This window comes from Vigna unguiculata, chromosome 3 (assembly GCF_004118075.2).
Source record: "Vigna unguiculata cultivar IT97K-499-35 chromosome 3, ASM411807v1, whole genome shotgun sequence".
Taxonomy (NCBI): domain Eukaryota; kingdom Viridiplantae; phylum Streptophyta; class Magnoliopsida; order Fabales; family Fabaceae; genus Vigna; species Vigna unguiculata.
Genome location: NC_040281.1, coordinates 36,337,643 through 36,481,821, shown reverse-complemented (window position 1 = coordinate 36,481,821; position 144,179 = coordinate 36,337,643). Strand labels below are relative to the sequence as shown.

At 32.6% G+C, this 144,179-nt stretch overlaps 8 protein-coding genes and 1 pseudogene across 14 annotated transcripts; 5 read left to right on the top strand and 4 right to left on the bottom strand.

The window, feature by feature from the left end:
• The first annotated feature begins 18,548 nt into the window (after positions 1-18,548).
• LOC114176887 (cadmium-induced protein AS8) lies at positions 18,549-22,306 on the top strand. Of its 3 annotated transcripts, XM_028062074.1 has the most exons (5): positions 18,643-18,780; positions 18,899-18,965; positions 19,742-19,988; positions 20,225-20,425; positions 22,128-22,306. In XM_028062074.1, the coding sequence occupies exons 1-5, from the start codon at positions 18,758-18,760 to the stop codon at positions 22,139-22,141; spliced, it is 552 nt and encodes a 183-aa protein (XP_027917875.1). In that variant the 5' UTR covers positions 18,643-18,757; the 3' UTR covers positions 22,142-22,306. The 3 variants fall into 3 exon arrangements, with proteins under 3 accessions (XP_027917877.1, XP_027917876.1, XP_027917875.1); XM_028062076.1 differs by lacking the exons at positions 18,643-18,780; positions 18,899-18,965 and adding an exon at positions 18,549-18,629 and having other exon boundaries at positions 22,128-22,304; XM_028062075.1 differs by lacking the exon at positions 18,899-18,965 and having other exon boundaries at positions 18,624-18,780; positions 22,128-22,302.
• A 16,045-nt stretch (positions 22,307-38,351) lies between these two features.
• LOC114179007 (subtilisin-like protease SBT3.5) lies at positions 38,352-43,368 on the top strand. The gene is made up of 11 exons (XM_028065188.1): positions 38,352-38,751; positions 38,853-38,947; positions 39,088-39,185; positions 39,315-39,473; positions 39,905-40,016; positions 40,093-40,621; positions 41,087-41,181; positions 41,277-41,519; positions 41,622-41,736; positions 41,852-42,035; positions 42,599-43,368. The coding sequence occupies exons 1-11, from the start codon at positions 38,659-38,661 to the stop codon at positions 43,147-43,149; spliced, it is 2,274 nt and encodes a 757-aa protein (XP_027920989.1). The 5' UTR covers positions 38,352-38,658; the 3' UTR covers positions 43,150-43,368.
• A 6,647-nt stretch (positions 43,369-50,015) lies between these two features.
• LOC114178330 (kinesin-like protein KIN-14E) lies at positions 50,016-59,932 on the bottom strand. 2 transcript variants are annotated; one of them, XM_028064170.1, is made up of 24 exons: positions 59,783-59,932; positions 58,971-59,191; positions 58,360-58,432; positions 58,051-58,182; positions 57,734-57,972; positions 57,286-57,613; positions 55,401-55,500; positions 55,132-55,313; positions 54,901-55,016; positions 54,692-54,794; positions 54,355-54,507; positions 54,094-54,240; positions 53,804-54,010; positions 53,359-53,523; positions 53,181-53,291; positions 52,920-53,060; positions 52,651-52,845; positions 52,402-52,528; positions 52,117-52,319; positions 51,848-52,030; positions 51,511-51,606; positions 51,050-51,247; positions 50,506-50,777; positions 50,016-50,412 (listed from the first exon to the last, which is right to left on the bottom strand). In XM_028064170.1, exons 2-24 carry the CDS (start codon positions 59,126-59,128, stop codon positions 50,226-50,228), a joined length of 3,816 nt encoding a protein of 1,271 aa, XP_027919971.1. In that variant the 5' UTR covers positions 59,129-59,191; positions 59,783-59,932; the 3' UTR covers positions 50,016-50,225. The 2 variants fall into 2 exon arrangements, with proteins under 2 accessions (XP_027919971.1, XP_027919972.1); XM_028064171.1 differs by lacking the exon at positions 59,783-59,932 and having other exon boundaries at positions 53,181-53,288; positions 58,971-59,128.
• A 17,622-nt stretch (positions 59,933-77,554) lies between these two features.
• On the top strand, positions 77,555-78,356 carry LOC114175891 (protein PXR1). The gene has a single exon (XM_028060736.1). It carries the CDS (start codon positions 77,613-77,615, stop codon positions 78,189-78,191), a length of 579 nt encoding a protein of 192 aa, XP_027916537.1. The 5' UTR covers positions 77,555-77,612; the 3' UTR covers positions 78,192-78,356.
• Positions 78,357-78,447: 91 nt separating this feature from the next.
• LOC114175397 lies at positions 78,448-88,958 on the top strand (annotated as a pseudogene).
• Positions 88,959-89,680: 722 nt separating this feature from the next.
• Positions 89,681-95,564, bottom strand: LOC114179955 (N-acylphosphatidylethanolamine synthase). Its single transcript, XM_028066474.1, has 5 exons — positions 95,156-95,564; positions 94,943-95,070; positions 94,262-94,347; positions 92,468-92,605; positions 89,681-90,310 (listed from the first exon to the last, which is right to left on the bottom strand). Exons 1-5 carry the CDS (start codon positions 95,362-95,364, stop codon positions 90,029-90,031), a joined length of 843 nt encoding a protein of 280 aa, XP_027922275.1. The 5' UTR covers positions 95,365-95,564; the 3' UTR covers positions 89,681-90,028.
• A 2,857-nt stretch (positions 95,565-98,421) lies between these two features.
• LOC114178762 (putative pentatricopeptide repeat-containing protein At2g01510) lies at positions 98,422-106,465 on the top strand. Of its 2 annotated transcripts, none has more exons than XM_028064840.1 (4): positions 98,422-98,677; positions 99,319-99,409; positions 102,536-102,792; positions 103,602-106,465. In XM_028064840.1, exons 3-4 carry the CDS (start codon positions 102,757-102,759, stop codon positions 105,963-105,965), a joined length of 2,400 nt encoding a protein of 799 aa, XP_027920641.1. In that variant the 5' UTR covers positions 98,422-98,677; positions 99,319-99,409; positions 102,536-102,756; the 3' UTR covers positions 105,966-106,465. The 2 variants fall into 2 exon arrangements, with proteins under 2 accessions (XP_027920641.1, XP_027920640.1); XM_028064839.1 differs by having other exon boundaries at positions 103,492-106,465.
• Positions 106,466-107,034: 569 nt separating this feature from the next.
• Positions 107,035-114,104, bottom strand: LOC114178763 (probable apyrase 7). 2 transcript variants are annotated; one of them, XM_028064843.1, is made up of 3 exons: positions 112,059-114,104; positions 107,819-108,149; positions 107,035-107,508 (listed from the first exon to the last, which is right to left on the bottom strand). In XM_028064843.1, the coding sequence occupies exons 1-2, from the start codon at positions 113,878-113,880 to the stop codon at positions 107,842-107,844; spliced, it is 2,130 nt and encodes a 709-aa protein (XP_027920644.1). In that variant the 5' UTR covers positions 113,881-114,104; the 3' UTR covers positions 107,035-107,508; positions 107,819-107,841. The 2 variants fall into 2 exon arrangements, with proteins under 2 accessions (XP_027920644.1, XP_027920643.1); XM_028064842.1 differs by having other exon boundaries at positions 107,035-107,516; positions 112,059-114,103.
• Positions 114,105-124,224: 10,120 nt separating this feature from the next.
• LOC114176073 (WAT1-related protein At4g19185-like) lies at positions 124,225-134,803 on the bottom strand. 2 transcript variants are annotated; one of them, XM_028060983.1, is made up of 7 exons: positions 134,594-134,803; positions 128,095-128,157; positions 127,877-127,993; positions 127,444-127,729; positions 124,890-125,045; positions 124,626-124,777; positions 124,225-124,497 (listed from the first exon to the last, which is right to left on the bottom strand). In XM_028060983.1, the coding sequence occupies exons 1-7, from the start codon at positions 134,782-134,784 to the stop codon at positions 124,335-124,337; spliced, it is 1,128 nt and encodes a 375-aa protein (XP_027916784.1). In that variant the 5' UTR covers positions 134,785-134,803; the 3' UTR covers positions 124,225-124,334. The 2 variants fall into 2 exon arrangements, with proteins under 2 accessions (XP_027916784.1, XP_027916783.1); XM_028060982.1 differs by lacking the exon at positions 134,594-134,803 and adding an exon at positions 128,927-129,327.
• Positions 134,804-144,179: the final 9,376 nt, after the last annotated feature.

Genomic DNA, 144,179 nt, shown 5'->3' with positions numbered 1-144,179 from the left:
TAGTACATGAAAAGTGTATTATTGTTCCAAAATTCATTTTCTTGCATATAAACACTATGATGGCTTTCAAGAACCAATTTGATAATTCTCTCATTTCTAAAAAAAATCTCAATTGCATTAAATCTGAAACTATTTTCATTTCAAAATTTTCTATGGCAATATAGATTTATTAATGTTTTTAATATAAATAGAATATTTTATTTATCATTAAATATAAAATTTTCTGCCAAACAAAACTAATAACATTGATGAGAAGAAAAAACAATTATCTTTTATATTTCTACACTAATTTACAATTTATTTTTATTTTACTTAATTTTTTATTTTAAATTTCTTTCTTGAGACGTACGTCATCATCAATCTTTAATTTTTAAGTTTAAATTTTGTATGTAAAGGTTATACTTTTTATTTCTAATGATCTTTTTATCAATGTTTATTTTTTCATTTTAAAATTTCTTTATTGAATGTACGTCATCCTCAATATTTAATTTTTAAGTTTAAATTTTGTATGTAAAGGTTATACTTTTTATTTCCTGTGATCTTTTTATAATATTTTGTATTGATCCTTGAAGTTTTTATTATATTTATAGTTTCTATATTCTTTTAAGTATTGAGAGATTTGTTTTTTAATCTTAATATAGAGCTTAAAAAAGAGTAACAGATATCGTAATATTCAAATGGTTAAATGGTTGGAGTTTATTAAGTTTTTTATAATTAATAATAATAATTACTTTAAAAGTCATTGATGTTCAAAAAAGTAAAAATCATAAAAAATATTATTTTAAGTATAATCTTATGCTTGTTATGAATTAATGGTCGTCCATTGATTTATACAATTACTCATATGATTGATAATCATATTATTCATTACTCTTTATGATGTAATATTTTGTATTTACTATTTGATTTTATATCCTTTCTGGGTTACCATATTGTACCTATAAATAGGACTCGTCCTATCAGTAATGAGACACACATAAAAACAGAAGTTGCTCCCTACTCTCTCATTCTCTATTCTTCCTCTCCTTTGTCTCTCTTATTACCTTTATTTTATAACACGTTATCAGCACGAGGGTTATCCAACTGAGCGTGAAGGCATATTTTTTTTTTTTCTCCCTAAGAACAACGCTCTATATTCCTTAACCGAGGTTCTTTCTAATCTTTTTCTCATTCACAAACTTTATCTCATTTTCTTTTTTTGTGTAATGATAATTGTTTGATTTATTTTTCTCTGTCATATTATTATTATTATTATTATTTGATTTTAATAATTTCATACATGAAATTTGATTATATTAATATTTTATGTGCTAGTTTTAAACACGCGAAACGTTGCAAAATTCTCTGTCATAATATTTTTATTATGACGATGATTATTATTAATATTATTATTTTGATGATGATGATTATTATTAATATTATTATTTTATGTGTTAGTTTTAAACACGCGAAACGTTGCAAAATTTGGATTTGTGACCCTTGATATTGTAAGGAAGAATTCCTTATATTGGATTTTAAATGTTGAAATATATTTAGATGCAATGGATATTGGGATACCATTAAATAAAGAAATAAAGCAACTAATTTGCTCATAACAAAAATATTGTGAAAAGAGACTTCACAAATATTGTGAATTTATTTCATGCCTATGCATGGCTGGCTGGACAAAGCAATAAAGCTTTTGATGAAAAATCATGAGATCCGCCTAATCTGCTCCATTCCCAGAAGTGAATGGAGCAATCAATATTATGAATTGATTTCATGCCTTCTTGTGGCTGAACAAAATAATGAGCTCTTGATGAAAAATCATGAGGCCCGACCAACTGGTTCTGCTCCATTCCCAGAAGTGAATGCAGCAACATCTGATCCATATAATCATGGACGAGGTCAAGACCATAATAATAATCGTGGTCGTAATTTTGGCCGTGGTCGTAGCCATGGTCGTGGTCGTGGTCGTGCTATTAATCATGGTCGTGGACATGGTTATAAAGGAAATTTTCAAAGAGAAACTTCATCAACAGAAGTGGAACAAGAATGCGAAAAAGGAAAAAGAAAGGGGTGAAAATAATGGCAAAAAGGCTGAAAATATATGTTACCGTTGTGGTAGTAAAGGTCATTGGACCTGTGCCTGTTATACACCAAAGCATCTTGTTGAACTCTACCAAGAATCACTTAAAAAGAAGAATGTAGAAACACACTTTGCTTATGAAGATGGTGATTCTGATTATGGTCATATGGATACTACTCATCTTGATATTGGTGATTTCTTTTCTAAACCCGATGGAAGCATTGATCACCTTATTGGTGATGGGAGTGTTAGAAAATAGTTTTATTTTATGATTAATTTTTAAGACAATGTTTTATATTTAATTCATGTTGCTTTTATATGTACAAGTTTTTATGTTTTTATGAATAAAATCCTCTATTTTATTTTTTTTTTTCTTTCTCTCCTCTTACAAAGTAATCTCTAATATTGATATTTATGTTTATATGAAGAATGAATATTGGCATTAACACCAATGATGAGGATCTGTGCCTTGCTGATAGTGCAACAACTCATACAATTCTCAAGAGTAATAAATTTTTCTCTACTTTGGTAATGCGAGAAGTCAATGTTAGTACTATTTCTGGTACTACAAATATAATTGAAGGCTCTGGAAGAGCTACAGTACTTCTGCCAAGAGGTACAAGATTGCATATTAAAAATGCATTTTATTCTCCTAAGTCCAATAGAAACTTATTAAGTTTCAAGGATATTCGTCTAAATGGATATCATATTGAGACAAATAATGAAGGAGATGTTGAATATCTTTATATCACTCAAATTGAGTCAAATAAAAAATGTGTATTGGAGAAATTATCAGCCTTCTCTTATGGCTTGTACTACACATATATTAATGCGATTGAGACGCATGTTATTGTAAGCCAGAAGCTTACAAATAAGAATGAATTTCTTGTTTGGCATGATCGGTTGGGTCATCCTGGATATATCATGATGCGAAAAATAGCTGAAAACTCATGTGGACATCCACTTAAAAGTCAAAAGCTTCTTCAGTCCAATGATTTCTCATGTACTGCATGTTCGCAGGGAAAATTGATAATAAGACCATCACCAGAAAAAATTAGAAATGAGTCAATCTCATTTTTAGAACGAATACAAGGTGATATTTGTGGTCCAATACACCCACCATGTGGATCATTTAGATATTTCATGGTATTAATTGATGCGTCCACTAGATGGTCACATATTTGTTTACTATCAACTCGAAATCAAGCATTTGCTAAGTTATTAGCACAATTGATCAAGTTAAGAGCCCACTTCCCAGATTATCCAATTAAGAAAATTCGTCTTGATAATGCTGGTGAATTTACATCTCATGCTTTTAATGAGTATTGTATGTCAATTGGAATTGAAGTTGAACATCCAGTAGCACATGTTCATACTCAAAATGGACTTGCAGAATCATTGATAAAACGTCTAAAATTGATTGCACGACCTTTACTTATGAAAGCTAATCTTCCAATGACTACTTGGGGATATGCAATTCTGCATGCTGCAGTATTGATTCGCATCAGACCAACAAGTTATCACAAATACTCTCCTTTACAGTTGGTTTTTGGTCAACAACCAAATATTTCTCATTTAAGAATTTTTGGGTGTGCTGTATATGTCCCAATTTCCCCACCAAAAAGGACTATGATGGGTCCTCAAAGACGTTTGGGAATATATGTTGGATATGATTCTCCATCGATAATAAAATATCTTGAACCATCAACAGGTGACTTATTTACAGCTCGATTTGCTGATAGTCATTTTGATGAATCAATTTTTCCAACGTTAGGGGGAGAAAGAAAGAAACTGGAAAAAGATATTGGTTGGAATGAATTATCATTATCTCATCTTGATCCTCGTACAAAAGAGTGTGAACTAGAAGTTCAACGGATAATTCATTTACAAAAATTGGCCAACCAATTACCAGATGCTTTTACTGACACAAAAAGGGTAACTAAGTTGCATATACCCGCTGCTAATACTCCAATCAGAATTGATATTCCTGTTGGACAATCTAATATAGCAAATGAATCTCAAACACGCCTAAAGCGTGGTAGGCCTTTGGGTTCCAAAGATAAAAATCCTCGTGTGAGAAAAAGGGAAAAAAGGCAAGATGGCCTAATCGAGGGGGTAAAAGTCCCAAAAGATTCTTTTGACATAATCAATGATTCGGTTCCAGAAGAACCTCAGGTACCTGAAATTGTTGAAAATGATGAGATCTCAATAAATTATGTCATGAATCATAAAATATGGAATCGAAATAAAGTCAATATTGACGAGGTTTTTGCATATAATGTAGCAAAGGATGTCATAAGTGACAATGATGATCAAGAACCAATGACAATTGAAGATTGTCGGCAAAGAAATGATTGGCCAAAATGGAAAGATGCAATCCAAGCAGAATTAGATTCGCTTGCTAAACGAAAGGTTTTTGGACCTGTAGTTCGCACACCTGAGGGTGTAAAACCTATTGGGTACAGATGGGTTTTTGTACAAAAACGAAATGAGAATGGTGAAATTGTTAGATACAAAGCACGGTTAGTTGCTCAAGGTTTTTCACAAAGACCTGGTATTGATTTTGAGGAGACATATTCTCCAGTATTGGATGCAACAACATTTAGATATTTAATTAGCCTTGTTGCACAAGAAGGTTTGAATTTGCACCTCATGGATGTTGTTACAGCCTATTTGTATGGCTCTTTGGAAAATGATATTTATATGAAACTCCCTGAAGGATTTAATGTGCCCAACAAAGCAAATTCTAAAAAGGATTATTCAATAAAATTGAATAAGTCCCTTTATGGATTGAAACAATCAGGACGTATGTGGTATAACCGTCTAAGTGAGTACTTATTAAAGGAAGGGTATAAAAATGACCCTATTTGTCCTTGTATTTATATGAAAAGATCCGAGAATGAATTTGCCATAATTGCTGTTTATGTAGATGACATAAACATAGTTGGAACTCCTAATGAGCTCACAAAGGCAATTGATTGTTTAAAGAAAGAATTTGAGATGAAGGATCTTGGAAGGACAAAGTTTTGTTTGGGATTACAAATTGAGTATTTAAACAAAGGTGTTCTTGTACATCAAGAAGCTTATATAACGAAAGTGCTTAAAAAATTCTATATGGACAAATCACATTCACTATGCACTCCAATGGTGGTGAGGTCATTAGATGTTGATAAAGACCCTTTTAGACCTCAAGAAAAAGATGAAGAACTACTTGGTCCTGAAGTACCATATCTTAGTGCTATAGGAGCACTAATGTATCTTGCTAATTATACTCGACCCGATATAGCATTTGCTGTAAATTTGTTAGCAAGATATAGTTCTTCACCTACAAGAAGACATTGGAATGGAGTAAAACAAATACTCCGTTACCTTAAAGGCACTATGAATATGGGCTTGTTTTACCCAAATGATTCAAAATTAGATCTAATGGGTTATGCAGATGCAGGTTATTTATCAGATCCTCATAATGGTCGATCACAAACAGGATATTTGTTCACATGTGGTGGCACAGCGATTTCATGGCGATCTGTGAAACAAACAATAACAGCAACATCGTCAAATCATGCAGAAATTTTAGCATTACATGAGGCAAGTCGTGAATGTGTTTGGTTAAGGTCTATAATTCAACATGTGCGACAAACTTGTGGTTTATCCTTGGGAAAAATGAAACCAACAACGATATATGAAGACAATAGTGCATGCATTGCTCAATTGAAAGAAGGATATATTAAAGGAGACAGAACAAAACATATTCTTCCAAAATTCTTTTTCACTCATGATCTTCAAAGAAATGGTGATGTAGAGATCCAAAAGATTCGCTCATGTGAAAATCTAGCAGATTTATTTACAAAGTCTTTGCCAAGGAGAACTTTTGAGCAATTGGTTCATAGGATTGGACTCCGCCATCTTAATGATGTAAGTTTACATGAGGGGGAGAAATTAGAAGATGCAAAGAACAATATTATATAGAATGATGTACTCTTTTTCCTTCACTAGGTTTTTATCCCAAAGGGTTTTTCCTAGTAAGGTTTTAACGAGGCACATTCTTTTATCAATGGACACCCAAGGGGGAGTGTTATGAATTAATGGTCGTCCATTGATTTATACAATTACTCATATGATTGATAATCATATTATTCATTACTCTTTATGATGTAATATTTTGTATTTACTATTTGATTTTATATCCTTTCTGGGTTACCATATTGTACCTATAAATAGGACTCGTCCTATCAGTAATGAGACACACATAAAAACAGAAGTTGCTCCCTACTCTCTCATTCTCTATTCTTCCTCTCCTTTGTCTCTCTTATTACCTTTATTTTATAACAATGCTATGTTATTTTATTTTTAATTTAAAATAATGCAACTTTTGTAATTTACTTTAAAGGAAAATATTATGAAGATATAACATTAATAAACAATAAATGTGTTACTAATACATGAAACTATAATATCTTCTGAGATCTAAAACTTTAAGGAATCCCATGATACTGGTAAAGAGGAAATAAATGAATATTGATAGACTCGTTATTCTTTTCATAGAGTAATTTTTTCAAAGTGCAATCATGTTCGGATTGGATGAAGATTCAAATACGACAAGTATTTGCACACAATTCCTCAAGTTATACAATATTATCCTTATCATTAGATTTGGGTTATTAAAGTTCATAACGTGTAAGCAATTATTTCTATTAGAATTTGATATGTCATCAGTGACACTTCTATAAACATTAAAAATAGAATTTTAGGTTGTAATGAAAAAGAGATTGATATAAACCACGCCATTATACATTCAAAGAATTCAGATTTATGCCAAAAGAATATACCAAAAGAAGATTGATACGTTAATTCACACTTTAAATATCGTAATCAAAGTTTGTAAAAAATATATAAATAAGATAAAATAGTTTAAAGAAAATGATAATGAAGTATTATATAAAAATAACAAAAAATCATAAATAAATAATTTAAAATTAAAAACCATTGAATCTTTAACTAAATTACAAATTAATAATAAATAATAATAAAATATCATATTATAAGTATTAAGTTTTTGTAAAATATTTGAAAAGTAAATAGGGGTTGACTTTAGCTTATAGAAAATTCGTAAAACTCTTTGTTAAACTTAGTGTTTTAAGAAATAGAGGAAAGAAAAAAGTGTTACAATGTAACATATTTATTCTGTTATTATTCTCAAATATGATGTATAAATGATTGTATTTTAAAGCAATATTTAAAATATATATTTCAATGTTAGTTAAAAGAGATATTAAATTAATCAAATGAGACGTGAGACAATAAATACAAATGAAAAAGTTTTATATTAATTTATATTTAGTTAAAGTTATGTTTAATTAGTTCTTTATAACTAGAGTAAAGTTTTACTTAAAATACAATTATTTGTAATGGTCAATCATTATATACACACACAATTATTAATAGGTTTAATTAGTCGGATGATATCACTTTACTGCTCACTTTTAAAAATGTATCAATCTAGTTCTAACTTTTAAAAAATGTCTATGTCTCAATTAGGTCCTTTTCAGATCAAAATTATTTAAATCGTTAACTTTATTCATGAATTTTACCACTAAATTTTAAGATAAATATCATACTTAATTTTGTAAGTCATTTTAAATATCAATACCGTTAACAAAAAATGACCTAATTGAAGCATTTTTTTCAAAAGTTGAGACTCAATTGATACTTTGTTAAAAGCGAATATCAAACTGACATATCCGAATAAAAGAAAGTGGTACTATTCGACTAATTAAACCTTATTAATATAAATATTTAAAGAGATATGTTATTAGAAAGTTACGAGAAAGATATGTCATCATTTAACCTTGTTTATGGAGTTTTATTTTGAATTACAACACTGTTACTTGTCTTTTTCTTTTTTTCTTTTCTTTTTTAATGTTAAGTGATAATTTGTTTAAATTATTATATTTGATTAATCTTGTTTATAAATGATTTTAAGGATGTAAATACAAATTGACCTAACATGAAGATTTGTATCTTATGTCCTATATTTTAAAGACTACATGTGATGAAGTGTGTCTATGTATGTTTTGTGTTCGTGTTCGTGTCTGTGTTCGTGTCTGTATCTATGCTACATAGTAGATGAATAATGTATATAGAGAGAAGGTGCAATTGGGAGAAAGGTTGGTTGAAGATGGGAAAAGGGTTTGATGGAGTATGGCGTGGAGAGGCAGGGTGCAGAGTGAAGGAGGTGCAGTGAGTTATGGTATGTACGAAAGGGAAACATGGTGGGTTCAAGATGATAGGTTTGTTGTGGAACAGAGAGATGATTAGGTTGGGTTATGGTGGAACTTGCATGCATGGGTGTGCCATAGTTCTGCTTCTGTCTCACTCACTCTCACTCACCCTTCCACAATTAGCAACATAGTGCGTTCAATAAGGGGCTTTAGGCTAACCCATTAATGCATCTTTGTGCCCAATAGTACACCAAATGGTGGGTCAACCAGAATAATGCAAGTTTCGCAACACATCATTTTCCAATGCGCATTTTCGTTTTTATCTTAACACTGTTAAGATTAAATTCTCATTAACGCTCTTTTATGTCTTAATTCACACATTAAATTGTCATTCATAAAATACATTTGATCTGATAGACAATGTACGTTGTTTTATGTCTTAACTGATTTTCATCCAAGACTTCTGTTTAACGTTGTATCAGAGTGTGATTGGTGATGTGAAGATGTGTATCCTCAACACATGCATATGATGTACTCTTTTGATGTACCTTTGTTCATAATTCAATCTCTTTCTATTTTATTTTTCTTACTTTACACAAATCCTCTTTTTATCTATAAATAGCAAGTTCAAATATTGCTGGTAGAAAATGAAAACCTTATCGGGCTACACTAGATAACATTGCATACTTCAAGCATCATTACTTTCCATTGCACTTAAATTTAATAGGATATGCATTTATGAGAATGATTATATCTTCCATTATTTTAAATGAACAAATATGGTAATGGTGGTTAATAGATCAATTTTCTTAAAAATGTTGATTATAATTTGATTCATAATATATATATATATATATATATATATATATATATATATATATATTTTACACGTTGAGAGAAATCCATCTCTTAAATGATATATGATTAAAAGATATATTGCTTAATTACATTAAAATTTTAAATATATAATATATTTTAAAATTTAAACTTTTAATTTTCTTTTCAATCATTTCCTTCTTCCATTAGTATTTACCATATCTTAATTTGATCATGTTTAATTCTTACCTAATCAAATAATCCTTGAAGAAATAATTTTTAAGAGAATTGATTGATAAAAAATTAAATATTTTTAAAGAATAAGTAAAGAGAAAATTTGCCCTAATATAGAAAAAAACTTGACATCAGTTAATGAGAGCGTGCTTCAAACAATGGAATATACAATGAGCAAGAACAATGGAAGGAGAAGATGAGAGTAATGAACCAAGGTACAAATAATTAATGGAGCAAGTCACGACCTTGATGAACCTGTGACAAAGACCAAAACGAGTCATTATGTATGTCTTCATTGCGAACAAACATTAAACAGACCAAAATAAATGCAAGAAAAAGGAAAATAAACCTCTAAGTAAGAAGAGATGGTTCATGGTGACCAAGAATTAAAATTTGACATCAGTTAAAATTATTTAAATGCAGAAAAGGGAATGTGCTTTAAACAATGGAATATACAATGAGCAATGTCTGAACAATGGAAGGAGAAGGTGAGAGTAATGCACCAAGGCATTAACAATTAATGGAGCAAGTCACGACCTTGATAAACCTGTGACAAATACCAAAACGAGTTATATGTATGTCCTCATTGCGAACAAACATTAAACAGACCAAAACAAATGCGAGAAAAAGGAAAATAAACCTCCAAGTAAGAAGAGATGGTTCATGGTGACCAAGAATTAAAATGGAGAAGAGACGAGAACTAGAACAAAATCCCCTTATATGTTTTGGTTCTAGTGGAAACGAAGCATATAAGGACATAGTGACAATTTTTCAATTTTAGTGAATGCTTCAGTTCCTCAATTAACCGAAGCATAAGGACCTCTCTGCTTCGGCTCCTAACGAACTAAAGCACAATCACCAGTGCAGGAAAAGGTTTTGGTTGCGGTAATTTTTGTCATTCTGTTGTTGTTCAAGAACCGAGACATATTCAGGCAAAGCAAAAAAGTGTCAATTTTTGGCTTCGGTTCCCAATCGAAGCAATAAACTGCACATTCTACTTCGGTTCAACTAACAATCGAAGCCATACAACCTCTTCTTCCCCTCTAACCCTAGGCAAGTTTATCCACCGTGATGTTGTCACACCTTGACGCATAACAACCTAAGCAACGTTCAACCTTAACACTTCGTCTGCGTCCACCAATAACCAAAAGTCACACCCGAATCACATCACCAACATGAAGACAGAGCACCAGCTACATTACCTACAACAAAAAGCGTTAACCCATCACTGCAGTATTGGACAAAACTTTGCAGCAACGCCATTGTTAACCATGCCAAAATGCACCTACATCACAATAAAAAAATGTAAAACGCGAAAAAAATAGAGGAGGAATTAACCCCACACGAAGCAGAAGTGGCCAGAATAGTGGCAAGTGACGCGCCGGAACAGGAGCAACACAGTGGTTCTGTAGCGATTTTGGAGAAGAACGAACGAGGAAGAAAAAGAACAGTGGCGTTCACGATTTTTGAAACCTAAATTAAACTTATGACCTTGGTTCAATTTTTAACCGAAGTAAAACCCTTTTTTTTGGCACTGACTCCCCTCTTAATCGAGGCCAAGTATAATTCTGCCAGTGGAAAATTTGAAATAGTTAACAAGTTTTCGGCTTCAATTTAAAATAAACGAAGCATATAAGGACATTTGGCCCTAGTTATTTGTGAACCAAGACAAAAAAGTTGGTGAACTTTTCAAAAGTGCCACCACCTCGTTATATGCTTCAGTTCCACAAAAACTGAAACATATAATGCGAAGTAGAATCTCGAACCTGCTCTAGTGAATAGCTCTCAATTTTTTACAAATTTCCTCTATTTTCATTTTTTTAACCTGAGCACAAACGTTTAGGTCTTGATTTCTAAGAAACCAAAGCACAAAATGTTTTATGCTTCGGTTATATAAGAACTAAGGCCTATAAGTTCATTAAATTTACAAAACTCCTACTTATTTATTAATAATGTTATATGTTAAATGGCCTCAGTTCCCACAAGATTGAGGCATAATGACTTTACCAAAGCATAAGGACCTTCCTACTTGGGCTCCTAACAAACTCAAGCCTACTAGCTCTCAATTTTTTAGAAATTTCCTCTATTTGCAATTTTTTTTTAACTTGAGCGCAAACATTTAGGTCTCAGTTTCTAAGAAACCAAACCATAAAATGTTTTATGCCTCAGTTATATAAGAACTAGGGCCTATAAGTTTGTTAAATTTACAAAACTGCTACTTATTTATTAATTATTTTATATGCTAAATGGTCTCGGTTCCCACAAAATTGTGACATAATGACTCTATATCCTTTGGTTTGCATATAACTAAGGCCTAAAAGTTGGTTAAATTTTCAAAATTTTCATCGAGAGAAGCTTTTAGGCTTCAATTATTTGATAAACTGTTACCGAAAGCCTTGTATCCTTTGGTTTTCCTAATAACCAAAACACAATGCCTAGGTTAATTTTTCGTGAAAGTTTGAAAGGTGTGTCGTTATTCATTTATGCATTTTCTTAGTTTCTCCGTCATTCTCCACTGCAAACCACCACTGAACCACTGTCATGACCTTCGTTCACCATTGAACCATCATCGTTCTCCTTCGTTCCTTCACGAAACCCACTTCGCGAACCCCATAGCCTCCATGAGTCTATAATTATTTTGTTTTATTTGAGATTGTTATTGCATGGAGTTAGCCTTAGTTTCCCGTTTGAGATTAAATGCAAAAATTAGTTATTGTCTCTAAGTTTTTTTTAAGAAATTGTATTTTCTAAAAAATAAATTTAAAAGACATAATATTAATAATTTAAATGTATTCTATCTTGAATTGTTCGTTTGGACAATTTAAGAAGATTAATCACTTTTTAATAGTTTATTAATGGACATATGTTTTAATATACTTACCTTAAAATTCATGAATATTTGTCAAGCGTGTTTTGTATTAATCTTCATATGCATATTTGATTGTAGTTGATAATTGCATTAAATCAAATACTTATATGCAACATTGTCTTTTTATATACTAATTAAAGTTATTGTCTTTTGTGCATAAATTTAAGACTTCTGCACCAATTAGCTTGTGCAAAATATATTATACAAATGTATAATAATATTTAGTATATTTATTTGTTTAAAGATAACATGTTGTAATGATAATCCATTAAGTATTCTAGCTTATTTTGGTTTGATAAGTATAATGTTTTGTTTCTAGGATGATTTTCTAGTATTTTGTGCAGGTTAATATGTAGGAAGAAGCAAAAGCAAGTAATTTTCTTAAAAAGAAACACATATTTTATGTCTCGATTAAGACCAAAACCGATATATAAAGGAGAACATTTGGTCTCGGTTTTAGTAATAACTGAAGCCTAATGCCTTTAAAAATACCATGAAATTTTAAATCAGAAAGGGTATTTGGCTTTGGTTATTACCAAAATTGAGGCCAAATAATCTTTTTGATTTAAAATAAAACTTAATTTTTAAGGGTATTCAGCCTCAGTTCTGATTTAAAATTTTATTCAATTTTTAAAGGTATTTGGCTTCAGTTATTAGGGGAACTAAAGCATAATGTGAAATTTTATTCGGTTCATAACCGATGCCAAAGGACTAGTTTTTTTTACCTCGCCTGTATATGCCTCGATTCAGCAATCTAATCTCAATGTCAAAAATAATTGCAGCCAAAATATTTTCCTACACTAGTGAAGATACTTTGTAGCGAACAACAATAGCAATGGAGAAAGATTATGCATGGAGAGAAGACCAACAATTTCAGTTACAATGGAGAAGGTTCGACAACGGTGCAGTGTTGTGACAAGGAAGTAACTTTTCTAAACATTTAACCCTTCATAGAAGAATAGGTTTCGATTATTTATAGAATCCAAACTTATAGTTATACAAATAATTTTAAAAATGTCACCACATTTTGAATCGATTTTTTTTAATACTTTCTCCACTGGTGTTAACAAAACATAATAGCTATTTTTGACACAAACTAAGAACCAAAAATCAATCCAACACGGTGTTCTCTTAGATTTTCAATGTTCTCTTTTTAATCTAAAAAAAATCAAATAAAAAACAACCAGTTGTAAACTTTTAATTGTAAAATTATTAATCAAAATTTTGTAATTCAACATTTTTAAAACTTCTAGTATATAAAATATTAAATTCATTTAATATATTATTGAAATAAACATTATGTAAAATTTGAATAAATTTTAATTTTTTAAACCGTATAAACAGGTATAGTATTAATATTACTTTCAAACAGTGCCTATTTTTGAAACAGAATAAAAAATGCCTTTTTTTTATATTAGTGAATATTTATAGTAGGGTTAGAAGTCCCTTTTTACACATTTCCAGTAATATCTTCATTGACAAAAATGAAGATCAATATAACATGTTTTTAGTTCCTTGTCATGTTCTTAACTTTATAATAGAATTCAAACGAAAACGATTTCATATCTTAGATCAATAATTGAAGCTTGTTTTTTTCACTTAGATAGATGTGAATTCACTGATAAAATCCAAACTTCACACACAATGAAGATGAAATGAATGAATGAATTAGCCATAAAAGAAAGCATCTTAATTAGGAGTGGCAAAAGTGGCTGCACTGTTTGGAAATAGTCTGCAGAAAATAAGACATTTCATTAAAGACATGCTGGTTTCCTGAACTACAATTCCACCAAACTCTGCTGTCTTTGCTCAGTCACTTGTTTCTACGTACCTATCCGTTTCTAAAACAATGGAAAACCCAACAAAAGTAACAACCCCACAAGGTTACCTTACCTTACTCAAACGTATGTACATATACGTATGTATATATATATATATATATATATATATATATATCTATATGGTCCAAAGAAGTTGCACGAGTGAAATATATAGTTACAACACGACTGAAAAAAATGCAAGTTCTAAAAACCAAGTAAAAGTTTTGGTGACCAATAAGTAAAATGTTTAAATGGGAAAAGAAGAAACGTGGAGCATAACTAGAAAAAGTTTTGTCAAAGAAGTAAAAGTGGTTTGGTCTTTGGTAAGTGTAGGTTTTTTTGTGGTAGAGTTTTTGTTACTGTGTTTTCATTGTTTTATCTGACTGAAGGAGTAAAAGTGATTGAGAGAGAGAGAGAGAGTGTAACCCAGATGCAGTGTTCAAATTGTACTGTGAGCAGTGTGAAGAGCAGAGGAAAAGTTTTGAAGAGAGTGTGTGACTGGCTATGGTCGGTGTCAGAATTTTGTGCCTTGGCATTGTGAAGAAACAAAACAAGTGATGATGTGCTTTAACTTTAACCCATTCTACTGTTTTTGGTTCTTGGCTTTATTCCCTGGACTAAACTCTCTTTAAGCAAAGAATGCTTGGAATGGAGGGACAACAAAACCACACTACAAAAATTATAACACAATCCCTCTTTCTCTCTCACACTGCCACCACTGCAAAACTCTCTCTCTCTCTCTCTCTCTCTTTTTACCTATCTGAAAATGGAAACTCCACGTGTCACAATCTGGGGCCATGCTTTACCTAAAGATATGTTCTCACTAGATCTTGTTAAGTAAGAAAAGCATAGTCAAGGTCCAAAGCCATTCCTTCTCAACTGGGGTTTTTCGTTTTCAAGAGAATTCAAAAAATATCCGACACTTTAATCACATCTTTGTTATTTTTTTTTTCACTCCTCTTTATCTTCAATCTATGTATAAAAGAGAAAACACAACAAATGTTACACAACAAAAGCCTATACTCAGTCCAAGCGAACACAGTTGTTAATTATTTGGTAAAAGGGTCAATATAAATTTCTTTTTATCAAGTCCCTTCAATGTTTTCCCATACCAGTTTTGTTTTCTTATGCTTCTAATGTCTCTGTTACCAATTCCATTTGACACATGCCTTTCCAAAAATTTCACCTGATATATTTTTTTAAGCACAAGTCTTTTAGCTTTGAAAGCCTTATTCGTTCAGGCTGAGCTCATGAAATTCAAAAATCTGCAGAAAAGGTAAAATCAAAAGACATGAAAGCATGGCGTAGTTTAGACCACTTTTAACGTTAGGAATGTTCTGTTTTCTTTTTTCTGAAGTGAATAAGTGAGCACAAGGCCATTATCATATCTATATATATATATTATATGTGGTTTGAAAAGTGATCATAAAGCTCCCCATTCAGCAGTCCTCTCCCAAGGTAGATCTCCATAATCTCAATCCCCAAGTGTTTCTTTCCCTGTTTCCAATGTTTGGTGTTTGATTACTTTGGTTATTAGGTTGTTCTCTTTTGATTTCTTGCTCCAGAATAAATAAAACTATTATTTACCCATGTTAAAAGAAGAGACACAAGTGGGCTATCTTGTGCAAATACTGTTTATCATAAAATCAGTTCATTTCTCTCTCATTTTGGTGCATGATGGGAATTTAAACCTAGAATCTCACCTTGGTTAATTCTTACCCTTGAAAAGTAACGTTACCAAAGCAAGTAAAGTGCTGTGGGGGGTTTGCTTGTGCTCAAGGGAACACTCTACTAATTAACGGCTAAACACTTGAATTAGAAACATGAGATTGGAATCTGATTTGGGGCAAAATGAGAATAAGGTTGAAAAGGGAAGATGAATATGATTAAGGTTATGATGGGTTTGAGCAAAAAATAAAAAAGAAAAGGTTTAGTTAGATGGGGTGGATCCAGCTTTCAGAAAAACTGTTTCTTGATTTATGTCACATGTGGGGAAGGGAAGTGAATGAAATCGAAATAAGGGTAAAGTGAATATTCAGCTTCATTTGATTTAGTGATGATGATGATGATGATGATGGGAATGTGAGGAAAGGGTGAAAATGATGAAAAGAAAGAAAGAAAGAAAAAAAAAATGTGTGCTTGAATTGTTCTTTGAACAAAGAGGAAAACATTAGATAAGCCACTTTATTTTGTTTGTTCCATTGGTTGTCTTTGGAGGAACAAGATTTGAATTGTTCATGTACCAATCTGTTTAAAGAGAAGAAACGGAATTGCTGCAAAGGCTATGTTCAAATGCCGAATATTTTGTTCATGTACTTGTAATTTCCTTTTTTTATTGGGTACCCTACTCTATGAAACTTAAAGACATTAGCCATTTAATATAGCCATAAATTTGCACGTGTTAACCTCTTCAATGTTTACTCATTGGCTACCAATCCCTTCATAAATTCTACTTCTTACACAAAAAGCTAACTTTTGGTGCAATGTGATTAAGATCATAAGTTTCTTTCATTGGGCCACATCCAAGATTAAGTTTTGCACCCCCTTTATATTGGAGGAAGAAGATACGGTCTAAAATTTGCAGAATCTTATTCGTGTATTAGGACTTTTACATGGATAAGGGCTTTCTGAGAAATTCATCAACATATTTGTAATGTATGGCCTAGCGTCAGCAATCGGACGGCCCAAGTACAATCGGTCGCAGGCCGCCCGCTACAGGTAGACTTTTTCTTGAGTTGTTGATGTGACAATCTCTCCGAAGTACTTTAAGGGAGTTCGCGACCGCACGGCCTCCGCATTCATTCCAGTTGAACTTTGTCTCTACATCCATGAAGACAACCGCCAGGACGCACAGTTCTCCGGTTGGTGGACACACCAAAACTAAATTAGTAAGTCAAAAGTAAATTAAAGTAATACAAATCAGTAATCAAGTTTAAAAAATAATTGGGTCATGCCATGATTAAGAAAACCCTAATTAGAGGCTCATACCAAAAACTATAAATAGGAGTCCTAGGTAAGTTGGTGAGGACTTTTACTCACATTTATTACAACATTAATCCCGATCGAACTTAAACTGACTTAAACATCAAAGCCTTTTAGACAGGTACTCCGATTGTTCAACCAACCGAGTGGAAAGGAAAAAATCGAACACGAGAAAGGACGAAACAACAAAGGAGAACATCAGATAAAAGAACTTAAAAGTGATTTAAGTGTTGGAAATAGGTGTTTGGTCCTGTACCCGAAACAATATTCATGGTTCATTTGAGTGAATCTATTTTTTCATGGATGAATAAAAGGAAGCTAAAGCCGAAGACTGAGGTTTTATTTTTGATGATTTGTAGCAATATTTTTTTTTTCTGCAATGAAGTTTAGATGAATGAACTTTTGGTCTTTGATTATCCATAACTGTGAATTCTTGGTATAAAAAAATAACGGTGTTTTCTCCCTGCACCCCCATGAATACTACCTGCACCACAAGTAAACAACACAAAGAGAGAGACAGAGAGCAAAATGGAAATTATATAGCAAAACGTAGCTTCTTTATTTTCCCTATCGGATTGATTAATCTGGAAAAGTTCTAAATTGCTCAATCCATAGTGTTTTTGGATTGTCCAATCTAAAAAGAGAAGATGAATGTTTATGTAGGATTCTAGAAAGTTTGTTCTATAAAATATCTCATATTTTAGAAAGTTTGTTTTTTAAAACTGTCCAAAAAAACTTGTTTTGGAGGATTTTTTGAAAAGGTAGTCCAAAATTCATAAAATTTTATAGATACAGTTAGTAATTATGGTGGTGCAGAAAGTAAAATCTGAAATGAAGGATGATATAGATCTCATAGCGTGGCCCAAAATCACATGGAAGCTTTCAAGCCAATTATAGGGTCTAGAACTACAAAACTAAGGGAGAGTTAGTGGTCTATTTTTGGAAAAAATAAATAAACATAGACAAAATGTAACAAAATAAAGGAAAAAAAAATATAAGTTGATTTTTTATTTTGTAATTTTTGTTTATGGATGGAGTCAACTATGAATTCTTCTGAATCCACACTGACCCAAACTGATTGTGACAAAATAAGACCAATAATATAACGATTTAGTTCAATTATTTTAAACTTTTTATACAAATCAATTTAATTTAATTCAAATATTTTTAAATAAACCAATAATTAACAAGATGTAGAGAATAATAAGATTAATATGAGAAAAATTTTCTAGATATTAAACATTATTTTGTTTTTAAATGACTTTTTCAGCATGCATATTCTCTCTCACTAGCAAAGAATGAAGTTCATGCTCAAACTTCTTTCTCAAACTGAACTGTAATTACCTTTGTTGAAATTTTTCTTATCCTGTTTCCAGTTCTACACAATCTGTTTTTATGAAAAAACTTTCGAGGAAACATTTTTAAATTATTATATTTATTAAACATAAACTACATATATATATATATATATATATATATATATATATATATATATATTTTACTTATTTATTTGGGCAAACAGTATTTATATTTATATCTTATAAGTTTGTTCCAATAAGATAAGAAAACACCATAACTGTGTTATTGTCTTCACTTCACTGATTCAAACCAGAATTTAGGTAATGTAATGTAGTGTAATCACTAAGTGCTTTTTGCTACTTTCTTATCCTGTTAGTGCTTGTTCTCTTTGTTTCTTTCTCTTCGCCAACTGTCAAATTTGGATTCGCCCTATTATCCAGAATCTTCTATGGTTCTTCTCCCAACTTTCAGGTTCCGTTCCCCTCTTCCTTTGGTTTCGCCGTTAAACACTTGGAAAATCGTGTTCGGCGCATTCTCGTAGTTTGTGAATCACACTGTTTGCTTACTCTTTACCCTGCTGAGCGTTCAGCAATCTGTTTCGATTCTTTGCTTTTATAGGAATGGTGGCTGAATGGAAGAATACCAAATCTCATATTGTAGGCTTCACTGATTTTTTTTTTTTGTTTAATTTTTGAGATTTCTTTATACGTATTTATGTATGTATGAGCAACCATGAAACCTGTCATCTCTTGTTAGTTTTGGTTATGGTAATGAGGGTGGGATAGTAGATATACACGGATAGATATCCAAGAAAGATGAAGTTTGGCTTATTGGATGTGATGAGGGTGTTTATACTTGGCATTGAGATTGGAAACCACTGTGGATTACCATCCAAGAATTAATTATGAATTATGAGTTTATGATCCTTCTTTAAATATGTAGAAGAATTATGATGCTTCTAGCGTCCATTGCAAACTTCGAGGTGGCCTTGTAAAGCTCTTTTCTATAATTGCCGTTATCCACTGTACTGTCTTATACATTCCCTAATTACTGGTTCTCTCTTACTATTTGTCAACCTAATCAATATGTGTTCTATACTAAGAATTTTGGTGGTGGCACAAAATGGTTTTAAGAGGCTGTTGTTACTGCACAACAGATATATGTTTCAGGCTCTTAAGTCGAAAAGGCAAGTTCTAGTCTGTTGGGTAGTTTAGAAACACACTGCTGATGATTGTAATACAGTTTAATGACATTTTGTTAGGTCACTATAGATAACTGGCTGTGTCAAATATCTAATGATTCTTTCCTCCATCCATTTATGCTGACTCATGTCATGATACATTTTCATTATGATTTGCGAGATGAATGCAGGTTTAGCGCTTCAACAAACTTTTTGTTTTCTGAGATATTTCTTATTTATCAATGTTCTCAGGTCCTAATGATTATAAAAGGATTGTTTAGAAGGTACGAAAGATGGAACCCTGTTCATCCAACTCATGGAGCGTTTTGGGGAATGGGTGTGGGCGTTGGTTGTGGTGTTGGATGGGGTCCTGGGTTTGGCCCTGAAGTGATAGGCTATGTTGGAGCTGGCTGTGGCATTGGATTCAATGTAGGCATCACTTTTGCTGGTGTTGGAGTTGGCCTCCCTGCTCACTTTGTCTGTGTAGCTCCTTATAATGGTAAATCTCTGTCACTAAGTGAAGCCATTGATTGCTATCTTAAAGTGTCACTTATACAAGTTAGGTCAGTTTTTGTATGCATTTTGGGGTCATCAGGAACTGTCTTTCTCAAACAGTGGATACAAAGTTCATGTGCTGTGAGAATTTTGGACTTCCAAGCCTTCATTCTTAAACACATGCAGAGTCTTCATTCTTAAACTCATGCAGATTAGATACAACTTATTTTAATATTGCAGGGGTTAGCTGGATGAGAAATTTACCTTGTATCTCTGACTTGCAAAGAGAAGCCAGTGGAAAATTGTTTGAATTTAGGAAAAGGCATTTATCAATCAAGGGAATTGACTTCTTTGACTCGAAAAAGAACTTGTCTTTGATTACTTCTTCAGCTTGTAGAAGTATGCAAGCATTCCATAACCAGTTGTTCCGCTCTCATAAAGGTATTGTTTTGTTTTGGAAAGTAAACATAATCTCTCCACTTTTACCTAATATTTCTCTTGTATGAATTGTTTTCTCTCATTTTTCACCTTCATATCTAATCAAGTTTGTTGCATTTATTTATTTATTTTTGTTATGCTTATCTTCATTTCATAGTAAAATTTCTTCCTCGTGTTTTCATAGGATTTTGTGCATTCCTCCACCTTTTGCTAGCTAGATTGAGTTGCTGATTTCAATTTCATAAACGAATTTGTGGTTTGACTCTGAATGCTCAAATTCCTGGGCTATCCCTCCAAACATGACATGGTTAACGCATTATTTGGTTTAGGAATATCAGAAATTCCTTTGAATTCTAACTTAGTGTCTTCAAGCAATTAAGCCCATCCTGTAAAATATGAATTCTTTGTGTGTTAGAAAGGAGGTCTTTGACCTTGAATGAAGGAGATAGCAGCCAAAAGGTACAGGCAAAGCTTCCTGGCTGTGATTCAATTCTAGGTTGAAGATGCCCCAAAAGAACATTAGCTTAGCTACCTCCCCCAAAAAAATTTCAAACATGTCAGTGGATGGGACAAATTTTAAGTAATTGGTCAATCAAAACACAGGCAGTTTGCCGGTAATGAGAATCTAACAAAACTGGTGAACGGCTCTTAAATTCACGTTGTGTGATTTTATATGGCAATGTTAGGAAACTTTTGTCATCAAAATTGCCTTAAGGATTAGTGTTAGAGGTGATGCCAATCCCCTTATGTATGGGTTGGACTCATATTTCATTGGTGCTGACTCTTTCCAGTGATCTTTACTTGAAAGACCCATCAATGATATCAAATCCAAAGATTCGTGTGGTGATGTATGGGTTGGACTCATATCTCATTGGTGCTGACTCTTCCTAGTAATCTTTACTTGAAAGACCCATCAATGATATCAAATCCAAAGATTCGTGTGGTGACCGACCATCAGCTTAGACGAGTCTGAAAGTCGTCCTGTTGATGGGTCTCTTGAGGGAGGATTACTGGAAAAATCTTCACCAGCGAGACATGAGTCAAACCTACACATAAGGGATTGACATCACCTCTAATAAAAAACCTTAAGACAATAGATATATGGGTCTTCATCCTTATATAGTACTTAACTTTTTTATTTTTATTCAATATGGGACTTAGATTCATACTTGGATTCCCAACCGAGAGAAGGTCGAAACCATAATCATGAGAAGTGCCTCTACTTTGTTTTCTCATGATGTGCGAAGTGTGAAATATAGATTACCAACTTATAGACAGCGAGTAGAGGTTTCCCATCTATGAACTCATGCCTTATGTAAAACTAATTATTATCAACTGTCCTAAACTGATCGCACATCTGGTTCCAATTTTTATTTTTCCTTCTTGGCCAATTCTGATATCATCCCAAAGATTTTTATTCCTCTGGACATGTGAGCTAAGGCTGTGAGAATGACATCTGAAAGTTTGGTTTCTTTAAGATGAATTCATCGTGCTGAAACAGTTTAAGATGGAGAATGAGAAGTGCTTGACGTAGCAGATGATGTCCTCTTAAAGCAATTAGTTTGAGACAAAGTAGTTAATTATGTGCATAAGGCTAGAGTTCTGAACTTGTCATCGGAAGATACTTGCACTACTCTCATTCAATGCGTGATTTCATTACTTGCTGAAGGAAGTGAACATGATGTTTGCAACTCTTATTTTGCAGGAAAAAATTCTTGACTTCTGTGCTTCTCATTTGCATTTTGTTGGCTCGGAACCGAAGATCATGTTTTCACTGTAAATATATGAGATATAACATTTTGTTCTACTCTGTGTCTCGTTCCAAATTCAACTGTATTTTATATTCTTTTAAAATGTCTTCTTCTTCTTTTTTTCACAAAATTGCACCTAACAAAAACATTTTAAGATCTGCTCATGTCACCCAACAAAGAGAAACAAAAACATACAATTTTCTTGTATGTAACACTAGTATTATACCCAGGTGTGACGGGGATTTTTTTTGTTTTTAAAATATAGAAAAAATTATCGTGACATAATTAAAATAAAATTTTAAATTAAAATATTTAAATAGCAGTATAATTATACATGATAAAGTAAAAACTTATACAACATAATTATCTCACCTTCAATTTTAGATAATAAATTATGCACGAGTATAATGACAAACCTAATATAAGAATTCTCTAAAGAAACCTTTCAATATTATCAAAATGAGAATTTAAGTTCCCCATATACAGAGAGTGTGGTGGGAAAGGATTAGACAACAATTTCTGTTCCCTAACCTTATATTCAAATAAAGCATATAATAGATTAACAAGCATATTCTTCTATCCAAACAACTTGGGTTAAGCTAAAACAAAATAATACATTTTTAATCACTTTTTAGGATCACATCATCACATGTTTAACTGTAGATTCTCCTAATTGTTTAGAAATTTTAGTAAATTTGGGGTTTTACAACCTTTCAGTAACTTAGTTCCTAGAATAAAGTCAAGGAAACAAGATATGATGAAATATTGATTGAAATGACCTAACTACACTCTATGTTAATTCAAAACCTTCTTGACAACACAATTTATGTCAAACTTTAATAAGTTATTACTATTTCTTTGGAAATATTATTTTTCTCATTTATTTTGTATTATTCCTCTATAGACATCTTATCCTCTTTAAAATAAATAATAATTGTAATTCCTATTTTTTTTCCCATTGATATTATTTTTCACATGAGAATCCAAATTTGTATTTTCATCTTCGAGAAATTGTCAAAACATTCTCAATTTGAATAATTTGACATTGAGAGTAGTCTAAAACTATTACTGATAGTTTGAACTAAAGGGTTTAAAATTATGATAATTTATTGTTTTGATTCCTTTGATTTGAATCCTTACTTCTAATAATTAACCGAATATGTTTAATCTTAGTTGTCGTAATTGAATCTATATTGGTTAATACATGACTTACTCCTAAAGATTGACCTTGGTATTGGTATTAGTAGCAATTCACATTTCTTATGCACTAATCACATTATTATTATTTTGCTCAATATTATTTTGAACATGAAGTCATGTTTGGAATTATTCTACCACTACACAATCTTTTTCAAAAACAATACCATATATGTAATATTAATCAAATATGTGCTTAAAATAAATAATACAATCCCACCAGAAATATCAATTGTTTTGAGCTTGTCAATTTATTTTCAATATTTTAACCAAAAACGAATGACTGTAATTTTCGTTTTTAGATAATACTAATAATATTGTGTAACCTTTAACTTCTATAATAGTCTTTCTATGAGATTTGATAAATTGATTTAATAAAATAGAATCAACCCCACTGCTTAATTCATTATTATAAGGTTAAAGCTTATATTCATTACTATCATAATTTCAAATTTGACCATTTTCTGTTCATTTTTTTATTATGATAATAAAAACTTTAGAAATTAGAGAAAATAAGTTTTAATAGAAAAACCATAGTAATTATACAAAATGATAACGATTAATTGGAATAAAATAATAATAATAATAATAATAATAATAATAATATCAATAATAAATCATGTATGTAAATTTAAGTAAATGTAAGTACCGAATGGAAATGAAATGTACGAAAATAACTTGAAGAATTGTAAATGGTGTAAAAGTAGATGATTAAATTAGATAAAATGATTCCAAAGAAGTAAATAAACACAAATAAAATTTAGATCTAAATATCATAAAATAAAAGTATTAGAATTAAAAGATTTTAAAGGTCATGCTTATGTAAAACAATGAAAGATAAACAATATAATTCAAAGAACGAGTAAAGAATTAAAATAATTAACATGATAACATACGTATTAAGTAATTTTTCATTCGTCATGATGATACACAGTACAAAAATATACACTACATCAAAATCAACTGGAGACTAAAATAATTAGTTATCATATTATCTACGTTAGATATAAATCCCTTTTATTTCCTTTTCTCTTCAGTCCACTGACTACACACAGAAGCTATGCTCTCCTAAATGCTCACTCTCTGCATCTACCTTCAGAATTTTCCAACCCTCTCCAACCAATTTACTGTAAATTCTCATTCTGATCCACCCTCTCTTCTTGTTGCAGCCAGCAACACTGAATCTGGAACTGAATTTCTCACTCAAGTTGTTCTCCCCTTCCATTCTTGTAAGTTCACTTCAAGTCTTTCTCTTTTCTCCGCAAATTCGAACGATGGATCATCTCCTTCTTTAAAGTCCTAAATGAAGTCCTATTCTCACTCTAAATTTATACTTTCCAGCTTCCTAGGTTGTGTGATTGAGGGATTCCTTGGTTGAAAACGCTTTGCTTCTTGGGGATTTCATAAGGTAAGGGAAGCTAGCCAATTTTCTCAAATTTTTGCATAGAAGACTTTATAATGGTTTGAAAGTTCATGATTTAGGGCTGAATGAATGTTTGATCGGTATGATTGAATGTATGAGTGATTTGTGCAAGAATTTGGTGCTGCTGCATGTTGAAACAGATTGGGACCCTGGTATTTTCGCCTAGGCGAGTAGCTCTCGCCTGAGTGAAAACGTTAGGAATTTACCCCCTAGAACTACGCGAGGTCTCGTCTGAGCGAGAGAGACGCTCTCGTCTAGGCGAAACAGTCTAGCCTGAGCGAGAACTCGCCCAGTTTTAGAGTTGCCCATTGTTTGAGTCTCGTTCAGGCGAGAGTGACCCGCCTAAGCGAGGATGACCCTCCCGCCCAAGCGAAATCCTCTAGCTTGAGAGCGAGTCCTTCTGCAAAATTTTGGTTTTTCCTCTGTTTTAGATTATTGAAAGTTACCATGAATAAAATATTGTGATGTCTGATGTACTATGCTTGAATTCCTGTGATTAGTAGAATCTATAGTAGAATTGAATGAAAACAAATTTTCGGAAGGTGTGGTAGCACTAGAATTCAAGGGAAATTCTAGAGGGTAAGTTATTGTATGTAAGAACATGAGGACTCCTAAATTGGTTGGTATCCTGAAACTCCAATAATCATTCACGCTCAGATAGAGCATAATGGATTATGTCGTGAGGAGTAGCAGGAGGTCCTAGTCTCTAGACTTGATCAAGTCTTAGACGCAAAGGGGACTTACCCTGTGAGCGGTCGGGTGATAACCCCATGTGTCCATACTCTGCAAAGTTTGGGAACCGTTACAGGTGCAAGCCACCAAGAGCTCCAATGTCCCTTACATCATCCGGATATTGAGTCTAGAGTTGTGGGTATTATACTGTATCATGAGAGCCTAATTAGTTATGATGGATGTGATGAGTTCTGATTTATGCTTATTATCAAAATGCATGATTTCTCTCAATTAAGTTAGCTTACCCTTTCTTGCATATGTTTGTTTCCTCTGTATTTTTCCTTTTCTTTTGCTATGATCGCCTTTTGGTGTGAGCAGACACCAGTGCAGGCGAAGATACTCCTCTCCGTGATAGGAGTTGATCTGTGGTTGCAGTCATATAGTAGTAGTTGCTACCTTTTGTTCTGTTGAATTTTGGCGTTTTGTAAAACCCTTTTTACTAGTATTAGTTGTAATATAACTAGTTAGGTATAGTTAAATTCCTTTGGATGACTGTATTGGTATTATACTCATAGTTAAACCTCCTCTCTTACTATCTGCTTTGGGTTATGATGATATGATATTTTTTTTAGTAGTAAAAGGCTATTAAATGGGATGTTACATTTTGGTATTAGAGTCAAGTTCCTTTAGAATCTGTGGGTGTGAGCCTGCTTAGTTTCTGTTGCGTGTTCTCCATAATGCCCTTAGTATGGTTGTAATATCTGCTAGTCAGACTGAGGATTCTCTCTTTATGTGGTCAGAGCCATGGCACCTAGACCCCCTCCTCCTCCTGTTCCAAACCCAGATAATCCTCATCTGGTGGGAGCAATCGAAGCGATGATTGTAGCCATGCAGCAACAGAGTGCTACCATGGTGAATCAACACAACCTAGCCTTGCAACAGATGGAGTCTACTAGGCTAGCAGTAGAGACAACTCAACAGAGGCATTTAGAAGCCTTACGCCAGATAGGAGAAAATCGTTCAGTAGCCGGTTCTTCCCAAGCTCCACCACCCCGAGTGCAAGAGTGGAGTTTGGAAGATTTTCTACAGCATCACCCATCCCGTTTTGATGGCAAGACTAGCCCGGATGGAGCAGATCAGTGGATGCGGGATATGGAACGGATCTATGATGCGAAGAGATGCCCTGCGGAGAACAGACTGGCCTACACAGAGTATCTTCTTGCTGGGGAGGTCGTGCACTAGTGGTCCAGCATGAAGATGATGTTGGAAGACAGCAGGGAAACGGTTACTTGGGATCTATTCAAGAAGAAGTTTTATGCTGAATATTTCCCCGATAGTGTGAGATATGCAAAAGAGGTTGAGTTCTTGTAGCTGATGCAAGGAAGCATGTCGGTCTCGGAATATGCGGAGAAGTTCACACACTTAGGAAGATTTCATACCCTGAGGGGCGATCTTAAACTTATGGTGGCCCCACTTTCTATCACGGAGTTCCCTGCTTTGGTAGAGAAAGCCAGAGTCATGGAGAAGTTAAAGGCTGAAGTTGAGGCTCAGCAGCGGCCTCAACAGAAGGTGGGAGGACCATTTGGGTCCACGAGCAGACAAAATGATAGGAGGAAACCATACTCTAGACCTCAGCCTCAGGGGTCCAGGAGATTCTCACCCCAGTCTCATCAGCATCAGTCTCACAGGCCATAGTGTCATCATTGTGGAGGGCCCCACATGAGGAGTTCTTGCCCTCAGCTTGGGGGCAGATAGACATGTCACAAGTGCGGCCAGGAGGGCCACTTCTTCAAAGACTGCCCCAATGGTAGGGGTGTAGCGCTGAGGCCTCCGACATAGTCTCAGCCACAACAAACCAAGGGAAGTGCAAGACCTCAGGCAGTTGGTAGAGTGTACGCTATGACGGGTGCAGAAGCGACTGGAGTAGGTAACCTCATCATCGGGTCTTGTGTGATTGCTAGTAGGAATTTGCATGTCGTATATGATTCTGGAGCGACACACTCCTTTGTGTCAGAATCGGTAGTGGTAGAGTTGAGTCTTATGGTGAGGGAACTACAGTATGATCTGGTGGTGTCCATGCCTGCTTCTGGGATGATCAGAACCTCGATAGTGTGTGCTAGGTGTTTGATCGAGGTGGAAGGATGCAAGTACAGGGTAAACCTTATCTGTTTACCCCTGGAAGGGTTGGATGTAATCTTGGGAATGGATTGGCTATCTGCCAATCGTATTCTCATTGATTGTAATGAGAAAGTGGTGTCATTCCCTAGCTTGGGAGATGAGGATCAGTTGGTGTCCTCACAGCAGGTGGATAAGGCGATCAAGGAAGGGTCTCATTGTTTCTTGATTCTGACTCATCTGTCTATTGAGAAGGGAGACGAAACTTTTGAGATACCTGTAGTAAAAGACTTCTCTAATGTGTTTCCAGAGGATGTGTCTGGATTACCCCCTTCTAGGGAGATAGAGTTCTCCATTGATATGGTTCCGGGAGCAGGACCAGTATCAATAGCACCTTACAGAATGGCTCCTGCTGAATTGGTGGAATTGAAGAAACAGATCGAAGAACTTCTAGAGAAACAATTCATCAGACCAAGTGTGTCACCTTGGGGAGCGCTAGTGTTGTTGGTCAAGAAGAAAGACGGTAGTTCCAGACTCTCCATAGACTACAGGCAACTAAACAAGTTAACCATTAAGAACAAATATCCATTGCCAAGGATAGACGACTTAATGGATTAGTTGCACAGAACTGTGGTGTTTTCTAAGATAGATATGAGATCAGGATACCATCAGATTCGAGTCAAGTCTGATGATGTGCAAAAGACCGCTTTCAGGTCCAGATATGGGCATTACGAGTATCTAGTGATGCCTTTTGGTGTGACTAACGCCCCTGCCTCATTCATGGACTATATGAACAGAATCTTCAGACCGTTTCTAGACAAATTTGTTGTGGTTTTCATCGATGGCATCTTAATCTACTCCCGCACTCATGAAGAGCACACAGAGCACCTAAGGACAGTTTTGAGCATCCTGCGAGAAAAGCAACTGTATGCGAAACTATTGAAGTGCGAGTTTTGGATGACCACAGTCCAATTCTTAGGACACATGATTTCAGCTCAGGGCATATCTGTGGATCCATCCAAAGTGGAAGCTGTGTTGAAATGGGAGCGACCTAAGTCAGCAACTGAGATTCAGAGCTTTGTGGGGTTGGCAGGCTACTACAGGAGATTTATTGAGGGGTTCTCCAAGATTGTAGCACCCTTGACTCAATTGACTCGCAAGGATCAGCCTTTTGCTTGGACCGACTGTTATGAAGAGAGCTTTCAAGAGCTAAAGCAGAAGCTGACTAGTGCCCTCGTGCTAGTAATCCCTGATACCGACAAACCCTTTGAGGTTTATTATGATGCCTCCCACCAGGGTTTGGTATGTGTCCTGATGCAAGATAGGAGAGTGGTTGCATATGCTTCGAGGCAGTTGAAGAATCATGAGAGGAACTATCCCACGCACGACTTGGAGCTTGCAGCAGTAGTGTTTGCTCTAAAAATCTGAAGGCATTATTTATATGGTGCACAGTTCCAGGTTTTTAGTGACCATAAAAGCTTGAAATACTTGTTTGATCAGAAAGAATTAAATATGAGGCAGAGGCGGTGGATGGAGTTCTTAAAAGACTTTGATTTCGAGTTATTGTACCATCCAGGGAAGGCAAATGTTGTAGCAGACGCCTTGAGCAGGAAAACAGTTCATGCATCTTACATGATGGTCAAGGAGTTAGACTTGGTGGAACAGTTCAGGGATTTGCGGTTACAGGTGGTGTTGGGAGAGGGTGTCATTAGATGTAGCCACCTAGTGGTGTCTAATGATTTCCTTGGTTTGATAAAGGAAAGACAATTGTCGGATCCCAAGTTGCAGAAAACGGTGGAATTGCTTGGCACCGAGAAAGCCAAGGATTTCGTAATAAGTGGTGATGGAGTATTGAGATTCAGGGGCAGAGTTTGCATACCTGAAGACACAGAAGTGAAAAGTATGATTCTCGAAGAAGGGCACAAAAGTCGTTTTAGCATGCATCCTGACATGACTAAAATGTATCAGGATCTGAGGGAATCTTTCTGGTGGTCGAGCATGAAACAAGACGTTGCGCGATTTGTATCATCATGCTTGACCTGTCAAAAGGCCAAAGCAGAGCATCAAAGAGCTGGTGGGATGTTGCAACAATTGGAGATACCAGAATGGAAGTGGGATAGCATTGCTATGGATCTTGTTACCCACTTGCCACGGACTGTGAGAAACCATGATGCTATCTGGGTTATAGTGGATCGCTTAACCAAGAGCGCCCACTTCCTAGTAGTAAATTTGAGGATGTCCATGTTAAAGCTAGCTCAGTTGTATATCAGTGAGATCGTGAGGTTGCATGGAATGTCGTCGAGTATAGTCTCAGATAGGGACCCACGATTCACATCTCGTTTCTGGCAGACTTTGCAGAGCGCCTTAGGCAGCAAGTTGGCTATGAGCTCAGCTTATCACCCCCAGACAGATGGGCAATCCAAGAGGACAATCCTGTCTCTAGAAGATCTCCTGCAGACGTGCATACTTGATCATTTGGGTGCTTGGGATGAGATCCTGCCTCTGGTAGAGTTTACCTACAATAACAGTTTCCATGCAAGTATTGGCATGGCACCGTACGAAGCTCTCTATGGCAGAAGGTGCAAGACTCCTTTGTGCTGGTACCAAGATGGAGAGTCAGTGGTAGTGGGACCCGAGTTGCTGAGGCAGACCACTGAAAAGGTCAAGCTAATACAGGAAAGGATGAAGGTGTAACATCCCGTCAAGATATTACGGATTTATAAATAATTAAATGGAATAAATAAAACAGCGCGATTAATACTACTTCATTTTCCCAAAACGCAGGAAAATTTAAAACTTTATTAAATGAGCAGATAAATTTTAGAACGTCCATTACATAATTAAAACCACAATGTTATTAAGTCACCCATCCGGGTTTACAAATGTTTCCAAAACAAAGTAATACAAGTAAAAGTTCCCCAAGTCAATCCCCTCTCCGCGACTAGGCTGCACCAGAGCCACCTGCATCACCAACATCTGCTCCCGTGTACCGCGTACACGATCATCGCCACGCACACGCAGATAGGGTGAGCTTAGCAGAAAAATCACATATATATACAAAGCTATGAACATATATATATATATATATATATATATATATATATATATATATATATATATATATATATATATAAATCAGTATACATACACATAACAGCACTTAACTTAACTTTCCATATTGCCCTATATTTTTATTTCCATAATCCGATTCCCAATACGTTTATTCGTGTTCTACCTCGTCTGATGATTTCTTCAAGGTGACTTGCTGCCATACCTATCGGCCACAACCGATAGTGCACGTGCGGGAAAACATGCTACGGATCATACACCGCAACGCCAGGTAGAGTTCCCATATACGAACAAAGCCCGTATCGTCCCAAGACTACCAAACTCGTCAGCCAACAACTAAGGAGGGCAATCTATCTGGACCCATCCGTACTGGCCACAACCAGCACACTCATACCGGCAACACTCGCCAACCCGAGCCACAACTCAAGGGTTTCTCGTGTTCATCCGCCATCCCGAGCCACAACTCAAGAGATGCTATTCCGAGCCACAACTCAAGGAATACCACGTGCTTAACCCCTATCCCGAGCCACAACTCAAGAGATACGTTCCGAGCCACAACTCAAGGAACTCCAACAATCTCACCTTTAAAGCACCACCAGAAGTCTTGTAGAACACCCTACAAAGTCCAACAACTAGGACTTACAGCAACTAAATCGCCTAGCGGGGGACACGTACCGCTAGGCGCCACAGCTTCCAGACCGCCTGGCGGGGGACACGTACCGCCAGGCGCCAAACGCCTCAAAACCCTCAAACCCAGCAGTCACCGCCCGGCGGGGCAGTCCCCACCGCCAGGCGGACGTGCTCCAGTGGTTCACTGTTTTCGCCGCTACCGCCTGGCGGGACCTTTCCTTCCGCCAGGCGCCACCTGCGCTAGAACCCCATTGCCCCCTTGCTATCGCCTGGCGGGTGCTGCTACGTCGCCAAGCGCTGCATCAGAGACCTAAATGGTACTATTATACAGTCCACCCGACCAGATCACGCTATGAGTTAATTATCGTACCTCCCTACAAAATTTTCTCTTAATTCTATTACCTTCACCCTTTATTGGTTAACTTATTACTCATAGTTTGAACTTCCATTTAGATTCAACTATATAAGTTCTTCAAAATTTGTTTGCTTAAGTAACCCCATTCGTTGATGCATAATACCAAAGTGCTCCCAGTGCCTATTTCTTAATGTCACCATTGCCTCAACAACAGAGTCACACTCGTGATTATCCCAAATCCAGATTCGTATTACACCATACTTTAGCCTGTCAAAGTGTGGAATTCCCAATATCAAAACAATATACATAGCAATCATTCCCAATCTATTTTAAATGCCATCTTTATCCCCTGAACTGATTTTCCACCTGGTCATACTCTTTCTTGATCCAATCGTCAATTTCTGATATATCATTACTAAGCCTCAATAAAAATTACATTAAATGTACTCACCTGAACGCACCTCCCAATCCATCCCTCCTTCTCTGACTATCCACTACCAATCCCAATTATGTTTTCCACAATACATTGCCCATCAAAACCTCCACAACAGAATTACCCCCCCTGCAACCAGGTATAAACGCCAACACTACGCTGGCGCCTGGCGGCAAGCCCCGTGCCGCCAGGCGGTGCATCAGCCTTCTGGTAAATTACCAGAATCTCCACACCTGCGCAGCCACAACTTTTCCCTGTTTCTCATTCCAGATTAATCTCCATCCCTACTCGCGCAATCTCTCCTATATATTATATTCCTCGCAGTCCACACACACATTCCTTAGGAACTTTCCCAAGCATTTCAATCATCAGCACACTCACGACATCAAAACCCCAATTGTTCAACCCTAAACACTTGATCACTATTCCATTGAAATTCACCTATCACTTGTACTGGTTTTCAATCGATTATGACTCTATTTCATCTCTAAATCACTAACCCTTGATTTCCATCCAATCAAAATCACTCCAGATCACACTAAACCTCAAAATCGAGCCAATTCTACCCGCGTCGCCTAGCGGGTGTGCATGACCGCCAGGCAGTGTATCTTAGAACCCAGAAACTGGGTTACAGGTTTGTAGCACCTGGCGGTATAGGGATTCACCGCCAGGCAGTTCCTCACGGAACCCAGAAAATGTAGTAAAATGACATGTGCCGCCTGGCGGCTATGAGCAGCTCGACAGGCGGTTTCTGGAAATTTTCTAGAAACGTGAAAACTCATTAAATTTACCAAAATACACATCCAATGTTTCATACTTGCATACAGAATAAATTATAACATGCAAAGAAGCAGGTTCAGCTCCCCTAACCTGGTTCTCCTCTTAGGCTTTAACCCTTGAAACTTGAATAGTTCTCCTTTGCCCACTAGCCCTCCTTGGTTCCTCTCTTTTCAGCCTCTCAATCTCTCCCAAACCTCACAAGCTTCCAGAATTTCCGTGCTCTCTATGTAAGTCAGATTTTCAGATTGCAAAACCCTTCTTTCTACCTCTCTAGAACCTTTTAAAGGTGCCCTAAAACTATGCTAATACTTTAAAAACGAAATTTACTTATTGAATGGAGTTTATTATCATTTACCACACCATTATGGCTCCTTTCCAGCCACCTCTCGGCTGCCTTACCACTAGGGCTTCTTCCCAACCCTTTCATATTCAAATCAGACCCAAAAATGCCCAAAAATATAAAAATTAATGTGAGCTCTCCAAACCTTGAACCCATAACCATGCAATTGCCAAATCAATATCAAACCATCATGCCAATTCCTATTTCATGCTAGAAATCACAATTTAATTATCATAATATAGAAGAACATGTTTTCATAAATTTAAATAACAAAACCATAACATCAAAAGTTAGCATACATAGGACTTGAACCCAAGTCCTTTCGCACAATCAAAGTGCTCTCAACCACATGAACTAGCACTTTTCCACGTCATACCAACCATAATTTAATGTCATAATTATTACCCCTCCCGTATTTATTAATTAATTATTTATTTAATTAATTAAATGCCACGGGTCTTACAGAAGGCATCTCAGAGTAGACAAAAATTCTATGCTGATCGGAGGAGAAGACCTTAGGAGTTTGAACCTGGAGACCATGTTTTCTTGAGGATTACCCCAACTACTGGTGTAGGAAGGGCTATTCGTTCAAGAAAGTTATCTCCTAAGTTTATTGGTCCATATCAGATTTTGAAGAGAATTGGAGTAGTGGCTTATGAGAATGAGATCACCCTGCCTCCTCCGTTGGCCAACCTCCACTCTGTGTTTCATGTTTCACAACTACGGAAGTATGTGGCGGACCCCTCTGATGTGCTTGAGGTGGAAGACTTGCAAATTAGAGAAGATCTCATGGTGGAGGTTCAACCTGTTGGTATTAGTAGTACCCAGACAAGACAACTCAGAGGGAAGTCCATCAGTCTAGTCCAAGTCTTCTAGAACAAGAGAATGGGTGATTCTACTTGGGAATTAGAAGAAGACGCAAGAAAGTCATATCCACACCTATTCTCAAGTAAGTCTCAATTTTCGGGTCTAAAATTTTTGTTGTTGGGGAGAATGTAAAACCCTTTTTATTTCCTTTTCTCTTCTCTCCACTGACTACACACAGAAGCTATGCTCTCCTAAATGCTCACTCTCTGCATCCACCTTCAAAATTTTCCAATCCTCTCTAACCAATTTATTGCAAATTCTCATTCTAATCCACCCTCTCTTCTTGTTGTAGCCAGCAACACTGGATCTGGAACTGAATTTCTCACTCAAGTTGTTCTCCCCTCCCATTCTTGTAAGTTCACTTCAAGTCTTTCTCTTTTCTCCGCAAATTCGAACAATGGATCATCTCCTTCTTTAAAGTCCAAAATGAAGTCCTATTCTCACTCTAAATTTATACTTTCCAGCTTCCTAGGTTGTGTGATTGAGGGATTCCTTGGTTGAAAACGCTTTGCTTCTTGGGGATTTCATAAGGTAAGGGAACTAGCCAATTTTCTCAAATTTTTGCATAGAAGACTTTATAATGGTTTGAAAGTTCATGATTTAGGGCTGAATGAATGTTTGATCGATATGATTGAATGTATGAGTGATTTGTGCAAGAATCTGGTGCTGCTGCATGTTGAAACAGATTGGGACCCTGGTATTTTTGCCTAGGCGAGTAGCTCTCGCCTGAGCGAAAACGCCAGGAATTTACCCCCTGGAACTACGCAAGGTCTCGCCTGAGCGAGAGAGACACTCTCGTCTAGGCGAAATAGTCTAGCCTGAGCGAGAACTCGCCCAGTTTTAGAGTTGCCCATTGTTTGAGTCTCGCTCAGGCGAGAGTGACCCGCCTAAGCAAGGATGACCTTCCCTCCCAGGCGAAATCCTCTAGCTTGAGCGAGTCCTTCTGCAGAATTTTGGTTTTTCCTCTGTTTTAGATTATTGAAAGTTACCATGAATAAAATATTGTGATGTCTGATGTACTATGCTTGAATTCCTGTGATTAGTAGAATCTATAGTAGAATTGAATGAAAACAGATTTTCGGAAGGTGTGGTAGCACTAGAATTCAAGGGAAATTCTAGAGGGTAAGTTATTGTATGTAAGAACATGAGGACTCCTAAATTGGTTGGTATCCTGAAACTCCAATAATCATTCACGCTCAGATAGAGCATAATGGATTATGTCGTGAGGAGTAGCAGGAGGTCCTAGTCTCTAGACTTGATCAAGTCTTAGACGCGAAGGGAACTTACCCTGTGAGCGGTCGGGTGATAGCCCCATGTGTCCATACTCTGAAAAGTTTGGGAACCGTTACAAGTGTAAGCCACTGAGAGCTCCAATGTCCCTTACATCATCCGGATATTGAGTCTAGAGTTGTAGGTATTATACTATATCATGAGAGCCTAATTAGTTATGATGGATGTGATGAGTTCTGATTTATGCTTATTATCAAAATGCATGATTTCTCTCAATTAAGTTAGCTTACCCTTTCTTGCATATGTTTGTTTCCTCTGTATTTTTCCTTTTCTTTTGCTATGATCGCCTTTTGGTGTGAGCAGACACCAGTGCAGGCGAAGATACTCCTCTCCGTGATAGGAGTTGATCTGTGGTCGCAGTCATATATTAGTAGTTGCTACCTTTTGTTCTGTTGAATTTTGGCGTTTTGTAAAACCCTTTTTACTAGTATTAGTTGTAATATAACTAGTTGGGTATAGTTAAATTTCTTTGGATGACTGTATTGGTATTATACTCATAGTTAAACCTCCTCTCTTACTATCTGCTTTGGGTTATCATGATATGATATTTTGTTTAGTAGTAAAAGGCTATTAAATGGGATGTTACATTAGATATTACATTATAACTAAAGTTTACTAATATTGAAATATTATGAATAAAAAGTTAATTAGAGTTTAAATTAATCTTTATCATTAATTAAATTTTTAATTATTTACTATCATTTTAAATCAGTCTCTATTTATACATTAATTAACTAAGTTTTTAGTTACTTTCCACTATTTAAAATTATACTCTAATTCACAGTATAATTTTTTATGTATAACAAAATACCAATAACTTTTAATCTATATTTTTTTATGTACAAGATTCTGTACTCTGATGCATTTATCTGACCAAGTTATTATATTATTGAGTCACTTTATCATGATAAGATGTAGATCTATGTTATCATACAAATGATCCTTCTCCTTTTCTCATCATATACATCCAACTCTAAGACCTCACTACCTTTTATGCTTTCTCTTTAAGCTGTGCCTTCATCATGTGCTAAAGAAAAATCATACTAAACCAAAAAGTTATGCATATGATTAATGGGATGCAAGAAACAAAGCAGGAAAAAGAAAAGTAGAAAAAGAAAAACACAAAATAGAATCAATTAATAATGTAGCAAATGTAAGGATAGGGTTTCGGTGCAATTTCCATAATGGTCAACACTTTCTATCATGGTGTAAGATTTCATTTGCCAGAAGAAAAACAAATACATAAAACAAAAGTTAATGAATAGATAGATCTTGTTTACACGTGATGTCCATTAATATTTGATCATCACACATATGAGTGACATAATTAAATCTCTTTTTTTTTTTAGTTTTACATTAGTCATGAATTATATATAATTTAGAATTACAAGTGTTATTTGGTCCCTCAATATATTTAGATGCACATGGGGGAGTCTGAATAATCTAAGTCAGATCAAATAGAACTGTTGAAGAAAAAAAAAAGACCCTAATAACAAATATATGCACTTGATAATTTGTACAAATATATATTTAGTTTGGAGAAAGAGATATCACATGATTGGAGAATCATAACACACCATCATTTTTCATGATAACCAGTGTTCAATGATCATCTGTGGGATAAAATTGAATTGGCAAAATCTATGAGTACTGGCTAGCTGGCTTGCACATGATAAGGTTGTTCATAAAAAAGAACAGAGTTAAGGTTGTCCTAATAATATCCTAAGAGAGAAAATAATTGATTCTTTACCATTCATAATGGTAAGATTAAGATCAAGATAAAATTTTGTACTTATATAAGTATGCACAATTACATGGTTATTATGAGGGTAAACAAGAACAGTAAGTTTGTAACCCCTGGGAAAGTTAAATTCTTTTGAATACCTGTGGGCCACAGAAGTTTAGACTTTGGATAAAAACATGAGCTTTGGGAATATAATATGCAATGATGTGATTTAAGATTCCAGAAATTTTTTATTGTTTCCCTGATGAAAGTAATTATTGTGTTTTCTGGTAATGAGGGAAATTGATGCTAATGATGGTAATTGATGATGCATCTGTCACTGAACTAATCATTTTTTATCATTAGGTGAAGATAAGTGAGAGAGCATAGCATACATCTTTCAGAATGTTGACTTTAGCCTCTGAAATTTTCCATTACAATGATGCAGGTAACGCTAAAGTTCCTCTGCATCACACTGGGTCACAAGAGCGACATTAAAAAGATAAAGTTAATCACACTCTTTTTTTTAACATTTTTTTCCTAAGTTAATTTTCGAAAATATGTGAAAAGATCTAATTTACAAAAGGAAACACGAAATTGAGAAAATTTAGATTGTGGACTTTGAGCTTAATTTTTTATGTTTATATTTTGACCTGTAATTGATGCAAATGAAGAGTTACCGTTTTGGTTGGTGTTTGGCTGTCATTGGCGTGAAGGCATTATTTGTGTTCATGAACGCTTTTTTTGTTGGGTATCAATGAATGGCGTATTTGTCTCTTCTGCTTTCAACAGTTGGGTGAGTGTGATGTGAAAATTTTCCAACTGCATCCATCATTTTGGTGCATGATACATGAGAAAGTGTTTATAGTAATATTATTTAAGAATCTTTTTTGTTTTAATTTTAAAAAGTATATCTAAGAATCTGAAATTGGGCATTCATTGGGATTTGGGATATATACCACCTCAATTATTTATGATAGAACACTCTGCAAATGACAGATTTCACAGCATCACCATCTATTAATTAGATTAGATTAGATAAGATACTATTTTTTTTCTGGTTTTGGTGTAATAAAAATAGTGAACGAACACATGGTCCTTGTAAGCTTGAGTGTGAATTACATTGCTTTTAACAGTCTCCGGAATAAGAGGGTCATATTGACATTTGAGTAGACACCAAAAACTGGAATATGCTTTGTGATTGCTTGCCATTGTTACAGGAGCATTAGTCTTTTTCTCTCCTTGTCTTTTCTCTCTCTCTCTCTCATACTCATCATCTTAAAAACCCTTTACCCACTAATTCCCACTACTATTACTCCATGTTTCCTCATTGCATTACCCTCTTTTTGTTGTTATATAAAACAAACCTCGTTAAACATTACCACATGTCACACACACCTCAACCATGATTCTTCCTCACCTTCTTTTCTTTCCACCAAGCCTTTCTTTTATTTTTATTATTATCATCACCCTTTTGTCATTCTCAGAATCTTTAATTGGTTAATGTCCTATATGCTTCTTCTTGCTGTCACTATATGCTTATATATATACACTGCTTTGCTTTTAGTAACCAAAGGTTGAGACTTTAACAATGTCTTCTTCTGGTTATGCCACAAGCAGTGCTTTGTTTTTTCTGTTTCTGGCTGTGCTTGTTGCGAAAGTTAGCTTTTGCTTCTCTACCAAGGTAAATTCTAACAGTGGTGATTTTGTGTAGCATTTTTGGTTATGGTGATCAGTGGATTTATGGATTCTTAAGTGAACCGTGGAATGTGGATTGGATGGCAGGTTTATGTAGTGTACATGGGAAGCAAAAGTGGGGAACACCCAGATGACGTTCTTAGGGAAAATCATCAAATGCTTGCTGCTGTTCATAGTGGAAGGTCAGAGCTAAGAACACCTTTTTCATTTTTTGGCAAATTTTCTGCAAGTCTTTCATTTAGTTGCGTTTTCTTTATCACCCCTCTTGTTTTAAGTAAATGGTTTTCTCGTTTTTTTTTTCCTCATTGTAATGTTTTGACAGCATCGAACAAGCCCAAGCCTCTCATGTTTATAGCTACAAACATGCTTTCAGAGGCTTTGCAGCTAAGCTCAGTGATGAACAGGCTTCCCAAATTTCAAGTATGTCAGAGGAAGTTTTCTGTTGCATTTTCTTTTCTTTTTCTCAACTTCATAATTTTCAAATTGTCCAACTTAACCCCTGTTGCTAGTTGTAATGGCTCTGTTACTTGTGTGTTCAAATTTGACCAGAAATGCCAGGAGTGGTTTCTGTTTTTCCCAATTCTAAAAGAAAGCTGCACACAACTCATTCATGGGATTTCATGGGACTTCTGGATGACCAAACCATGGAGACTCTTGGTTACTCCATCAGAAACCAAGAAAATATCATCATTGGTTTCATAGATACAGGTTAGCAGCCTTACCAAGAAAATATCATCATTGATTATGAAGCATAATTGCATATATTCTTCTGTTCACAAGAATCTCCATTTATTACTTTAGAGTGGCAGAGTATCAGTTCCTTTATTCCCCTTCTTTTAGCAGTAGCAGGCATAAGGAAAGTATAATTAATAACATTGGAAATTACACAATGGCTTTGCTGTTGCAGTCAAATTCTTCAGTGAACTCTTTAAGTTAATTAAAGCACTTTCTGTAAAGAAGCTAAAATAGAACCTAGATAGATATGTTTTATTCATCATCTCCTGTTAGTCTTTTCACATTTACTGAACAAAACTAGTTATTATTCCAAATATGCAATAAAGGACTTGGATTTTGATAATGAATGAGATTGATAATGGGTCATATTCACATTCACTATTCACTATTCACTATTCACTCAGGAATTTGGCCTGAGTCCCCTAGCTTCAGCGACACCGACATGCCTGCAGTGCCACCAGGCTGGAAGGGCAAATGCCAATCAGGGGAAGCATTTAATGCCTCATCTTGCAACAGGTTTGTGGCTGAACCCTATCTTTTCATTTTCACTTGAAGGAAATTATTCTGAATTTGGTTTTGTGATCTTCCATAGGAAAGTGATAGGAGCCAGATACTACAGGATTGGATATGAAGCTGAGGAAGAGTCAGATGCGAAAATGTGGTTCAGATCTGCAAGGGATAGCACTGGTCATGGGAGCCATACAGCGTCCATAGCAGCAGGGAGGTATGTGGCAAACATGAACTACAAGGGACTGGGAGGTGGAGGAGCAAGAGGAGGTGCACCAATGGCGAGAATTGCTGTGTACAAGACATGTTGGGATTCTGGTTGTTATGATGTGGACTTGCTAGCTGCCTTTGATGATGCCATAAGAGATGGGGTTCACATTTTGTCTCTTTCACTGGGTGCTGAATCACCTCAAGGAGACTATTTCAGTGATGCCATTTCTGTGGGGTCATTCCATGCGGCTAGTCGTGGGGTGCTGGTTGTTGCATCAGCTGGAAATGAAGGGACTGCTGCTTCTGCCACAAACCTTGCTCCATGGATTCTCACTGTTGCTGCCAGCTCAACTGATAGGGATTTCACTTCTGATATCATATTGGGAAATGGTGCCAAAATCATGGTAAATCAAACTTGTTCACTGTTGGATTAAATACATTCTTGCCAGTTGCAAGAAAAAAAAAAACATACTTTTACATCAACAAAAAACACTAGATTTTTAGCCAGTCTCTTGAGATTAAAAATATATGATTTTTTTGAAAATTCTTAGAGTTAAAACTTAAGGAAAACACTGAGAAGTTAGTAACCTTAGAATAATGATTAAGGAATTAAAAGTAAATTTCTTATAGCGTGTCTAGTTGCCCATCTCCTCTGAAAGAAGCTACAACTTGTAATTTTTCATCAAAAGTTAATTTGACTTGATTTATTCCATCCCAGTGCATTTCCAAACACCAGGTATGTAGAAAAGTGTTACCAATGTGCTTCCACCATACCATAATTTTAATGAAAAATTATTTACGGTTTGATTTTCTTTAAAGGTAGCATTTTGGTATATTACTGGCTGATTAGCTTTCCATAATTGAAACAGGGTGAAAGTCTCAGTCTCTTTGAAATGAATGCCTCCACAAGAATAATTTCTGCTTCTGCAGCCAATGGAGGATACTTCACTTCTTATCAATCCAGGTGAAGCAAGGTACTTAAAAGTGAGAACTACCTACGAATCAATGCAAAAATGTGACTCTTAAGTTATGTTTTCCTTCTTTTATTGGCCTCTGTAGTTACTGTTTGGAAAGTTCTCTGAATAAAACAAAGAGCAAAGGCAAGGTTCTGGTGTGTAGACATGCAGATAGTTCAACCGAGTCAAAGGTGCAAAAGAGCAAGATAGTGAAAGATGCTGGTGGAGTTGGCATGATACTTATTGATGATAGAGATCAAGATGTTGCCATCCCATTTGTGATCCCTTCAGCTATTGTTGGAAAGAAAACAGGAGGACAGATTCTATCCTACCTCAAAACTACACGGTTTGTTTTGTATTAAGAATGAAAAAGATTGACTTTCTGTAAAGTACTATTCTACTGCCATTCTCCAAAGTTTAAGATTTCATCCTGTGATATACTGAACAGTAAGCCTGTGTCAAGGATATTTGGTGCAAAGACTGTTCTAGGAGCTCGTCCTGCCCCAAGTGTAGCAGCTTTTTCCTCTAAAGGTCCCAATGCTTTAAACCCTGAAATTCTGAAGGTGACATTCTAATTACTTGCAAATGAATTCTGTATTCTGGATTTGGCTTCTTCATAATACTCTCTGCTACTCTCTTTTTTTTTTTCATTCTGATTGTGTTTCTGTTGTTACACAGCCTGATGTGACAGCTCCAGGTCTAAATATCCTTGCAGCTTGGTCTCCAGCAGCTGGAAACATGTTCAACATTCTCTCCGGAACTTCCATGGCATGTCCTCATGTAACAGGAATCGCAACCTTAGTCAAAGCTGTCCATCCTTCATGGTCTCCATCTGCTATCAAATCTGCCATCATGACAACTGGTAATACACTCATTAATATCATTTTCCAGAGGCCTATATATAACTATGTTTAGAGTCTTCTTAGTCAGACCAATTGAAACAAAACTGTAGAGTAGGTAAAGTTCGATTAAATCATTCATTTGTATTACATTTTCTCCTAAATAGTCTCTGAATTAAATAAAAACTGTATTGGTAACCCTTCACTCAAGTATTAAATATTCATCAGTTTAGTCCCTATATTGATTTATTAACATTTAAGAACCAATTTAAAAGGTTTTCAAAAGCTTTGAAGTTTACTTAAAATGATTTCTAATGTTTTGGATAATTATTGTAATATAGTGTCTAATACACCTTTTCTAACATACTCTTACATTACAAATTGCGTTGAATGAAAGCCATTAAACAAGGGTGAAACTCACATTTTTTAATAGGAGTTCCATGAATTTCATCCAATAATAAGGGGGATATTGGAAATAATATATTAAAAGAGTATGCTAACATTTCTCATGATAGTGTTAACTTTCTTACAGTGCACTGGCTTCTCTGGTTCCACTGGAGAGACTAATCATGAACTCTTTATGCAGCTACAATATTGGATAAGCACCACAGACCCATCACTGCAGATCCAGAGCAAAGAAGGGCTAATGCATTTGACTACGGATCAGGGTTTGTAAACCCTTCTAGAGTTCTTGATCCTGGTCTCATCTACGACTCAGAGCCTGGAGATTATGTTGCATTCCTGTGTTCAATTGGTTATGATCAGAGGTCACTCCATCAAGTTACAAGAGACAACAGCACCTGTGATAGGGCATTCAACACAGCATCTGACCTCAACTACCCATCTATTTCAGTTCCCAATCTTAAAGATAACTTTTCTGTTACTAGAATTGTGACTAATGTTGGGAAAGCAACAAGTGTTTATAAAGCTGTAGTGTCTTCTCCACCTGGTGTTAGAGTCAGTGTTATACCTAACCGGTTAATTTTTACAAGAATTGGGCAGAAAATGAATTTCACTGTGAAGTTCAAAATAACTGCTCCCTCAAAAGGATATAAATTTGGGTTCTTGTCATGGAGAAATGGGAGGTCACAAGTCACTAGTCCTTTGGTTGTCCAGGTTGCACCTGGAATAAAATAGGTTTCTGAGATAGCAATGCTTGTATATACCAATATTTAGCTTAAGAGCTTCTTTCAGAATTGTAGTGACCAGAACAATGATTCCTATTGAAATCATGATGCAACAGATGATAGCTGCCAAAATTAGCTCATTGTGTGCTTGGAGCAGCAACAGTTACCAAAGTATCCAAAGAGATGTATTTAAATTACCATGAAATTCTTTATTGATCAGTTGTTGCAACATATTCGCTTGCACTTTATTTAAAAGTTAGTCACTTCCACATGCAGACATCTGAGATGAGCTATGTGACTCAAATATTTAAAAAGAAGTTGAAGTTCAGGGGGAGTTTTGAAAATAAAAATTCTGAAGTATATTCTTTCACATACCAAAGCATTGAACTGTTATGTCTTCTCTCTTCTTCCTTTCTCTTCCACACTATTTTGGCAATACCAAACAGGATATAAGATATTTACTTTAAATATAAGGGTTAATTATGTTTTTTTGTCCTTCAACTTTCGGTGAAAATTAAAATTAGTCTCTCCTCGAAACTTTGGTCCAATTTAGTCCCTTAACTTCAAAATTGCGTAGATTTAATTCTTTTAACCAGATTTTTTTAAGTTTAGTTGACGTTTCAAATCCGTTTCATGATAGTTTCTTAGTTAATATTGAAACAAAAATGTGTCAAACGGTGTAAACATCTCAAATGCTATCATGAAATGTGTTTGAAACGTTAAATAAACTTAATAAAATTTGTTTGAAAGAACTAAATTCACGCAATTCTGAAGTTGGGGGACTAAATTGGGTCAAAGTTTCGAGGAGGGACTAACTTTAATTTTCACTAAAAATTGAACGACCAAAAACATATTTAACCCTAAATATAAGGTAAACATTTATTATCGAAAGGATTAAATATGTCTAGTCTCTAAACTTTAACATAAAATTAGATTTTGTTCATGTTCGAGACTTTGATATAATTTGTTTCTCAAATTTTAAAAGTGAATGGATATAATTTTTCTAATCAAATTGCTTTAAATTTGTTTGACATATCAAGCGATGTTTCAGATTTATATTTGAGTTTTTTATATCATTTGAAATATTCTAACTTAAATGTTAATCTGAAATACTATTTAACATGTAAATAAACATTGACATTATTGGATTAAAATGACTCATATTCCCTTATTTTTTAAATTTTGAAACCAAAATATATCAAAATTTTAAATCATAACAAGATTCAATTTCTGTATCTAGACATAGAAACTAAAAAAAATACTTAACCCTTATCGTATTAAGCATAAGTGGTGATCACCAGAAGGAACGGCCTTTACAGCATTTCAGCAAACCATTGCTGTGATAGTATCCATAGCAGTTCCCACAATTTTGTGTGGCACAGTTCTCAAATCAACTCTCTCATAATTATTATACCTATTTGGTCCATCCCCTTGTCTGAAAGCTCCTGCTTTATTTCTCAAATGCAATATTTTAGAAAACGGATCCATCATCCTCTCATCTTTTCCTGTATATCTTTCTGGGAAGAATAATGCTATAAACACTCTCTTTGTCTGAACAAAATTTTGATGCAAGAAAATTTTTCGTTCACTTAAAAGAAATATAACTTTTATTTTATCCTTGAAAAACATAAGATTTTAAAAATATGATCTTTTTATCTAGGAATTTGATAAAGTTATGTTAGAAACGCACTAACACGTCCTTTTCAATGCACTTTATATTATTAACATAAATTATTAAAAGTGGTTCACATTCCTATGCTGAGCGAATAATTGTTGAGTGTGACAGTGAGTGTCCTTCTGGTACGAAACATTGTATAAAAGTAACGAGTGTCTTTAGTCACACAAGATTTCATATCGCTTGTTCTTAATTTGATTATTGTCTGAATGAATCGATGTGTATTACAAATGGTCGGACATTTTAGAAGTCTCACATCAAAGAAAAATAAGATAATTTCATAATATATAAATAAAAAATAAGGTAATTTCATAATATATAAATAAAATGCAAATCTTATTTTATAAACTGATTTTGTAGAGTTGAATTAGACTTAAAAACTCACTTCTAACTTATCATAATATTTTCAGAAAATAGCCAAGTTCCAAAAAAAAAAATTTCTTCGATTACAAGCTTGTTTATAGCAATCAACAAAAATTGCATTATTTTTTTTATTTGAAACCATTGATTTCTCAAGTAACTAGGTTTCCATTGTAATTATATTTGGTGAATTCTTATTCAAATACTACATTCCATTTCATCAACTCTCACCTTTGGTGAATTCTTCTTCAACTAAAAACTAATACATTATCTTTTAACATCTCATTCTTCTCCTTTTCCCTTTCCAACATCACACTTTAAATGCATTCATTCATTGTAGGATCTTTGAGAGCAAAAATTGGAGTTCCATTTCTCATTGAAAAATAGATTTTCAGGTCCATTATAACCTTGGTTACTATATAAATAATTATGATTATTTAAATTGTAATATCAATCAGTTGACAATTTTAATTAATCAAACATTTTATATCAATATTTTTTAAATATGCTAAATTAAAATCAATCTCTACTCCTAGCACTAATTTCAATTAGGTGTTATTTCAAACATCTAGGTTTAGAAATCATTTTTCCCTGTCAATTCAACTCCAATTAATAAAGTAAAAGGTATTCAAATTAATACAAGAAGTATAGAAAATGACAATGTAATTAAATTAAGCATTTAATAAATTCAAAATCAAGTGTTTACATGAGTTCGAGTCTCATTATATTCAAACCTACCGAATAGGAAATTAGTCGGCTTATAAATCTTGCGTAGGGTTGGACAAAATAAACCAAACTGCACTGCACTGCACTACCAAAAACTACACTGAACTGAAAATTGTTCGCATGAACTGCACTGAACTGAAAAACAGTTTAGATGAACTGAACTGAACTGTTATTCTTAAAAATAAACTAGACTGAACTGCACTGTACTAAACTGCATTGCACTATAATATAAACTGAACTGAACTGTTTTATGAACTGCACTACGTCAGAACTAAATTGCACTATTCTTGAACTGAATTGCACTAATTTTAACTTAACTACACTGTTTTTGAACCGTTTTTGAATCGAATTGCACTGATTTTGAATAAACTTCACCATTTTTGAACTGAATTGTACTATTTTTGAACTGGATTGCATTGATTTTGAACTGAATTGCACTATTTTTGAACTTAATTACACTATTTTTAATCGAATTACACTAATTACATATGATTGTACTACGCAATATATAATTTGAAAGTGCTTAGGAAATAATACTTGAAATATGCATCATACTTCAATTAACATTTTTATAATTTTTTTTATTTATATTAAAGTTTTCCGTAACTTAAAATGTAATTAAAATATTAAAATTAATATAATAAATATAAATATCGGTTATTAACTTATTATTCATATTTTAAAATCTTATGTAATATTACTTTTTAGTTTTACAATGTTTATTATGTTGCGTCAAATTTTTTAAAAGGATTTATTTTAGAAAATTCTCAAAATTAATATTTTTTTTAACATTTGTATTCATTAATATTTGTGTGAAAAATGTTCTAGAAATTTTATGAAGTTCTAAAATATATTTCGTGAAGCAACAAATCAATTTTTTATATTTTTTAAGAATTTTTTAAAACAAATTCTCTTTAAAAAAGTTGACGACACATAATAAATATTTTAAAACTAAAAAATAATATTACATAAGATTTTAAAATAAAAATTACGTTAGTACCAATATTTATATTTATTATACTAAGTTCAATATTTAAGAATATAAATAAAAAATTATAAAAATGTTAGCTGTCACAAAATTTAATTTTTAAAAATAACTTCTGTAAAATCATAACATAAAAATAACATTACATAGTAAAATTCATTCAAAATAAAATAAGATCTTGAATTAATTTATAATTTTTTTCAATAAATTAATTATAAATATATTATATTTTTCTCAAAGAAAGAGTAAAGAAAAAAAATTAAGACAAAATAAAACAAATATTTCAATATGAGAGAGAAAGAATAGGACGTAAACATAAGTCCAATTCTTATCCTAATACCAATATTTTATTTGAGGTATTTTGCTCTTTCAATTTACTATAGTTTAATAGTTAACTTAGTTAACTTAACATAAGTTTAGTTTCTTAAAACTGAACTATTTTATAATACAGTTCAATTATTATTATGAATAGTTTAGTATATTTTAGTTTAATATAGTACAATTAACTATAGTTTAGTATAGTTTAGTAAATTATGCCCAGCCCTAATCTTACGTTTGAATGAAGAATTTTACAATTTTTAAGATATTTAAATGCATTAAATTTGAATTGATATTTTTTAAATTGTTTTACTTTTTAAATGTATTGATTGGATAAGACAATTCAAATATACTGAATTTTAGTTTTTTGTTTAGATAAAATATTTCAATTATTACCAAATTCAAAAAACTATTTAAATATAAAATAATTGTTAAAAATTAAAAAAAATATCAATATTGATTACCTTTTGTAGTTGGTCTTAATTAATGTTTTTTTTAAGGTTCTTCAAAATTTTGTTATTTTAAAATTGTAATTTTTTTCTCAATTTACGTTAAATGAGATTTGGGCCAAATTGACCCAAACTAGCTCTTCTCAACATTTGTTTTGACTTCAACCCGAACTGATTCATCTCGACTTTCGATCAGAATTAACTCGACTCTACTTTGGCATGAGCTGACTCGTCTAGACGCTTGGTTCGAGCCAACTAGTCTTTACCTTGCCAAATTAGCTTAACCTTTGGTCGAGACCAACTTATCTTAACCTTCGACCACGACCAACTCTTCTAAATCCTAGGTTTAGGACGGCTCATTGACTTTCGGCTCAGGCTGACTTATCTCACGATAGCTTGTCCTGACTTTCTATTTGACGAACTCATCTCAGCCTTTGGTCAAGATTGACTCGTCTTAACCTTCGGCCTAAATTGACTCATCTCAACCCTAGGCTCGAGATTACTCGTCTCGGCCTTTTACCTGAGCCAACTCATCTCGACCTTTGGCTCAATCCAACCTTTGGCCTAGTGAAGTCATCTCGACCTTTGGCATAAACAAACTTGTCTTGACCTTTAGTTCGGGCCAACTTGACTTGACCTTCAGTTCGGCCAACTTGACTTGACCTTCAGCTCGAGCCAACTTGGCTCAATCTTTGACCCTGGTAGATTTGGTGACCTTCGATTTGAGCAGGCTCGTCTCAATATTTGATTTAGACTAACTTAGCTCAACCTTTGACCCATGCCGAATCAACTCGACCTTCGACCTAATGAACTCATCTTTAACTTTAACCCTTGCTGACCTTTCTCGACTATAAGTTGAGCTTATAGCTTGGCTGACTCAGCCGAGCCTTCAACTTGAGTTGACTCGGCATGACCTTCGTAAGTGAGATAAGTAAAGTGAAAATTAGCAGAATTTCTAATTACTTATCATTTTTAGGATAATTGAAACTCTTCAATTTTTTTCTTTTGAAATATTCTTCAATTTTTCTTAAATTTTAATTTCATTCTAATTATTTTATCCAAGAAAATTATTTGAATATAAATAAATTTAAATTCTTCAAATAAATAAATTATTCTTCTAAATCCCCTTATTTAAAAAAGAAAAAAACAATTTTCAATTTGTATGATTCGTAGTGAATACTGGGAGTAATTGTCATTCTTAAACTTCTGAATATATTTTGTTCACCAAAAATTAGTTTAAACTAGGGATGGCAAAGCGAGCCAGTCTAGCCCGTTTTGGCTCGTCCAGCGTTTTGGCCCGCAAAGTGTGGATCGGGTTAGCTCACACCGCAGGCTGACCAGCATTTGTGATTAGCAAAATATTTTTTTTTTGTGATGAGTAAAATAAAAACTTTTTTTAATTTTTTCATAATAATTTATATTCATTTCCTATCGAAATAATTTCAGTTTGTCTAACTAATCAAAGACAAACATTAGCAACGAAGATTATAGCTAAAGTACAATAATCACATACACCTTATAAGACAAATACAAATTTATTAACCTAAAAATGCATTAAAAGATACTCTATATTCGAGAACTAAAATCATTATCTAATATATAATTATTATACATAACAATAATAATAATAATAATAATAAGAACTTACAAAAAATAGCATGATGAATTATGTGATAACTAAAAAAAAGAAGAATATTTAATTTTGTTAACATGCTAGCAGGTCAACTTACCTCGCCACACTTTTAACACACTCAGGCTTGTACTTGACAACGGGTTCAACATCACATTCCGCATTTTTTTCTGCGTGTTTGTGGCTCACTCCAAATTACCATCCTAATTTAAATCTCTCTCCAAATCTTTCCTTCCGAAAAAATTTATTAGACTCAAATATAACATATTATTAAACCCTCGTCTTGATAGCTCCTCTCAGTGACTAACATATTTCACTTAAGCAAAGTTGACATGCCTTCACGGCTTCACTTAAGGGATAGTTTCTTTTATATCTTGTTTGTAACATAATCAAATATTTAGGTTTAACCTAATTCTAACTATTTAATCTAACTTTTAAGAAATCATCAAAATTACTTCATTTATCAACAAAATACTATAAAAATATTTTTATGACAATAAAAATATCAAATATATAATTACAGTTAAATAATTAGAGTTAAATAGATAAAGCCGTAAACATTATATTGTATAAAATTGTTGAATGATATGAAAATATTGTAATTATCAGTATGAGGTGATATAAAAGAAGGCAGAAAATAACAGAAATGCAGAGGTGTAAAACAATGTAGTTCCCATTTAAGAACTCGAGAAAAATGGGGTTTGGTATTGAATCTTAACCAAAAACTGGTGCATTTTGAAGGTAACAAATATTCATTTAGAATAGTGAATATAGTTGTATGTGTATGAGTCGAAAGTATTAATACTATGTACATAAATTTCATCTATACAACCTACATGACTCCTCTAAAAAGATATACAAATTGATCATGGGAAATGATCGTTATGCATTCCAAAAGAAAACAGAGACACTATTCTCAATCCAATCTTTTGTGTGTGATCCTTTACCTATTGCCACTACCATTTTCTTTAGTTGGCCTTTCATCTTGAATTTCTTCTAAGTCTTCAAACTCAGGTCCTTTACCAGCTTGCTGTTTCCAATATGCAACCAACTTCTTCAGCCTTGCTATCTCCTTTGAAGAAACATTCTTGCTGGGGTCATTCACAATGGATCTGACTCGGGATGCATACCTAAAATAAGCATACAAGAATAGTGTTAGAAAAAAGAACAAGAGAAACATGAGTAAAATGAAAAATAATGGAAGAAAATGACAAAGAACATACATGAGAGAGTTATGTGTCTCATCCAAATTTGATTCTGCTGGAGAAACATTCACAAACATTAGAGTTTTGGCATTACCACCAAGTGAATCACTCATCAACATGGTTAACTTGTGATTCCTGTATGGTGTGTGTTGACCACCAGAAGACAAAGCACTGATAACATCTGCAAGTGCTGATAATGACTTGTTAATGCTTTGAGCTTCCTTCAGCTGACTCCCCGTAGAACCTGACTTTTTCACTCGTTCTGAACCAGCAAGATCCACAAAACTCAGCTGCATATTGAATTCCACATAAATAAGTAAAGCACTAGTTACAAGCACCAATGGCCAAATGCCCCACTAGAACCACGAAAATTTGTTTGATAACAATAGTTTTTGAAAACTGTAATAGAAATAATATCACTAAACTATTTTCGTTTTCTAATTTCATTCCTTTGCATCCTTCCCTCTTGATTTAGAATAGTGGAGAAGAGTATTTAAATAAAGATCATCTCTTTCTATGTCTTCTACTTTTTCAAGTCCAATTCCTGAAAAATGATATATACCTTTCCCCTTGCAACTGACTGACTTTGAAGGTTGGTACTTTCAATTACAATTGATAGAATGAGATGAGATCTTGAACTTTCATCATTCATTTGGGTTCCTGATATATGTCGCCGCTCAGATCCTCTTTGTATTATGGTATTCAATTCTTCAATTGTAGAAATTGACATAACTGTCACATTTTCCACAACTACCATTCCCTAATCATCAAAATAAAACAGTTACGATTGTTACTTTGAGATGTTTCCAAGCACGCTACCTGGACAATTGTTAGAAATAATGGCTAAATGGAATGTGAATTTTTTTAAACATAACCATTGGTCAGTAAATTTTCTTACTGAGCAATCAAAATCAAGCAAACATATAAGCACCTTTATATCCTTCTTAATAACCGGTTTTAAATATAATCCAAACAATAAAATTTCTAGAAGCTGAAATTAGCAATGACAACAGAGATGGTTACCGTCGAATCCTTCTTGATATCCAATTTTAAATGTTTTCCATTCTTTGGTGCCAAAAGATCTATGAGGGTATCTTGATACAATTCCACCATGTATGTCTGCATTAGTGGCATCAGAAGTCAGCATATGAGATAATAAGCAAAGTTTTGCAGAAATCTTAGACAAAGACAATACAAAAAGCCAGTGAAAACACTTTTACACCAACGATGCATTTAAATTAAACTCTAATCATTTACACGTTTGAAATATTTATTTGTACACTGACTAGAGTTAATGACAACAATTCTAAACGTAAAAAGATGAAAAAATTTTAGTTATCTCCATTGTAGAAATGTTTACCTTCAAGGAAAATGAGTACTTGTTATTATCTCTTCTTAAAATTCTAAAAAGTTCTGCAATTGCACGAGGGGTAAGCCCAGGGTTGTTGTCTGATCCATAGATTGTAAATGTCTTTCCAGAGCCGGTTTGACCATAAGCAAATATGCAAACATTATAACCATCTACAGCAGATTGCACCAAATACTGCATTGCAAATAAAAGAAAAATTGGTGATGAGTTTAAGTTATACATGTTTCCACAAGAAGAAATGACAATGATGTATGACTTGCCTTTGTATCCTCAAATACACTTTCTTGAGTTGCAACAGCATCAAAAACACGGTCATATATGTACTGCTTTGGCTTGTCATCTTTCCATGGATATTCCACTGTAAACTCATCTACTGCAGTGAGAGCTTTTCTTTCTTTCTCAGCGATCTCTTTCTCATTGAGAGGCCTTAGTCGACAGTAAACTCTAATCTTGCCTTTCATGTCTGAAATAATTGACAGTTGTTTGTAAGTCAATATAAATTCATATAAACTTAATTCCAAATATAAAGAGTTTCTATCACCCACCTTCTATTACATTAAAATAGCGCTTCCTTAAAACTTGTTCTTCCTTATAAAGTGTTTCCATTTCAGCTAATTGAGCTCCTTGCATTTTCAGTATGGCAGCTGTCTGTTCATTCTTTCTGTCAATATCCTGAATCATAAAACATGATCATATATTTTAAATTCACAATGAAGTGGAAATAAAGAAAACATTGAAACTCTGTTGGTATACAAATGGAGCAGTGAAATTAATGAATTAAAAGTATTTCAAACCTCTTTCATTTCTCTCAATTCTTCTAGTTCCTTCAAATTATTTTGCATTGAAACCAACTCAGAGTCCTTGGCTGAAATAGTTGCCTTAGCAGCCAATAATTCTTGTCTACACCCTTCTAGCTTTCTTTCAAGCTCGTATGCTTCAGACTTAACAGCTTTGCGTTCTTGCTCAAGTTTCCATTGAAGGGAACTAATCTGCAATACAACAACCACCGTCATCTAAAATTGATGATTTTTTTTAACAGCAATTTAAATTTTTTTTATGCTACCTCTCCGGCATTCCTCTTTTCAAGGGCAGACAAATTCTGTTCCAAAATCATTATTTCATTTTTCAAGCTTTTGATAGTCTCATTGGCTGCAAACAGCTCATATTTACAAACTTTTAGCTCATCTTCAAGCTTTTGAGTCACCTATTGGTACCATAGAAAGCCCATAGTTAATGTTTATACATCAACAATAAATAAAATCAGCAATGTTTATCAGAAAGATAGCTTTGAAGGCATGAATTACAGTTTCGTAGAATATCTTACTTGTCTACTTCCAGCATCAGCAAGATCCTTTTTGGCAGTTTTCTCTATCACCGCATTATTTAACTTGGCCATCCTGGATTCCATATTCCTTTTGTCTAGAATAGCAGCCTGCTAGATTGAACAATCAGTAAGACACATTGATCAATAACTTAGAGAGAAAAGATCAATTAATCTCTACCTGTAGTTCCTTATCTTTTGCATTGCATAATGATCTAAGTCTATCACGGTCACGTGTAACAGAATCTAGATTTTGCTTATCAGCTTTTAGGGATTCTTTCAAGCCATCCAATTCTTCTTGCATTTTCTCTTCTTGTCTTTGCTTCACACGTAATTCTTCAAGCAACTATTCAAGAACATTAAAGATTATCATTATTACCCCCGAAAGCATGTATTAGACATCGAATATGAAATGAAAATAAAACTTTTCCATTTATCTTCAGAACTTTAATCAGGTGCAAGCTTCTTTATTTTCTACCCAAAGGCAACCAGTATGAAAGAGAAGCAAATAGATTTATTTACTATGCAACAAGCCATAGAAACTGTCCTCTAGGTTTATTAGTTTAGTTTGGTGTTTGTTGTGAACCTGCACAGCACATTATATCATAAACTACGTTTAGACATACTTGATCAGCATTTTTCTGAGATTCTTCAATTAGTTTTGACAAGTCTTGGACACGCTTCTCATATAATTCCATATTTGGAGGTTTAGAAGAATTATTAGGAATAGCTCCATTCAAAGAACCAGCACCAGCAGCAGATCGTGCTTTCGAATAGCGGCGCAGCATTACATCATTTATATGAGTCTGAAGAGCTACACAAATTTCCTCTCCCTACAACAAGGAAATAAAATAGTGAGGGAAAATAATTCTAGATCAATTAGGTCTTGCGTGACATCAACAAAGGTGTTATATACCTGCTTGGTTTCAAACTGGAATATGTGGAGAACTCCTGCAACTCTCATTTTAAAAAAGACCGCAGTATTGCTGCTCCCAAATTGCATTATGTCTCTCAACTCAGCCGAGTGCAAATATTCCTTAGGAACTGGGCGGAAAAAATGAATCTACAGCCAATTGATTGAGAAAAAGCACACAATTAAAAGCACAATCAAATTCTTAATAACTGTACTAGTAAATTAAATAATAGAGTTAACTAGCTTCTTTTTTGTGTATCATACCCCTCTTTTATTAATTCCCAAAATTATCCGACCAGGTAAGAGTCCAATAGGGTCATCAATCTTGCGAACATTGAAGAAAACAGAATTTCCATAAGGAAGTGCTCTCAATATACGCAGAAATTGTTGCCGCGCATCATCTTTTGTCAGATTTTCCTATTAAAAGAGAAGAAAATCTTACATAAGTGGATATAAAGTATATGCTTGAAGAAAATATGAAAAATTATTTTAAAAACTAGCACAAAAGTGTATAACTAACAATACAAATTAAAAATTGACTTTCTCATAGTTGTCACTGGATGAAGATCAAAGACAAAATAAATAGATGGTTTTCTCATACCAACGAACGATAACGAGAAATAATGTCATACTCCCATTCCCGTTTTGCTCGTGTCATTGAAATCTGTCTTGGCAGGAAACGCTCAAGAAGTGAATTCCAGTCACTAAGAAATGCAGCAACTCCATCAGTGTCAACAAGGATATAGGATATAGAATTTGACAACTTCACTCACAAAACACTATTACAAATGCACACTGAAAATCACTTACGTGCATGATTCTGGTGTGCTAAGAAAACCAATCTCAGCCAAGATTTGTAGAGCAGAAAGCTGAGCGGCATCATCTCTTCCAATAGGGTAATTGCCCAAAATATAATCATGTTGCAGCTGTAGAGAACGTCCAGCATCAGCAAATCTATAACTTAAAGGTAATTGCAGCCTCGTACAAAAACTAGGTATACTTGTCATCACACATATAAGGTTTCATTACAAAAAGACATACTTGTACGTAAGACAATTGCACAAACATTGGTTCTGTCACAGCTTCATCTGACTCCCGAAATAACTTTTTCTTGAATATCAATTTACAGTGCAAGATTTCTCCTTTACTTCGATCCTTCGCAACTTTGAATTCTGCCAGCAGATCCCCAATATATTTGTTCTCATCTAACCCAATGTACTCCTCTGAGTAACAAAGAAAGGAGCCGTCAGATTACTGAGCTCAGTTAGATTATAACATAACAAAAACAAGTGAGAGGAAAAAAGACATGCCATTCCCAACATCAGGTGCTTTGGAGCCAGTAACAACTTTACGACATTCAAATAGACTAAAGCTGGAGTATGCTGATAGTTTAATGAGCCCTGCAAGTTCCTGAAGTAAATATGTTGAGTAAGGAAAAAAATTATATAAACTTAATAGTGTAAACACAAGTTTTTGAGGGTATGCAGAACTTCAATCCTAACCAGATAAACAGATGCTATATAGCACAAAATACGAAAAAAAGCAGAGCACATATCCATTAAACAATTTAAAGTGACATCATAATTAATGAATACCGCTGAAAAAAGAATCTCTTCTCATTGATAAAATCTGAATTAAAATTCACCAAATAAAATGAAACCCGTGCTCAATTAACAATAAAACTAATCCGTATTGTAAATAAGTAACTTTTACTGATGAGCCACACAATCCAAGAAAATGAAGAACGTTTCCCAACTTAATCAACATAAGGTACCTAGTCACATAATTTATTAGTGATTAAAGATTCCGTTTGTCTATTTTTTCCTCCAAAGGAAACATATCATATTAATCACTGCCGACAGAGGTGGTCATCAATTAGCAAGACCCGACTCTTAAAACTAACATTTTTAGTACCATTCTCAACTTAATCCTAAGAAATAAAAGGGATTTTCATACACCATATAGTTTATTTACTTCAACAAATTAGAAGAAAGGCTATTTGTGCATTTTAATGGTACTAATTATGATATCCATAAAAGGACAAGTGAATCATAGAGAAGCAACAAACAAGCACTAGCCCAAAGCTTTGATTCATCTAACTGAATGCAAACACCAATGTAAAATATTAAGTTAGAGAAAAGTAACAAGTAACAATCACGGGCGGGCTTATTTATTTGTTTTATTGACTGATACATTCTTGAAAATTTAAACCTCAAAAACTGTTAATTGAATCAATGAATCCTTCATCTGAAGCTAAGAGAAAGAAGAAAACAAAATATTTACTGGTTGTCATCCACCACCCTTATGAAATTTGAGCCGTAAGTGCCAACATAAAGGTAGTTTTATAGTTCATGTAATGCTGAACATCTAAAAACTTATACCCTTTTTGCTAGCTCAAGGTGTACAGCAACTGAAAGTTTTAGATCGACAATGTTTGAAATTACATGCATTCGGATTTCCTATTGAATATATTCCATCCAAAACAGTGTTTGGCTGGAGGTAAATAGAGGGGAGGGAAAGGGGAAGTTTTTTTTATACTTTTCTTGTTTGGTTCAACTTTGATAGAGGACGGAAATGGTGGGGAGCAAAATCTCTCCCCATCCCATTTTTGCTCCCTTTCAATTCAATATTGGAGGGGTTTGGAAGGGAGGGGAAAAGATTTAAAACATTTTAAATATAGTGACGAAAAATAACCTTATTTATATTTTGAAATCTAAAATTTTAAGGAAATAAAAGTAAATTAACTTTTAAAATCCCTCCCCTCCACTGAACCAAACACAATACCTAAATATTTTCTTGAACCTCTCCTTATCAATTTCCTTAAGCCATTCTCAGTCCTTTATCTATTTCGCATTCTGTAATTTCGAATATTCCATAATATATACTATACAATGACATTAGTTGAAATGCATGCAAATGCAAACAGAAGCAGATAGGAGTTAATGTCACATTTCAAGTTGTTGACTGAATGAAACCAAAGCCTATATAGAAAAGGAATGAAATTGATCTACCTTCATTAGATTTATCAGATTCTGTAAAGAGACTAAATTTTTCTCCAATCACTTTCAATCAAAGTATTTATCTATTCAAATTTCACCTTGATTTTCAATCTTCAATAGCATTTTATTACAAGGCATATTTACGCCAGTTAGGAAAGTATGCAAATGAAAAGAGATGTGTGAGAGTCTGAAGAACCTGAACAGCATCAGAAACTGTGGTTGACATGTCATATGCAATTTCTTCAAATGTTTCATCTAGAAAGAACACTATTGTTGTAAGCTTTCTCCCGGTCAACAGAGCTTCAATCTCCTCACGCCCAGGAATTATATGTCTGGGACCAGCCTTGACAGAATGCTTCAAAGCATTTAATGAATTTAATGCAAGGACTTGGATCTCGGAATCAGTAGCCACACCATTTGCTACGTTATGAATGTATTCTGATAGGTAACTGCTAATGTCTTTACTAGGAGACATTGAGGATGCACATAAATACATCAGCTCCCAAGCTTTAATCAAGTATTGCCTAATTTTGAGAAAAAAATGTTAATCACTAGCACAAAAATCACAGATGATATATCTCCAATGATTAAATGCCCAAAAAGACGAAGCATGTCATTCAATACTGAATCTAAAAGTTTCAAACCTCTCAGGGTTATTTCTTGTCTGCTTTGATATCTGAACAAAAAGTTCATCTCGTAGTTCTGGTCGTTTCAAATTTTGCTTGTATAGTTTCCCTACAAGTTCAACCCGTTCATCTAAGCTTATAGGAGTTACTCGATCAGATGCATCAATTCCCATGTATTTCAAAATTATTTGGAATAATTTTGTCGCCCGGCTTACTAAATCAACATTTAACTTGAGCAATGATGTTGGAATTGGATCCTGCAAAAAAGTTTGAGTTTTTGCTCTTCATACCACACATAGTTCGAGAAAACTAGTATTTGATTGAATGTCAATTACCTTTTGAAAACTCAACATATCCTCAAATGTAACTTTTTCTCGAACTTGAGGACCTACAGATCTTTTAGAAAAAAATCCACGTTTCCCAGCGGATTGAATTTGCTTCTGCATCAATTTTAAAAATCCATCCACCTATGACAAACATCAGAAACAGAAACATGGCTATATCAAATGCTCACGCACCAAAGCAAAAACTATAAACCATCAGTAGTTCAGGTAATTAGCTAGATTGAGACACAAAACTAGCAGGGAAGCTATAAAACTTCTAAGCACTTATATATGTATAAATTAAAATATAAATTATCTCACCTGGAATCTGTTGATCAAGGGTACAGCTCCAGCGAGCTCTGCAGGAACAGCCATTGAAGTAGTTGATGGCGTGCTACAACAAACAAATCAATACCAAGTTACAAAATGGATAATGCTGCAAACGGAAAATTCTCTTTCTTGACATAAAAGTAAGCACTCAGTTCAAGAGGCAAAAGAAAAAAAAAAAAACATGTTGCAAGGAGAGGAGTAAAAGATTGATCATTATCAAGAAGAACAGAATTCAACTATATAATGTTTTGAATGAATACAATGAAGGTCCATAAGTGCTTTGCCTAGAAGAGTTGATATAAAGTTTCAAGCAAGTACGAGTTGCAAATTCAAAAGTATTATCAAAATGTTGCAGACGAACCAAAAAGTGAAATAAGATTTTACGGGTTAACAAGTAAAATTTGTTTTCGATTTAAACCATAATTATTTTGCATCAAATTACAGTTTACCGAAGAAGAAAGATATGTGAGATTCCGATACATACCCAATAATTCAAAGAGAAAATAAACTAGATTTTGAGTCCAAATTAAGTTTTATCATCCTTTTAAAGAAAAAAAAATCCAATTTTTCAATATATCTTCAAAAGAAAGGATGATACTTACGGTGGGGCAAAATTGGAGCTATCACTATCATAGTCATCAACATTGATAACAGCGGCACCGTTGTGTGCAGGGGTATCATCATTGCCATTGCTAGAGCCAAAGGAATATCTGCTTGACCTACCGTTTGGAACCATAGATGGGGGCACATCAGTGATCATCTTGCTTTCAGATTATCTTAAATCAACAAATTTTGTTCTCCTTTCCCCCTTCAAGCTCTTTCACTGAATAATACAAAGATCCGAACATAAGTCAGAACAACACACAATTAACTAAAAATAACAGCAACCATTTCAGCCATGCTGGTATGTAAGAATTCAAACTCAAAAAGAAAGAGAATAAGGGTCGTGATTGTTCTTGAAAACTGAAAAATCTTCTTCAAAGAAGAAAGGACAAAGCACAATGGAATCATCAGACCCATTTATCAAATTGGGCAAATTCACAAGAAAGAAGAAGGGAAAAGATAAACAGAGGCAGGAATGAAAAAGCTTCAAGCATCAAAGATAAGATCCACGAAAGTAACAAACTTCAAAAAACCAAACACCCATTTGCAGCAACATCCTTGCATTGACCAAAAAATGAGGGGGGAGAGGGATGAAAGCACCCCAGAAACTGAGCTGTGAAATTTTTTTGAAAAATGGAAAATTTAAAATAAAAAGGCAACCTTTGTGACAGCAATGAAGTGTCTGAGTTACAAAAACATCGGTGTCTTGTGTCTGAAAAAAAAAAAAAAAAAAAAAAAAAGAGGTTGTGTGTAGCAGCAAACTCGCAATGAATGGAAGAGAGAGATGAGAGAGTGAGTAGAATTTGGTTACATGAGAGGAGAGAAGGCAATGTGGCAAAGTGAGTTTTTGGTGAAGGTTGAGGGAAGTCACGAGTGCATTATATGTGATGTGCGAAAAGGCTTTGAAAAAATCACTCATAAAAATTTCTCCTACTTTTCCTTCTCTTTCCTTTATCGCTAAGAATAAAATGGAGTTTGAGAAGAGCATCATTGTTATTCTTTCTTTACTCATTTTTTCAAAATGTTGAATTAGTTAACTTTTAACACTCCTGTCTGTTGGAGACAATACGACCCAACGGTAATACGTCCAAATGCAAAGCTTCAACCCTCTTTCCTTATTTATTTTACACATAAATAAATAATTGTACAAAATGGTATTTTTTTACTTTTCTATATTTATATGTTTACATGTATAAATATAAAGTTGTTTATATAAATTAATTTATACAAAACTATTAAATATTATATTTAGAAAATTAAATATAGTACAGATATTAGGGTTAAAATATAAAAAAAATTACAAAAATAATATTTAAAACCATGTACAAAATGCATCCTCGCTGTAAGATAGAGATGGAATCGGATTAAGATTAATTATATTCAAAGAATATGATTTTTTTTCTAATCTTTATTCCATTTAAAAGCGAACATGCTCGTGTCCATGCGTAATTGTCTTTTTTTTAATTTTAAATATTAATTAAATAATTTTTTATATAAAAAATACAAATCACAACGCTAAAAATATGATATTGTCAATTATTAACCGCGGAAATAATTTTTTCAATAAAATATTAAAAAAAATTATAATTGTAAAAATATTAAATAAAAATATCAGTATATATTCATACCTAATTTAAAGAATTATATATTACTATAATTATATCTTGTTTAATTAATAAAAAATTATCGTAAAAATTAGAATGAGTTCAAATATTATCTAAAAGAATTATAATAAATATTCATCTAAGTTTGTATATTAACGAGGGAAGTTTGACCGAGAATTACGAAATTTTAAGAGTATTATGGATGTTTGAAATTATTAAGAGATGCATTTGATGCGAATTTAATTTAATTGGGATGTGGAATTATAAAATTCTAAGAATATTATGAAGGTTGGAAAATTATTAGGAGTGATAAAAATATGAGAGATATCATATATATATATATATATATAAAAGAGGTGTTATATGGAAGAATTTATTATTTTATTTTATTCATATATATATATATATAGTAAATATTCGTTTAGTTCTTATCTCGTCTAAATTCGTACTTAAAAAGAAAAAAAATTTGGATTAATAATTGTGACTTTATTTTTAGAAAAAATAACGTGAAGTCATCTGACAACTATTCTTTATTTGTTCACGTGCGATTGTTGATCTACCATTTTGTAAACTACAATGAAAAAAGAAAAACACACTCTTAACTTAATTTAACTTATCGATAAGCAATATTTCACATGGAGCGGTTTAGATTGTTTTATGACCTTTGTGTTTTGTATCTTCTTCATTGCTCATCATTTGCAATGAGGCTAATTATTTTTTTAGTTGCTTTTTTAGAAAATATAAGGTTTATTATATGACCAATTGTTGAAAATATTTACTTAATATATTTTTTATTTAAATTAGTTTTTAGGAAATATTTTTTGTTTTTAAAAATATATATATTTCTGTTTTTAAAAATATCTTTTAATTTGAGAAATATATTTTATAATCTCTAACATTCTCAACACCCATAATATTTCATACTATAATTATATGACTCTTAATATTTTATATTGTAATTATATTACTCTTAGAATTTCATAAGTCAGCATCTCGAGCATCAAATTCTCCAAATCAAAATGCACACTTAAACCAATGTTTACTGTATAACAAAATGTAGCAAAATATAAAATAAAATATTTAAATCTTGATTTCCTTTCTAAAGACTACAAAAGATATTAAGTAAATAGTATCATAATGAGTCATATAATAAATCCCAAAAGAGATTGAGCAAATGTTGAATGAGGTCGCCTTACACGAGTCTACTATTAAATCTGATGAAAATGAATTTGAAATTGGTACCGATGAAGTCGAAGTTGACAAATGCGATGTTATATTCCAATCATTAGGAAGTATTATTGAACTTGATATCAATATGAGCGAGTTGAAAGATTCTTTTTCACCATTCATCCGATTTTACAAAAGGGCCAATCGATAATCACACGTGAATCGAATTGAAAATAATTGTTAAATGACTTTATGTGGATTTTTTTAAAATAAAGTTATAAAATTATTGATGCAAACATTTATTTTCCAAATGTGAGATGTGAACTTAAATAACTGTGGACTTAAATGAATATCTATTCTATTTATTATCATACTAAAATATAAACAATTTTAAATTAATAACACTCTCACTTGTAAACCTTATCATCTAATCTGAACGACATGTTTATATATTGAGTTTGGGTAATTTAGTTAACGAATTCTCAACAAATCTAATGTAATATAATATTAATGTTAAAATAATAACTATTTAGTTCTTCCTATATATCATGTATGCATCATAAATCCTAATAGAAATTAAAGGAGAACCAAAATTATAGTTATGTATTGAAATGATGTGGAATTTGGATATATGCGACTAAAAAAGACATGTACTATGCAAGAAGCACACAGTTTAATATTATCTTCGGTTATAGTTTTTTTTTTTTTTATTATTATTATTTATTATTATTATTATTATTAACATAAATTAATATGTTAATTGCTAAACTCCATTGTTTATTTAGTATATTATCGAGAGTACAACTATTTTAGGACAATTATATAAAAAAGGTAAGTTTATTATTTTCATAAATGTATTTGTATAAATCTTAAACTAAACAAGTTTAGAAAGAAATTAGAAAAAAAAATTATCAATCATATCAATGTTTCGAATTATCCGCACATCACGAATATTCTTCCCAATCACATTTTTTATCCATAAAACTTGAATTTGAAACATTATTTAAGATGACCAATGTCATTACCTGTTTTATAAAAAAAAGTAGTATCTCATCATATACGTAATAATTAGGTACTTCCATTTTTATGAGCCAATTTATAAAATTTTAATTAAGAATTAGTTTTTGTTTGGATTGAAGTGAGCGTGAGAGGAAAAAAAATAAGAAAAAGTTAGGGTAAGAAAATTATACAGTCTAAACTAAAGAAAAATTAGTACATTTAAATAAAAAATTTGTTGTAAATGTGGTTAAGATGACTGAAAAAGAAGTTAATTTTTAATTTTTATTTTAATATAACAAATATGAATGCAAATATTAAAAAATTACAAGTAAATCAAGTTGAAGATATATAATCAATTATGTTTGGCAGCAATTTGAAGACATCTTCATTTTTAAATACATAATACTAGTTCGAATTTATTTGTTTAACAAAATAAAAAATATGTAACTTATATTCATGAGATTAGGTCTTAAATTAAGTTAAATTTAACTCAACTCATTTCATTTACACAAAAATATATATACATCTATTTAAAAATATTGTCTGCAGTAAATTATATATTATACCATAAAATATAAAATAATAAAAAATTCAGTTCTTAACATATTTAAATCTTTCGATACAGCCGTGCTCTACTTCTTTTACACCTTAGAAAGACGAGAAAAAACTGAGACAAGTCATTTCGATATTATGAGCTAATAATAAGAAAAGAGTTTGCAGCAAAACAGTAAAAATCATTGTGCCATTGTATATGATGTTGTTCTTTCTTCGGTTAAATATTATTTTATTAATCATAGCACTGTTATATCTTACTATTGTTTTTATTTTGCTTTTTGTAAACTTAAAATAATACAGACACAAATACAAAAAAAGTATTTGTGTTTCTCCTAATATATATAAAAGTTTATATAGTGAAAATAGTGAATAAAATGTGCTTTCAGAGTTTTAATTTCATTTTCTTGAATTTGTGACCGCGAAATAAACAAAATGTTAAAAAGCTGTAAACTCTAATTCTTTTCTCGTTAAACATGTTTAAATATTAATTAATTTTAAAAATAAAAAATAATTGATTAATATAATAATTAATTTATATATTAAATGATAAATTAAAATTCTTAATATATAAAATAGGTTTTATTATAAAAAAAATTAAATTATAAATTAATTTCTAATATTAACCATCAAAGTTTTTATTATAAAAAAAATAATCTTTAAATTAGCGATGATTAATTATTTTTTATCTTTTAAGTTCATTTTTATTTAGACATTTTATTGCAGTGATATAGGTACTATAAATATAAAGTGATTGTTTTACACATATTTTTGATCTTTTTTATTTGAATTTATGTTTCTTTTGTTTATTTCTGTTTATTTTTCTTCTATATGTAATTATTTAAGTATTTTTATAGTAATAAAGCAATTAATAAAAGATAAATTTCATAATAAAAAAGTTAAAAATGTAAAGAATTTTTTTAATACATGAAATTCAAAAAATTCAAGTAAAGTGTGAGATTTATATTTCTCTTATTTATTTGTATATTTTTTATATGAATTTATTTATGTAATTCTATATGACATAATAATTAGTAAAGAAAAAAATTTCATCATAGAAAAATTAAAATATAAAGAACTCTTTAAATTCCGGAAATATTTTCAAATTTTGTCATTTCATATTCTATAATTTTTTTAAAATTCAAATTACAAAAACTTTTGTGGTAAATATCTTTTAAAAAAGTCAAAAAGAAAATTCTGACAAACTCCATAAGTATTTTTATTTAAAAAATATTTTTAAATTTCAATTGAGTTACGATCTGTAGAAAAGACTAATGTAGCTAACATTTCACTTTCACACTCTAAACTAATGTCACAATCAAATATATATATATATATATATATATATATATATATATATATATATATATACATATATATATATATATATATATATATATATATATATATATATATATATATATTTATTGTAATCCCTTCTCTTATCTTATATTCTGTATTTGCTTATGATGTACGTCTTCTATTCTACTACTTACCCAACTGGTTAATCAACTCTCTTTTTCACTATTATCAACATTTTTCAACATGTATACTAATATTTAATTTTATAAATTATTAAATTTTAATTATACTGAACCCAAGTTATGCTATACCTAGTATTATATCATTTTTGGTGTCATTGTTAAAAAAATAAAAAAAGTTAAATATATTTTTTGTCCCTCAAATTTTAGTGAATTTTAGAATTAGTCTATCTTTGAAATTTGATATCAATTTAGTCCTTCATTTTTATAAATGCGTGAATTTAGTTCTTTTTACCAAATTTTGTTAAGTTTATTTAACATTTTAAACGCATCTTATAATAATATTAGAGTTAATATTGAAACGAAAATGTGTCAAACGGTGTAAACAATTAATATACTATCATGAACTATGCTTGAAACGTTAAATAAACTTAATAAAATTTAGTTAAAAAAACTAAATTCACGTATTTTTAAAAAATAAAAGACTAAATTAATAAAAAAAATTAAAAAGAGACTAATTTTAAATTTTACTAAAACTCAAAAAATAAAAACAGATTTAATTCAATAAAAAAATAAATTAAGACTTGAGTGCGCAATCCATCGGAAAGAGCAAGGACAAAGATAAACCAGAAATCATGTGTACATAATTTGAAGCAGCTAACATTGGACCCACAACTTTTTGTCCCTCCAAACATTTAAGAAAAAACACATCCATTCCAATTCCAAATCATGCTAGATTTTTATTTGTGTTAATTTTTTTATATTTTCAAGGACACTATTTTAATATTTTAAAATATACCAAAATGGTTTTTAAAATACCAATGGGTCCCACTATAAAAACCCTAATTCTTTTACCAGCACTTATTTATCCCTCTCAATGTGCCTGTCATGTCAGCTTTGTTTCAAATCTCCTTTCAATTTTAAATTCTAACTTCTCTGACGTTGAAAGCTTCAAATTTTAAGTCAATTCTCATTTTTAATTGGCGGTTAAAAATACCTAATTTTCTTAAAATGTTTTTTTCTTCTGAATCCAGTAATACATAAGAATACCTGCATATTTTTCTATTTTCATATCACTCAGAATGCAAAATTATTAATTTTGGGATAAGTGACAGTGACAATCACACAACCTATCCAACTGTCGCATAAACTTTTTATTCCACAAAATTATATAAAAGAAAGAAAAAAAAAATCATACCATAACTTTTTTGTAACATTACACATGAGTTAATTGTGTTGTGGGGTTATGCGTGAGGTACTCAAAAATAATTATTGAAGAGTAACCAGTCCTCAGCATACCATAACTAACAATAAATGTCTTTCCAAACAAAATATATATATAAAAACAAAATAAAACAAAAACCTGTTTATTCACAAACATGTAATTAACTTATGTAGATGTGTTAATCTTATAGGTTGACATATTTGATTTATTTTTTAATGTGCTGTTAATTAATTTTTTATATTAAAATATAATAATATTATATGGGGTTAAATATATTTGTAATTCTTAAAAAATCTAAAATTAGGATTTGTTTATGTTTCAAATTGTGTATTTATTTTATTTTTAATTTTGGAACAATTTTTTTATACCAATTCAAGCGTGTAGAACTTAAATTACACTTTTTGTTTTGCGAGAAAATTCCTTTTTCGCAATCAAATTCAATTTTTTTTCCACCAATCCCTCATTAATAGTATCAATTAGTTAACAGCTCAGCAACTACATCACTATTTACTCTTAATAATAAATGAAACATTAATACTTTTCCACATCCCAACAGCTAGCTTTTAGAAAACATATTTCAATTTTTTTTTCTTATAATCCCTAATCTTATATTCCCAAGCATTTATTTACGAAGTAGTCTTAGTTATACCCTATAGTAGTGACTGAAATGGTTAATCTACTACAATTTCTCATTGAATAATAGTAATGTTATAATAAAAGTGATGCATTGGTGCATAGAAGAAAGAGAATTGAAGTTGACTCATTCAGAAAAAGAAAGAACCAAAATGCATGCAAACACACAAAAAACAAGATTTGGAAGAGAGAGGAAAAAGATGGGTTTAATTAATGTGGATTTATAAGATTCACGAGAATGGTGACTTTGAATATTTCATAGGCATTGTGCAATGTTTGTTTAATTGTTTTTCCATTTTTTTTTCGTAGGTTTGAGAGTTTATGAAAAGCAAGCTTTGAAGTTACTTCAGTCCAACAACCAGAAGAGTGCTAGGTAGAAGAGTTTGCATTGGCAATTAAGAGAAGCGTGAGAAAGTTGGGTAGTCTTGAATTGAGTGGACCAATTGCAAAATGAGCGTAAAAAGAAGCTAAACTTGATTCAAATAATCACTGGTTGTTAGGAAACCCAACTTTAGTCTTTTGGTAACAACTTTCACAATTTTATATTGTTTAGAGATAAGTAAGATTAACAATGTTCAAGTAAAAGAATCTATAAATATAATTTAGAGATTTTAGATTGAAGATGAAGTGTACTCTTTAAAAGCATAAGTTTTTATAACCAACTCATACATTAAAGTAATAATGCTTTTAAAATTGAAGAACAAAGAGAAACCTAAAAAATAGAGTTAGGGTGCAAGATGATATCTCTAAATCGATGATCACAATTGTCAAAATGAAGATCCATGTGTTGTGAATCTATTGTCACAATTTCAGTCTAATCTAACGTTTAATGAATGAAGCGGGAACGATCATTTTCATGGAACAATCATCAACAAAAGTAACAAAGTGCACCACTTAATAACTTTAACTTCAATGAACCACAAACATTGAGGGATGATACTTCTTAAAGGATATACTTGGATTTGTTTACTAGTTATGTAATTACATTTTTCTAACTTGTGTTTGTTAATCTCAAAAGCACATCCTTTTTTAACTAAACACATCTTCAGGAATTTTTTGAGTTTTCTTTGTATTTTTTTATCTTTTAATTAAATATAGAAAATAATCATTTATATAATGAGGATTAAATGTAACATTAATATGGAATGTAAAAGGTCTTGTATAACTCATCCTATAAATTGATACACTTGTTTTATATATATATATATATATATATATATATATATATATATATATATATATATATATATATATACACTAGTGCTAAAAGTGTCCCTTAACTAGTGTCCTCAATGCTTATCACAAATTGTTTTTTTAATAAAATTTGTTTGATATATGGAGAGAAGACTAGAAGAGAATTTTGAGGAGAGAAGAAAGAAAGAAAAGAAAGAGCAAATATATAAAGATAAAAAGAAAATGTTTCATGAATATTGAAAAAGACATGCTCAGTAAAAACATAAAAAATAAAATTAATGAAGGAAAAAAATTAAAAACAATGAGTTGACAGAGAGAAAACAATTAAAGAAAAGGAGTGGAGAGAAAAAAAATGGAAGAGAAGGAGTTGAGAGAGAAAGAAATGGAAGAGAAGAAGTTGAGAGAAAAGAAATTGAAGAAAATGTATCAAGAGAAAAAGAATTGACAGGAAAAAATCAAAAAAAAATATAGAACAAGAAAAAAAGAGAAAGAATAGTGATAAAGATGGTGTTTTTATGTCAGATATTATTATTTTGTCTATTCAACAATTTGAGGAAAAAACATTTGGTGAGAAGTTGCAACGTCCTACTATTTAGTCTCTTAATTAATAGTTGTGTACACATACTCTAATATTAGATCAAAAGAACTGATAAAATGATGATTTTTTATCCTGGTATTATGTTTATGTGGGAAGGAGTGTACTCATGATATTCGAGGACGAACATGTCTTTTGATTTTTTTTAATTTTTATCTTTTAAATAAATATAGAAAATAATGTTGGTTTATGAAAAATAAAAGCAATAAACTCTGATTATAATAAATTAAGCAGTTCCTAATACTATAAAGAATTTGATTGTGGAAGGTACCTTATGGTTGGATTGAGAACAAAATATGGAGAAAGATGATACCTTGTCTTCCAACTCTAGAGCACCAAAAGGTTCTTTCTAGATTTTCTCTCTTGATGGGAGAGAGAGAAAGGAGCAGGAATAATGCATAAAGTAGTGTGTTCACATATGAGGACCATAATCCCCTTATGTAACTGCTATCAATTACTTACTTAATCTCAAATATTCCTAATTTGGCCCTTTCATCAAATTAGAATATTGTTGGCATCTACACATTTAATATATCACAACATATATATGCTTTTAACTATAGAATTAATTAATTAGATCACTTAAATACTCTGGTTAATAATATAATGGCCATAACACATTTAATTATTATAATATATATATATATATATATATATATATATATATATATATATATATATATATATGACCCAAAATTGCTAACAAATAATCATTCACAAAATGAGGATTAAATGCAACATTAATGGATATGTGAGTATTAAATATTAGTTATGGAGAATCAATGTAGAATGTAAAGGGTCTTGTCTGATTCATCCTATGAAAGGATGGTTAAAATACTTTTTGGTCCTCTAATATACAAAATTCAATTATATCATTAGTTTTTATTTAGTTCAATTTAATTGTCTAGTTTTAAAAAAAATGATCAAATTATCTTTTTTTTTCGTTAGATTAGTGTTACATCCTTAAAATTAACACATTAAATCACTTCACCTAAAAAGGCTAAATACTCAAATTAATTTTATTTTGTAGGTGGAGTGATTTAATGTACAAGTTATAAAGGAAATTTAACATTCAATGTAATGAAGAACTGCCTAATTGAATCATTTTTTAACATTAGAGAACTAAATTATACCAAATGAAAATTAGGGATTGAATTTTTTATAAAAATTAGATGACCAAATTAGGATTTTAACCTAAAAAGATATACTTGTAATACAAATAAGATATATATGAATTTTTTCAGAAATTGAGTTTTCTTCTAGTGAGAGTTGTAAGGAGTTCTGATGTAGAAGAACCTCAATTTTGATCTTATATGGATAACTTGTGGTGATACTCATGAGTTATCACTCACCTTCTCATCTCTTTTGATTTCTTGAATGTGATGTCAATATCATTTTAGAAATTGAATATCATAACAATCCTCATTTGGTTTTTTATCAGAAGACTACTCTCCACTTAGATTAAGTGAGATAAAATAAGTTTGGCTAATTTAAAATTTTTAAATACATAATGAAAAGTATATATATATATATATATATATATATATATATATATATATATATATATATATATATATATATATATACCTTGCTAAAAAAAATCAAAGAATCCCACCATACTTTATTTATAACTCCAAATCCTTTTAGAAGATTTATATAACTTTTTTGAAAAACCTGGAATTTTGCTTAATTTATTAATTCATCGAACACTTAACTTTTCAACGCACTCAAAAATTTAATTCACTTGGAATTTCACAAAAATGCCTAAAGTTTAACTCAACAATTTGTCCAAATATTCAATTTACCATAATTCACTTGGCAACTAATACACTGGTACCTTGAATAACTCATATCTAATCACAAGTTAAGCACAACAATCTAACATAAACACATCAATTTCAAATATTTTACCAAATTATCACCATTCAAAATCAAAAAGAAAATATCTTCACAACATACAACAAGCATATTAGCAACTACTCAGTTTTTTTAAGTTTTAGATTCATCAATCATGTTTACTATAAGCTTTCATCAATCATAAGTATCCCTTTTAAATTAATTCACATAAAATACAAGTTCTTACAACTATGTTTGATGTTTGATGGTTTCATCAAGTTGTTTGAGACCTATTTACATCTGGATATAAATATTTTCATATCAGTCATTTTAAAACTGATGCAAATTTACATTTTATATTGATTTCTGTTGTCAAATTTATGATTGGATTCAAAATTATGGTCATGAATGTGTATGTCCTCTATAAGGCCCATTAAAATTGTTTTATTCCTTCCTGCCCTAAATTAAAGGGTTGCCCCTTGTGAGTGGGCCTAAGGGCAGACCCAACAGATACAACCAACCTAAGTCTACCCTAACTCTCATTTTTTTCCTCACTTCAGAGAACCTTGAGCCGCAGCCGTCTCCCGCTCAATTAGGGTTTGGTGTTACCTTGGTCAAGCGAGTCAAACCAATATTTCCTCTTCACGTAAGTATCTTTCCCCCCACTATGCTTGTTATTTTTTTGCTACTGTTACTCCGGGTAGCTCATGTCTCTGCTGCCTTTCCCTTTTCCAGCTCCTTAAGTCGTCCCTGAGCTAGCATCAGAGCTGCTGTGCTAAATCAGTTTGGTCTATGAGTCTTCTGCTAAACCCTTCCAGGTAAGGGAAGCTAGAACCCTCCTAATTGTTTGGGGTGATTGTGGTTATTTGGGTTGGTCTCGTGATTGATTGAGTTTTGCATGCTGTTATGGATGTATGAAATGGTTGGATCATTGTTTGGGTATGCCAATATGTTTGCTGCAGGTGAAAACAGTGGCGATAACTGATAAACTCGCCCAAGCAAGCATGTCTCGCCTAGGCGAGATTAACAGGGGCTCACCTAAGTTATTTTCCACGAATGGTTGCCAAGGCGACCCACTACGTTTTTGAGCGAGCGAACGTCTCGCTTAGGCGAGGAGAGTCTCGCCTAAGCGAGAATGCGTGCAAGGCCACTGTATTGGAAGTCGAGCTCTCGCCTAGGCGAGAGTCCGTCTCGCCTGAGCGAGACCTTTCTGCCTGAGCGAGAAGCTGGGCGAGAATGTGGTTGGCCCTGATGTTTTCCTTGATCTCAAATGTTGACAATATGCTTGTATGGGTATTATCTTTAAGAATATGAATCGAATGACCTTTATGAATGGGATGATGTATGAGTTGTGATTCATGAGTTTTAACATGATGTGAGTATGATGTTTGTATGAGATGATTCATGGAATTGTAATGATGAGTTTGGTATGAGTTCGACATGAGACATGAAAGGGTTGGTATCAATGTGGCATGGTAATGATATGAGATGGAGTTCCATATTCATGGTTCGAGAATAATGAGTTGGTATGGTTTGGCTGGGAATACGAAAGAGGTGAATTATGAGGAACTTGTATGTGATGTATATGTATATATGTGTGTATGCATGCTAAATCCGTTTGATTGATTAAGAATGATTGGTCTGTATTAGTGCGTAATTCTTTGGAGTCTCTAGGTGGGACTTTCAGGGTCGCGCTTCAATGGTCGGGACGTAATCTCATGGCCCTTGTTAGTGGGGGTCCATGGTGGTGCCCCATCTATATGGTTTGGTAAGGATTCAAGGTAAGGTTGCATCCTGACGCTCTAAGGAGTCAGTTAGTCTCACTTAGAGCGGACTGACTCCAACTGACTCCTGTGGTGAGAGTAGCAAGAGGCTTGAAACTCATTAAGGGTTAACCTTGTGTGTGAGGGAAATTGATTCATTATAACACTTGTAACACTTAGCTCATGGGTGAGCAGCTCGGGGGTGAACAGAGGTATCCACCACAAGTGCAAGCATCCGCTGAATCCGACCAGGCTATATGTATCTGGATGAGTCAAGTTGAGTCTTAGTGTATTGCTTGAAAGGTCATAACATGCTTGGGTGGTAAATGTATATTGTATATGTATATTGAACTATGATGGTACATTTGATTGCATGATAAAAATATTGTTGGCTCTAGCTTATCCTTTTCTTGTTGGTTGCTTTGTATGTTGTTCTTCTACCTTTGCGATGATCATCAATTTATTGATGGGAGCAGATGTGAGAGGTAACCGTGGTCAACAGGGGAGAGACGATTCCGCTGCTTAGTCTTCTTGGGCTATCTTTAGGGCTACGGTCCATGTACTTGTCCGTCTTTATATTTTTCTATGACTTCAGTAAACTGTTTAACATGTTTCCTTTATTTATGATGACATTGTGGTGTACTTTAGGTTGTAAGGCGTTATGATTAATTATAATTGTGTGACGCTTCTTTTAATTACACTCATTAATTAAATGAGAGGTTACATCTTCACCTAATAAATAAGTGTTCATTATTTATGAATTCATAAAAATATTTTTCTTGTGACATTTTTTATTTGTTTCACTGATTGTGATTTTGAAAAAGGATTTTTCAAGTGGACCTAGTTGTAGGGTTAAAAAAAAAATATTCAAGATTCTTGTAAGGGTTTAAGGCAATTGCATGAGTATATTTGTCATTAGCCCAATATCATATTGGTTTAGTAAATTGATTCCTTAAAGAATACTCTAATGTAATTTTAAGATCACAAGAGGTCCCAGGATTAAAAGAAATTGGAAAAACCAATTAACACATTCTTAATTAACTGTCTTTTCCCATTTCTTTTTGGTCCATAAACTAATATTCTTAACAAAGTTTTTCAACCAATATTCTCACTTTTGCAAGTCAACTAAACCTAAGTATTATTTCAAAAGCATTTCTAGATTTCATTGCTATAAACTATTACAAACAATTTTTAGTATCAACAGGTGCACAAATTATCTAAAAAAAACAAATACAGAATAATTTAACTTATTTTTGTCAATAAATTTTAAAAAGGCAAACCATGCTAAAAAGAAACAAAAAAGAAACTGATATTTCCTAATATACAAGATTGTGAATATATCATGTCAATTCAAGGTGTGACAAATACTGACCTAACTCTGTAGTTTCAAGTTGCAAAATGCATAAACAAAAGAAGCTATGCTCTTTATTGAGCCACGTCAAACTAATAAAATTAGGAAAATGATTTATTTACGTAGAACCTATTTATAAGAAAAATGATAGATTTATAGATTCTTGTTTTATGAACACTTTCATAATTCTAATTCTACTCTTTATGATATTATTAACTTACTTTTTAATAATAATTGCTATATTGTTTTTTTTAAACTGTCATGAATTTTATTTTCTTTTTTATGACTTAATTATGTTTTGGATTTTTGATAAATTTTGAAATTTTTACTTGATTTCTTATTAAATTTTAATTTTTGTGGTCTACTGAGTCTTCGAAATTTTAAAAATTTTCAATTGAGTTCGTACCGTTAAATTATAGGTTAAATATATTTTTTATACCTTAACTTCCAATAAAAAAATAGAAATAGTCCCTTTTTGAAACTTTTGTCGGCCTAATTTAGTCTCCTTACCTTAAAATTGCGTAAATTTAGTCATTTTACTTAGATTTTATTAAATTTATTTAATATTTCAAATGTATTTCATAATAGTTTCTTAGCTAATATTGAAATGATAATGGTTCAAACTATGTAAACAAACTCAAATACCATTATGAAATGTGTTTGAAACGTTAAATAAACTTAACAAAAATTGGTTAGTTAGGTTGAATGAATAATTCACGCAGTTCTCAAGTTTGGAGGACTACATTGGGTCCAAGTTTTGAGGAGAAATTAATTCCAATTTTCTTTTATGGTCAAGGTACATAGAACAAATTTAACACGTATATAATGTGACAATTATCTTGCACTATCATTCCGGTCGCATATCGCCACATAATACATTGTTGCAAAGTACCATAATGACAAACTAGATCTCTCTCAAGGATTTGTTGTTATATTTACCTAAAATTATTCTTAAAATAATAAAAATTATAAATTTATAAAATATAAAATAAAAAAATACAACATTACAAAATAAAACATATAATTATAAAATAATGAAATATAAAATAAAAATATATAATTTTATGATTTTAAAATTTCAAAATTTTAAAAATTTTAAAATTTAAAATTTAATGATTTTATAATTTTATAATTTAGTAATTTTTTGATTTATAATTATATCATTTTATAATTATATCATTTTATAATTTTATAATTTTATAATTTTATATAAAAAGATATAGGTATAAATCATAAAATTACGAAAATTATAAAATTTTTAAAATCATAAAATTATATATTTTTATTTTATATTTCATACTTTTATAAATTTATAACTTATAATTTATATGTTGTTATATTATATATATATATATATATATATATATATATATTTTAATTTTATATTTTATTTTGTAACTTTTTAATTTTTATTACCTTTAGAAATAGTTTTAAGTAGATAAGAAGCAAATAGTTGGAGGAGATCTTGTCTCGTCATTATCGTAATCTGTAACTATGTATTATACAATACAAAATAATTGTCACATCATATTGATATCAAAAAATTCTAAAAGAAGAAACTTAGTTGAAAAATTTTAAGATCTTCAAAACTCGATATATCACAAAAATTTATTAGGAACTTAATTAAAAAGTTCACAACAATCCAAAATCCAAAACACAATGGAGTCTTCTTTTGTTTTTTTCTCTTTTATCATGTTTATAGTTTATACTTGATTCTCTTTTTTTTTAACACATTTTATAATTTAATTTTATCTTTTATAATATTATTAACCATCTTTTTAATAATATTATTAACTGAGTTTTAATAGTAATTGTTGTGACATCCCATTTTAATAGATTACACTACTAAATAAAGTATCACACAGTTATAATAACGAGAAGCACTCAGATGAACAAAAACGATAGAAAAGTTAATTGTTACAGTCATCCAGAAATATACTGTGAAAACAAATTTAGGCATACCACCATGCCATAGGCAACCTAATAGAAAGTTAACAGTTCTAAAAAGGCGATGCTCCTCTAGAGCATGAGGTTACAAAAGGCACTTAAGGCCATAGACCAACCCTGAGAATCACATAGACAGATCCCCTAAGCTGCACCACTGCCACCACCGGGCCTACTCCCAGAATTTCCTCCATCTGCTCCCACCAAGGGTGATCATCGCAAAAGAGAAAACACCACAAACACAAAACAGAAATGCAAGGGTAAGCTAGTGTAATTTAATTTTTATCATGATACAACGAACAAATACTTAAATATACTTTAGCATGCAACACAACAGGCACAGAACATCATGTTATAGCAAACAAGCAGGACACTATGACTCAATTATCCGGATAATTATACTAAGATCGGATTCACTGGACGCTTACACTTGTGGTGGCCTCTACTGCTCTGCAGAGCCATTGCCAATGGGTTTCACCCTACCACGCACAAGGTTAGCCTTTAAACGTCTAAGGCCATTATCCTGCCATAGACTAGGGCCTCCCGCTACTCTCACCACTTGGGTCAGTTTGCTCTACATGAGACTCATTGACCCTTTAGAGTTTCGGGATGCGGTCCTTACTTGAATCCATATCTCAATATACACACTACACGCCACCATAAAGTCTCCCCACGAGACTCATGGAATTACGCCTATTTCACACCAATCTCATGGTTCGTATCTCGTAACCACCACTTGTTATCCCAACATTCATTTCTCATGCATATTCTCAACCAACCAAACAAAATTTCATATATTACTCATGCTAACACACAGATTTCAGTGCATACAACTCATGAAATCACACCATAACCCTGCATGTTCGAGAGAAGTAGCCACACCCAAGGTAAATAGGAATCCAAAAACATAAAACCACACTATTCTCGCCTGGGCTAGAAGACCTCGCCTAAGCTGCAGCGACTGTCTCGCTTAAGCTAGGCCTTCTCGCCTAGGCGAGACCTGGAACAGTGGCACTCTGCGAGTCCTCGCTTGGGCGAGTCCAGCTCGCCTGGGCGAGATTGTCATTCGCCCAAAAATATAAAACCCCTCGCCTAAACGAGGAGGCAAGCAGAGTACACTGGCTTTCCTCAAGTACTCGCTTGGGCGAGCCATTCTCGCCTGAGCGAGACAACGCATCGCTCAAAACAAGCTTTGGTCGCCTGAGCGAGATGCTCGAGCAGCACCAGGGCAAGCTCTCTGCTATTCTCGCCTGAGCGAAACAAGCTCGTTTAGGCGAGAATACCAGTCTCCCCCACTGTTTCACACATGCAACACCACAAACAGACATATCCACACCACACAGTTCATTACCATACAAGCACCGCACTTTTAAACCATCTCATTCACGAAATAAGGCACAAATATATGGAAAAGCACTAAAATTTTACAAAACAGAAAAGACTAACTCCCCTTACCTTTTCTAGACTCGAGAAAAAGAACAGCAACCCAAGGAATGCAACCTGGCACAACAGCTCTACGGACCACAATGGTGAGCTGAAACGGAAACCCCAAAACCCACAACGAGAGTTAGAAATGGAACCCTAACCGCAACAAAACGCCAACTGGAAAAAGGTGGAAGGAGAGAAAGGAAAGACTATAATAGATCCGGGGTACTTACCAGAGAAGAAGAGCTTAGCTTGAAGATGGAGTTTTCTCTGTGCCCTAGCAGAGCTCCTTGCTTGAGTTGTGGGATGGAGAGGAGGGTTGTTTCTGAAAAGGTGACAAGAGTCAAATGAGACAACCAAGTGGGGTATGGGGTCCTACTGTAGGGCTGGCCTTGGACTTCCGAAAAGGCCAGGCCCAGAACTCTATAACACTGGAAAAAGAGGCTTACAATATTGATTTTTTTTAAGAAACTGCCATAAATTTTGTTTTGTTTTGTTTTATTATATTTATAATTTTTACACTAATATTCATGTATTTCTTACTACTATTTTTAATATTTTTTAAAACTTTAAAAATCAGCATTTGTTTGTGCTAATTTACGGTAATGAAAGTAAAACTAACATCAAATAGTTATCAAAATTAGTTAATTTTTTTATTAGTAGTCATAGATCGTTTGTATTAAAAGATAAATTAAACAATATGAGCTAATTTTCATCTCCATCAAATTATTTTATTTATTATTTGAATTAACTTTTTTTTTTTAACTTCATTTTGACCTTTTAAGTATAGTGAACTATAGTATAAATAGTGAGGAGAAAGCCAAGTATATTATAAACCCTAAAATCCATTAGGGTTTCGTAAACCTAGACTCATGGCCTGCACAATCGACTTTCGCTGCCTCGATGAGGGTTTCGGCGGCAAAACCTACAAGCGCAAGAGGGAGCAGCAGTCCCAAACGCACACTGATGACGTCATCACCGGCAAAGATGGCGTTTCTCTCATGGACACCGACGAGACCGTCCCGCCTCCGGCGAAGCGATCGGCGCTAACGTCGTCGGAGAATCCGGACAAGCCTGTGTACGGTCAGCCGAGCTACGACGGCGTGATTGCCGGTAAGGTATCCGGTCGGAAGTGGAAACAGGTGCGGCAGCGGAGGGCTTCGGCGACGCAGGTGAGCCGGAAAGGGACGACTTTCGAGCAGAGGGAGAGGGAGAAGATGATTAAGAAGGCGTACAAAGAGAGGATGATGGAGCTGAAGGAGGAGATTCGGTTGAACAAGGTGGAGAAGCGGAAGAAAAGAGAGGAAAGGGAGAAGAAGAAGAAAGAGAATATTCTCAAATCTGGAACCAAGTTCCAGAAGATTACCAACCCTAACACCTTGAAGAAGATTGCCAAATCGAAAAACCGGAAGCAGCTTAGGGTTGTTCCTGATGAATTGCTCAAGAAATAGATATCTGTATTTGATTTTTGTTTTTATTTAAGTTTTAATATATTGTTTTTTGGTGGAAAATTATTTAGTATTAATGCGTACTATGAGTGATTAATTAAGAATGCAAAATTGGGGCTCTTCCTGCCGCAATCAACAATGGCAATATAGTTTACTTCTATTACTTAATTTCGTTTGTGGCATCCATTTTCAACTTCAACGATTTCAGTTCAATTTTAATCAAACCCCAATCTTGAGCGTCAACTGTGTTCCTCTGTAGAGAGATTTGTATTGTAACCAAATAAATTGTAAGCTGATAATAATGGCAGCAGTGTCAGGTGGTGAGATTTGGAAGGCCCACACGGCCATGGCAATGGTGCAGTTATTCAACGGAGGCTATCACGTCATCACCAAAGTCGCCCTTAACGTTGGCATCAACCAAATCGTGTTCTGCGTCTTCCGCGATATCATTGCCCTCGCCATTCTCGCTCCCCTAGCTTTTATCCGTGAAAAGTACCTACTTTTCTTTCTCTCTCTCACACACACACGCTTCCAATGTGCAAGGGGAAGTGAATTGATTACTTTGCTTGTTATTTTCAACGCTTCGAATGTATCATTGGTTGTGTGTTCTACTGGTTCCCCGTTTATACGTCTGTCATCAATTCTACTTTTCTTTCATTACTTATTTTGTTAGGTGGGGAGCCGGCAGTACCATTTCTAATATCATCTCTGTAATCCACTTGCGACTATTGGTCAAAACTCATTGGAAACTACAAAGTTGCCCGTGAATTTCATTAATAAGAAGTGAAGTTCAAAAAACTGTAACTTTTCATAAATTTATACTGATAATAATAAAGGGTGTGTTATTTGTATCCCCACCCAATTGTCAATGTTATTGGTGTCTCTCTGTTTAATTGGATCAAATTGTACAGTTATGTATGCCTAAAATTTAGACCTATCTTCCATCTAGAGTTATAGTTTATAGTATGTTTCAGTAATTAACTAATAACCAAGGGTTATCATGATCGAGGTTTATTTGTTAACATCTCAAGTTTGATTCTGGAAATGCTCATACTTATGGTCAATTTTTTGCCTAGATGACATCTAATTTTATTATACTTTCTATGCTCTTTTAACTGTGCTATACTGCTATGTATTCAAACTTTAGAAATGAAATTTTAACTTGCTACGCTGTTTTATACCCATTTCTTATCGTCATTGCTTTACTGCTAATGCATCGTCATCCTAATCATGTCTGGTTTGTAGGCATACACGGCCACTAATAACTAAACGCCTTCTCATGTCATTCTTCTTTCTTGGATTAACTGGGTAACGTTCTGGATATAGTGACATATTCTCTGTATTGGTTATACGTGAACAATATTGTTTTATTCATGCAATGGTAATTCGGCTTCTTTGTTCATGTTTAGCATATTTGGCAACCATCTTTTGTTTCTTATTGGCTTAAGCTATACTAATCCAACTTATGCTGCTGCGGTTCAGCCAGCCCCGGTCTTTACTTTTCTATTGGTTGTGATGATGGGTCAGTTTCTCCACGTGTATTTTTTCAATTTATCTTTTTCTAGGACACACAATTCCCCACTATTGTTGCATTGAAATCTATACATTAGTTAAATCAAGATACACCAGTACATAGAGTAATGTGCACCTGATAAACTTGTTCATGCAGTACAGAAAGAGTGAACTTGCTAAGATATGAAGGTTTGGCCAAGGTTGGAGGAACTTTCTCTATTGTTTTAGGTGTTGTACTGATGGTTTTGTATCGTGATCCGGCATTGATAGGATATTCAGGAACAGACTTTGTAAAACAGTGAAATAAGTGCCAAAGGAAAACCAGAGCTTCTGGATGGTTAATTGGTTGTTTACTGGATCTCGGATTTGATCAATTTCATCTTGGAGTTTTGTGCTTCATAGGGAATTGCATGTGCATGGTTGCTTTTTTAACCATTCAGGTTCATCTCCTTTTTATATTCTTCAAATGATTGTTGACTACAGGAAGCATTAAGAAAAAAACTGGTAGTGATCACTGTCATATCTTGTCTCTATTAAGTGATACTTGTTTGTAGTGTCAATTCCATGCATTATACACGACATTATTCTCTAATAGTGTATGGAGTGAACCAGATGGTTCATCTGGAAAACCTGTGAGTGATCCTCTAAGCCATTTATGTTTAGAGATCTGGTCCAATTTTCAGGATCAACCTGGTGATACTGTCTTGACTTTGTTCAATCCTCTAGACCCGTTTTCATCTTATTAGCAGCGTGCAGCAACACCACGACAGTTGTGGAGACTGCTGGTGAGAATTGGTTCCTTACGTTGAGACCTTTGAAACGGATGTGAAAATTGAGTTTGATTGAAGAAGACAATCAAGCTTGGATGACAACTGAAAAAGTGGTTTTCGAAAGTAAATGAATGAATCAAAATAGTAGAGCGATGTGATGAAAAAAAATTGAATAAAAAAATGAGGTTGAGTTATTGGAATGGTAAGATACGAACAAGAACCAACATGACTAGATTCTTCATAAACAAGAACAAAGAGTATTTATTTTGTCAGAATTTTGTAAATATACTAAATGTGGATAGTATTTCATTTTTATGAAGATGTTGGTGGTGGTAGGGTCATGCATTCGCAATGCCTTGTCTTGTCCTTGAAAAATGGTGATTGAGTGTTCCTTGTTTCTTTTAAGAGGTTACCCCGTGGGTTTCTTGGGAACTGCGTCTCACATTGAGTCTCACATTGAAGTACAGGATTCTAGTATGGGGTTTATAAGGCCTCAGGATCTCTAACTATAACAACTACGTTTTGGAGTACAGTATGGTTCTCGAAAGTTCTGATCAATTTGTATCAAATCCTTCCACCATGTCTCTCTTTTGCTGGTGAGCTACATAAATGATGACACTGCCATTGCAGTGTTTGCCTTGGACTAGTCAAAGGGCTAGTGCACAGGCAGGGCAAGAAACATTGTGAGATTTAGGATCCATTGCAAGTTATTGGACTTGAGTCCTACATTGGAAGTATGGGATTCTATTATGGTGTCTGTGAGATCTTGAGCTCTCTAACTAGAACTGCTAGTTTTTCCTTAACAATCTCAATAAAAACTCCCCTTTCATCATCTCCATTAAAAATATTGTGAATTCACACATTTTTTATTATTGGATGCCTTCCCAAAGTTGTCATGCTTTCTGTCACACTGAATAATTTACTGCCAGAAAAGCCGCTCTTCAAGTTATGTCATTTAAAGTTTTTTGTTGATTAGATTAGCCCTGCTTACTCTGGTAATTGTTTTAACAATTTTACAATATTAGGTTCTATTATATGTGAAAAATGTGTAAATTATTGTTGTGAATTGTTTCCAGGCTCCACTATTAAAAAAGTATCCTGCAAACCTGTCTGTCACCGCTTATTCATACTTATTTGGAGCTATTTTGATGGTAACTACATCATTCTTTGCAACTAACGAGTTAACTGATTGGAGATTGACACAGTCTGAAACTATTGCTGTTATTTATGCAGTGAGTCACTAGAACTTCAATTCAACTTTCAATATTATGAGCCATTATTAGTTATCTCTGGTAATTTTAGTTCACCTTTTTTATTCGTCATTTGTGTGGTATCATTCCTGAACACCTCAAATTCCATTTTTTTAATGGTGTTTTGAGTATGTGGTTGTTTTTATGAGAGACATGAAAGTAATACTACAAGTCCTGTTTGTTCCAGAATTTTAGAAATAACTGATCTTCATTTATTTAATTTTGCTAAACATTGAACGATGTTTATATGAAGTTTTAATAAATATCTTGGGAGGATTTTTAGCATGTAGAGTGTTACAGGTGTTTCCCTTCTTTGTTCAGGGATTTATCGCATCTGCCCTTAATTATGGACTGATAACATGGTGCAACAAGATATTGGGGCCAGCCATGGTTGCTCTTTATAACCCCATTCAACCAGGAGCTTATGCTCTCATGTTGGAGTTGAAAGGGAAATAATTTAATCGGGAGAAGTAGAGATGGCAAATAAACCCGTCCCCGTGGGTATTGCCCGAACCCGTCCCCGTTTTGACGGGGAATCCCCGCATTGACTGTGTATGGATATGGGTATGGGGAATCCCCGACTTTTTCAGTTGGGTATGGGGATGGGTATGGGGATGTACATATACCCGCCATAATACCCGTCCCCGCCATATCTTCATTCTCGTTTAAATTATCAAAATATTCACAATTAATCAAGTAACCTATATATATATATATATTCTATTTTTTATTTCTTTTAATTATTTCATTTGTCATTAAACTCATTCTCATCTCCAATATATTTTTTATCTTATCATAATCTTTATGTAATTATGTTAAAATAATGTATGTTAATAAAAAAAATTATGCCTTACATTTGAATATTTATATTATTTTTTAATATTTTTATTTATTATAAATTTTCCTTTCACATGAGAATGTTTATACTCTCAATTTAAGGTAATATAAAAAAATTCTTTACTTATTATTATTATTATTATTAATTTTTGTTTAATTTGAAGAACTCTTTTGTTTCATTAAAGTAATTTTCGTTATTTTTCAACCATTAAGTATATATGTTGATATTTGAAAAGTTTTCTTAGTTCTCTGAGATATTTTTCGTCTTATCATACCTTAGTTATACATTTGATTTCCTTTGTGTGATTTTTTTCGATAGTCTCTCAAATTATTTCTAAAACACACATTTGTTAGTTTTTTAATATTTTTATTTATTGTTTTTATTTTCATCATGTAGAATAATATATCATAATGTAATTGTTTCACTTTAAATTCTGTTTGAAGTGGTTAAAATTATATATATATATATATATATATATATATATATATATATAATGATATTTAGGAATAGTATATGATAATTCACTACAAGAAAAAATGAAATGGTGACTGATTTAGTCAGTAACCCATATCAGTCACTATTTTTCGTCATTGGTGGTAGTAGTTGATTTATTGTCTAAATTAGTGACTGATTCAATGATCGAATCGGTACTTGATTTAGTGACCAATTTAATTACTAATTTATTTGTAATTTAATGATAATTTTTTTGGTCACTAATGATATTTCTATTTATTTTTAATCACTTCAAACATAATTTAATAATTAGTTCTCTAAGGTTTTTTTCATTTTATCATACCTTAATTATACATTTGATTTCCTTTGTGCGATTTCTTTCGATAGTCTCTCAAATTATTTCTAAAACACACATTTGTTAGTTTTTTAATATTTTTATTTATTGTTTATTTTCATCATGTAGAATAAAATATTTCGATATATTCTATCTAATTATTTGTTATTTTATAACTCACTATTAATCATACTGTAATTTTTTTTACTTTAATTGTATAAATAACTTTTATTTACTACAATATAAAAATTTAATGTAATTTCTATGAATATTTTTTTGTCACTATGCAACATATATTGAAGTTCAAAAGATACAAAATCTATGTCAAAATTTTATTATTATGTTTATTATTTGTTTTTTGTGTTATTTTGATCAAGTGATGTATTATAACTTTTTATTAGTGTATAAAAAAGAGATTCATTATAATTTAAAAAATTGAAGTAAACAAATATTTAAAATATATTTTAATTTGAATATTTGTTCTTTGTGTCATTTTGATCAAGTGATATATTATAACTTTTATTAGTGCATAAAAAAGAGATTCATTAGAATTTAAAAAATTGAAGTAAACAAACATTTAAAATATATTTTAATTTGAATATTTGTTTTCCTTTTATACTTTTTTGAAATATTTTTTAATTTTATCAACTAAGTTCATTAATGTTGTAGTTTGCAAATTTAATAAATGTTTTGGTTCACATGAAATTTTATTTGGTATTCTAATATAAAATATAAACAATTATAATTTATTTTAATGTATTTGGCATCGAAGAAAATCCTCCTAATATTGAATATTTCATAATATTATGTTTTCTTTATCGTAATTTTTTTCTTTTATAAAAATTAATATTGAAGTAGTTAGAACATGGGTACGGGTATGGGTACGAGATTATACCCGTTACCCGGTGGGGATGGGGATGGGAAAAAAGTTTGATACCCGTTGGGTTTGGGTATGGGGATGGGGATGAATTTTTTATGCGGGGATGGGTATGGGATAGTGAAACCCGTCCCCGCCCCGCCCCGTTGCCATCCCTAGGGAGAAGGAAAAAACAGAGCAAGTTAAAGTGTACAGTATAATGAGACTGATGTGAAGAAAATGCTCATTTGATTCAACGTAGCAGCAGTACATTTATAATAAAAGAATAAAACTGACAGTAACCACATAACCATGATTTCAGGAAACGTGAATAACAGACATACTTGCACCTAAAGTTTAGGAAGACCTATTGACTAATTAAAAAATTAAACAACGATCTGCAGTTACAAAAAGCAGATATTTAACACTCCTCCTTGCTTTAGGAACTGCTGCACACTCCAATTCTTTTTCTCAATAATTCAAATTTGCTGATAGGCAAAGGCTTTGTAAACATGTCAGCCAACTGATCTTCAGACTTGCAGTAAACTAAGTTCACTTCTCCATTTTGCTGCATCTCCCTCAAAAAATAGAGCTTGATGTTGAAATGTTTTGTTTTCCCATGGCATACTGGATTATTTGCAATTGCAATTGCTGCTTGGTTGTCAACCAAAACCTCAATTTTATTTTTCTGCTGAAAGTGTAAATCATATAGAATCTTTTTCAGCCATAAAACTTGATTTACAGTAGCTGTTGCTGCTATGAATTCAACCTCTGCAGTGGATTGTGCTACAATCTCTTGCTTCTTTGTGCACCATGAGAAAACTCCTGAACCTAAGTTGAAACAATACCCTGAAGTGCTTTTCATGTCATCATAAGATCCAGCCCAATCACTTAATATTCTTTTTGCTGCTCTTAAATGCACCTCACTAGCACAATGCATAAATCGAGATAAGAAACTTACAACAAATATAATGTCTGGCCTTGTTGCAGTTAGGTACATTAGACATCCAATCAAGCTCCTGTAGTATCCTTCATCAACTTTATCAGCACCATCTTCGTTGATGAATTTCTCTCTTTGATTCATTGGTGTGCTAACTGCTTTACATTCATCCATTTGAAATTTCCTCAATATTTCCTTTGCATATTTTCTTTTTGCATATTTTCTTTGGCAAATGAACACTTGATTTTCACCTTGTTTGATCTCAATTCCAAGAAAATAGGTCATGAGACCAAGATCTGTCATTTCAAATGCTTGCACCATTTCTTGCTTGAATTCGTCAATCAACTTTGTGTCATCTCCAGTTACTAAAAGATCATCAATATAGTGAAACTATGAGAAAACTATTTCCCTTATCTTTTACATAGAGAGTGAATTCAGATAAGCTTTTTGTAAAGCCTATGCTTAATAGGTGATCATTTATTTTACTGTACCAGGCCTTTGGAGCTTGCTTTAGGCCATATAGGGCCTTTCTTAGTAGATAAACTTTATCTTCTTCACCATGCTTCACGAATCCCTCTGGTTGCTCCACATATATTTCTTCTTCTAGAACTCCATTTAAAAATGTTGATTTGACATCCAACTAGAATATTTTCCAGCCCTTTTGCGCAGCTATAGTTAACACCAATCTGATTGTATCTAATCTAAACACAGGAGCAAAAGTGTCAGAATAATAAACACCAAAGATTTGTGCATACCCTTTAACCACGAGTCTGGCCTTGTATTTGTTGATTGAGCTATCTGCATTAAGCTTTATTTTGAAAACCCATTTGACTCCAATGACTTTTCTGTTTTCAGGCTTGTCAACCAACTCCCACGTTTTGTTTTTTTTTGAATCATAGACATCTCCTCCTCCATTGCATTTTTCCATTTTGGGAGTCTTAGTGCTTCCTCACAGCTAGCAGGTTCACAAATGGCTACATTGCATCTTTGATAGATGTCAAACAATAGCCTAGTTCCTCTGATTGGAGGATCATCTTCCAATTCATCTTGCAATAGTTATGTGGTTTGTTCTCCATGATGATTATCTTCTATAATTGGAAAGAATTCTGTTGTGCTTTGTGAGTTCTTCCAATCCCATTTCTGACCTTCGTTGAAATGTACATCTCTAGTGATAGTCATTTTTCCAGTTTGAGGATGATACACTTTGTAGGCTTTCGAAACAGAACTGTAACCCACAAAGATGCCTGGAGTAGCCTTCTTATCAAGTTTATCACGCTTAACCTGAGGAATATATACAAAACAGACACAACCAAATACTTTAAGGAAGGTTAGAAAAGGTTTATACCTATACCAAGCCTCAAATGGAGTTTTATCTTTCAAGGCCTTGGTTGGAAGCCGATTTTGCAAGAGAACTGTTGTATTAGCCGCTTCTGCCCAAAATGTTTTAGGCAGCTCCTTCTCATGCAACATGCATCTAGCCATCTCCATCACAGATTTGTTTCTCCTTTCACTTACCCTATTTTGTTGAGGAGTGTAAGGAGCTGTCAATTGATGCGCAATTCCTGCTTCTTCACAAAAATAGATTAAATTTTGTTGATGTATACTCCTTCCCATTGTCTGATCTTAGAAATTGAATCTTGTAGCCACTTTGAGTTTCCACCATTTTCTTGAACTTCATAAATACTCCAAGATGATTTGGGAAAAGACTGTTTTGTTTACCAAATTGACAAGCATTACAATTTGAAAGATTTTCAGAAAGTGTTGGTACACCTGAAAACATGTCATTCTTCTGTATTTTCAACATTCTTTCAAGATGACAATGACCTAGTCTCTTGTGCCAGAGTTCTGTGAGATTGGCTTGAGTGTAATAGGCTACATTCTTCTCCTCTGTTGGATCAAATGAGAAGCTTTTACCTCTCATTTTAACCCTTAGAACCTCCCGGCCAACAATGTCAGAGATAAGGCAGCTTTGATGTTCAAAGGACACTTTAAATCCCTTTTCCATCAACTGTCCTACACTTAGCAAATTTTGATCAATGTCAGGTACATAAAGAACATCGGAGATTATTTTTGTACCTGAGCTCGTTGAAATTGCTACAATTCCTTTTCCTTTTGCAGAAATATAGTCACCATTTCCTATTTCGACCTTTGAGACTTTAGTAGGCTTCAAGTGCTTGAATAGAGTTTTGTCATACGACATATGGTTGGTACAACCACTGTCAATCAACCAACATTCATAGTTACTCTTTGCTGAAAAAATTGAAGCAGAGAAAATATGATCTTTGTCATCTTGCTCAACAACTTGGGCATTGACTTCATGTTGTTTGCTTCCATAAATTACAGCTTCATGTCCAAGCTGATTACACTTGTTGCATTTTGCATCTGGTCTTTTCCAACACCTGAATGGTGAATGACCCAATTTTTCGCAGTGCTTACAAGGTGGGTAATTTTTCTTTTTGACCTTGCCTTTGTATGTAGTGTTTTCTTTTGTTTATGCTTCTTGAAGTTTTTCTTTCCACTGTGATGCTTTGCCGGTAACGCACCTTCAACCACTTGATCTTGTCTCATAAGCCTTCGTTGCTCTTGGGCCTGCAAGGCATGTAACACCTCTGCCAAGGTAATCTTGGACAGATCCTTTGTGCTTTCTAGGGTGGTTATGGATGCCTCATACCTTTCTGGCACAGTTACAAGAATTTTTTCGATAATTCTGCAATCCAAAAAATTTGTGCCAAGTAATCTTACCTTGTTAACAATGCCAAGCAATCTGTTTGAGTACTCTTTAATGGTCTCAGACTCCTTCATCTTTTGAAGTTCAAATTCTCTCATCATGTTCAACACTTGCATACCTCGAATCCTTTCATCCCCTGCATACTCCTTCTTTAGATACTCCCATATTTCTTTTGCTGTTTTAAGGTCATGATTCGAGTAAAGAGGGTTGCCGAAACACCAGCAAAGAGACATGATTTCGCCTTTGCTTTCCAAGTTTTCTTCTCCTTGTAACTTTTCATCTGGGTCATGGTGGGATTTTCGGGCAGCGGAAGGATTTCGTAATCTTCTTCAATGGCTTTCCAAAGATCCAAAGCCTCTAGGTAAGCCCCCATTTTTCGCCCAGGCATCGTAGTTCTCTCCGTCAAAGACCAGAGGTGCTACTTGGGAGAAATTTGATTCAGCGTCCATTGTTTCACAGGCCCGTAAGAAAACAGCTCTGGTACCAGATTGTTGGAGTTGAAAGGGAAATAATTTAATCGGGAGAAGGAAAAAACAGAGCAAGGTAAAGTGTACAGTATAATGAGACTGATGTGAAGAAAAGGCTCATTTTATTCAACGTAGCAACAGTACATTTATAATAAAAAAATAAAACTGACAGTAACCACATAACCATGATTTCAGGAAACGTGAATAACATACATACTTGCACCTAAAGTTTAGGAAGACCTGTTGAGTAATTAAAAAATCAAAAACAACGATCTGCAGTTAAAGAAAGCAGATATTTAACATCTCCTATCCAGAATTTTTCTTGGAAGTCATATTTACATGGGAAGGTATACGAAGCTTGTTTAAACTTATGAAATTGATTTACGATTCTTATACAGTGTCTTTTATTTATTAAAGTAAGCTTGTTTTGTAGTTAATTGAAATAAGTTTTTATTTGTTTATTGATGAAATCAGCATTGTAGGGGAATCTTTGATCATTATTGGTTTGTATGCGGTTACTTGGGCGTCTTACAGAGAAAGACACGCAGCTACAGCACTTATTTCTCATGATAAGAATTCTTATAGAGTTTACATTTTTTTCAGGCCCCTCCATCTCCCCTAAGCCTTCAGATTAACGCAATGTAAAAACTTCTCTCATAATTCTTTCTTCTTTTTATTTATATATAGTGTTTTCAACAATTCAGAGAATCAACATTACATTTTTTTTACCAGATTACAACTTAAAATCATTTCATCAGAATTGTTTTTATCAATAAATTTAAATCACCATTAGAGGTCGGATTACAAAGAAAAAGATGAACAAGTGTGGTTATTGTATTTTGAACGGGTCAATTCAACGTTTATTGGAGCAAATTCATTCCAATAAACCAAATTATTAGTTTGGGCTTATTGCAAATATTTCCTGCTCCTCCATATCTTCATCCTGCACTCATGAATATACAATTTTTCATTTTGTCTGTTTTGAATTGTGCAATCTAAAAATAAATAAAAAATGATTTTGAGATTATAATTTGAAAAGTTTATAAAATATAAAATTTGAAAGTTAATTTAGAATTCTTTTTAAAAAAAAATCAGTTTGAAAGTTAAAATTAATTTTTGGATTGTATGATTGGATGTCATTCCAAATCATTAGTTCCTGAAGGCCCTACTGTTGTATAACAAAATTTCGAATTTCTTTAAAGCAGAACGATACTGTCTGCCCTTGTTTTCCGGTCTTAGCAGTAAATTTATTAGCCAAAGAGAAAATGATGGTGGGGACAACACAAGAAGGAAGCAAACCAAATAGGACCAGCACCATGTGGACAAATAAATACGAACACATCATATCAAATCAAACCATGGATTAGGATACAGTGCATTACAGAAACAAATGTCCTAGGTGATAATGACACTACTAAAATGCCGAGGATCAAAGTCCATGCATGTTATTATACGGAACCAAAAGTTACCATGGACTCCAAATTTTTATTCTTAGAATGAAACTATGGATTTTGAAATACAAGCCCATCTAATTCTGGGCTGTACATCTACCTTACAAAACTTGTCTATATTCTATTGAATGAATGAAACTTAATTTTAAGAAGCCGAATAGTTCTCGCTCAACCATCAATTACAACAACAAAGAATGATTAAATATCTAAAACACCTTAATCTATGACTCAAACTTACCTATCACTTCAGAAGACTTTTACCAAAACACCTTAATCTCTCCATTGCACCGTGGATTTGCTCTGAAATTGTGGCGTAGAAACATCTTTGTGCTGCTTCATCCAAACCATCACAAGTGCTGGGCCATCCAACAGTTGGGACTGACTCACTACGAGATTGGGAAATAGCCTTTTGCCTCATTGCTGGAAGGTCAAGTTCAATTGGATCGCCAACAATAATGTCAATTTTCTTATTCCACAACGGCAAAGGAGGTCGTCTACCAAACATATATTTCTCTGGCATCACCTAGAAATATAACCAGAACCCAGCATAAGCATACAACATAAAACATAATAACTGTTCAATTATTAAACTAGCAAGAACTATATAGACCAAAACCATGAGGAAAGTAAACCATGAGGAAGCTTGCCTATTTACTATTGGGACAAAAGACACAGCAATGTAAAAACTGTATAATAAAATAATTGCTGAAAGCAGTCTGTCAGAAATCTACAAAATCATTCAAATTTACAAATATGTATCACTAGTAATAATAAGACAGTTGCTTGATGCAGATCCAGTCTCCCGTAATGCAGAGATATTATTAGTGTCTTTCCGGCCAATATAATATTAAATTATGAAAATTTATCAATTATAGAAGGAATACAGAAATCTTCAACTTTATGAATTCTCACGACTTTAAACATAGCTATCAATCTTCATACAGTGGCGGTGTAGCAGCTGGCCCCAAAAATGCTATGCACATGATGTTCATCTATGGCCCCTGAAGACCGAACTATCGCCAATAGGTGGGACTGAATCCATTCTAGCCTAGCCCAAGAGACCAAAAGGTGAAGAAGATTACTTCCTTGCCCAACCTCTTTGGATTTATACCATGGGGGGCCGTTTATATCGTATTGAACAGAGAATAACAGGCTCATTTAAGTCTGAACTGATGGGAAACACTCTGCGACTTCCCAAATTTTGCGTAGTGCTTTATTGGTTGTAGAGTGGGCATCAAGGTGATAAAGGTTCTAGTGGTAAGGGAATCAGCACTTGGGCAAACAAGACATTAAAAGCAAAAACAGTAGATAAAAAAACTCAAAAATGATTTTATTGGGAGGAATTAACAATAAAGAGGCAGCAGTCTTGATGTGCCCAGAAAGCTAAAAGAAGAAAAGAGAACTAGACAGCTCTGGGTGGATAAGTAGAAACACCAAAACCTAAAGAAACCTAGTTGCATTCCTGCCGCACTCTAGAAATGGAGAACTGATAGTTATAAGAATGCAGTTAATTCACCACTAAGTAAGCACCCTTACTTTGGGTACAACTGCAATAAGCAATCTGAATAAACTACATGATACATCAAGCCTTAAGCAAAACATATGCATAGATAACAACAAAAGTAAACAAAATGATATAACTTAAAGTTTCAAATATTTAACAATAGTCACTTAACTATCATTCAGATGCTGGAGAACACAGGAACATTGCCAAAAAGAGACGCAAAGTGGCCACAAACAGAGACAATGTGTCTGAACCCAAAAGAGGTTACAGTCACACAACAAAGTTGCAGTTGCTAGAAAACTACTTTAGAGAAGACTTTATTTCGGTGATGGGGATGGGCGAGCTTCAAAGTTTAGAGAAAAATAGTGCGGGGAAACAGAGGTCACACTGGAGGGAAAGTAGGGAAAATCCTAAATTTTCAAACGTCAGAAAAGGGGGTGAAATTTCATTTTTACCTGAAAAATGGCATTGAAACAGGGCCAGAATGGGGACTTTTACCACCCATTGGCATTGTGCTGCAGTAGCATTGCATGAAAATTTGTGATGTCTGAAATTTCAGCACTGATCCCAAAACACTTTATGAAAGTTTTGTAGCAGACAAGGACCGCTACATGCTGCTACAGCACTATAACACCACTATTGCAAGTGATCAAGACAATAACTACAATTTTATGTATAAATACTTTTCTCTTGCTAATGATAATACAAGAATGCTTATATAATCAATAGGAGCAATTTATAAATATAGTCTAGTGAGAGCGTAGAGATGGAAGCAAGCATGAGAAAAGAAGTCTTGGACAGAGCAAACATAGAATGTGTAGATGTATAATTAGAGGGTGACAAGTCATGTTCTCCATTTATTTTTAACAATCACTTAGTCCTTGAAACATTGATGAATGCTCACTGCTATCTTCATAGTTCCAGTTCAATGGTTACTTTGCAACATATTCGCTAGTAATATAAAAACTGTTTTCCTAGCAAGAAAGTGTTGTTCATCTGGAGGATATAAATGCTTCAATCCCAAATATGTCTAACAACTGGAGACAGCTTATGACAGAGGCTTTTTTATTCCAACAGACTAGATAAATTGACAGTGCTGCAACTTTGGTAGAAAACATAGCTAGAAGTGTAGTAGGATATGTAATTTACAGGGAAAGCAGAGAAGTCCTGACTTACCTCATGAAAACCATGATGGACAATTGGCAATACAATCGGAGTTATACGTGCTCGAGCAATTAGACTAGCAGTTCCCCATTTCAACCGCCTTATAGGTGCCTCTTCTTGATTCACCTTTCCTTCTGGAAAAGTATGTAACTGCCATGACAAATTCATAAATGACATATTAGTTTTACTTCAGTAAAAAGAACTCCCCATTTGGGTGTGAAAGAGAGTGTGCCGGCATTTACATAATTAAAGCACAGTTTTAAAGAACTTCTGAACTAGTTCTCTTATGACTTTGGTATACCAATTTACAGTATTAACCTTATACATAATTGCATGTAAAAATTAAGTAAAACAGGTTCTGTTGATGATTGGTTTTTTGTTTTTCTTCTCTGCACAAAATAGAAAAGAAAGCTTATGTTTAATTTGGCTTAAAAGAAAATGTTTCATAATAAATGTTTTCCCTAAATCAGAGGCACAAGCATCTTTAGGCTTTTGTGACTTTATATTCATAAAAGTAAACACTCATTCTGAACACTGCTTACCAGAAATGAGGATCGGTGTTAATAATAAAATAAAAAGAAAAACAAGCACCGGCTTCCATCAACCAGTACTGATTTACAGTGACCCAGTTGGAAAATCAAGTAAATAGGAATATTCATCCCCTTTCTTACTCCTCCATCCCCTTCTTCAAATCAGCTAAAAAATGCATCAAGAATAGCATGAAAAGAAATAAGTCAATTTGCAGTCTAGAGCATTTCTTATGTGCTACAGCAGAGAATGGTTCCTGAAGCTTTGGTGATCCAGGAAATCACCAACAAGAAGTAGGTTTGGTTTAAGATTTGATCTTCAATGAAACAACTGAAAACTTCAATAGAAAAATAATCATAGAAGATAAAAAAGAAAATTAAAAGCTTTTCTCAATCCAGAAAACATCTACACAACCTTAGAATTCCTAACTCCTAAACCATTACTATTATTATTATTATCATGAATAAAATAATTTCTACCCTGTATATATGCATGTTCAAGGAAACATTAACTTCCTGTATATTGAAATTACAAGTTGCCGTCATGATTGCAGTGGGGATACTGCATTGCAGGCAAAAGCCAGCTGCAATTAATGTGATAAAACCCACACAAAATTTGGACCTGCCGATTATATGAAGGAAATTTCACCACAATACCAAACCTATCTAAACAAACTATCTTGGGATTTTGTTTTGATAAATCTGCAAGTCACTCGTCATAGGAAGCTGAATCACAAGTCACAACAACAATGGCCATCATGCAACAAAATAATATGCATGTAGAGCTTTATGTAAAGACAGACAGATATTTGTTGTGTTTTATGCAAGCTTCAGAGCATAAAAGGGTTAAAGAAGAAAAAAGAACAGAAAAGTATACATAGCTACTTCCTAACACTTTGCAAGAGAACAATCTTTACACCCTTTCTCCTCTAACTAACCTCCCAGTATAATTGTTCCCATTCTGCTATGGCATTTGGGTGCTATTCAGTAACTAACTCCCTATAGCCATCTCAACTACTTTCTTTGGCATTCTGTGTATACCATCTAAACATTTGAACCACAAGAGAATTGGTCCACCATCTGTCATTTAGGATCATGAATAACCATGACTTGGAAAGTTTGTAATCCATTTAAAATCATCATCCAAAATAATAAGAGTACAATAACAATCCTAGAAGGTCGTAATAACCAATAACTTAACATAAACTACCCAAAATATCATATAAAAGTGTTAAGTTTGAAAGGGAGGAAAGGAAAGTACTAAATGTTACATAGATACCCATTCTCCATCATTTAAACGCTCAAGAGCTTCATTCATGTGCTCTTGATAAATACCACCACCTCTTGTAATAGGTATGCATTTCCCTGTGCAAGTTACCATGTTAGAAACAGCAAAACAACCGTTTTTTTTTTCATAAAAAAAGCTAGATGGTGGTAAAGTATCACATTAACCTTCCAATTAATCCAAAAACTTTGTTAGCCTAGTGAAGTGATTGGGACTTAATTCAATGCAATTAAAGTACGGACAACAAGGCTATTTCTTCATACACCCTGAAAACTCACCTGCACCCCCAGTTTTAGATTCCTTAATACCCTTTCCGGAATGTAAAAAATGGTTGCATGTGAGTTTTGTGGAGTGTAAAAAGTTAAATCCAAACAACATACCAAAGGACTTCAACAGAGTCACCACAATTCGATTAGGCAGGGACTTTTAAATATCCAGCGATTATATTCGTTGATAAAACAAATTCGATATATTCAACAGTGCGTTCACCAATTTTGTTTTTCTTTTCTTTGTCAATTAAAAAAAAATTGATCAAATATACAAAGATTGGGGAAATGACAATAGCCTTTCAATGCAAGAGCAGCCCAGAAGAAATAAGAATTCAATAAATTGTCAATTAGCAGATGTCATTGTTACAGAAACACAATAAATAGGAAGTGAAATTAGTAAACTTACCAACCCGAAAAATATAGGAATAGAGGGCATTCCTGAAGCATATATCTTCGGCAGCAAGAACCCATCGAGCCAACTTAGTATCAAAGATGGGAAAACCCCTAAAACCCCACATAGCCGGATCATCCAAACTGCACCATTTGCATTCACAGATAAACATAAAAAATTAAAAAAACCGAAAGAGAAAAGAAAAAAATGAAGAGAGTGTGTGCTGACGTGGACATGTGATTGCTAACGGTGATGAGTGGGACACGGCGGGGTCTGGAGCGGACGAGGCGGAGGAGGGTGTCGGCGTTGTGAACGGAGGTGGTGTTGAGAACAGACGACACCGTTTTGGCGAAGGCGCCCACCACCGCAATCACAAGTTTTCTGGGAATGCCTCCGAAGTGCTCCGGCCTCGCCGCCCACTCCATGGTGCGTGACATTTTACGTTACCAAGAATTGAAATTGATATAGCAAAATGTCTCTTAGCTAATTTCTTGTTTTTTCATGGAACCTAATCAAAGAATTGACCCTTAGTTGAATTTTCTTTTTCTTTCGATTTTTCTGTCATTAATGATGATACATAACTTGTAATGGCTGAAGTGTTAATGTAATTAACTGTGTTAACTCTCGAGAACAAGAAAATTGGTTTTAGATCTGAAGTACAAATGGATCCATCTTAAATTGGACTTTATTAATTATTTCACCAGTAAGGTTATCTTTATAGTTTCTTAGATATACTTTACGAATACTAATTTTTTGGTAGTTAACAGCAAAATATATATATATATATATATATATATATATATAAACGAAAAAGTAAATTGTGTATTATTGAGTATATATAAAATGTTACAAAAAATATATGTCATATATATATATAAACAAAACTAATTATGAGAGTTATAAATAAATTCGCCTAAAACATGAATTTATGCTAAAATTTCCTTCAACTCACAATATTACAACTAAATGGATTGAGAGTTTATCAAATAAAAATAAAAAGCGAAAGCATAGAAAAAACTGTTGCTATTTGGTAAATATATTTGTAATCTGTAAAGCCGAAAGAATAAATGGTAGAGATAGAGTACCAAGTTGAAGATGGTGACCAATAAAATGATAATTTGTTTCAATATGCTTGATTTGCTCATGAAAAATAAAGTTGCGAACAATACAAATAGCACTTTTATCGTCATAATGTAAAGGCGTAAGATCTTTCAAATAGGCACATATATGTAAGTAACCAACACAACCAAATAACCTCATAGGTAGTCAAAATCATAGCGCAATACTCAGTTTTTATGGACAATCGAGATGTAACATGTGTTTCTTATTCTTTCATGATATAAGTGAATCACAAAAAAAAATCATTCCGTAGTGAATTTTTCGATCATTAGGATTACCATTCCAATCTGCATCACAGTAGGAATGCAAGTTTAATAACAATGTAGAAAAAAAACAAAGAGAGACTGAAACTAAGTGCCCCGAAGATACATGAGATGAACTTTGTGGGAGCTGAAATAAACTTACTAACAAGAACAACATGTGAATGTTTAGACAAGTGAAAGTAAGATAAACCAGAGTCTCAACAATAGTTTAATATAAAGTAAAATTAGTTAAAGGAACACCATCATATGGAGAATATCGTACACTTGTCTCAAGAGGAATATAAACACAGTCTTGTTATCAGTAAGCCAATCACACTCAAATAAGTCACTAATATACTTGGATTGAGACATAAGATAACCTTTGGGAAAAGAAGTCACCTTAGTACCAAAAAGTAATGAAGTACACTCAAATCTTTCATAGCAAAACGATGGGATAATGCAGCTTTTAAATATGCAATTCCATTGAAATCATCACCGGTAATAATCATATCATTAACATATAAGGATAACAAAATATGTTATGTATTGGTTTTCCTAACAATTAATGCAGAATTATGATTATTAGCAACAAAACCAAGAGAGACAAACAATTATTGTACAAAACTTTTGAAACCAAGCACGAGGTACTTGTTTAAGATCATAGAGAGCTTTTTGAAGTTTGCAAACTCACCAGATTTTGTGAAAGACACCCGGTGGTGGAATCATCTAAACTTCCTCATGTAGATCTCCATTCAAAGAGACATTCTTTATATCCATTTAAAAAATCTTCCATTGAAAGATAGAAGCAATAACAGTCAAGGTACGAACCGTAATCATTTTTGTCATAGGAGCAAATATTTCCTCATAATCTATGCCATATTTTTGTGTATATCCTTTAGCAACAAATTTAGCTTTATATCTTTAACGAGATCTAATAAAATATTTTAGATAAAGTTTCAAAAAATGACTAATTTAAATTTTTAATAAAAGTTAAGAAAAAAAATTTTAATCTTTTATTCTAACATAGGATTTAGGCTCCTCCTCTCCACACATTCAAAAATGTGTCTTAAACTTGATGAATGTTACTTCTACTCAGCTATGTTCGAATAATTAAGCTTCCATTAACGCATTTCATATCTTGTGTAATTATTTTGAGAATGTGTAGACAACAAATAATTATCTTTTTTTAATTTTAAAATACAGCATTCGATAACGGTGTATCGAAATATATTAAGTTCTATACTAATCATACTACAAATTGTTTTTAAGGAAAATTTGTAAAAGTTACGTGTCTAACCGCCGAAGTCCATTAAAAAAATAACTATTCCCTATATCTAAAAAATTCACCTTGTAACTTCTCAAATACTTATAAATATTCATACATAACTATGGTTATTTTTTATTTTAAATGAGATTGTTAAAAGAAATTCTTTAAAATATCAACTTAAATAAAAAATAATCTTAAATTATAATTCAAATAAAATTACACTACCAATTATAAATTTAATCTCTTTAAAATAATTTAATTATATATTTCTAAATAAAAAAACATACATTTATAAATTAAACTATAAACAATTTGTACTTATTATTTTTTTCTCATCAACAACTTTACTTCAGTAACTTAATTATTAGAATAGTGTTTAAATAAAAAATTACCAACAACAAATAAAAAATATTTACTAGTTGAACACGACAATATATCACCACTCATATTTTTCAAACATTATGCCATTCTGCTATTATTTGTGACATTTTTCATTATAAAAATTAATAGGAAATAATTTTTGAGCTAAAAGCTCAGTTTTTTTTTATTAAAATGAAGCCTTTGAGTCCGGATGATGTATACTGATGAAAGTGTTTAGAAATAAACTTTTTTTTTTCTTATAATGAAAATATAGAGTAAATATTACCATAAATTTTTATATTAGTTTATACATAAACTTATTTTATTTATCTTTTACTGTAGTATTTATATAGAAGTTTCTTCAAACATATATAATATATATTATCGAATATTTATTAAACTTAAAAATGTATTAATTTTTTTAAATTCATTTTACAAATTTTAATTATTAAATAAAATGCTTAAATTGTGTTAGAATATCAACGTGTTAAACTGAAGGAGTACAATGGCAGTGGTGCGGCTGTGCCTAAACCTACCTATTCCTCATAAACTGTTACTTCTGCTTCCTCTTCGCTCTGCTTCGCCCAGCGCATCCCTATGCCTCAAGCTCTCCCTCTCATCTCATTTACTTCTTGAGATACATATTCGCACCTAGACCACCTTCATTCCTCAGTTCATAACAGGGACCACTGTGTGCTATTTGGGACTATCGTATGGTGTGTTGGAGCGCGCATGTCACCTGTTCGACACATTGACTGCGAGGTACTTTCAAACTCATTTCTCCTCTTATTTCGGTAATGCTCTTCTTTATAGATTTTCTTTTAGGCAACAAAACAAAGCAATTTGAAAACGGAAAACGGCAAATTAATACGCGTCAACATTATTTATTATAATAGACCTGTTTATTATTAATACTGATAATTCGGTTCTCAGGATTGAATGTTCAATCTGAAATAGTGTCACTAATCTTGGAAATTTTCAGTCGTTGTTTTTTTTCTTGAATTTTTTTTTTCTAAACTCTTTATCCTTTTTCATTAATATTTGAAAAAAAAATGAAAAATCTTACAGGAATTCGGCTATTGGAGCCTGAATTCTGAATGGGTTCGGGATGGTTTTGAATTCTTTATAGGATTTTTTATGTTGTAACCTGTTGTCTTTTTTAAAATATGTTGATTTATAGGAATTTTGATATTTTTAAATATATTAAAGATTAGTGATGCTATGCAAATTTAGTCTCCCGAAAATTGAATTTTCAGCGTAAATAGTAAACTGGTATCATCTGGTAAACAGTGTTGGGGCATATTCATTTGCAAAAAATTTTCTTTTGAAATGTCCGTATTCATCTGCAAGAAAATCTATACATGTATATGTTTATTTATTTGGTTATTTTTATTGTGTTCTAGGAAGGTGCAACTTTTGTTTTAATTGTCACAAATGACGACGTGAATTTCTTGGATGAAAGGACCAAAGATTGCAGGGAATGAAAGTTTAAAGGTTTGAAATGAAGGAAACTCAGCTTCTTGATTTGTCATGCCTATATGTTCAATATAATATGGCTTGTGCTTTGGGATTATTTAGTTTCAGGATTGAAACAAAAATTATGGATTTCATAAAACGAAATATTGAACATAGATTCGGAAAGTTGTGAATTCTAGGATAGGAGCCTAAGAAAATCGCCTAATAAAATAGAGTTCAGTTTTTACATATGTTCTGCATAAAGAGTTGTACACAGTCAATTAATGGAAAATTATAGAACTTTTTAAAACAGTAGTCATAATGTCTAGTTGTAAGAAAACCTTCACCATGCATATTAATTAAAATCATTTCATAGCAGCTAAATCAAAATAGTCCTTCGAACATCACCAAGAATGTATCTAATGTCTAGTTGTGTGAAAGGAATAAGTTCTTTAGGTGTAAATACAAGGACATAGGATAAAAAATTTGCGTTCACCCACCCTTCTGTAAATGAAGCTCTGGTGTGATCTTGGCTGGTGCAGTAAGTCATTTTACTGGTTGTAATCTTAAGAGGTTTCCTACGCAACTATCTATGATGGCAAACAAAGAAAAATCAAAGGGACAAGTTGGAATGTTTTTCTGCTTTCTCTTTTGAGCGGCTTTTCCCCCCTTCTGATTTAGTTCTTCCTCCTTTGGTTCTTCCTAATGCGGGCTATTGCCGATATCATTTGGGAGTAGCCCCGTCTCTTTTGTCTTGTTTTTCTTAGTTCTTTTCAAATAAATTCACAAGCATTTATTGGATTTGTTCATATTTTAAGTGATTTCTTATAGATAGATATGAGACGTTTGGTTAAGAATCTATAAATTAAGATAGCTTTTGTTTTGATAGATCTGAACCTCTTACTTGTAGTTTTCTTGTCTTGATTTTGTGTTTTGTCCTTACACAATTGTAAAAGACCTTTACACGTGTTTTGTAATGAGAATGGAATGTGTTTTACACATCTTGTAATGATGAATGAAAAGCAATACAGAGCTGAGGTGTACCTAAAAACATTCTTAAATACAAAATCTTACTACCTAAACTTTAAATTTTAGATCTTTAGTCCCTCGAATTTAGTGTGTGAAAACTAAAACCATATTTTGAAGGATTAAATTTCTTTTTTTTAAAATTTGGGAATCAAAACACTAATTGTTTCTACATTTCAAGGAATAAAAATATAATTAAACTTTTTTTTTCTCTTAACCTTGGATTTATTATTAGGAATTTATGGTGTGCGAACAGGTATATAGAGGAACGCAGATCTAGGGAAGAATCTACGTCCAAGTACACCTATATCCTATTTTGATGGTTAGTCTAGTAGGTTTGCCCGTGGATTTTTGGTAAAAGACCAGAGAAAAAAATCAGTTAAAAATTAAAGAATTTTATTAAGAAAAAATCAACATAGAATGAATACTTAACCTGCACCGAAGAGAATCGGACAAATGGTTCAGTTAGATGCTCACTTGATATGAAACACACCCCGAACCTAACGCCTTTCTATTTTCTGATTCCTGGGTGCAACATTTTAAGAGACTGTTTTGATGAAGTTAGAGATCCACTCTACCAATCCTATATTTTATGTAATAGATATAATAAACTCATCTCTACAAAGAAATAGAGTTAATTACATTTTAGTATTAGAATTTACCGACAATATAACTTTTTCATTTATCTAAATATGAATTATCATAGATAATTAGATTATAAATTTTTGTACATGTTTAGCATAACTTATAATTCGGTAGGAGTGTAAATTTATTCTGTTGACAAGCTCATTTGAATCTTTCTAGGAACTATACTTGTTAAAATTTCGTTGAAGTCTTGCATTCAAACTCGAGTCATAAATTGTATAATACAAATTTTCTATAAATTGTCAATGCATTAAAATTAAAGTCATAATAATTACATTTTTGAAGCAGCGATCATTGTATTACTAATTAACCATGCTTAATGTTACATTAAGTAGGAATCATGAATACTGCTACTCATCGTAGTGTGCTCCCCCTGTCAGATTCAGTCTAAATTGTTTTGTGCAGAAGATTCTTGATATACGAATAATTCTTATTTTTATTTTACTACAAATTTTACTAAGTTGAAGATGAATAAACAATTTTCTAAATGTAAAACAATTTCAAAAATATTCACAAAGATAGAGTTGGCTATCAATAAAATCAATGCTATATATGTTTTGGGATTAGAACATCTATAGCAATTCTAAACGTAATGAATGCTGTGTGCTGTATAAACATTCAAGCGGATGGCTTTGCTTCATATTGAAAGTAGCATAACGTCTTTAGGAAGAAAAGGGGTAAATAAGTAGGTTGCAGGGTGAAACTGGATTCAATAGCTTATTTGACTTATAAGATGTGAGCATTGTACTATATTACAACTTTTCTAAGAGATTTAACTTTTAGAGCTTCCCCAGTAACAAGTCCTCTTTGAAACATGGAGAGATTCTCTGTAGTAATGGAGGTTTAGTAGTCTAAAAAATGGTACGAGAACAGTCACAAATGAATTGATCTCAGCAGTTTGAATATATTCTCTCTGGCACACTTTGATGCTTCATTCATAATGAAAAGGCTTATGGTCACCGGAAAAGTGTACAGACAGCAGAACATGGACCCTCAGTAGCCACTAAAGGAGAGTGGTTAGGAATGATGGTATCAGAACTTGTTTGTTGTGCTATGCATCTCGTGGAAGAAATCAGTTTAGAAGTGTGATCCAGAAGATGTAAATTAGAATGGAATTAAACAATCTTGCCAACTCTTCTTTAGCTCCCTTGGTCATCTCCATGACAAAAACTGAAAGGCTGGGACATGTATCAATGTTCTACAATTTGCATGGAATTGTGAAGAAGTGTCATTACAGATGACAATTGACATGATGTTCAGGCAATGCCCAGAAAATTTTCATGAGCAATCCAATTTAATTTGTTGCTCGTGAACAACAGCATTATTTACAAACATAAGAGAAATGCGTGGAAATCTTAATTAGTATGGTTAAGAAATTTGTATCAATAACTTCAAATTTGTGTATCTCCTTTCCATTATTTGAAGAATATTTCCTATAATCTTCAGTTTAAGATATGATGCGTTTAATGTAAACTACTTTATATTCTTCCACAGGTAGTTTTTGATTCTCTAAGGAAGTTTCATGGCAAGGAATTTAGGCAGCTACTATCAGGAGAATATACTCAAATGGCTGGTCGTGCTGGCAGAAGAGGACTTGACAAGATTGGTACTGTTATTCTGTATGTCGTGATGAACTCCCAGAAGAGAGTGATTTAAAGCGTGTTATTGTTGGAAGTGCAACTAAACTTGAATCTCAATTTTGGCTAACCTATATTATGATTGTACATCTTCTTCGGGTTGAGGAATTAAAGGTGCACATGACAATCCAAGTCTTTTATTTAAAATGTTATAGTAATGATGGTGAAGATACCTATAATTAGTAGTGTTCACAAAAAGAATTTTAGTTTGCTTCTTTCTCCACCCCATGTTTTCTTCTCCACCGCATAACATTAGTGAAATGCTTTAATACTTTTTATTAAATATATATTAAAGACCCAAATCTTCTCCTTCTCATAGCTGGTCATGCCCTGCACCTCCTGGCCATCTCCTTCACCCCTCCCTTTAGACTGAAATAATTTATTTGGATAAAGTAATTAAAAAGAACCAAATAAATTATTTCACTAATGTTATGGGGGCGGAGAAAGAAGCATCTTAAAATTCTTTTTGAATGCTTTATTTTTATAAGCCAAAAACAGAATATTGTAAATTCAAAACAAACAAGTTTTTTGAAGAAAATTTATCTAAATCTTTAATATTTTGTTATTCATAAAAATTTTGTGATATTATAGATTTTTTTTTTTCAGTGAAAGGATATCAACAGCTCGAAAGATAAAAAGTCCAATCCTTTAGAGTTTAGTAAATTTAATTTGAAACAGTTGATGGAATTAATACATTTGAGTTTGAAAGATGTTCTTTTATTACTATAAAATTTGATTTCCTAAAAGTTTAAAGTTTAAACATTCAATTAATTTTACACCGGAAAGTTCAATACATCTTTACAATCTCTGCAGAATTTGGCGCAAAGAACGAGCTTTCCATTTTCCGTTTGTCTTCCATGAATTACATCAAAGCATGTACGAGGAAAAAGGGAAATTTGACATTTCAAAAACGACACTTTCAGGTCGATGCTTCCATCATCAAGACAGGCTTCGATCCTAACACGTATCGTTTGAACTTCCAAGTAAAGAGTCATCTCCTACATGGGGATTTGGTTGCAGCACGCAAACTGTTCGACGAAATTCCTCACAAGAACATCATCTCCACCAACACTATGATCACGGGTTACTTAAACTCTGGCAATCTTTCCACTGCTAGGAGCTTGTTTGACGGCATGGTCGAACGCTCGGTTGTTACCTGGACAATGCTCATTGGTGGCTACGCTCAGAACAATAAGTTCCGCGAAGCTTTCGGTCTCTTCGCTGATATGTGTAGGCACGGCATGATTCCGGATCATGTCACCTTGACGACTCTCTTATCTGGGTTCACTGAGTTTGATAGTGTCAATGAAGTCGAACAAGTGCATGCCCATGTTGTCAAAATGGGGTATGATTCCACCCTCACGGTTTGCAACTCGTTGCTTGATTCTTACTGTAAGACTCGTAGCCTTGGTTTGGCTTGTCACCTCTTCAAGCATATGCCAGAGAAAGATAATGTAACTTTCAATGTGTTGTTGACGGGGTACTCCAAAGAGGGCTTCAATCATGATGCTATCAATCTGTTTTTCAAGATGCAGAATTTGGGGTTCAAGCCTACGGACTTTACTTTTGCTGCGGTTTTAACTGCAGGCATACAGTTGGATGATATAGAATTTGGCCAACAAGTTCACAGTTTTGTGGTGAAGTGTAACTTTGTGTGGAATGTGTTTGTGGCTAATGCTTTGCTTGATTTCTACTCGAAGCATGACCGTGTTGTTGAAGTGAGGAAGCTTTTTTATGAGATGCCGGAGGTGGATGGTATCTCTTACAATGTGATCATCACGAGTTGTGCATGGAATGAAAGAGTGGAGGAATCGCTTGAACTTTTCAGGGAGTTACAGTTTACAAGATTTGATCGGCGGCAATTCCCATTTGCAACCTTGTTGAGCATTGCTGCAAATGCTTTGAACCTGGAAATGGGTAGGCAAATCCATTCCCAGGCTATTGTAACAGATGCCATTTCAGAAATTCTGGTTGGGAATTCTTTGGTTGACATGTATGCTAAATGTGACAAATTTGGGGAAGCAAATAGGATTTTTGCTGATCTGGCTCATCAAAGTTCAGTTCCATGGACAGCCCTGATCTCCGGTTATGTTCAGAAGGGGCTCCATGAAGACGGCCTAAAGCTATTTATTGAGATGCAAAGAGCCAAAATACGTGCTGACTCAGCCACTTACGCCAGTATCTTAAGAGCCTGCGCAAATCTAGCTTCACTGACACTGGGAAAACAGTTACACTCGCATATCATCAGATCTGGATGCATTTCAAATGTATTTTCTGGGAGTGCACTGGTTGACATGTATGCAAAATGTGGATCCATAAAAGAAGCACTTCATATGTTTCAAGAGATGCCTACAAGGAACTGTGTCTCTTGGAATGCACTGATTTCAGCTTATGCACAAAACGGAGACGGTGCCCATGCTCTTAGATCATTTGAACAAATGGTTCATTCAGGTCTGCAACCAAATTCGGTTAGCTTCCTTAGCATTTTGTGTGCCTGCAGCCACTGTGGTCTAGTTGAAGAAGGATTACAATACTTCAACTCCATGACTCAAGTGTATAAATTTGTACCCAAAAAAGAGCATTACGCATCAATGGTTGATATGCTATGTCGCAGTGGACGATTTGATGAGGCTGAGAAATTGATGGCTCGGATGCCGTTTGAACCAGATGAGATAATGTGGACATCGATTCTCAACTCATGCAGGATCCATAAGAATCAAGAGATGGCAAAGAGAGCAGCAGATCAACTATTCAATATGAAGATCCTTAGAGATGCTGCTCCATATGTTAGCCTTTCCAATATATATGCAGCAGCTGGTGAATGGGAGAATGTGGGAAAGGTGAAGAAGGCCATGAGAGAGCGAGGGGTCAGAAAGGTCCCAGCATACAGTTGGGTTGAAATTCAACAGAGGACTCATGTTTTCTCAGCGAATGACATGTCTCACCCACAGATGAAAGAGATAACAAGGATGCTTGATGAGTTGGAAGAGCAAATGGAGAAACAAGGGTATAAACCTGACTCAAACTGTGCGCTGCACAATGTGGATGAGGAAGTCAAGGTAGAGTCCCTTAAGTATCACAGTGAACGCATTGCCATTGCGTTTGCACTTATTAGCACCCCAAAAGGGTCACCCATATTGGTGATGAAGAACCTACGAGCTTGTAACGATTGCCACGCTGCCATCAAGGTAATCTCCAAGATAGTAAACCGGGAAATCACAGTCAGGGATTCAAGTAGATTCCATCATTTCAGAGATGGATCTTGCTCCTGTAAGGACTACTGGTAATTTGCCTTTATTTCATCTACATATTCATCAATTTTACTTACAAAGAAAAGGCATTAACCTTGACAAAGAGTTCGTGTCCATTGTGAAATTCATCTTCATTTATACCCTTGTTTATTTATACCAATTTTCTACCCTACTGGTTATAGGAGAAAACATACTATTCCTTCCAAGCAAGAAAAAAAAAAATCCTTGATAGAGTTTGCTTCCACTATCATATCACACATTTTTCTGTTTTTATTTGTACCATTATTTATACCAAGAGAAACATGATTTCACACAACAAATTGTCTCACAAATTACTCATCCAGAAATTGGTGTCTCTTTAATAGTCCATTACATTATAATAAAAGACAATCTTATTCATAGCTTTCTAATTTGAATGCTCAGCCTGTTTTTGTTGGGAATTCACAGTAGAGCTTTACACAATACTCCTCCAGCGTATTCTGAAATCTAGTTGCATTTATCACTGGCAATAATATTTCCCATAGATTACTTTTTATTAAAAAGTTAACTTTTACTATTTATTAATGTAGTTCAAATATGTATTTGTATATATTTCCCTAATTAATGTCATATAAGCCATTTGCAGTTTGACTATATCTTTGATTTGACAAATCTTTCACATAAATGAGGGCACTATTCAAAATTTCAAATATAGAGAAAATTATGCTGTGGTGTTTATAGATCTATAATTTTTTTTGATTTTGGTTTCGTTGCATTTGTTTATATATAGATATTAATTTGTTTTGTGCAGAAGATTGTTTTCTTTTGAGGGATCTGTGCAGAAGATTCTTGATATACGAATAATTTTTATTTTTATTTTACTACAAATTTTACTAAGTTGAAGATGAATAAACAATTTTCTAAATGTAAAATAATTTCAAAAATATTCACAAAGATAGAGTTGGCTATCAATAAAATCAATGCTATTTGTTTTGGGATTAGAACGTCTATAGCAATTCTAAACGTAATGAATGCTGTATGCTGTATAAACATTCAAGGGGATGGCTTTGCTTCATATGGAAAGTAGCATAACGTCTTTAGGAAGAAAAGGGAGTAGGTCGCAAGGTGAAACTGGACTCAATAGCTTATTTGACATATAAGATGTGAGCATTGTACTATATTACAACTTTTCTAAGAGATTTAACTTTTAGAGCTTCCCCAGTCAAAAGTCCTCTTTGAAACATGGGGATATTCTCTGTAGTAATGGAGGTTTATTAGTGTCTAAAAAATGATACGAGAGCAGTCACAAATGAATTGATCTCAGCAGTTTGAATATATTCTCTCTGGCACACTTTGATGCTTCATTCATAATGAAAAGGCTTATGGTCACCGGAAAAGTGTACAGACAGCAGAACATGGACCCTCAGTAGCCACTAAAGGAGAGTGGTTAGGAATGATGGTATCAGAACTTGTTTGTTGTGCTATGCATCTCGTGGAAGAAATCAGTTTAGAAGTGTGATCCAGAAGATGTAAATTAGAATGGAATTAAACAATCTTGCCAACTCTTCTTTAGCTCCCTTGGTCATCTCCATGACAAAAACTGAAATGCTGGGACATGTATCAATGTTTTACAATTTGTTGTCCATGAACAACAGCATTTACAAACATAAGAGAAATGCGTGGAAATCATAATTAGTATGGTTAAGAAATTTGTATCCATAGCTTCAAAAATATAGAAAGGACAATCAACAAAAAGAATATGCATGTGTGTGCCTTACTATAATTTACCTATAACTATTCTTATGTTACAAAAAAGAATTCCTATGAAGAATTGGTAGATAAACCAAAAGGAAAAAATGTTTTGTTTTATGAAAACTGTAACTTTGAAGAAGATATCAGTGTAAGCATACCAAAGTTTTCAGCAGATCACCCCTTAAACCTTCACCATATGCGTCTCAGCCAATGAAGAATGCAGGTCCTCTCGAGATTGAGATCTCCTACTCTGCAGACGCGTCTGACTTCTGTGGGATGACCAGAACGCCCCTATACTACTGCTGTCAACCTGCAACTGCCCTAAATTGTTTGAAGAATAACTATGCAAGAAATTACCAGCTGATGGATGAAAGGGAGACTCCATCAGCTGGATGTTGTCACTGTTATCACCAAGACCCTGCCCCAGGTTAGATGGTCTACCCTGTGAATCTGCGGCTCTTGGGCTGAGTGGGGTTTTTATTCTATCCCCTGCAATACCATAGGTACATACAATCACTTCAAAGCTCGCTCAATCACAAAGAATTATCACCAACACAGTACACAGGCTACACAGACATTCAAAATATCCAAAACCAGAATCTTAACAATCATTTGTAAAGAATCGGAAACCAAGCTCAGCATCTGTGGAAGTACATGATGCACGGTTGTGACAATTGCAAATGCTACATAACTAGAACATATAGTAGTATAAATTACAGTTTTTCAATCAATATCATTTACGGAGGGACTGTTCAGTACATAAGTTTATATCCATAGCATCTACCAAAGATTTACTCCAAAGATTAATAACACAGATTATTCACTTCAAGGACTCCCAAATCAACTTGCGAAGCATTATACTTTTCCCTATTATAATAACTCACAAAATAATACTAGTATACTAGAGTATCATCTTTTTTTGTGTTTTATGCTGATTTTTTCAGAGTTAAAATAGTAAATTGATTTTTACATAATAACTGTCGTTGAAGTGTCTAGTTATGATTAAGCCTAGTGTCCAAGTCATGTAGCTGACAAGAAAAAGAAGTAATCAGGCGTGCGATGGTGTTGGAAGCATTATGACACTCCAACATCTCATGGAGGAGCAAAGAAGCATCAACACCGACATGGCTAATGTGTAAAACATACAGCACCGCATAGTATATATAGTATGTATATATATATATATATATATATATATATATATATATATATATATATATATATATATATAGTATTTATAAATTCATTCAGAATTTAACTGAGAATATTCATATATTCATCACCTAAGATATCAACCTTTATAAAAACAATATTAAAAAGGAACAAGAGATCATTTCACAATGCAACTCTTGCAAAAAATTCCAAGATAAAAGATGAAACATGTCATAATATTTCATCATATAAGAATGAGTCTCACGAAAATAAATGCATAATCATAATATTTCTTGTTGTCCCTAACATTAAAAGATATAATCTAGATTTGGTGTCCTCCTCGATCATCATCTTTGAAAAACAGAGCCTCTAGTTCCAGTTCATCAAGTGACAAATTAGCAGCTTCACAATTATACACAAGTTTCTAATGTCGTGGTATAACTTCATAAATACAGTAAAAAGGAGTTGGCTTTATAACTAAAAAACCAAAACATTTTATTAGTGCCTTGTAGTAGAAAGCACAAACAGGGGAATAAGCACAATGAATGACATGCCCCTGTTTTGCCAAACCATCGGATACTAAAAAACAAAAAGGATAAGAAGAAGGAAGCAAATCTAAAGGCCACGGCACAATAAGCCACACAGAGGATGCGGCACGAGTTGACAATGAAGCAAACAGCCACCAACAGCGCATTCACTAGAGAAGGAGGATGGATGAAGGAGAAGAACAGAGCACTGCGGAACTAATGAAGAAGGATTTTGTCCCTAAATTGTTTCCTATTTTTTGACTTAATCAACACAATCTCAATGAAAAATAAGATAAGATTTTAAATTTAAGTTGACAATTCAGAAAAAATGGCCTCGCTACAGTTGGATCTTGACAGATGCATCCAACGTGAGTCGAAGAAGTTTAGGATGTTTTGGGCAGCGTTTATGTCAGACAGTGTGACACGCCCTTCATATGTTTTTCAGTGCAGGATTAGTTCACAGCGTACTCAACAAAATAAAAATGATCAGAGACTGGTGAGCAAGTTGTCAATCACAAATCAGAACAGCGCATATCAGCAGACCTGCATGACAAGAGACGAGTATGCAGGCAGGTACACAGATCAGAAGAGGGTGCCTGCGAGCACTCGGTCTGCCAGAAAAACACCAGGCATGACAAAAAAAACTGCCAACGAGCAGGGGTCCAAGGGTTGCTTGTGTTTGTATGGAACAGAAATCAGTGTTGGCGTTGAATGAGGAAGGTTTGAAACCCTATAGGAATCTTCAGATAAAATAAAAAAGAAGCATCATGAAAGCATATGGACTGGAAAACTCAGAAAAAGGGGCAAAGATGATCTTTCATCCCTGTGCTCCAATAGTTGCTACAATTTTCCATAATATTGGGGCAGCAAACGTGGACACACAACACAAAAACATGAGGTGATTAACTTCTTGTAGGGACAATCTAGAAAGGTTGGGGCAATGTTCTTCTCAGATGAGGGATCAAGTAAAGATATCAAAAGTTCTTGAATTTGAGCTAGGCTTAACTCAGCTCAAAAAGCTATCTCATGACAATCATACAAGAATTGTCCAAGCCATTGTAAACTATACTCTAGTCATATTTATAGTTGATGTGGGATATCAACACATCTCACACTTAGGATTAACATTTGGAGAATGGATATTGTAGGATTGAATTTTTCTATATTGCCCTGGGAAAACCCAAAAACCAGGTAGATTGCACTGGGAAAGCAGTAGGAACGGGTGGTTAGATTTCTTTTTTGGATAATTAAGTGTAGCTCAATATTGGATCCAGGCTCTAATATCATCTTGCATTCGACCTAAGCCTAATTCAACCCCAAAGCTAATTCATGAGGTGAGGATTGCCTAAGCCTTTATAAGCTCTACTTAGTAGCCATATCTATGATCAATACAGAATTTCAAGAAAAGGCAATTTTGTTTCACATACTAGAATGCTAAGGTGCATAAAGCATAATTGGATTTGCATTAATCTATGTTAACCTGAAAAGGAAGAAAACTTAACACAAATGTCTATTCTTAACAGTCAATTATCAAGTGTACACCCCATCCACAAGATAATCATACCAAGAATCATACTATGAAAATCTGATAAAGATAATTCATGCATAAAACACATTTTGTTTCTACATGTTTGTTTAAGTTGCAGAAATTTCATGCTATTATGTTAAATACATTTATGGTGTCATCAGAAATTATCAAGTCGCAAAAATGGGGTCCATAACGCTAACAAGGAAGAATGCTATAAGATTCATCTATTTTGTTGCGTTTTCACAAAAAATAACCTAATTATGTTTCCTAAGCACAAGCATGGACTCTAATATAGGCACAAGGCACAACAAGAACATGGACATAACTCCAACTCAATTAAGGTCCAAAATATAGTACGCTAGCAAAGTGCATCTGTATGTCTAGTGAAACTAAGCATAACCAACAGAACAAAATATTTAAATTGATAATTAAGATTTGATTGAAAATACGCCTCACAAAATATTTTTAGCTGAATGTTCAAAAAATAGAACATCTAGATTTTGTATAATACTAGCATCATAAAAAGTCTATCCATAAGAAGATGTGGACTGACTCCATACAAACGTCCAAGCTATTCAGATGCTGGCTTAAGTGTCTGAGCCAAAAAAAATATGTTTTTACTTAGATGCCTAACGAAGAAAGTCGGTTTTGGGTCAGAGAGAGGTTAGTGTCAAAAATATGTCGAACACTCTGACACCTCGAGCAGGAGAAATGCATGTCAGATTATTAAGAGAAAAAAAAAAGGCATTTAGGTCAAGAGACTGTGAATTTGCTGTTTAGTGATACCAGATAAAAGAGGAGAATAATTAGCAAAGGAATCAATAGGTTGTGGAAGTTCTGAAGAAACATTAATTGCTACCTTCTTTGACTTGTACCTGGATGGAATTTGTGCTTAAGAATGGTAATTTGATCCATCAAGAATGAAGGAAATGAGAACCCAAAAAGGGCTCTCATTTGGATGGATATAATACGGACTGGATGTTCAAGAATGGCAGAAGAAGCAATGACCAAAGAAGGAAAAAGAAGAAGATGATCGTGGAACAGGTGTGAAGAAGAGAAAACTACCAAAATCAATCTGAAACTATATGAATGTGCTTTCTTCCATGTGTTCAACTTATTTGTATTGTAAGTGCAGAAAATGAATTTATTGGATCATCAAAAAATCAGATATCAGTCGTGCAATTAGCTTACCAGAATTGATAGGACTCCACCGCTGAAACCGAAATGGAGATGGGATATTAAGGACAGATGCACTGGACCCACTGTTATGCCTGAAAAGTGGAAGATATTGTCTCCGGAAAAATCTTGGCATCCAATTGACAACCCATGATAAAGCACAAAGCAGAATAATAAACGAAAGTATCAAGATGGGAACAAGAAAAGGTATATTCATCTTCATCTGAAGCAAGCCAAAACCACGAAGGCCAAACCTAACAGAATACGCCCTCCCAGCTTCCAACAAAGCCACTCCAAGTGTCCAAGTGATACCTCCAGAACCAACAGTTATACTCTTATCAGTAATGTGCAAACCCTCTCTAAGCAACGATGCAATATACGGTGCCCGAAAGCAGTACTGCTCAATAAAGGGCTGAGGAGCAACACTGTTCTTGGCAACATCCCATCTCTTATCACAGAATTCCCTACCCTTCTCCAACACATCCTCAAGCGTGGCCTCTGAACTCAAGTTGAAAAACCTATAGACCACAAAAAATCCAGAAATCACATAAAAGTGACCCATAGGGCGAGTCAAGTTATCACGAAGAGCACAGGGTTGAATCTCACAATCCAGCCCAGGACTAACATCACTCCATTCAGACAAATTCACAGCAACCTTGGCCAGCGCGCTACACTCCTGCCAGTTGGGCACGCCAACAAGAGTCACCGTGGTCTTCAATCCTTCCTTCTTCTCCAACACATTCTCATTCCCCTCAACCTTAGGACTCTCCCCTCCTTTCTCCAAAGCAGCACAATGCGAGCACGTGTAGCGCTCCTTGTACCCAGACTGCAAACACGGATGCTTAACCTCCACATCCCCCTTCACAGCATCCGCAACACTATGCCCAAACTCCTTGAAAACACGCGCAACAGACTTATCAAAGGCCTCATTCAGGCCATAACCAGCAAGAGAATACGCAGTCAAATGATGGTTCACAGACCCAATCCTAACATACAAACTAGTCTCACTATTGAAATCCTGTTGATTATAACCCTCAAACGTCACCTGCAAAGAAGAACCGCCCAAATCAAGAGCACCGTAGGTTTCCTTACGGGGCTTAACCCCGATATTGCCACTGTCATAATTAAGCGCAATCCAGCCAAAGTAAGCTTCCTCAGTGCCGGAAATGATCTTCACCCAATTCCTCCGACACACAAAAGGCGAACCTTTCAGAACCTTCCACGCATTATCGAGCAGCCACTTGGAGTCATCGAAGGGGAGTCTCCGGACCCCGGCGGTGGCGTAGAGGAACAAGGAAGTGGAACTGTGGGAAGCTTCTGGAATCTGAGTCTGCGCCCATACTAGAAGCGGATTGAGCGCGGTTTTCAAACCGGTTACGTTGCGGACGAGTTTATCGAGGCCCGGTTCGGTCTCCATCCGGTCGTAGGCGCGACCACTGGCGGGGTTCTTGCGGAGGCCGTCTTTTAGGGATTGGATGGCGATGGGGAGGTTAGTGGAGTGCGGTTGTTGGACTTCGGCCTTGTAGACGTAGACACGTGTCCCGGTGCTGCCGGAGTCGAGAACGACGTAGTATTTGGGGGAGGCTTGGTGGGAGTAGAAGGTGTAGAGAAGGATAAAGATGAGGAGGAGGAGGAAGGCCACGATCGCGATCGGAGCGATGCATTTGCGGCGAACCGGGTTCGGGAGCTGGAGCGGTTTGGTCTTGGAGAAACTTGCGTTGAGGGCATCTCGGAGAAGGCCATGTTCCGGGTCGATGTTCCGGTACGAGGATAGATCCTGGAGGGAGGCGGAGATTCGGAGGTTGTTCTTCACGCCCTGGAGTTTGCCAAAGACCATGTCTCTGGGACGGTGTTGAATTGGATCTGGTTGGGTCGGGTCGGGCTTATTGGTGCATGTTGGTTGAGTTGAATGAGATCGGAGTGAAGAATTAGTTGTGTCGGGTAGTGTCAGTTTGAAGATGAAAGTGCAGTGAAGACGGAAATAGAATATACGCAGATCTCTGCATAGAACTGCGTCGTTGGTGAGTGCAAAACACACACCACAACAACCAAAACTGGTTTTTTCTTCCTCTTTCTTTTCTTAGTTTTGGCGTTTACTTTACTTGTTGGGCCCTATGGGCTTAACTGCCCCCACTTCAAGGCCCATTTGTGTGATCCATTTTATAGGTATGTGTTGTTGATGTTGAAACAACTTGTTTTGGTTTTTCTCGGTATTTTTGGTCTGAATTTAAGGATATTTATTATGTATGTATATGAAAGCTTAAGGCAGACTCAGAAGACTGAGTCAAAGCATTATTATGTGAAAGAGTAAAACAACGTTTTCATCATAGGTTTCAACCATTAAAACATCGATTCCAAGGGACTTTGGGTCTTTCGAATACAATAAAAAATGTAAGAAAAATAAATCAATTGTATTTGAATGTAATAAGACAATAATGAAAGAAGACATGTATAGGAAAAGGTGGCAAATTAATGATTATAAGTTACCATTTTTATATCGTGTCGTGTGCTAAAGTTTTTTTGTTTGAAAGTTTGTTGAAACATGATATTTAGTAATGGTTTTATTTTGTTTCATTGATAGCCAAATGCGTCCAGTAATAGTTAGTTGTACTTTTTGGTCCCCAATGATTCAACAATTACCAATTTAATCATTAATGAAGTGTTTGGGAAAGTTTAATAAATAGTGTAGTCCATTAAAGTAAAATACTCATTAAAATGTTATAAATATGTTATTATCAATTGATTACCTTATTATTTACGGAACTAGCTTCAGGATCTATTCACATACACATTCACTTCCCAAACAGTAAAAGTTGTATAAAGTACATTTCTTTTGTATGGATGAAAAAAGAAAAACGTGTATAAAGTGTTTCTGTAAAAATAATTGCCAAAAGGTGAAAAAAAAAAATGTAAGAGTGAAATGTATTAATTAAAAAAACGGTAAGTGATTACTTTCGCTTACTTTTAAAAAGATATATATTATAGTTTACATGTTTGTTTGAATGTTTAAAATAAATAAAAGTTAAAAACATCTTAAAATTTGTTTATTTTGACATTCTACTGTAAATTGCTCATCGTGAAACACAATGGGGATTTAATGAATATTGTTTACATAATTACTCTTATCTTTTAAGATTTTATTGATTAATAATGTTCGGAAACCATAAAATAACTAACGTGTCCATAAACGAGCTGTATAGCAGGATAAAATGAGAAAATTATGTATAAAAAATATTAAGAATTGATTTTAAGTAATACATAAGATATAAATAATTATAACAGTTATGCGAATTTTTTGACATGTTTTTGTCGAGAAAAAAAATTACAAAGTGTTACAAATCATTAAAACAGTTTGTGTAAAAAATGTTTTGGAAACATTACATTTAAATCATTTTTATCCATTACATGTTAGTTTAAATATAAAAGTTCAACAGTTATATTTATTATAAAAAAAAATTAAAAGCTGAATTAATTGTGTAACATTCTGATTAATAGTATAAACTACTAAAACAATATATTTCATATTTAATAATCCTTAACAACCAATAACTAATATCATATGATATATCTGTTAAGAATTAATTGACGAATTAATTCTATTAGTGACTCATTTGAAATATTATATGATGGGCCCAATTGTGATTTAATAAAATATAAATATTTATTGGTTATTATTATGGGAATTGATAATGAAATAAGAAAAAAAGATAAAGATAAAATAAAACCAACTTGATGGACGTTGGTTTATAAAAAGAATTGGAGTTCTATCTCTGGTCATAAGGTTCTTTTCACTGTAACCCATCAAGAACGTGTGAGAAGAGAAAGAGAGGCAAAGAGATAGATTGGGAAACGGTGATTGAAGAGCACACAAGATTACAAATTTGAAGAACGCATATTCACAGGATCTCTCATGGATCAAGGTTAGTGCTCTATTATGTTTTATCGAGTAAGAATCATAAATCTTAAAGATCCTTAATTAGTTTTGCATGTGGTATCAGAGCCAGGTTGTAGGATTTATGATTTTCCCTAATGTTATAAGCCCTAATTTAATTTTATGAATGATGATGATGCCATGGATCAAGTGCATCCGTTGCTGCCATTAAAATGCCATTAATTAGAATTTATGCGTGCGCGTGCTTTACTGTAATGGAGAGTTTTGTTTTTAATTGGAATAAAGGAATGAATGAAAGTTAAGAACTGTAAGTTAAGAACTGTTACCTGTGCAAATAATATGGCATTGATTGAAAATAAAAAACCGTTACTGTTGAAATGAAGCAAAGTGAATGACATATTGTTAATTGTGTGAATCGTGTACAATTGGAAGTTTCAGTTTTCCAATTTTGGTTTTTCTCCTGACTCACGAACACGAATGTAAATGGGTTGTAGTTTATTAAGATTAAAGTCTAATGTTTTTATTGGATTATGTTATCAATAAAATTAATATTAATTATTTTTATCTATATAATAATTAATAATTTTATTTTAATTTGTAATAATATTTATGTTTGTTATTGTTAAATTAAAATTAATGAAGATGCTATATAAAGTTTATAGCAATTAAATATTTATTTATTTATTTGAAATCAAGTATGATAAATTTTGTTAGTCACCAAAGTGGCCAAAATTTTAAAGTTTATATGATTTCAAATTATTAATGTTTTTTATTTTAATTACCCATAATATGGATGCTAAATTATGAATAATTAAATTTATGGGTTAATTAAAATTCATTAATTATAAGACATTTAAGGATCGTCCAAAGGTTGATTAATTGTTCTCATAATTAATGAACATGATTGTAGATAATTTTGTATGCGTCACTAGTTTTATTTATATACCCAAAGGTAGTAGGTGATTCTAGTTGATGCATATTTTAATTATCAATAATGTTATAATATGATTAGCATCATTATGTTTATGTTTGTGTATTAGTGGATCTCCCAAAGGAGAACATTAGTATGCATAGAATGATTGTTTATATCTGAATCTGTTTTTACGTTTAGTTTTATGACTCAAAGCATTAATGTTAGGCATGTGTTAATTGCAGTCTTTGTTCCGGTATCTTTACATGCGCATGCTTCGTCTGTTCCAGTCTTTAATGGGTTGAGTTTCCCTGACTGAAGTGAGCAAGTCCAATTTCACTTAGGTGTGTTGGATCTTGATCTAGCTCTTCTAGTTGAAAAGTCGCCTGCTATCACGGATGCTAGTAGCAATGAAGAGAAAGCCCATTATAAAGCCTGGGTAAGATCAAATAGACTTAGCTTAATGTTTATGAGAATGAGCATAGCAAGTAATATAAAGTCAGCTCTTCCCAAAACTGATGACGCAAAAGAATTTATGAAATTTGTGGAAGAGCGCTCCCAAACTGCTGATAAGTCTCTCGCTGGGACACTGATGAGTACGTTGACCACTATGAAGTTTGACGGTTCGCGTACTATGCATGAGCATGTGATCGAGATGACAAATATCGCAGCAAGACTCAAGTCTTTAGGAATGGCAGTGGATGAAGGTTTTCTCGTACAGTTCATTCTGAACTCATTACCGTCTGAATATAGTCCGTTCCAGATGAACTATAACACCATGAAAGACAAGTGGAATGTGCATGAATTGCACAGTATGCTAGTTCAGGAGGAGACCCGACTGAAGAATTTAGGAAGCCACTCTATTCAGTATGTGAAGAATCAAGGAGCTGTTGGAAAGAAAGTTGCTAAGAAACATGGAAAGGGTAAAGGACCACTAAAGATTGACGAGTCCTCAACCAAAATCCATAAGAAAAATGACAAATGTCATTTCTGCGGAAAGTCTGGACATTTCCAGAAGGACTGCATAAAGCGTAAGGCTTGGTTCGAAAAGAAAGGTGAGCATAATGCTTACGTATGTTTTGAATCAAACTTAACTGAAGTTCCCCATAATACGTGGTGGATTGATTCTGGATGTACGACTCATGTTTCTAATGTGATGTAGGGATTTCTTACAACCCGAACCATAAACCCAAATGAGAAGTTTGTCTTCATGGGCAATAAAGAGAAAGTTCCAGTGGAAGCGGTCGGGACTTATCGTCTAATCCTCGACACTAGATATCACTTAGACCTTATGGATACTTTTTATGTACCTAGTATCACTAGAAATTTAATTTCTTTGTCTAAGCTTGATATTGCTGGATATTCTTTTAAGTTTGGGAATGGTTGTTTCAGTTTGTTTAAGCGTACTTTTATGATTGGATCTCGTACACTTTATGATGGTTTATATAAATTGAATTTAGATAATTTATATGTTGAAACTCTTATGACTTTGCATCACAATGTTGGCACTAAACGTAGTTTAGTGGATGAACGATCTGCTTACTTGTGGCATAAACGTTTGGGACATATTTCCAAAGAAAGAATGCAAAGATTAGTAAAGAATGAAATCCTTCCGGATTTAGATTTTACTGATCTGAATGTGTGTGTGGATTGTATTAAAGGCAAACAAACTAAACACACAAAGAAAGGAGCCATGAGAAGCACTCAGCTTCTTGAAATCATACACACCGATATATGTGGTCCGTTTGATGTAAATTCTTTTAATAAAGAGAAGTACTTCATCACCTTTATTGATGATTTTTCGCGTTATGGACATGTCTATCTACTGCATGAGAAATCTCAGTCAGTAAATGTCTTGGAAGTTTATATAAGTGAAGTGGAAAGGCAATTAGACAGAAAGGTGAAAATCGTAAGGTCTGATAGAGGTGGTGAGTATTATGGAAGATATGATGAAAGTGGACAACACCCTGGTCCGTTCGCTAAGTTCCTTGAGAAACGTGGTATTTGTGCTCAAGACACAATGCCAGGCACACCACAACAAAATGGTGTATCAGAAAGGCGTAATCGAACCTTAATGAATATGGTTAGGAGTATGTTAAGTAATTCATGTTTACCTGTATCATTGTGGATGTATGCTTTAAAGACTGCCATGTATTTGTTGAACAAGGTTCCTAGTAAAGTTGTTTAAAAGACTCCTTTTGAGTTATGGACGAATAGGAAACCCAGTTTGAGACACCTGCATGTTTGGGGTTGTCAGGCAGAAGTAAGAATATACAATCCGCAAGAAAAGAAACTGGATGAAAGAACAATCAGTGGATTTTTCATTGGTTATCCAGAAAAATCAAAGGGGTATATGTTTTATTGTCCTACCCATAGTACTAGAATCGTTGAAACTGGAAATGCTTGGTTCATTGAAAATGGTGAAACCAGTGGGAGTGAAGCTTCACGAAATATGGAGATTAAGGAAGTTAGAGTACAAGTTCCTATAACTAGTACTTCTTTATCAAGAGTTGTTGTTCCACATGTTGTAGAAACTCACAACAATCAAGAAGAACAACAAATTAATGATCCCGAGGTTAATAATGAACCGATAGTAGAACAACCACAAGAAATAATATTAAGAAGATCTCACAGAGATAGAAAGTCTGCTATTTCGAATGATTATGTGGTTTATCTACAAGAGTCAGAAAATGACTTAAGCATTGATAATGATCCAATTTCTTTTTCAGAAGCTATTAATGGTGATAATTCTGATAAGTGGTTAGATGCCATGAAAGATGAGCTTAAATCAATGGCACATAATGACGTATGGGACCTTGTGGAATTGCCAGAAGGATGCAAAAGAGTTGGGTGTAAATGGGTCTTTAAGACTAAGCGTGACTCTCAAGGCAATATTGAACGTTACAAGGCCCGTCTTGTTGCCAAAGGTTTTACTCAGAAAGATGGCATTGACTATAAGGAAACATTTTTGCCTGTTTCTAAGAAAGATTCTTTTAGAATTATCATGGCATTAGTAGCTCATTATGATCTTGAGTTGCATCAAATGGATGTTAAAACTGCTTTTCTGAATGGGGATTTAGAAGAGGATGTCTATATGGACCAACCGGTGGGGTTCGCTGAAGAAGGAAAGGAGCACATGGTGTGTAAACTTAAGAGATCAATATATGGACTTAAACAAGCTTCTCGGCAATGGTATCTTAAGTTCAATGATACTATTGTGTCCTTTGGATTTAAGGAAAACACCGTTGATCGGTGTATATATCTGAAGGTCAGTGGGAGTAAGTTTATATTTCTGATTCTGTATGTTGATGATATCTTGCTTGCGACTAATGATCTTGGTCTATTAAGTGAGACTAAGAGGTTTCTCTCTAATAACTTTGAAATGAAAGATATGGGTGAGGCATACTATGTGATTGGAATAGAAATATTCCGTGATAGATCACAAGGACTATTAGGTTTGTCTCAGAATGCATATATTAATAAAGTTTTAGAGAGATTCAAAATGGATAAATGTTCAGCATCTCCTGTTCCAATACAGAAAGGAGACAAGTTTAGTCTCATGCAATGTCCAAAGAATGATTTGGAACGGAAACAGATGGAAAATATCCCTTATGCATCTGTTGTTGGGAGTTTGATGTATGCTCAAACCTGTACGAGACCAGATATTAGCTTTGCAGTTGGTATGCTTGGTAGATACCAAAGTAATCCAGGTATGGAGCATTGAAAAGCTGCAAAGAAAGTTTTAAGATACCTACAAGGAACAAAGAATCACATGCTTACTTATAGAAAATCTGATCACCTTGAGGTGATAGGTTATATAGATTCAGACTTTGCCGGCTGTGTGGATACAAGAAAGTCTACATTTGGTTATGTGTATCTTTTAGCCGGAGGAGCGATTTCATGGAAAAGTGCGAAGCAGTCTGTCATTGCTGCATCCACCATGGAAGCTGAATTTGTGGCATGCTTTGAGGCCACAGTTCAGGCTAATTGGTTGCGGAACTTTATTTCAGGACTTGGAGTAGTCGACAGTATTTCCAAGCCGCTGAAAATTTATTGTGATAATTCCGCAGCAGTCTTCTTTTCTAAAAACGACAAGTATTCTAAAGGTGCTAAACATATGGAGTTGAAATACTTTGCCGTTAAAGAAGAAGTTCAGAAACGTAAAGTGTCAATAGAACATATTAGCACAGATCTTATGATTGCTGACCCTTTAATAAAAGGGTTACCGCCCAAATTGTATGCTGGTCATGTAAATGATATGGGCATTATGTCTACTAGTGAATGTTAAATGTTGAATGTTAATGTTTTTAATGTTTATGTGACACTTTGAGCTCCCTAATGTATAAATTTCTGAAATATGTGTTTTCTTCTTTATGTTTATGCATGCAAATTATGATGAAGAAAACAAATTATGTTATGTTATTGCTTTGTAAAATGACATTATGTTTGAACCCATTATGGACTTCTCATTTTTTAAGGTCGTGTTAAGGAGAAAGGGATGATATAATAGTACATGGAAGGGATCATGTCGATCAAATGATGTGTGACCGCCATGACTCTTATTATTTCTGTATCTTTAATTATGAATAATGATGGAACCAATTTATGCAAGATCTTTTATTGCGCATTATGTTTATGTATTAAATCACATAATGTTATGACATCATATGAGTCAAGTGGGAGAATGTTAGAATTAATTGACGAATTAATTCTATTAGTGACTCATTTGAAATATTATGATGGGCCCAATTGTGATTTAATAAAATATAAATACTTATTGGTTATTATTATGGGAATTGATAATGAAATAAAAAAAAGATAAAGATAAAATAAAACCAACTTGATGGACGTTTGTTTATAAAAAGAATTGGGGTTCTGTCTCTGGTCATAAGGTTCTTTTCACTGTAACCCATCAAGAACGTGTGAGAAGAGAAAGAAAGGCAAAGAGATAGATTGGGAAACGGTGATTGAAGAGCACACAAGATTACAAATTTGAAGAACGCATATTCACAGGATCTCTCATGGATCAAGGTTAGTGCTTTATTATGTTTTATCGAGTGAGAATCATAAATCTTAAAGATCCTTAATTAGTTTTACAATATCATCATAATTACTCAAAAGATATAACCATATTAATATAGGATATTAGTTCCAAGGACCTATAGACTACAATATTAACTCCAAAATCTATACATGACAAAAAGGAAATAATAAAAACACTGAAAGACTAAGTTGTTCATCAACAAGGGATGCCTCTAACTTTGCATCTCTATTTGTTCACTCCAATTAAGGTGATAATTGCAAAAGAAGAAAATAAACACAACATCTCTATTTGTTCACTCCAATTAAGGTGATAATTTCAAAAGAAGAAAATAAACACATATCAGAACAACACAACAAAAGGATAAGCTTATTTGCAAAAAAAGCTTTCATATAATAGAATTTAAGTTAAAATCACATAAATTTCATTCATAAAGACAAATACGTTACAAGTAAAGACCATACGAGACTCAATTATCTGGATACATGTATTGATGTTAGATTTTGGCAAGTTATGCACTTGTGGTGGTCTTTATTGTTCTATATAGTCATTGTCAATGAGTTTTCCTACCAGTTAATCCCTTTACGTCTTAGGTCAAGGTAAAACCCTTAGACTATGATCTCTTGCTACTCTCACCACATATCATCCTCCTCTACATGAGCCTAGATGATTATTACAATGTTAGGATAACCTTCAATATTGAATCTGACATCAATGAATACACTAAACAAAATTCAACAAATTTATGGATGTCCAAACCACCTTCATACGGACATGATGTTCTATCTACACCTAAGAACAACACAAAAGCGATTAGGTCACACCAAAAGGACCATTGGTTAACAAAGACTAGATGGTTATTACAGTGTTAGGATAACCTTCAATATTGAATCCGACATCAATGAATACACTAAACAAAATTCAACAAATTTATGGATGTCCAAACCACCTTCATATGGACATGATGTTCTATCTACACCTAAGAACAACACAAAAACGATTAGGTCACACCAAAAGGACCATTGGTTAACAGAGACTCCTAAAAAATGCTCAAAGAACACATGCAAATCAAAAATAATGCACACAAGAAGAAGTTAGATTTGACCTAGGAACGAGCTACTCTATTAAGGAAACCAATCAATTAGATTAGAAGATCTTGTTGATTGGACTACTCATACAATTCTTGATTTTCAAAGAGATGATCACAAATTGAGATAATATAGGAATAAGTGAGAAAACTCTAGAAAAAATGATTTCTAGAGATGTAATATATTTTAAAATAATTAAATTCATTTATAAAATTTATATTTATACACGTTAATATTAAAATACTTTAGTTTCACTATCTAAAAACACTATCAATTCTAAAATATTATTTTCTATATTCTTACAAGTTAACTATTTTGTGAAAAATAATTACTATAAATAATTTATAAAATTGAAAATATTTCCGGAGTTTCGTTAAAAACATGTAGTTTTTGTTGTAATATTAGTTTGGTAGAAAACTACTCCGAATATTTAATATAATTATATCCTAACAAAATTTTGTACATTGATATACTCTATATTTATTTGCTTTTCTAAATCATGGCGAAGGAAACAATTAGCAATCACTCTTTTTGGGTCAACCAACACCTTATCTATCTCTCAATTACAAGTCCATCCACACAGAGATTGCTCGTGCTTTTACAACTTTAAACTAAGCCATATTTTTGTTCTCTAATCTTCATGAACCTTACCCCATAAATATTAAAATTCCTGTTTTATCCCTTTTTAAATTGTACAGTCTAAAAGTAAAAAATAATTTTCAAATTATATAATCTAAAAACTATTTTTTCTTAACATTCTTCAACTTCTCAAAGTCATTTTTTATTTTCGAATGATAAATTTGAAAATTGAAAATGACATCCAAATCGTACAATCCAAAAAATAATTTTAACTTTCGAACTGATTTTTTTTAAAGAATTCTAAACATAAAAAACAACTTTCAAAATTTATATTTTATAAAATTTTCAAACTATAATCTCAAAATCATTTTTCATTTATTTTTAAATTGCACAATTGAAAACAGACAAAATGAAAAATTTTATATTCATGAGTGCAGGATGAAGAATAATTTGGAGGAATAGGAAATATTTGCAATAAGTCCAAACTAATAATTTGGTTTATTGGAATAAATTTGGAAAAATAAACGTTAAATTGAGCCGTACACAATTTATTTTAATAAGCCTATTATTCTTACAAAATACAATAACCACACTTGTTCATCTTTTTTCTTTGTAATCCGATCTCCAATGGTGATTTAAATATATCGATAAAAACAATTGTGATGAAAGGATTTGAAGTTGTAACCTAGTAAAAAAATTGAACGTTGATTCTCTGAGTTCTTGAAAACACTATATATAAATAAAAAGAAGAAAGAATTATGAGAGAAGTTTTTACATTCCGTTAATCTGAAGACTTAGGGGAGATGGTGGAGGGACCTGAAAAAATGTTAACTCTAAAAGAATTCTTATCAGGAGAAATAAGTGCAGCAGCTGCGTGTCTTTCTCTGTAAGACGCCCAAGTAACCGCATACAAACCAATAATGATCAAAGATCCCCCTACAATGCTGTTGTCATCAATAAACAAATAAAAACTTATTTCAATAAACTACAAAACAAGCTTACTTTTAATAAACAAAAAACAGTTTATAGGAATCGTAAATCAATTTCTTAAGTTTAAACAAGCATCGTATACCTTCCCATGTAAATAGGACTTCCAAGAAAAATTCTGGATAGGAGAGCAGAAGCTCCTGGTTGAAGTGGGTTATAAAGAGCAACCATGGCTGGCCCCAATATCTTGTTGCACCATGTTATCAGTCCATAATTAAGGGCAGATGCGATAAATCCCTGGACAAACAAGGGAAACACCTGTAACACTCTACATGCTAAAAATCCTCCTAAGAGACAACTAATAATGGCTCATAATATTGAAAGTTGATTTGAAGTTCTAGCGACTCACTGCATAAATAACAGCAATAGTTTCAGACTGTGTCAATCTCCAGTCAGTTGACTCGTTAGTTGCAAAGAATGATGTAGTTACCATCAAAACAGCTCCAAAGAAGTATGAATAAGCGGTGACAGACAGGTTTGCAGGATACTTTTTTAATAGTGGAGCCTGGAAACAATTCACAACAATAATTAACACATTTTTCACATATAATAGAACCTAATATCGTAAAATTGTTAAAACAATTAGCAGAGTAAGCAGGGCTAATCTAATCACCTAAAAACTTTAAATGACATAACTTGAAGAGCGGCTTTTCTGGCAGTAAATTATTCAGTGTGACAGAAAGCATGACAACTTTGGGAAGGCATCCAATAATGAAAAATGTGTGAATTCACAATATTTTTAATTGAGATGGTGAAAGGGAAGTTTTTATTGACATTGTTAAGGAAAAACTAGCAGTTCTAGTTAGAGAGCCCAAGATCTCACAGACACCATAATAGAATTCCATACTTCCAATGTAGGACTCAAGTTCAATAACTTGCAATGGATCCTAAATCTCACAATGTTTCTTGCCCTGCCTGTGCACTAGCCCTTTGACTAGTCCTAGACAAACACTGCAATGGCAGTGTCATCATTTATGTGGCTCACCAGCAAATGAGAGACATGGTGGAAGGATTTGATACAAATTGATCAGAACTTTCGAGAACCATACTGTACTCCAAAAGGTAGTTGTTGTAGTTAGAGATCCTGAGGCCTTATAAACCCCATACTAGAATCCTGTACTTCAATGTGAAACTCAAGTGTCATACCTGGAAACTGGATCCTAACAAGTATAATCCCATTTTGTTAGAGAGAAGAGCTGCCCACAATTTTATTTCCAAAAAAATTGTGGCATGCATGGGTTAGCAAGTTACGGATACCAAATATAAAAGGATTAAACTTGGTGATGGTTATAAGGCAGTTGCTCAAGGCTCAAGTAGCATCGTTAAACTTGAGGTGGTGGTAGCTTTTTTTTTTTTCTTATATGGATGGTATAGAGGTCTTACATGACTGGCTACAATTGGGGAAACATTGGTTGATTGCGAAGTTTCAACTTAATGGGGGAAGAGGGTCAACTTCTGCGGGGGGACGTGGGGAGGTAAAGATATCATTTGATTACACTAAATAAGGAGATACGATATAATTTGACAGAGAAATGTCTTATTAAATATTTTTCATTAAAAGATATTGATTTTGTTCGTTAGAATTGTATTTCTTCTTCATTATAAATAAGAATAATCATGTGTGTATACAACACACATAATTCATTATTTTCCTTAGTTTTTCTCTTCTCAACAACATGGTATTAGAATGATACTATCCCATGTGACTTGTTTTGCACACTAATCCTTTCAACACTATCCAACATGCAACTTTTCAAAAGTTTACTTCAGTTAGAAATCTCACATCGTCATACATGTTGACTATACATGTCGACTATGTGAGATTCAGTTAGATTTAAAGTTCATTTTCTAATATGACATTAAATCTTATCCTAACTAATTTTATTGGACTTATCATATTATTGCTATCGAACCACCTATAAATATCTAGTTTATGCTCAAGATGTCTATTTCTCGACTTAAAGTTCATTTTCTAATAACTTTGAAAGCTTAAATGAATGGTTGAATGAATATTCCTTTCAACAGAGGTGAATTTTGCTAGTAGTAGCCCCAGGTAAGGTGTTTCTGCTAAGGAGATTAGTACAAAAAGCACTCGTTGTATAAGTTTCTGTTGACAACATATGCTGCAGTTTCCAAGAAACCCACGGGGTTACCTCTTAAAAGAAACAAGGAACACTCAATCACCATTTTTCAAGGACAAGACAAGGCATTGCGAATGCATGACCCTACCACCACTCACATCTTCATAAAAATGAAATACAATCCACCATGTAGTTTATTTGCAAAATTCTAACAAAATTAATAAATACTCTTTGTTCTTGTTTATGAAGAACCTAGTCATGTTGGTTCTTGTTCGTATCTTACCATTCCAATAACTCAACCTCATTTTTTGATTCACTTTTTTTTCATCACATCGCTCTACTATTTTGATTCATTCATTTACTTTCGAAAACCACATTTTCAGTTGTCATCCAAGATTGATTTTCTTGTTCAATCAAACTCAACTGTCACATCCGTTTCAAAGTTCTCAACGTAAGGAACCACTTCTCACCAGCAGTCTCCACAACTGTCGTGGTGTTGCTGCATGCTGCTAATAAGATGAAAACAGGTCTAGATGATTGAACAAAGTCAAGACAGTATCACCAGGCTGATCCTGAAAATTGGACCAGATCTCTAAACATAAATGGCTTAGGGGATCACTCAGAGGTTTTCCAGATGAACCATCTGGTTCACTCCATACACTATGACTATTAGAATAATGCCATGTGTATAATGCATGGAATTGGCACTTAACAAACAAGTATCAGTTAATAGAGACAAGAAATGACAGTGATCACTACCAGTTTTTTCTTAATGCTTCCTGTAGTCAACAATCATTTGAAGAATATAAAAAGGAGACGAACCTGAATGGTTAGAAAAGCAGCCATGCACATGCAATTCCCTATGAAGCACAAAACTCCGAGATGAAATTGATCAACTCCGAGATCCAGTAAACCACCAATTAACCATCCAGAAGGCTCTGGTTGACCTTTGGCACTTATTTCACTGTGTGTTACAAAGTCTGTTTCTGAATATCCTATCAATGCCGGACCACGATACAATACCATCAGAACAGCACCTAAAACACAGGAGAAAGTTCCTCCAACCTTGGCCAAACCTTCATATCTTAGCAAGTTCACTCTTTCTGTACTGCATGAATAAGTTTATCAGGTGCACGTTGCTCTATATACTGGTGTATCTTGATTTAATTAATGTATAAATTTCAATGCAACAATAGTGGGGAATTGTGTGTCCTAGAAAAAGATAAATTGACAAAATACACGTGGAGAAACTGACCCCATCATCACAGCCAATAGAAAAGTAAAGACCGGAGTGGCTGGCTGAACCGCAGCAGCATAAGTTGGATTAGTATAGCTTAAGCCAATAAGAAACAAAAGATGGTTGCCAAATATCCTGAACATGAACAAAGAAGCCAAATTACCATTCCATGAATAAAACAATATTGTTCACACATAACCAATACAGAGAATATGTCACTATATCCAGAACCTTACCCAGTTAATCCAAGAAAGAAGAATGACATGAGAAGGCGTTTAGTTATTGGTGGCCGTGTATGCCTACAAACCAGACATGATTAGGATGACGATGGATTAGAAGTAAAGCAATGGCGATGAGAAATGGGTATAAAACAGTGTAGCAAGTTAAAATTTCATTTCTAAAGTTTGAATACATAGCAGTATAGCACAGTTAAATGAGCAAAGAAAGTATAATAAAATTAGATTAGGCAAAAAATTGACCATAAGTGTGAGCATTTCCAGAATCAAACTTGAGATGTTAACAAATAAACCTCGATCATGATAACCCTTTGGTTATTAGTTAATTACTGAAGCATACTATAACCGATAACTCTAGATGGAAGATAGGTCTAAATTTTAGGCATACATAACTGTACAATTTGATCCAATTAAACACAGAGAGACACCAATAACACTGACAATTGGGTGGGGACACCAATAACACACCATTTATTATTATCAGTATAAATTTATGAAAAATTACAGTTTCTTGAATTTCACTTCTTATTAATGAAATTCACCGGCAACTTTGTAGTTTCCAATGAGTTTTGACCAATAGTCGCAAGTGGATTACAGAGATGATGTTAGAAATGGTACTGCCGGCTCCCCACCTAACAAAATAAGAAGTAATGAAAGAAAAGTAGAATTGATGACAGACGTATAAACGGGGAACCAATAGAACACACAACCAATGATACATTCGAAGCGTTGAAAACAACAAACAAAGTAATCAATTCACTTCCCCTTGCACATTCGAAGCGTGTGTGTTTGTGTGTGTGAGAGAGAGAGAGAGAGAAAGAAAGGTAGGTACTTTTCACGGATAAAAGCTAGGGGAGCGAGAATGGCGAGGGCAATGATATCGCGGAAGACGCAGAACACGATTTGGTTGATGCCAACGTTAAGGGCGACTTTGGTGATGACGTGATAGCCTCCGTTGAATAACTGCACCATTGCCATGGCCGTGTGGGCCTTCCAAATCTCACCCCCTGACACTGCTGCCATTATTATTAGCTTACAATTTATTTGATTACAATACAAATCTCTCTACAGAGGGACACAGTTGACGTTCAAGATTGGGGTTTGATTGAAACTGAATAGAAAGCGTTGAAGTTGAAAATGGATGCCACAAACGAAATTAAGTAATAGAAGTAAACTATGTTGCCATTGTTGATTGCTGCGGAAAGAGCCCCAATCTCTAACCAATCCCGTTTCGACCCCATTTTCTCTGTTATTCTGGTCTAAATCAATTTTCCATGACCAGTAGTACAGTTTTTTTATGGTAATAAATATTAAAATTAATTATTATAATCATTATCAACTTATTGTGATATTTATTATACTAATTATTAAATAAAAATATTATTAAAATTATCATAAGATTTTTGACAGTTACAAAAATAAATTATATGTATTGATAATATAGATTATTATTTTAATTTGTAAATGTGAAGTTCAGAAAGCGAAAAGAAAAGTTAATGAATTTTTAATATTTAATTTAAATAATTTAACGCAACACGTTAAGGAAGAGTTATTTACATAAAATTAAATTTGTAGTGTCTATTACAAAATTAAAAAAAATATTTAGAATAAACTTAAAATAGAAGGTATGTGGTATTTATAAACGAGATGGAGTATAATATAAGGATGGATTAATGCAAACTTAAATTTAAATGTCTATTTAAGGAGAAAAAGTTGTAAAAGGTTAAATATAATTTTTAGAAAAAGGAGTTAATTTTTTTTACTTTTCAGTATTAAATTTTAAAATATATTAATTTTTTTAATATATATTTTTAAATGTCAAAATTAATATAATTTTAAAGTTTAATAAAGTTTAAAAAAAAACATAAAAAGTCCAATACAATATTTAACTTTAGAATTAAATTTTTTTTGTCCTGAATATTAGAATTAATTTATCTTTAAATTTTTGATTCATCCAATTTAGTCTTTCAATTTTAAAACTTTGTAAACTTAGTTATTTTAACTAAATGCTATTAATTTTATTTAATGTTTTAAACACGTCTTATGATAATATTTGAGTTGTTTACATTGTTTGACACATCTTTACTTTCATTTTAGCTTATAAACGTTTTTTAAATCTCAAATAAACTTAATAAAATTTGATTAAAAGGATTGAATCCACGTATCTCTAACATATGACACTAAATTGATCCAAAATTTTAAAAAATTATTAATTTTACTATAAATAGCTACTTACATTCACATCCAAGTAAAACTAAGAACAAACCTATTAAATGTAATGTGCACTGATAATCAACCTAACATACATTGGCTATAGTTTAAATTATCAACAAACATAAAAGTTAAGCAGAAGAGTTAGAGAAGCACACATCAACCATTAATCACTATGGCCCATATCCAGTCTTGAGCTATATATGCTTAAAACCTTCTCCGGTGTCTTGACCGTTTTTATAGAAAAATAACACCTTCACAAACAAAAATGTTCTCATGCTAATAAGTTGGAAAAATAAAGTTAGTTTAATAATATTTAAAAAAAAGTAAGAGAAATTGTGGGTTTAATTCCTTCCTTAAAAAAAAGTAACAACTAATTGACAAAAAAAAAGTAACAACTAATATTCTTCAATATACTTATTTCCTTTATGGTTAGAGTATTTGGTATTCGTCATTAAAAAATGTTGCATATTGCTTACAGTGCTAACACACCCCCATACTTAGAACATTGTCCTCTTGGGCAGAGGAAAACAAAACAGAGTCTAAGCACAAGGGGTTATCACCCTATCAATCACAAGGTAAATCTCAATTCACTCTCTCACCACATAATCCTTCTACTTTACGTGAGTGTGAGTGATTATTAGAGTTCATAATATCTTTCTTATCATCAACATTCCACATGTTATCTGAGAATAATTATCATCCCATTTTGCAGTGTTTTGCCTTTCTAAAAGTTTAGTTTTAGTCACTACAACAAAAATGACTTTAGACAACGACATAAAATTATGATATAAATTATAAAAACCGTGGTCTAAAGATTAGACCACAATTTTTTAGGCGTGGTATAGGTGAGTGTAGCTATAGGTAATAGACAACGGTTTTTAGTATGACAATATTTTTAAAACCGTTGCTTAAAATTCTTACAATAGACAACAATTTTACATGTTGATTTTATACTTTACCTATGTTTTTAGACCACATTTTTACTAGTTTTGCCCACATAGTTTAAAGCAACAATTATATAATCATGGACTTTCATTATATTCATACATCATTTATAAAAATGTTGTTTATTATATGTTTATGCTACATTTATTTAGTCGTTGTCTATTTTAGTGTGGTCTAAATTATAAATTGTTGTAGTGAGTTTAAAAAAATGTGTTTGTGTCTTTAATTAATTAGTTTTAGTTGATTGTCTAGAAAAATAGTGTTTTTATTAAAAAGTGTTTAAAAGGCGAGTTTTAATAGCATTTTGTTCAGTTTAGTTTGTCCTTGTTAGATCTCCCTTTTTAATAAAACATTGTTTGCCAGGAAGTCCTTTACTTTTGTTGAAATTGCATGAGAACCCCTAATCCAATTTTTTTCTTTTTACAGGGAGGCCCCTAGTCAACTTTGAGTTTAGAAATCAACACAGGTGCATGCTTCCTTAGAATTCTATATTAAATGCATAATCTGGATAACGAGTCAACAGTTAGTTAAGTGTTTAATTGAGTGAAAACTCTGAGTTAATGCTTGTTTTTTGCATGTATGTGTTTCTTGGTGATGTACTTATATAACTATATTTATGATTTATGTATCAATGCTTAAATACACTAACGTACCCTTCTTTCTTTTTGTGTTTGTTTCCTTGTTGTGTTTTTCATTTTGCAATGATCACCAAATATTGGTGTGAGCAGATGCGGAGACCCCATAGTAATCATCAAGACAATGAAGATGTTGCTGTATAGGTTAGACATGTTGGTTATTGCTCTTGTGAGCAATTTTTGAAAAACTGGTCTTATGTAACCCCTTTGAACAATCTTGTGTCAATTTGTTTTATGTTTTAAGACATGTTTATGGCATTGTTTTGTGCTCATGATACTTCTGTTTTAAGTATATTTTGGGATAACTGTAATGATTAAATTATAATATACTTTTTGCTATTTGCTCTACTTTATTATGATATATGATGTTTTATTTATTAAAATTATTCTATATCAAAATCATAGAAGATGTTATAAATTCATTTCTACGGCTCTTATTTATACATTTTATTTAATTTTATTATTTCCAATTTAAAAACTTTAATTAATGTAAAAAGTTTAACTGAGAATGTAAATTAATAACACGAGGCGGTGTGTAAAAAGAAACACAATGACAAATCAATAAATATAATAATTTTTTTACGACGATTACATGAAAACTGTTGTTCAAAATCGAAAATAAAGATGATTCCATGTTCAACTATAGTTAAAAGTCAAAAAGAAAAAAAAAACAATAAATATTGAGAGGATCATTAAAAGCCAGAAATAAAAAAGAAACAACGACGATTAGTCATAGAATTGTGGTTGTTTGTGTTATTATATGTTTCGTTTTCCACTTTCTCTTTCCTTCTTGTGTGTCACTCATCTCCTTTCACATAAACGTTTTTTCTTCTCTTTCAATTTGTTCTCTCCTTTCCCCACCATTCTTCGACCGCCTCTGTGGTTGTTTCATACCGACAAAGACTTCAACAAAAACGCCAACAAAGAATCCACAAACTCACACCTCTCTGTGTTATCGTTACTTGCCCGCTAGTTTCTATGACTATATGTTTTCACCTTCCCCTCATCGCCACCCTCATCAACTGTCGACCCTCCCTCCTGCAATTGCCGCCTCCATCTTTGAATTGTTGCCCCTCTCCTTTCCATTGTGTGTTAGTTTTCCATTTTTTTTTAAATTCTCATTTATTTTTTTATTATATTTATTCAATTGTAAATTAGATAGAATTTGAAGTTATATTATATTGTGTCTATTATATTAGAATATATTCTAAAATATTAGAAAATTTTTGTTGTCTTTTTGTTTTTCAAACAATGACAAGGATCAAGATCTAATTTAAAGTTTATCTCCACTAACTTCGATTTCCTTAACATTGATTATAAGCTACAATATGCTATTCTGGAACATAATACAAGGATCAAGATCTTATTTAAAGTTTATTTAACATCAAGTCAAAACAACACTTCCTACATGGACCAAGCTGCCTAATTATTAGGAAGTATATGACAATTTTATAGATTTGTTTTTTCGAATAAAACTCCTTTGAAAAGAAAACACAACTTACACAAATAAATTAGTATCAAATATTACGTACCTACCTATTCACTGCATCAGACTAAAAACAGACTCATAAAGCTGATTTTGTGAGGCACAATGGTTTTCTGATAAGATAAAACAGGTCGGAATTCGACGTATATATAAAATTAATTTAAAATATGTATATAAACTGTTAAAGCATATTAATTTATATTATTAAAAAGTTTGTACTATTATATTTAATTTAAAAATTATTAATTAATTTTTATCATTTTACATAGAATTTAAAAAGTAATCATTATTAAATTAAATAAATGTTAAAAAATAAATAAACGTAAAGTATTAATATTAAATTTAAGTTTTTAACTTAAAATTATTAATAAAATTAATAGTTATTTTATTTTATTTTTAATGGTATATAGTATAACTATAAAAAAATTATTATTATTATTAATTGAAAAAAATCGTAAATGACTATTATTATTAATTAAAATTTACTATTGTTACTAATTTTATAAATTAGCATTAATTAGAAAAAAATATTAGATTTATTAATATATATATATATATATATATATATGTATATATATATATGTATATATATATATATATATATATATATATATATATATTCATAAATATATTACAAAAGTGAAATTATAAATTTATTGTCATCAACAGACTCATTTGAAAATTCTTTTGGAAAATAATTTATTAGAAAAAATAATTCTAAATCTATATTTCCTTTTCTATCAAGATAAGTGTATACGGATTACTCGGGAGCTCAACTCATCTAACTGAATTTAAATTTGCTATAGAGTATTGGATTGATTGAATTTACTTTGACTAATCCAATTAGTTTTGAGTTACAATAAAGTTTAACGAGTTCTTGATTGGATTAATCTTATTCAGCCATACCTACAATTAGTAATAAAATAATTGATATGGTAATTTAAAAAATGTGTAATGCTATCTATGACAGGCAATTAAAAAAAAAAGGCAACAGAATAGTCTAACAAATTTCACTGGAGTTGGTGGAAATGGATCATCACAGGTATTATGATAATGCACACATCTAACGATTCGATTTGAGAGAAGAATAATCGACGATTTTGTTGTTGTTATCGATCACTCCGAAACGAAAATTGAAGCAAATAGTGGAATATGAAATCGCAATCAGTTTCAGATGTTGAAATGCATAAAAAAAGTGAGTGAGATGGAGAAGAAGAACCTTTCGTGGATATAAGCGATGGGAGCGAGAATGAGGAAGGCGATGAGATCGCGGAAGACGCAGTAGACGATTTGGTTGATCCCAACGTCAAGAACCAATTTGGAGATAACGTGATAGCCTCCGCTCAACACCTGCACCATCACCAACGACGTGTGTGCTTTCCATATTTTACTTCCTGAAACTGTTTCCATTATCACAAAATTCTGGGTTTGAAACTCCGTTGATGGATGCACAAATATCTATAAATAATAAACTAATTAATTAATTAAATAATGAAATAAAAGTAAATAGCGTTGTCATTTCTGTTTCTGAGGCGGCCGAAACATAGCTCAGTTCCGTGTCTGCACGGTTGCACCACCTATTCTTCTAACAACTTTTCTTTATTTGTATAATTATATTTTTATTCTATTATTACTATAGTGGTATATTAAAAATACAAGTCTTTCAAAATTTAGTAAATAAAATAAAATTTAAATATAAAGTTCTTCTGTCCAAAAATCACTAAAAATAAATTAACTTAAACCGATATGCATGAGTGAAATTCGTGATGACCAAAAGGTATTTTTAATTTAATGAATATGTTGACAATATATTTGCAGTTTAATTACACATATTTATTGATGACGGTAAGTATCATAGTATCTAATATAATGTGTATACATATTGTGTTGTTAGGAATATTTATTTTAATTCTTTTTAATTATTAAAAGATGGGAATACAATTATAAATGAAATTTTTGTTTTTATATTTGTATTCAAAGTTACTTTTAGAATACATTAGTTTATTTATATGAATATTTTATTATGTAATTTTATTGGTAGGTATTATACTTTGAATTAATTTTTTATTTTAATTTATTTTAGTTACTCTTATTTAAAATTTCAAAAATATAAATCAAGCATATTAATGGACATTTGTGAGTTTCAATTGATATAAAAGAATGCAGATACTTAATAAATAATAAATAGGAGATGAATCTTTTATTACACAATATATTGAATAAGCAGCGTAAATGGAAATATATTTAGTGCTAATAAATGTAGTGTCCACCTGCCTAATTTTATGTTGACAATTATTCAAATTTATTAATAAATAGAATTCAATTATTTTTTTCAGTTGACTTTTATATATGAATTTTTCTTTTACTTTAGTTGTTCTTACAAGGTTTGATTTTATAAAACTATTCACGGGAACAGTCGAAGTTTCGAATCTAATGTTGGTATTTTCGATTTCCGATTCATTCACACTTCAAAGTTAGTTAACCCAGTTTTCACAGCTTCATTCGCTACGAGTCCAATTAAAAATGAATGAGTCTAATCTAACTTACTTATTTTATAGTGAGTTATAAATTTCACAACCCGGCTCAATCAATTAGGGATTGGTGGATTAAGTGGATTGATTCACCAATCTATATAAAAAAGAAAAAAATATTTATTTATTTTTAAGTATTCAAATATTTGAATAATTTTTTAAGTAACTCATGATATGACAATCATAGTAAAATCAAGAACCAATATATGATATCCAAGAAAGTGTTTATATAGTCTAAGAAAACATGACTAAAAATTACATAATTTTTCTCATATTATTCAACAAAATATAAATGAAAAAACTACACACTTTTGTCATGCTAATTTAAAAAAATTGTTTATAAAACAGTTATTTGAGTAATTTATTATAAAGATAATAATTAAAGATTAAAGTAGTGTATATAACTTTTGTCAACTCACCTTTAACTCGTTTAACCTGTGAGTTAAGTGAGTCGGATTGAGTTCAACCCACTTTAAAAAAAAAAAAAAACTTAATTTTTTCAACATAACATGACTCAAACTCATGATGAGTCAAATTGCCTGGAGTTCAAACTCATTTTGACATCTCTAATTTTTAATGAAATAAGTGTAATGATACTTTATGTTAAAGTTAGTGTTTAAAAAATAAAATAATATTTATTTGAGATATTCAACTATTTATACTATCTCTATTTCGTTCATAATTCTGATACCCTTACCTCAAACAAAACCGGAAATGAGATATAATGAGTCTTGAAAGAAAATTTCTCAAGCTATTCTCCATTAGGCATACTGTAAGGTGTTTAGTACCGATTGATGTTAACAAATTTTGTCTCTATTTTACTTTTTAAGGAGAATAATATTTTGACAATTGATAATTTTCTCTTATAACATGAGATATATTTTTTAAGTGATTTTAAAATAAAAAATAGAAAAATGAAAAATTACTTAGAAGATGTTACCTAACATTATAAGAAAAAATGGTTAAAATTTAATAGTCAAAATTATTTTCCATTTTTTAAACACTTGAAAAGTTAGAATTTGTAGATATAGCAATGAACATTATGTGCATTCAATTCTTCAATTGGGAATTAGCTTTTTAATTGATTTAAAGAATTGAAATTATGATAACACCTCACAGTCTAGTCAAAGAATGCAAATTATAATTATAGTCTCCCGATATTTATATGGGTGGTTCAATTCGCATTAGAGAAAAGGATTAGAATCAAATTTGTAGTCAAAACAGAAAAGAAAATTAGGGTAAGAGAATAACAAAAATGCGCGTGACAATAATAAAAGCCTTTCCAAGCTGGGTCTTTCTTCCTAACCTCCAAGCATTTCTTTTGCACTTCCAAATTTTTTTTAAATTCTCCACATACCTTTTGACCATTTAAGAAAATTCACGGACATGACACCTCCAAAAATGCTTCCAAAAGTTAAAATATATGACTTCCGAAAATCAAAATATTACCGGAAGTCGACTTCCGAAAGTCAAAAATCATTACCGGAAATCGACTTCCAGAAATAAAAAAACATTACCGGAAGTCGACTTCCAAAAATCAAAAAACATTATGGAAGTCGACTTCCATAAGTAAAATTAAATTAATTTTAAATATTTTTAATTTTTTTTAAAATTTGTATTTTCTAAGTTTTATTTTATTTCAATTTTTGAAAAACACGTATTAAAAATTATAAAACATATAAATTTTAAAAAAAATTACTTTAAAAAATAAAAAAATATTAAATAAAAAATTGAAAAATAATTTAAATTAAAATAAGACAACTTTTAAAGTTTAAAAAAATGAAAAAAAAATATAAATTTATATATATATATATATATATATATATATATATATATTTCTTTTTTTTCTCATTTTTCTAAACTTTAAAGTTTTGTTATTTTAAACATTTTAAAATTTTTTCAATTATATATTTTTTTATATTTTTAAATTTAAATTTATTTTTATATAATTTATTAAAAATATAATAAAAATAAAAAACAAATAAAAAATCATATTTAAAATAATATATATAAATAATATATAAATAATAACATTTAAAATTTAAAAAAAACGAATATATATATATATATATTTATATTGTATATATATTTTCTTTTTTATTTTTTTTAATTTAAAGTTTTATTATTTTAAAATAAATTTAAATATTAAATAAAATTAAATGAAGCAGAATTTTTTTTTATTTTTTTGTTTTTTTAATTTAAAGTTTAATATTATTTTAATTTTACTTATATTTATATTTATATTTATTTTTTATTATATTAAATAAAAATAAAATTATATATATAGATATTAATATTTTTTATATTTTAAGAAATATGAAAACATAAAAAATAAATATAATAATAAACTAAAAAAATTATTAAAAGTTAAAAAATATAAATTCTAAAAGGAATTAAAAATATTAAAAAAAAAAATTTACCTTGGAGAATTTTTCTTTCACTTCCCGGAAGTCAAATATTTTTTTGACTTTCGGAAGTCGACTTCCGGTGATACATTTTGACTTCCGAAAATCGACTTCCGGTGATATATTTTGACTTCCAGAAGTCATATATTTTGATTCCGGAAGTCGACATAATTTTGGGGGTGTGGTGTCTGCGGATTTTCTTAAATGGTCAAAGGGTTTTTTGAGAATTTAAAAAAAGTTTGGAGGTGTAGAAGAAATTTTGGTGGTGCAGGAAGAAAGACCCTTCCAAGCTCAGTTCACATGGCATGTTAAAAGCTCAAAGCCCAAACACTGATACCGAGTCTCACAATTTTCATATGGGTAAAATAATTGTGGCTTTTGCTTCCTGCACCCCCTATCACTCTCTTTCTGCACTCAATCATGTTATTTAACTCCTGTATTGTCCTTTAGTTTTAGTTTTATTTGAAAGTTGTCAGCGAAGAAACTTCACATTGAAAAATATATTCAGTGCGTGTAATTTTGAATATATTTTTTTTTTCTATTTTATATTTTCCAATGTATATTATAGACTATAAATTTTTACATTTTGTATTATTTATTCTAAAATAAAAAATACAAAATATTTTTGAATTTATATATTAAAACAAATAATTTAAAATGTAAGTTTTTATATTTTAGAATGTAGAATTTGAAATACAAAATTTCTATTTTGGAATGTATATTATAAAATATTTTTAAATTATATATTTTGAAACTCAAAATGAAAATTCTAAATTAAAAGATAAAATAAAATTTTCAAGTATATTGAAATGCTGGGATGAAATTATGGAGGTGCAGAAATAATCAACCAAAATAAGATTTTAAAATTATATGCGTTCCTTCATCCATATTAGTATGACTAAGTTCAGGGTCTATCTTCAAAAAACATGATGTGACTGAGAGCAAATCAAATACTTTATGCAAAAGGATTACATACAATGCAATATCTAAAGTTCTTATGCAAATATTTTTTTAAGTGCAAAAAATGACTACTGCAAACTACTTATCATACTCTGAATGTAAGAGGCTTCACAAAGAAAGGTACCAATTAAGTTGACATTGAGGTAAAATGTACATAAACAAACTAAATATATGTACTTGTCAATTACATTATAATGTTCGAGATTGCATTGTAATGAAATTATCTTTAAATGCCTATAATACAATCAATATGTAAAAATATTTCAACATCAACACAAACATTACTTCTACGAAAATCAGCATATGCATTATTGTTGGTTTTAAGTGAGAATTTACTAAAATTCAATATTGAATAATTTGAAAAAAAAAAACTATTATAATATATTAGTAGAGAGTTGAGTTAAGTTTTGTCACTATAACTCAATAAATCTTATGAGAAGACTTGGATATTATGTGTCATTGCAAATTTTGCCACATAAACCGCATGATTTCAAATTTTGTCAAAAAAAACTTATATGAAAATTTTGATGTTTTTATCAGAAAGTTATACGAGAAAGTTTGACTTTTTTTTAAAAAAAAAATTACATGTTAAATAATAATACTTTTATATTGAGTACCGGTGAAGGTAGATAGAAATAAAAACGAAGTTTGAATAAATTTTATTATCTTATTTATTCAAAGTAAAGATCGCATCACATATCCAATAGGTGTAAAATTGTTTGTCAGATAACATGTATATTGATACTCTTGTTCCTAATTGTTTTCGTACTATTTTAATATCAATTAATAAATTTTTTAAAACATAACAAATCATGGTAAAAAAAATGTGTTATTATCAAATATTCAATATTAAAATAACGTATTCTTATTTTTTCATTATCAAATTTTTAAAAAAAAATATAATGATATAAATTTCAAATAACAGTACCAAATAAAAATTTGATAAAAGTGAAAGATACGAAAAATGTATAATTAAGGATATGATAAAATAGAAAGTACATTGAAAATTTGAAAAAAAAAACTTTACAGAAATCGAACTAATCAAACTGTTGATAGAGACAATGAAAATTATTTTAGCAAGGATCAAAGACAATAAAATAAAATAAATTTTTTATATTATTTAGAACATGAAGGGTTTATACAATTAAAAACTTAAAATTTAGAGTCAAATATTCTGATGTAAAAAAAATAATAAATAAAATGTTAAAAAGTGTAGAAATAATCACATGTGAGACCTAAACATTATTTACTTCATTAAAATTGATAATATGAATTTTATACGGTATTCTAATATAAAATGTAAACAATTATAATTTATTTCAAATACTTTGATATCGAAGAAGCAATCATCCACCTAATATTGAATATTTGATAATATTATATTTCCTTTACAGTAATTTTTTATTATTTTATAAAAATTAATTAAAATTAATATTGACATAGTAAGAAAACATGTACAAGTATGAGTATGAGATTATACTCGTTACCTGGTGAGGATGAAGATGAGACAAAAGTTTGATACCCATTAAGTTTGGGTATGGGGATGTTGATGATTTTTTTTCTACGAAAATGTGTATGAGATAGCGAAACTTGTCCCTCTCCCTAGTTTGAAGGTTAAAATTAGGAAAAAATATGTTTTTGCCCTCAAGTTTGACCTAAATTCGGAAGTGGTCCCTAGTTGAAATTTGATCACTGTTTGATTCCTGTACTTACAAAATAATTGTTTTTAGTTCCTATTTTTGAACGGCGTTACAAATAACAAACATCGTGCCACATGTTATTTAATTTGTTGTATAGAAAAAAAACTAGCATCGGCTAAGCGGATGCTTTTCAAGAAAACTGAAAAAAAAAAGTTTTTGATCATTGAAGTTTGAATTTAATTTAAAAATGATCCTTAGTTGAAACTTGGTCACTGTTTAGTTCTTCTACATTGAATAACAATTATATAATAATAATATTATACTAATAATAATAATATATAATTATTAATAATATTAAAATAAATAATAATATTATAACTATTATTGATATTAATAATAATAATTATATAATAATATATTAGTAATAATATAAATAATAAATAATAATATTAATATATTAATAATACTATTATTTATTATTAATATTATTATTAATAATATATAATAATTAATCATATTATTATTTATTATTAAGAACATATAATAATAATTATAATAATAATAATTATTATTATATTATTATTAATAATATTATTATTTCTTTCTAATATTTTTTTAATATTAGTAATTTTAGTAATTAATAAGATTATATATTATTAATAATATATTTATATTACTGATATATAACTATTAATAGTATTATTAATATTATTATTAATATATTAGTATTATTAATTATTATTAATATATGATAATATTATTATTAATAATTATATAATAATAATAATATTATTATATAATGTTATTATTATTAATAGTAGTATTTTTATTATATTTTAACAATGATTTTGCATGTGTAGAGGCCAAATAGTGATCAAGTTTCAACCATTGACCATTTTCAAATTAAATTCAAATTTTAGGGACCAAAAACATTTTTTTTCTAGTTTTTGTGAAAAGCGTCGGCCAAGACCGACCGACGTAAGTATTTTTGATAAAAAGATTAAATAACACGTGGCACGCCGTTTGTTATTTGTAATGCCGTACAAAAATAGGAACTAAAAACAATCATTTTGAAAGTATAGGGACCAAACAGTGACCAAGTTTCGACCAAGGATCATTTCCAAATTTAGGTCAAATTTGAGGGATAAAAACATATTTTTACCTGAAAAATATTACCTTTATAAATGAGATTCGAAAAATACAAATATTGCTTATTTATACATCTACTATGTTCTTAAGAAAAGTGAAAGGAAGAAATGAATAAGCCACTTCTTTATTGTTAACGTATGTACAAATAATAAAATTACGAGTAAGAACTAATATGTGAAGAGTTACAGAATTTTATGGTTTAAGATAAATTTGAATCAATGATGAAAAAAAAAAAGTGTTTCAAAGCATGTTGATATCAATTTTTAAAAAATGGCTACTTTTATTTGTTGGAGATATACAATGCATCGATACTTCAATTTGGGTGACATATTTGTACTCGATATTTTACCGATACTTATTAATGTAATTTATAAAGCAATAATACTTTTATGATGACAATAATTTAAATTTTTTTATGTTCACAACTTTAATACATATGGTTTTAATTTGGATTTACACAATAACAATCATATATTTATCATGTTTTTAAGAATTATATTCTACATTTCTCGATATGCATATATCACATATCGTATCATATTATTATTTTCAAAATAAACATTTCGACATATCGAATACGTTTGGTATCCAATACACGTATCATAACTGTGCATCATAGTTCGAGATCTTACATTAACTATATATAAGATGAATTTACTATATATAAGTGAGTACAAATCTTACCTTACAAGTCGATTTTTGAGGTTGAGTAAGACTTGAAGTTAACTTTTTAATATGGTATCAAAGTTATGAGTTAGATTTATACTAACAAGATTTATTGTTTGTTAGGCCTAATGTTCTACATGTTATCATAAGTTTTGTTTTCTTGTTGGATTTATCGTGTCACTCGCTATTAAACTACAAATTAATTTCTAGTCTCACACACGAGATATATATGTTCGATATGAGGTGAGAGAGACGTGATATACTTTTTCTTTGATATACTAGGGGAAGATATGAATTGTACCCAAAAACCATAACATGATATACAACATCATTGAATCCACATGTAGGATAAGGTTTGTACGCGCCATCGATATCTGGGAAAGATAATTACACTGCTCACAACAAAGCTAATGAATCTTAATAGCCAAAATGAAATCATTTAAAGTGAGGTTATTAAAATTCGGAGTTGAATGAGTAGAGAATTATGCTATAGGTCATTAGGGGCTGCGAATGCAATTATGGGATGAATTAAGATATGGAAAGCTGCGCAATCTTTCTTTCCAATGGCCAAATATCATGTCATGTGCCACCCCACTCATGAACTACTTGCAAGTTTTACTTTTTCTATCTCTCTCTCTTTTTCAATAGCTATAGCACACTGACATTGAATATAATGGACGTTAACATCTCCAAGATTCGTGAATGAAATGTTGTGCATACCAATTGATTAATTGATCAATGATAGCCAAAATCAAAACATTCCCTTTGGCATGGGTGGTGGTGGAGGAGGATCCAAATCACCTCATTCCAACAACAACAATAGCAAAAAGAAGGGAAAAGAAAAAGGAAAATCCGAGGAGGAAACATTTGAATAAGATGAAACAAAACGCACACGCGTGTTTCTGTGGGTTCTACTTTGTGAAACTTTTGCAGTGGTACCTGGGATTTGCCCCTCATTATTATCTGGTGTGAGTCCCTTTAGTTATTATCTTCTCCTTCATTCCACACATGCATGGGCCAAGTGAAGGTGTGCTAAACATGTGTAATACACGTTCAAAAAGAGGGCAAGTAGATTGGTGAGGGCACGTGAACACGTCTATCAAATATCTATTGCTCCAACATTACAGGGACCAAATGTCACAACATATATCTCTCTCTCCCGATTCACATTAATCCAAGTACCATAATGCATCAGTTTGTGCCTCCATCGATTGCATCTGTTGAACATAACTCAACGCACTACACAAACATACCACTATCCCTTTCCTCTCCTCAACTTTACCATTGTACGATAGTGCCCCATGTTCATCAACCTCCATTATAAAATACCAGTTCCTTTTCTCCTCTTTATATGCATCATTAATGGTTAACTTTGTCAAGAGATCTCACATTAACCAAAGATAAGGTCATTTCATATTATATAAGTGGATTCAAACCTCAATTTACAAGCTAAT

Bases quoted from the DNA above. Each gene is read 5' to 3' on its own strand.
- LOC114176887 (XM_028062074.1), top strand. From the start codon at position 18,758: ATGGTTCTTCTCCCAACTTTCAG. The intron at 18,781-18,898 runs GTTCCGTTCCCC...CTGAGCGTTCAG, and splicing joins GTTCTTCTCCCAACTTTCAG to CAATCTGTTTCGATTCTTTG. The intron at 18,966-19,741 runs GTAGGCTTCACT...CAATGTTCTCAG, and splicing joins AGAATACCAAATCTCATATT to GTCCTAATGATTATAAAAGG.
- LOC114179007 (XM_028065188.1), top strand. From the start codon at position 38,659: ATGTCTTCTTCTGGTTATGCCACAAGCAGTGCTTTGTTTTTTCTGTTT. The intron at 38,948-39,087 runs GTCAGAGCTAAG...ATGTTTTGACAG, and splicing joins GCTGCTGTTCATAGTGGAAG to CATCGAACAAGCCCAAGCCT. The intron at 41,737-41,851 runs GTGACATTCTAA...GTTGTTACACAG, and splicing joins TAAACCCTGAAATTCTGAAG to CCTGATGTGACAGCTCCAGG.
- LOC114178330 (XM_028064170.1), bottom strand. From the start codon at position 59,128: ATGATCACTGATGTGCCCCCATCTATGGTTCCAAACGGTAGGTCAAGC. The intron at 55,314-55,400 runs GCATGTCTTTTT...TTTGTTACTCAG, and splicing joins AGCACCTGATGTTGGGAATG to AGGAGTACATTGGGTTAGAT. The intron at 54,508-54,691 runs GTATGAGAAAAC...CTCTTTTAATAG, and splicing joins TTTCTCGTTATCGTTCGTTG to GAAAATCTGACAAAAGATGA.
- LOC114175891 (XM_028060736.1), top strand. From the start codon at position 77,613: ATGGCCTGCACAATCGACTTTCGCTGCCTCGATGAGGGTTTCGGCGGC.
- LOC114179955 (XM_028066474.1), bottom strand. From the start codon at position 95,364: ATGTCACGCACCATGGAGTGGGCGGCGAGGCCGGAGCACTTCGGAGGC. The intron at 94,348-94,942 runs GTAAGTTTACTA...TAACTTGCACAG, and splicing joins TTCCTATATTTTTCGGGTTG to GGAAATGCATACCTATTACA. The intron at 92,606-94,261 runs GTATCTATGTAA...TTGTCATGGCAG, and splicing joins GTTTAAATGATGGAGAATGG to TTACATACTTTTCCAGAAGG.
- LOC114178762 (XM_028064839.1), top strand. From the start codon at position 103,536: ATGAATTACATCAAAGCATGTACGAGGAAAAAGGGAAATTTGACATTT.
- LOC114178763 (XM_028064843.1), bottom strand. From the start codon at position 113,880: ATGGTCTTTGGCAAACTCCAGGGCGTGAAGAACAACCTCCGAATCTCC. The intron at 108,150-112,058 runs GTAAGCTAATTG...ATGGTATTGCAG, and splicing joins GTGGAGTCCTATCAATTCTG to GGGATAGAATAAAAACCCCA.
- LOC114176073 (XM_028060983.1), bottom strand. From the start codon at position 134,784: ATGGAAACAGTTTCAGGAAGTAAAATATGGAAAGCACACACGTCGTTG. The intron at 125,046-127,443 runs GTTCGTCTCCTT...AATTGTTTCCAG, and splicing joins CTGCTTTTCTAACCATTCAG to GCTCCACTATTAAAAAAGTA. The intron at 124,778-124,889 runs GTGAGTCGCTAG...TTGTTTGTCCAG, and splicing joins CTATTGCTGTTATTTATGCA to GGATTTATCGCATCTGCCCT.